Here is a 127,339-nt window from a genome sequence, read left to right on the forward strand (position 1 = left end):
TTTAAATCATAAGTATTAAAATTGATATAATTACATATTTGGTCATCAATATTTATACGTTCTAATAATTTAGTCCTAATTTAATTTAATTAAATAAATTTAATATTTTAATCATATGAGGACATGTGTCATTGTTAATGGAGCGTTTTTTTTATATATTTTTAATTTATTTAATTATTTTTTGTCCAACCACATGGTGACATGGTTAAAGGAAAAAACAACACACAACGTTAAAGGAAAAAACAACACACAACAATTTGAGGGTGGTGGGAATCGAACCCACATCATGGCTTTAGAGAGGAAAAGCAAGCACCATTGGAAAGCCTTCATTTATGATTAGGCTTTGTATAAATCTGTTACTGCCAAAAAAAATAAAGAAAGAAAATACTTATTTAGGAACTTAAAACTAAGCAAGCTATATAATTAGGGCACTCTAATCACAATTTAATACAAAATTTAATAATTTTCTTTTCATAATTATTTTAAAATAAATTTAATTTTTTACATTTTTAGACAAAATTTAATATTTTTATTTTTCATAATTATAATTTAATGCTTTAACTTTTATTTTTACATTTAGTTGAAATTTTTGTAGAAATAATTAAAAAAAATTATAATTATGAAAAAAAAAAATAAATTTTGTCTAAAAATATTAAAAAAAAATTTAAAATTCTTTTAAATTATAATTATGAAAAGAAAAATATTAATTTTGTATTAATTTATGATTAGAATGCGCTAATCATATAGTTTGCTTAGGTTTAAGTCCCTAAATAAGTAGTTTTTTTGGCAGTAACAGGTTTTATATGAATTATGTAAATCTAATCACAAATGAATGCTTGGTCCAGTGGTGATGCTTGCTTTACTTCTTCCAAGAGCCACGTGGGTTTAATTCTCAGTAATCTCTCAAATCGTGAGTGTTGTTTTCTATTAACCTACACATGTCACCGTCTGGTTGGACAAAAATAATTTTATTAATAATTAAATTAAAAAAGTGTTTCAATTAAATGATATGTCCTCAAATAAGGAGTAAATTGATAGAATATATAAATATTGATGACCAAATGTGTAATTTTACTAATTGTCATATAATTCGTCAACCGTTTAGTGGCAAGTGACTTGATTGAATGCATTTAAATAATTGAGTGGTCTGATTAATAAGAATTCAAAATGATAGTAAAAATGAAATGAGCTATAGTTGAGTGGTCACCGGTATAATTTACTCTTATTTTTATTCTAAAATTAACTGGCGTATAACAATATAAATATTGTTTTATTCAAAAAATCAATAATATATAAATAAGTATTATTCATATAAAAGTATATAAATTATATAATTTTCAATTTTAATTATAAAATGAAACAACCTTGATTTTCATTTAAGGTAAGTGAAATTATTAATGAGCCTGAGACATGAGTCTAATAGTTTTTGGTTCGACACGAAGTGATAAAGTCTTAATTTTTTAAAATAATTTTGAAATTGGGTTAGGGTTTTTTTAAAGGTTATGTTCGGATTGAGTCGGATTCGGATTTAGGATAAAATTATTTGACTTAATTTGATCTAAAAAAATTAATTTTATGTTATATATTAGGGATAATTGCAATAATCCCTGTATATTTTTTTCAATTAAATTTCTATTATAGAATAAAAAACAATTTTTTTAATAAATATATATTTCAAATCAGATCGAATTTAAATTTTATCTAAAAAATGAATCGGACGGGAATCGGGAATGTATATTTTTAAATAATTCGAATTGATTAGAGGATATATAATTTTGACTAATATATGTGAACCGAAATTCTTACACAACACGAGGAAAACCCATCCCTAAGTGAAACTACTTCCTGGACAAGGAATGCTAAGTCTGGGGACAAATTTCAACTCTCCAAATCAAATCATTTTCAGAAACGAAATTGCAAGGCATATGCAATATTAATTATAAAGAAAGGCAAAAGCGGGAGATCAAACCTTGTCCAAGAAGTAGTTAGATAAAATCAAAGCTCCTCTTCCTCTCCCTCCTAAACTACTACTACGTGAATTACACACGAAAAAAGCACACTTTTTTTTTACTTATATTACCGTGTTGATCCTTCGTACCCTCAATCATCTCACTAAGATCACAAAAACTTTGCTTTTGCTCACGTCTTTCTCTTACTCTGCAGACTGCAAACGCCTTCAAAGCTGCTGCTTCTGTTGTGTCGAAGTAAACTCTTCAGGTTAGCAGCCTTTTCCTACAAGCCATTTTTATTCTTTTTCCAACATGAATTTCGGTTGGTTTCTTATAATGCAATGGTCATGTTTCTGTTTGAAAGAAAATGGGATCTGGTTTTGGGTATTTCTAAATTTATGACATTGTGTCAAATTTGAAGTTTTTTTTTTCGTTTTGATTCTGCTATTTACTAAATGTTTGATTTGATTATTTGGCTGTAAGGGAATTTAGTAGAAGATAAAGATATTGAATTTCGTCTTCTGTTTAGTTATATTCTCTTTAAGTTTCCTGCTTTCTGCACCTAAAACAATGGAAGAACACTCCGGCTTTATATTTATATTCATGTTCTTGATATCATACTGCAAGTGGGTGTTTTTTTGTAAAGTTAAATTATAAATTCTTGACTAAGTTTAGTAATTAAGGATGGATCTTTTCATTTTACATTTCCCCTTTTAATTTCCACTAAAGAACAGGAAAAAAGTTAGATCGCCCGTTCTTTTGTTATTAACGATTCTTCAACTTGTTCTAACAACATGAAGAAGATGCTCTATGAGTTTTGGTTGTCATGTTATAATCTGTTTCTGCTACTGTCAAAACACAAGCTCTAACCTTTGCAAAATTTGCCCGTATGTAGTTGGTGGTATTCTTACCCTGCAACATTTGTTTTTTTCTTAGTGTTGTGTGTTATTCTCATTTTATGGATATGTTGTGCCTGGTTTTGTTTCAGGAAATTGTTGGAAATCAAATTGAAGTGGGTAATTTTCTGAAATATGGAGGTAGAAGGAAGTGCGAAGGACACTGTGGTGACACAAGTTGTCGGTGGATTTGACAGACATGTCAAAGCCAAAGCTCTGATGGACTACTTGGAAAATCAAGTCGGCATTGTCTGGAGGTGCAGACTGAAGACCTCATGGACGCCACCAGAATCTTATCCAAATTTCAAGATAACTGACACTACAGTTATCCGAAGAACAGATGACTATAATAAGGTGGATCCCCTGCTTTTGTTCATTTTGCCTCACCTCTAACAGTATATTGGGCTGTGGATGCTGCTGGTCGCACTGAGCTTGCTTTCAATAATCATCTATTGAAAGTTAGTTTGGGGCCTGAGAATCCTTTTACATGAATCGACGCAGGAGGAATAAAACACCCTTTAAGCTACCAGATGTCTCCCTGGAGATTGGATCATTTGCTAGCCGGAATGAGTTTGTTGTTAGCTGGAGAGGACCTCCTTCTGGGGTTGATTTATTGTGGATCCTTTTGATGACACCTGCAAATTTGTTTCTCTAGAGATACAGCCTTCTCATTCAAAGGCACAAACGAGCATGCTGTAATAAAATGTGACTTCAAGGTGGAGTTCTTGGCGAGGGAGATCATTGAGATTAAGCAGTATTCAGAACCATCTGGTTTAGTGGTGCTGTTGCAGCTGGCTTCATCACCTTGGATATGGTATAGAACTGCTGATGATGACGTTGAAGAGTCAGTTCCATTTGATCTGTTGGATGATGAAGATCAGTGGATCAGACCACTGATTTTACTGCAAGTGGACTATTGGTCGTTGTAACACATACAGAGTCCTAATCCGTCCTCGTTATGGTAAAAGCTAAAGAATGTCATGAATCATCTCAGAGACCGAAGAGTACCGATGCCCAATCTCAAATTGCAACTTAGCATCCATAATGAACCTGATTTGGGGAGGACCATGTCAGATCCCTTCTATTATTGATTACAAGGAAGGGTTTCCTTTTGAATAATGTTTTTGGTTACGCTGTAATGCACAAAGGCATATTCAATCAGCATCAGTTATCGGAGGGCTTCTTAACCTACTGAGAAATCAATCAGTGGAGGTCAATGTTGCTGCACTAAAGCACATTTATACCGCTAGACTTCCAGTGTATGATGCCTATGATAGGCTGAAAAATGTCCATGAGTGGCTGCTGAAAATCCTAAGCTCTTTAGGAGCCCTCCGCAGTTTGATGTGGTCGAAATCAGAAGATTGGTCATTACTCCAACCAAAGCTTACTGTCTTCTCGGAAGTTGAGCTTTCTAATAGGGTTCTCAGGAAATATAAAGATGTTGCTGATCGGTTTTTAAGGGTCACATTTATGGATGAAGGCATGCGGATGATTGCAAATGTTCTCACTTTCTACAATGCTGCAATTGTAAGGGAAGTGACATCTACCTCGTTTTCTCGCAAAACAGGAGTCTTCAAAAGGGTAAGGTCTATTCTTACAGATGGATTTTACTTGTGTGGTCGCAAATACTCTTTCCTTGCTTTCTCGGCCAATCAATTGAGAGATCGTTCTGCATGGTATTTCGCTGAAGATGGGAAGATAAATGTGAGTCAGATTACAGCTTGGATGGGGAAGTTTACAAACCGGAATATTGCTAAATGTGCTGCCAGGATGGGTCAGTGCTTCTCATCAACATATGCAACGGTAGAAGTTCCTCCAACACAGGTTAACAGGAATCTTCCAGATATAGAGAGGAATGGATACAAATTCTCAGATGGGATTGGCAAGATAACTCCCGATCTTGCAATAGAAGTTGCTCAGAAATTGAAGTTGGACTTAAATCCTCCTGTGCTTATCAAATTAGATATGCAGGTTGTAAAGGGGTCGTGGCTTGTTGGCCAGAACAAGGTAATGGAGTTCGTCTTTCATTACGATCCAGTATGATTAAGTTCCAGTCTAACCACACAACTCTGGAAATCTGTTCTTGGACAAAATTTCAGCCTGGCTTCCTGAACAGGCAAATTATTATATTGCTTTCAACACTTGGTGTGCCAGATGAAGTATTTTGGGGAATGCAACACGCCATGGTTTCTAAGTTGGACAAAATCCTTGTGGACACTGATGCAGCATTTGAAGTCCTCACTTCATCATGTGGTGATCTAGGGCATACACCGGCAATAATGTTGAGTGCAGGTTTCAAGCCTCAGACAGAACCTCACTTAAGAGGAATGTTGATTGTGTAAGAGCATCTCAGCTTTGGGGTCTTAGGGAAAAGACTAGGATTTTTGTTAATTCGGGCAGGTGGCTAATGGGTGTTGGATGAACTAGGAGTGCTTGAACAAGGTCAGTGCTTTATCCAAGTGTCTAATCCATCTATAGAAAACTGTTTCGTAAAACATGGCTCTAGGTTCGCTGAGACAAGAAAAAATTTGAAGTAATTAAAGGGCTGGTGGTTGTAGCTAAGAATCCTTGTCTTCACCTGGAGATATAAGAATTCTAGAAGCAGTTGATGCCCCTGGCTTACACCACTTGCATGACTGCCTGGTCTTCCCCCAAAATGGTGAGAGACCCCATACGGATGAAGCTTCCGGAAGTGATCTTGATGGGGACCTTTACTTTGCCACATGGGAAGAACCTCTTATCCCCCCTAGCAAGGAGAGCGCCCCACCCATGCAGTATGACCCTGATGAGCCTCGGGAATTAAACCGCAGTGTCACTCATAAGGTAACCGTTGTTCTGTTTTTTGTTATCATTCAACTTTTATGGTTTTCATGAATTTTTTTCTTTTATTTCCTATTTTCAAATGCATTATACAAGTTACTAGCCTTCCTTAATAAAACCATCTATTTGTTGCTACAAACAGTTTTGTTTTCTTGTATGGTACTCAGAAGCTAGGATTGAAAGGAATATTGCCATCAAAGACAAATGTTTGAGTGCACAGTTATATGTTTAAATTTTATTTCCTTGTATGGTTTTGTAACAAGATCTGTCTTATTGTCCATGTTACTATGATTTCCGTAGGCTGAAATGAGGTGAAAAAGGTGGCAATGACACTAGTAAATTCTGAGTATAATATGTGAAACAGGAACATGATGTTCTGATTTGGATCATGATGAATACCTTATCATGAATTTTGCAAACAGCTAAATATCCTCAATCGTTAGAAACTGGAAAAAATCATGGCAAAGAAGTATGAATATAAGCTTGTGTAAAATATATCAAATAGGGGGTAGTCAGATTGCATTCTGATTATTGAACTATTTTAAGTTTCAAGTAAGTGAAAGACATAATCTATTGATGTTTTCTTTCGCATTTGTTCTCCAGGACATAATAGAGTTTTTTTCGAAAAACATGGTGAATGAGCACCTCGGAAGTATTTGCAATGCACATGTGGTTCATTCTGACCTTAGCAAACATGGTGCTCAAGATGAGAAATGCATACATCTCGCTAAGTTGGCGGCTATAGCTGTTGATTTCCTAAAACCGGGAAGATCGTGTCAATGCCTGCTGATTTGAAACCGAAACATTACCCTGATTTCATGGGCAAAGAAGAGTTCCAATCGTACAAGTCGAGCAAAATTCTGGGAAGACTTTATCGTCATATCAAAGATGCCTATGAAGATGTCTCTGAATCTTCCCAGCTCAATTTTGATTCTAGTGACATCAATTATGATGCAGATCTTGAAATTACTGGATCTGGTGATTTCATTGCTGATGCATGGGCTAAAAAGTGCTCCTATGATGGACAGCTGGCTGGACTTCTTCAACAGTACAAAGTTAAGAGGGAAGAGGTCGTAACTGGGCATATCTGGTCCATGCCTAAATTGCCAGTAGGAAGTTAGGAGATTTGAAGGAGAAGCTCAGTCATTCTTATGGGTCCCTGAGGAAAGAATTCCGACAACTTTTGAGAATATGGACCCGACTTTGAGCAGCTCAATGAGGATGAAAAAAATGAGTTGTATGAAAGAAAGGCATCTGCATGGTACCAAGTTACTTACCATCCTGAATGGGTCAAGAAGACATTAGAGATACAGAAGACCAATGGTGACGAAGGGGTAGTGATGTTAAGCTTTGCTTGGATTGCTGCTGATTACCTAGCTCGAATAAAAGTTAAGCACCGGGGTTCTGAAAATGTTGACTTTGGAAAGCCTATCAACTCTCTGGTACGGTACCTAGCTGATCGAATATAACCAGTATTCGATTGTTTTGGCAGCAAATTCTTTTGCTGGATCAGACTTTTCTATGTTGCAAAGCCGCTGTCTAAGCCGTTATCATGTGTTGTTGAGTCATATTGTGATTGTTCAAAGACGATTTTCTATGCTTTATGTGGAAGTTTGCTAATATAATTATTTATTTCAATTTCTTACTTTCCTTATATATATATATATATATGATCATGGTATTGTTTCAGTAAGTGAAATTAGCAAGTGATTTTGGTCCTACGCTATACATCTTTGGTTGTCTTTGATGTGCTGATGACATTGGTGGTGACCAAGATTTAAACTTACTATGCATCTCTTACGTTAAGAACAAAATTTGTTCCTATTGTTTGATCTTTCAAGGGCTATGAATCAAGAGGCTTCCCTGCCTGGTTCAATTACCGTGAAACAAGGAACATCCAGTTGTTTTATCCATCAATGACGAGGCTGTTGTTGGCTTTCGTGAAGAACTTGAGGTAGCGTGAAACTTGCCTTATCAGTGGGGAAAAAAAATACTTTCATTGTGCAAAGCATTCAAGATGCTTAAATCAATGCAATCCCCTGAGCAAATCAAACATCCTTCCTCCAATAGTTGCTACTTAGTTTCATTGGTAGCAGTTCTGAAATTGTTTTTTTTTTGAAAATTAGTTTTGATTACAGTTCTAAATTGTAAATCTAATTTCAGCAAAAGAAGCTCTCAAGTTTTATCTTTTTAGGAATAGGAATGGATTTATAATATTAATATAAATTAATATGTTATAGTCTTAAGATTTTAGAAAAAGGAATAGTTGATCTAAAGAACAAACTTTTAGGACAAGATTTCAAAGCAGCTTACAATTTCACGCCATTCAATAAAACAAGAATAACAGATTAATTTAGGAGGCAACAAAAGAAAGAACTTGAGAAAACTGAAAACCAACCACTTTCCAGAACAAGATTTCCGTTTCCATCACGAAATATCCATATCTATTCTAAACATGATGTTCTCAGTGTGTTAATTGCATTTCTTTCTTTCTGGAAGACCCTTTGTACCCCTTTCTTAGCAACAGAAACTTCCAGGGAAAAGATTTGGAAGATAAAGGTATTGCCTCTTTTAAAAATTCTTGCAGGAATTTAAGTAATTTCTTTCCTGGAATTTTGGTTTTGCTGTGGGGATTATAGATGCAATCTTCTGGTCAGACTTCTTCTTCTTCTGCATTTTTTCTATTGCAAGGAATAAAATTTGTACTTTTAACCTGGCAATTATCAAATTTGACTCTTAAGCTTTATTGGTTATAAAACAAAGTTGTTGATGTTTTGTTTGTATGGTTCAAGTTTTCTTTTCTTTTCAAGTGTGGAATCTTTGGATTATGTTTAGTGCTTGTTGTATAAGCGAGCTTATAAACTGAGACGTACAGACTACATGGGGAATGGGGATCGGTTTGGGAAACTTTTCGATTTTTGGGGCATTCGTTGCTTGAAGAATTGGATAGCTGATTGCATGACACAAGAGTTTTGCTTTTGCTTGTGGGATTTGGGGTTCATATGGATCCTAGGTGTTGTTTATTAACCCAGACAAAGAGATGTTTTGGGAAGAAACCATTTGTTCTTTTGCTTTGTTTTCTGGGGCTTATTTACGTGCTCTAACACCCTGCCTAATGGAAGCATTCAAGGATAAATGCAAATCTGTTTTCCGTGTGAGGAACTACTTCTCTCTCATGTTATTCTTTTGCTTGTTTTAGTGTAGAATCAACAATTTATGAGGGCTCATAAATTCTCTGCATTGGAAGTTTAGGAAAATCGGCTCGAGTGATATTCCTAATTGCTTCTTTTTCCTGCACCAGTTTGGTCCCCTGCACTTTGGTTGGAGATTAAGCTGGTGCAATTTGCATTATTTACCTGCACAAACTTGTGTATTAGGGAAAATTGTGTTTGAGTGGTATTTGTTGTTGGACTTTGCTCCTGCACAAATTTGATTACCTACTTGTTGGAGATTAAGCCAGCAAAATTCACATTATTCAGCTGCCTTACGATCGCGTATGTAGTTTATGTCGTGTTGACTCGACAAAATGGTCGCGATTTTACTATGTTTCAAGAGTGACTCCTCATTAATGATGTTCACCATCACAGATCTTGAAGTTCCAATTATTTTGAGATTTTTGTTTTATATGATTATTTCCCTGTTATGGTTGCAAAAACGATGGCTTTTTCTCCCAGATGGTAGATTTAAAGGATTAAGTTGTTATAGATGATTACCAGTACCAATCATGCACTTGGTTAATCCTAGTTTGTAACAGAGCAGAGGTTGTTTCGGGTGCTTCACGAAACCTTCACTGATTACCGCGGTGGATGATCCATCGCAACGTCTAAAGGTTCAGGGCCAGAAAGTGAAGAGATCCAGCTTTTCTGAAGATTTCTGGAATAGCAGTGCATGTGAAATGGAACATAGCGGAGTCCGGTCCCAGAGGAGCATGTCATCGAACAACACATCGAATCTTGATCCTTCTGGCAGCACAAGTCAACCTTCTGAGTTTATAAATCATGGCAAGTCGAGCTATATTAGCTTCTATATAGTACTAAGTTAAATAGCATCCTATTGCTTCATATATTTTCATGTGCTGTTTCAAGTTTTCAGTACCGGACTCTATCTGAAAAGATCAGCCTACCTTTTGGTAATCATATCAAGGAGGTAAAAATCTTCCCATGATGTAACTTCTGCTTGCAGGCCTTCTTCTTTGGAACCAAACAAGGCGACAATGGCTCGGAAATAAGCGGCCTGAGAAACACATGCAGCCTCGAGAAACCACGATAAAGTTAGTAATCTTCATTGTTTTTCCTAATTCCAAAATGCCCTGTGTACATGTTCTTGCAAGTTCTAACCGCCGTTAAAGAGAGGATAACAACCATATTAAGCCTAGTTTGAGTTGTTCATTCTTTGAACTGCAGTTGGAATACGATCTACGAGAGTTTGCACTGCGATTATAAGCCGTTCCCCCGCCCGATTCCGCTTCCCGTAAGTTCTCCTCCGCCTCGTAGCTATTTTCTTACGATATCATCGACCGTCCATCCTCCTCCTATAGTTCATCAAGCCTTTTTGGGTTCACCATGACAGGAAATGGTGGATTTTCTAGTTGATATTTGGGAGCAAGAGGGCTTATAAAGTTAAACTAGATGATGCACAAAATGAGCTACAAGATTACAAAGGGAATATTTTTTCGATTGTAAATTGAATTGTCCTCGAATTGCCAAAGAAAAATGCAATATTTTCCAGCAATGTTATCACGAGTATAATATCATATAATATATTTTAGATATATACAATATAATTGTATAATTTTAAACATTTATCATGCTGCACGAATCAAGTGGCCTTGTGGTAAAGGAATTGTTGTGAATCTTTGAAAACTCGGGTTCAAGCACCGAAAATATTAGGGGTATGAGCATTCAATGTCAAGAAATTAAAAATTATATTCGAACTAATATTGCCTTATACATAAAAAAAATTTATCAAAAAAATCGATAAGTGACTCATGTCCTTTTCAGATTTTTTTTAAAAAAAATTAAATAATTTTGTAAAAAATATATATATAAACGTGGCACGTGTTACTTAACAATATTTTTTAACGATTGACACATAAAAGTATAATAGAAAAAACATTAGATACATATTTTTAGCAAAAAAAAATCTTTAGATATAAAAAATCAATTTTAGATACAATTTAGATACTTATTTTGTATTAAGTCTTAATTTCGTCCCTAATGGAGCTGGATAGTAATTTTTTCTGGGCTTACGTTAGCGGGTCTGATGGCCTAGGGATTCTCGGTGATAATCCGACCGATTTTGTTCGGAATTCTTCCTTGATTCTTTATTCGTTATTCTTTTTATGTTTTCTTTCAATTCATGAGTGTATTGCCGAAGTTGGATTGGAGGCAACTATTCGGTGGGGTAGCAGAGCAATCGCTGGATTTTTATCCTCCGACAGTGAGCGACGACGTTATCACTATACAACCTCCAACGAAGGTCCTTCAAGATGGAATTACTGACTGAGAATTCACGTTGGTGGCTCAATTCATTGGATCTGCCCCGAATTTTGGGATTATGCAGAGACTGATTGAGGTGCTATAAGGGAAGCTCTCTAGGGTTAAGGTAAACTTGACTGGTCAGAATCTCTGCAGAATATAATGGAGTAGTCAATGGGAGAATATATATATTTCATGCACATCAAAATTTGATGAGTTGGTCACACTTTAGAATGTTAGGATAATATAAAGATTATGGCCTAAACTAAAAAAAAAATCAAATTATGTCATTTTTCGTTTTAAGTACCTAAACTAGTTTTTTTGGTTAAACTAAGTTCTTAAACTATTACATGTAACCACTTTAAACACCTAAACTATATTTTAATCAAAATAAATTCCTAAACTATGACTCTTTTTTTAAGCCCCTAAACTATTTTTTAGGCCAAAATAAATACATAATTTTGAATAACGTGTCAAATCTTATTAGGAAAAAAGAACAATATTCTAACTAAAAGAATGACGGGGACTTAAAGTGATTATATATAATAATTTAAAATTTTAGTTCAACCAAAAGATAATTTAAGTACTTAAAGCAACAAAAATGCAAGATTTGAGTACTTGTTTTGACTTCAAGCCAAAGATTATAAAGAAAAGACTAGAGAAGCAGGTCTTTAGCATAATATTTCCCTCATGGGTCTCATGGAGGATTCGTAGTCTAATTGGTTTCAATATTAAAAAATAAAGAGAATCTAGGGAAAATCATTCATGTATTTATAAATGTTCATACCGATGCAAGTGGGAACAGAGTTTAATTAAAACAACAAAAGGAAGGGGACCCTAACCTTTGGTCAAAGGAAGTGCAGAATATATTTATCAACATTCACTTAAATTCAATGAACTTGGAAGAAGAATCTAGGCACCTTCTTAATAAGCAAATAATGTAAGAATTAAATCATGTAAGTGACTTAAAAATTAGGAAAACTCTATAACACTCGGCGAGTATCGCTGAACGTCACTGACGATGAGTACCATTAATTAAAAATCTAAAGGTAAATTATCTAAACAATGAAAAAATTAAGATTTTTAAAATTTAGGGTTGTTATTTGATCCAATTATTGTTAAAAATGATTGTGGTAAATAATATAATTAATATTTTATTTTAAATATTTTACCTTTAAATGTTTAACTAATTGCACGAATCAACTTACCTCAGTGGTTAAATGAATCGTTATTGTTCCTATAGGCCATGGGTTCGAGCACCAGTGGCTGCAGTAGGGTGATTAAGCAATCATTGTCGAATGGTTGAGAGTATTTTAAACAAATATTATTTTGTAATCATCTTAGCTTAATAGAAAAAAATTAACAAATATTTAATTATACGTTGAGTCTTTTAGAATTTTAAATTTTATAAATTAAATTAATAGTACTCAACGATACTCATCTTTAATGATATTCGTCGAACGTGAGAGAGTCATCCTAAAATTTATCAAATAAAATTAATTTATTGCTCATGCACTAAATTATTGTAAACAAAATTACAAACTTATAAAAAATGTAAGAGAAGTGATAATTTTTTATCCACTTATCTTATTCATCATTTCTCTTCTTGTTAAAGCCTTGCCTATAATGTAAAAATATATATGATTATACACATGCACTAAATAATTTTTTTCTTGTTCAAGTCATAAAGTGGTTAATGTATCAAGGGTAAATTGTACATTTAGTGTATGAACTATCAGTTTTGATCCATGTTGAAAACATTTTGATATTTCGATATAACAAATTAAGTTAAATGAATTTTAAGATTGTGCAATAAAGGTTTTCTAAGTATATTTGATATAATTATTCGAATATCAAAACATTACTCTAAATCTTTCAAAAATCATTTTTAATCCTTACTCAAGTGTAAAATTAAGTTTTAATCTTAAAACAATTTCAAAATAATTTTACAAAGTATTTCGAACCATTTCAAAGCCAAAAATTCCAGATTGCTCAGAGGGAACCGATTCCCCCCAAGGGGGTACCGATTCCCCCCTTAATGGTTTGGCTCCGAGAATTCCAGTATGCTCAGAGGGAACCGATTCCCCATAGGGGGTACCGATTCCCCCCACGCTCCAAGTTGTTTTATTAATTGTTTTCACACTAAAACGGCTATATTATCTTCTCTAATCATCCCCAACGTTCAGAAGTGATTCAAGGTGTATTTAAGCAAGCTTAGAAGCCATTGATCAAAAACAAGAAATATCAAGCAACTAGAATCAAGAGAGAATCAAAGAGAAAGCATCAAACCTCAAGTTTGAGCATTTCAAGCCTATTTTTCATTCAATATTCATCTTGCTTTCAAGAACACTTATTGTGCTCAATTGTATTCATTTTTGAGTGTTCTTTTCTTTGTTCTAGAATTGTGCAAACAATCTACCTTGTGGGGATTTCCTTGTAAGTTTGTAAATTTGTATTGTTCTCTTTGGGAGAGAGTGTTCTCAAGAATTTGGGGTATAATTCTTGAGGGTTTGTAAGGTTACTCTTTATCCTCAAAAGAAAGACAAATTAGTGAATTTGTGGAAAATCCTTAGTATGGATAGCTAAGGTAGTGGACATAGACTTTGGTTGAGAAAGTTGAACCACTCTAAATCGCTGTGCAATTTCTTTCAATTTTCTACAAAAGCTTCCACCAAAATTTTTATTGCCAATTCACCCCCTCTTGGTCAATTCCGTCAATCGATTAACTCAACAATTTGTATCAGAGCCTAACTCATTTGAAGGTTTAATCGCCTCTTGAGTCGATTCGGGAAGAGTTATATCGATAATCAAAGTCATCAATGGCCTCTACTTCAAACTTTGACTTCGGGTCTCGATTCGATGTCCGTCAACAAGCCTCTTTTCTTCAATGGGGCTAATTATGCCTATTGGAAAAATAGGATGATGTACTTCATTCAAGCAAGTGACATGGGAGCATGGAATGTCGTAGAAGAAGGATACTTCAAGCCTCTCACTCATCCAAGATTATGGAGTGAATGAGAGACAAAAATGTTCCAGCTCAACTCCAAAGCCATCCATATCATATTTTGTGCTCTTGGACCAGATGAATACGGAAGAGTTTCATCTTGTACAACCGCCAAAGAAATATGGGACAAACTTCAAGTCACTCATGAAGGTACCGATGAGGTAAAGAAATCTAAAATTAGTATTCTAACGCATAGCTATGAAAATTTCAGGATGAAATCAAATGAAGATATCAAAGCTATGACGGATAGATTCTCAACGATTGTCAATGGTCTCAAATCATATAGAGAGATCATTTCAAATGAAAAGCTTGTGAGGAAGTTAGTCTACTCCCTCCCAAAATCGTGGCAATCAAAGAAGACGGCAATCATCGAGTCTAAGGATTTAACATCCTTAACTCTTGAAGAGCTAATCGGTTCACTCCTCACTCATGAAATGATGCTTGAAGATGAGGTGGACCTTAATAAGATTGAAGAGAAACCAAAAGAGAATGAGAAGAAGAAAAAACATTGGAGTTGATCTCAAATCCATAAAAAATTAGAGTGATTCAGATGAAGATGATGAGGAAATAGCATTGTTTGCCAAACGAATCAGAAAAATGACGAGACCTTACCGAGGAAGAAAATTCAAACAAAATGAAGGCCTCAAAAATGAACCAAAAGAGAAGGACTCGATCATTTGCTATGAATGCAAAAAGTCAGGGCATGTCAAATATGATTGCCCACAATTGAAGAGAAAGTGTTAATCAAAGAATAAGCACAAGGCTCATGTGGCTACATGGAGCGATGAAGAAGGTTTCGATAAAGAGGAACAAGAAGTAGCAAACTTGTGCTTAATGGCATTCGGGGAAGATTCTAAGGTAACCTCTAACTCATCTGATTTTGATGATTTATCCTATGATGAGCTATTAGAGGAATATAATGGGTTGGCTTCGGATTATGAGAAATTGTTTTTAAAATATAAAAATGATGTTTCAAAATTGAAAAATGAAAATAAACTCATATCCAAAACCAACAACGATCTTGAAAGTAAAATCAAAGATTTGCAAATCAAACTAGAAGAGTTTGAAAAGAAAAATTTAGATTTGCAAAATTTACTTTCAAAAGTCAATGATGATCATCAAAAGAAAATTGATGATCTTAAAGCTTCTTTTGATAAAGTTGGAACAAAACGTTTTGAAAGTGGAGAAAATTCAAAATCTAACTTTGTTAGAAAAAGTTTTAAAAACTACAATCATAGAGGTCCCCAAAGAACCTCTAATGGAAAAATCGTTAGAAGTATATGGGTTCCTAAGGAGCTCATTACTACTAAAGATAAGGATATCCTACACAAATGGATACCTAAGGGGACTAGGATTTTGGAAACTAATGAATATGGACCCAAAAGAATTTGGGTACCAAAAATTAGAAATTAATCTATGTTTGTAGGAAAATGAGCATTGCTACAAGGCACGTGAAACAAATCCAAATTCATGGTACCTTGATAGTGGATGCTCAAGACACATGACCGGAGACAAAAACCGGTTCATTGAGCTTAATGCCAAAAATGGAGGAAAAATGACTTTTGGTGATGATTCAAAAGGTCACATTGAAGGTATTGGTACTATTGGTAATACCTCTTCCATACAAATTAAGAATGTTTTTATATGTGAATGGATTAAAGCATAATTTATTGAGTATTAGTCAATTTTGTGATAAGGGATTCAATGTCATGTTTGATATTAATGGTTGTAAAGTCATTGACATTGCATCTAATCGGATTATGCTTGTTGGTCATAGAATAGGAAACATATGCATGGTGCATTTAGATTATATTGATATGACTAATTTGTGCCTAGTTTATAAGGATGAACATGATAGTTGGTTATGGCATAGGAGACTAGGACATGCTAGTATGAGTGTTTTGCAACGGCTAATTCAAGGTGATTTAGTTCGAGTGTTGCCTAAGCTTAAATTTGATAATGATAAAATATGTGATGCTTGTGCTAAAGGAAAACAAAAGCGAGTTTCTTTTAAATCCATTAATGGCGTATCAACTAGTAGAGTATTACAATTGATCCATATAGATATTTTTGGGCCAACTAGGACTACTAGCTTGGGTGGAAAACAATATGCATTTGTCTTGGTAGATGACTACTCTAGATATACTTGGGTTCTATTCTTAAGTACTAAAGATGAAGCATTAGAAAAATTCATCACGTTTTCAAAAGTAATCCAAAACGATAAAGGTTATTCTATAACTAGTGTTAGGAGTGATCATGGCACTGAATTTGAAAATCTTGGATTTACTGAGTTTTGTAATTCTAATGGTATTAGTCACAATTTTTCAGCACCTAGAACCCCTCAACAAAATGGAGTTGTTGAGAGAAAAAATAGAACTTTAGAAGAAATGGCTAGAACCATGCTTTGTGAAAATAATTTGCCAAAATATTTTTGGGTGGACGTCACAAATACCACTTGTTATATTATAAATCGAGTAATGATTAGGCCAATTTTAAAGAAAACTCCATATGAAATTTTCAAAAATAAAAAGCCTAACATTAGCTATTTTCATCCTTTTGGATGTAAATGTTTTGTTTTAAATAACAGTAAAGAGAACCTTGGCAAATTTGATGCTAAAAGTGATGAAGGAATTTTTCTAGGTTATTCCTTAAATTCTAAAGCTTATCGAGTATTTAATAAAATAACTTTAGTTGTAGAAGAGTCTATACATGTTGTTTTCGATGATAATCCCCTTCCGAGGAAGGATTCTTGTGTGAATGATGATGTAGGTGTTATAAATACAAATGACGTTAGACATGACGTTGGAGAATCATCATCAAAGGAAGAAACGAAAAATGAGGAAACTCATGATCCTCTTGAGAATCCAACCATTGAAGAAAGGGAAGTATCTTATCCAAGAGAGTACAACTATGTCAAGGATGGTGAAATTATAGGTGATCCATCCAAATGGGTAACAACTCGATCTTCTCTTAGAAATATTTGTAATTATGTTGCATTTATTTCATGTATAGAGCCTAAGAATATTAAAGAAGCATTAAAAGATGAACATTGGATTATGGCTATGCAAGAAGAATTAAATCAATTTGAGATAAGTAAAGTATGTACATTAGTTGAAAGACCTAGTAATAAATCTATTGTAGGTACTAGATGGTTATTTAGGAATAAGCTTGATGAGAGTGGTAATATAGTGAGAAACAAGGCTAGACTTGTTGCTCAAGGGTATACTCAAGAAGAGGGCATAGACTATGATGAAACATACGCTCCCGTAGCTAGGATGGAAGCAATTAGAATGTTACTAGCATTTGCATGTTTTCATGAATTTAAATTATATCAAATGGATATTAAAAGTGCATTCTTAAATGGTTTTATAAAAGAAGAAGTGTATGTGGAACAACCTCCAGGTTTTGAAGATTGAAAATTTCCGGATCATGTTCTTAAATTGACAAAAGCACTTTATGGTTTAAAACAAGCTCCAAGAGCTTGGTATGAAAGATTGTCAAATTTTTTAATTGAAAAAGGTTTTTCAAAAGGGAAGGTTGACACTACATTGTTTTTAAAGCATAAAGGTAAAGATTTATTAGTAGTTCAAATTTATGTTGATGATATAATATTTGGTTCTACTAATGATGTTCTTTGCCAATAATTTTCCAAGCTAATGCAAAGTGAATTCGAAATGAGCATGATGGGGGAGCTCTCATTTTTCTTGGGACTCCAAATCAAGCAAAGAAAAGATGGCATCTTCGTCAATCAAGCTAAGTACGTCAAAGATATGCTCAAGAAGTTTGGACTGGAAAATGACAAACCTCATGACACTCCAATGAGCTCTTCAACAAAGCTTGACTTAGATGAAGGAGGTAAATGTGTAGATGTTAAATTATATAGGTCAATGATTGGATCTCTACTTTATCTAACTGCAAGTAGACCGGATATTATGTTTAGTGTTTGCTTATGCGCTAGATTTCAATCATGCCCTAAGGAATCACATTTACTAGCTGTTAAGAGAATCTTTAGATACCTTAAGGACACTACTAGTTTAGGACTTTGGTATCCTAGAGACTCTAGCCTTAGCTTGCATGCTTTTTCTGATGCAGATTATGGATGATGCAAATTAGATAGGAAAAGCACCCCCGGTACTTGCCAATTCCTTGGAAATATGCTGATTTCTTGGTTTTCAAAGAAACAAAATTGTGTTGCATTATCTACCACTGAAGCCGAATACATTTCAGCTGGTAGTTGTTGTGCACAAGTTTTATGGATGAAACAACAACTTTTTGATTATGGAATTGAAGTTGGTACCATTCCTATCAAGTGTGACAATACTATTGCTATTTGTCTCACGAAAAATCCCATCCAACACTCTAGAACTAAGCACATTGAAATAATACATCACTTCATTAGAGACCATGTCACTAAGGAAGATGTAGTTCTAGAATTTGTTGATACTTTACACCAATTAGCGGATATCTTTACAAAACCTTTAGACAAGGAAAAATTTTGGACACTTAGGAGAGAATTAGGTTTAACCAACCTATCTTCACTTAGTGTTTAAAATAATTTTAGCACTTTTAAGACTAAATGAAAAATGCTAATTTTTAATTGCATTCATTGCTATTAGTTAGGGGGAGTTTATGATTCTTGATGAAAAATTAATTTTATGTTCAAATATCGTTTAAAGAATAACTTGATTATTTGAACATGATTAATTTTCAATATATGAGTTGCCAATACCACTAGAGAAAACTAATTTAGCATTTTATGTGTTTAAAATCGGATTTTAGCATTTTGGTGCAGAGGGAATCGATACCCCCATGAGGGAACCGATTCCCCCTGGGGTTCTGGATTTTAACACGGGTAGAACCCTTAAATCCTCAAAACCTTCTCTTCTTCTTCCTTATGCCGTTTCTCCTCTCTAACATCTCAAATCTCCATTTTTGCCTCAAATCATCGGTTTTAATCAGAATTCACTTCAAATATCATCTTCTAAACTTGCTATCATCATTAAAATTGTGCAAACAACATCAAAATCCACTCAATCTCATTCTTCAAGGTAAAATTTTCTAAACTCTCTATTTCATCAATTTATGAACATAGAACTAGTTTTAATTAGTTCTAGGTTGAACTTTAGATCGGGAATTGATTGTTTAGTGATTAGAAACTAGATATTACAACTAATTTCATCAAAAACACAAGAATTTTCCAAAATATTTAAAATTTTCGAAATAAAAAAAAATTTTGTTTTTCAAATTATTGTGTTTTGATTGAATTATATTGTTGTTATGAAAACTATACATATATTGTTTTACAAAATCTTATTTTTCAAATAGTTTTCAAAAACTTTGCCCATTAGAATTGAATTAGAGAACCTTGAAATATTGATGACTCAATTGAGTTTTGGGATTAATTGAATTGCATACATGTGTTTTCTAAATTGCAGGTTATCCATCCTATTCTGATTTCCTAAACCATGTCCAATCCTAAACGTGCTAAGTCATCATCTAGTCGCTCACACCGTCAACCAAATCCACCTCCAAATCCTCATCCTATTCCTGAAAATCCAATTCCTAATCCTAATCCCATTGATCCTAATTTGACTATCCAAAACTCGTGCTTCAATCATCATGGTCCTAGAAATCATCGTTTTTGGTATTATCAATATTTCGACTCTTACAAAATTAGAGAAGAACGTATCCCTTCTCGTCAAACTATGTTAGATATTAATTTTAAATATCTTCCTCTTTTGCAGGAGTGGAAATTTGATAAACTTTTTGATCTTGAACCCATTGTCTACCATCAACTTGTTCGTATTTTCTATTCTAATGTCGTTTGTGTTAAAAATCGAACTGAAACTGAAACCATAGGAATTCGTTCCTACCTCCTAGGACAATTCTTATATATTGAATCGGCTTACATAGCCAATGCATTCGGATTAGATAATGATGGTATTTCAAATGAGAAATAAATCTTAGGATCTCGTTATAAAAGAAGGGATAGTGCAAGTGTCTTAGACCTTCATGAACGTTTTCTTCATCTAATGATTTCTTGGTGGTTTCGACCATCCAGAGGTCGTTATTCTACTTTTAAAGCCTTGGATCTTTGGTGGTTACATTGTTTTGAAAACGGTATTAAAATAAACCTACCTCAGATCATTTTTGCTAAAATTGTTGAAACTGTAAACCTTGTACCTAACAAGAAACTCTGTTTATCTCTAGTTTACGGTTGCATTGTGAGTAACCTATTTTCTAAAGCCGGGCTTAGAGTTGGTCTAGATGTCTCATTTCCTCTAAAGAAACAAATTAATCTTATTTCCTTAACGAGAGCGGGATGGATAAAGGATAAGGAAACCGGTGAATGGATTCGATCGTCTGAACATACTCCGGAGCTAGTTCTTCACGAGCTCAACCAGAAGCTGACGATGATCCCGAGCTTCAACAATTAATGCGAGACATCGATGAAGCCGAAGATGAGCCTGAGCAGCCCGAGAAGCAAGCACAACAAACGCATCAAATGCCTCCATATTTTCAATCATTTATGGAGACATTCGATTTCCGATATGCTACCATGGATTCGCGCTTTACTTCTATAGAGTCCCATTTATCCACAATGGGAGCTTAACAATTAGAAATTCTTCGGGAGATGCGTGCAAACAACGAAGCAACCAACGCGCGTATTAATGAACTCACTCAAGAAATGACCGCTATGCGAGCTCGTTTTCCTCCTCCCGATCCGGATGTTTGATTCTATGCTTAGTTTTAAAACTTTAAACTAAAAGATTATTGCTTGAACATTTTGAATATTTTGGAATGTTTGATTTTGAGGATTGTTATACTTTGGATTTGTTTGGACGTTTGAGCTTATATATTTGGCTTAGTTAAATTTATTGCATCATTTACATCATTTTAGCAATATGACCAATTTTGCCATGTCACATTAATTATGAATATTGATTATGAAACTAATGGCTAACGTTTATCTTGATTGTGATCTTAGCAGCTTAAACTATATTCAATTGGCTAAATGATTTCAAAACCTTGTTTAAATTCTTTACAAATGTCTTTTTGATTTAACAAAAAGGGGGAGAAGTGTTAAATGTTTTAAAAGAGAAGTGTTAAAGTAAGGGCGAATAATTTTCAAAAACGTCGGTTTTTGATTTCAAAATCTTAAAATTACTAAAATGTTTTGTTATATCAAAAAGGGGGAGATTGTTGAAAACATTTTGATATTTCGATATAACAAATTAAGTTAAATGAATTTTAAGATTTGCAATAAAGGTTTTCTAAGTATATTCGATATAATTATTCGAATATCAAAACATTACTCTAAATCTTTCAAAAATCATTTTTAATCCTTACTCAAGTGTAAAATTAAGTTTTAATCTTAAAACAATTTCAAAATAATTTTACAAAGTATTTCGAACCATTTCAAAGCCAAAAATTTTAGATTGCTCAGAGGGAACCGATTCCCCCTTAATGGTTTGGCTCCGAGAATTCCAGTATGCTCGGAGGGAACCAATTCCCCCCAGGGGGTACCGATTCCCCCCTGTGTAACGGTCGAAATATTTGAATTTTACACTTAGGGAACCGATTCCCGCCACACTCCAAGCTGTTTTATTAATTATTTTCACACTAAAACGGCTATATTATCTTCTCTAATCATCCCCAACGTTCAGAAGTGATTCAAGGTGTATTTAAGCAAGCTTAGAAGCCATTGATCAAAAACAAGAAATATCAAGCAACTAGAATCAAGAGAGAATCAAAGAGAAAGCATCAAACCTCAAGTTTGAGCATTTCAAGCCTATTTTTCATTCAATATTCATCTTGCTTTCAAGAACACTTATTGTGCTCAATTGTATTCATTTTTTAGTGTTCTTTTCTTTGTTCTAGAATTGTGCAAACAATCTACCTTGTGAGGATTTCCTTGTAAGTTTGCAAATTTGTATTGTTCTCTTTGGGAGAGAGTGTTCTCAAGAATTTGGGGTATAATTATTGAGGGTTTGTAAGGTTACTCTTTGTCCTCAAAAGAAAGACAAATTAGTGAATTTGTGGAAAATCCTTAGTGTGGATAGCTAAGGTAGTGGAAGTAGACTTTGGTTGAGAAAGTCGAACCACTCTAAATCGCTGTGCAATTTCTTTCAATTTTCTGCAAAAGCTTCCACCAAAAATTTTATTGCCAATTCACCCCCCTCTTGGCCAATTCCGTCAATCGATTAACTCAACAATCCATTTTAGTATCTGAACTTTTAATTTTTTCAAAACCATACCGAACGTTTAGTTTCATTTCATTTTAGTACCCGTTGTTAAAAGCTTAACGTGTTTAAGTATGGTTTTGACAACGGGTACTAAAATGAAAAAAAAAACTTAACATTAAGTATGATTTTAAAAAATTAAAAGTTTAAGTATTAAAATGGATCAAAATTGATAGTTTATGTACTAAACATGTAATTTGCCCATGTATTAATTAGTAGAGTTTTTTAAGTCAAAATGTTCACAAATGAGCTTGGATTTTGAGGGGCAGGGTTGGCCGGTTGGGGTAGCCGGTGGGTAAACTATCTTTATCAAATACATTGAAGCTGATATAAATTTTGTCAATAAATGCAACATAATTTTTCAAATGATCATACGTTAACTATTTTTTAAAATATCTTTACCATGTGGTGGTTAATTAACTCAATATTTTTATTTTGGGTAAAGTACACAAATGGTACCCGACTATATGATACTCTTTAATTGAGTCCCACGACTATTAAAAGTTATAAAATAGTCACTCAGTTATTCATTATGTTATAAACCCGTCATTTTCATTAAAAAGTTAACGGTTATCTGAGTTTGACGTTAACATGCTGACTGAGATATGATAGTCGTTTGAGATTATGAGATCAGATTTTTATCATATCTCAGCCAGTAGATTAACGTACATCTCAGATTGTCGTCAATTTTTTAACGAAAAATAAAGAATTTGGAACATAGACCATTTTGTAACTTTTAATAATTAAGGGATTCAACAAAACAAGTCCTTATAGTTGGAGGACCATTTATTAACTTTGAATAATAAGAGGATTTAATAAAGTAATATCCTATAGTCATGGGACTATTTATGTACTTTACCCTTTTATTTTATAAAGAACATCATAATTAATTAATTATTGCATTTAAATTACCCTCTTTCAAAAAAGCTTTGGTATGGTATTATTTAGAATATGATGATAAATTATTGGGTAAACTAAGTGGTTAGTATCTAAATTATTAGTTTTGATATGTTTTAGTATCTAAACTTTTAATTTTTTTCAAAACCACGTCCTGCCTAACGTTTAGCTTTTGTTTCATTTTAATACACCGCTGTTAAAAACTTAACATGTTTAGCATCTAAACTATTAGTTTTGGCCCGTTTTATTACCTAAATTTTCAAAAAAAAAAAAAATTCAAAACTTAACGTTAAAATTTTAACAGTGATAGTAAAATGAAACAAAAGTTGAACTTTAGGTATAGTTTTAAAAAAATCAAAAGTTTGTGTAGCAAAACATACCATAATTAATAATTTAGATACTAACGTACTTTACTCTAAATTATTTTATAAGATTCTAATTCCTGGAGAACTGTGTATGATATTTATACCAAGCGGGTGTGGGTTGAAATTTAAGATACCATGCCCACATATATTGGTGGTTCTTTTTAAATTTACGTAGTTATTAGGTTGGTCCTCTTTTTCTTTAGTTATGGACCTCACTTTCTGGTTTTAATCAAACCGAATAAATGTGTAGGAGTCCTTACCAAATCTTTTACGTATGATTTTGTTGGCCCACCGAGTCAGTGACAACACGTTACATTATTCACAACCGCATTTGCGTATAATATATACAGAATGATTAACATTTAATTACATGATAGAAAATAATTTAATTTTATATAAATTTAAAAATATTTAGATAAATAAAAATAGATGGTTGAGATCGACTCAATGTTTTTTCAATAAATATCTTCATATTTCTTACTTTTAATTTTAATAATATGTTTTTACTCATCCAACGATCATATATCTATGTAAAACTAAAGATTATTATATCGTGTAAGTATATTATAACCTTATATATATATATACATACACACAAAGAGATTTAGGTCCGTTGAATGAGTGAAAACATATAACTGATATTGACTTCTTGTTTTTTTCCTCAATAAATATCTTCACATTTAGTGTAAAATTTTTAGTTTTACACTTTTTTAGATCGTTTGATGAGGATAAATCAAAGGCTGAGGTTAACTCGTTATTTTTATTCATTGAATATCTTCTCATTTCCTACTATTAATCTCAACATTTGATTTAATCTCATCTGACGATCCTAAAAAAGTTGTAAAACTTTTTAGTTTTACAACATGTAATTGGATTCTAGCCCAATATTTATTTCATAAAAAAATAGGTAAATTATATGTTTAATACTTAAACTATCAGTTTTTGTCTATTATAATATTTAAATTTTTAACTTTTTTTTCAAAACCATACCCAATGTTCAATTTTTGTTTCATTTTAGTACCCTGCCGTTAGAGGCACTAGATTTTTTATGGGTAAATTACATCATTCATCCCTCAACTATCTTCTCACTCTTATTTTGGTATTAAAGTTTAAAAAGTTTCAGTTTAACTACTAAACTTTCAAATTGTTCATATTTTAATCACTCTAATTTATTTTTTTAATAATTTTTATGACATTACACTTTTTATTATTATTTTATTAATATATAATTAAAAAAATAATATTGAAAGTTGAATAATTAAATTAAAAAAATGAACTTTAATGAACAAAATAGGAGTGAGAAGATAGTTGAGTGATGAATGATTCAATTTACTCATAAAAAAAATGTCACGTGCAAATCAACCGTTAAATTTTTAATAGCGATGTACTAAAACGAAATAAAACTAAATATTATGTATGGTTGTGAAAAAATTAAAAATTTACATACTAAAATGTACCAAAACTAATAATTTATGTACTAAATATTTTATCCAAAAATATAACATGATCTAAATATTATTTATTAAAAAATATTTTTCTCGTTTTCTTTTTTGTTTCGTTGTACTTTCTTATGCTGCATAAACAATTTTGTAAAAAGCCTAGAATTTGTTTTTAATTACGTGACATATAAATGATTCAATAAAATAAAAAAAATAAAATAAAATAAATTAAATTATTCTAAAAATATATACGCAATATGTAACACTTCAAATTTTAGGTTAATAGTTTCGGGTTTAATCGAGAGGTCAGTGAATCCCTTGATTTTTATAAATTAAGTCGTTGGATTTAATTGGGTCGGGTTCGGACCCAATTAGTCTTAAAAATGAGATTTTTAATTAGTAAAAAAATGAGGAAAGCTCCCAACTCAAAACGTTAATTTTAGCCCCAATTTAATCAGTATTAATACTATTCATCCCAATATCGATACTCGAACTCTAAAATAAATATTTTAGACTCGAAAACACTAAAAAATTATCCCAGAAGACTTGGTTTGGTTGCTAAACTTAGTATAAAGTTTTAGTAAGTTGTTTGGGGACTGCTGGGTGTGTGTGGTTTACAGAAAAATATATTTTTATTTTTAAATAAATTCTTAAAATTATTATAAAATGACATGTGTCACTTAGTGGTCATTTAATGGTGACTTTTAACGGTAGACACCTTAAAATATAACGTTAAAAACATCATACATATATTTTTAACGAAAAATTCTTTAGATATTAAAATATTTTTCAAAACAAAAATTGGATATTTATTTTTGTATTAATCCATACATATAATGCAGTGATACAAAGGCGGGAAAATAAGGCTGATCATATTCGCTGATGTTTGATTATGAAGTAATGTCAATTACTTAACTAATTAACGTGTGAAAAATTCAATAGCCTGACATGATATTTCCAACTTGTAATTATTATCTTGATTCTTCATTCAATTATGAAATTCAGAGCTCTGGGTGTTTCTGAAATTATCAAATAAAAGAAAATTATAGGGTAAATTATGCATTTAATACTTAAACTATCAATTTTGATCCGTTTTAGTACCTTAATTTTCAGTTGTTTCAAAATCACACCTAAAACTTAGTTTTTGTTTCATTTTAGTACCACTATTTAAATTTTAACATTGAATTTTGAACTTTTTTTTTGAAAGTTTAGGTACTAAAATAGACCAAAATTGATAGTTTAGGTACTAAGCGAGTTAAGTTTTTAACTGTGGGTACTAAAATGAAATAAAAACTAAAATTTAGGTATGTTTTGAAAAAAATGAAAGTTTAGGTATTAAAATGCACCAAAACTGATAGTTTAGGTGGTAAATGCATAGTTTACCCAAAATTATTTATACTAATAAAAAATTGTGTATTAGGTGCATTGTGGAACCGTGTCCAAAGACGGTCCATGTTGTTGCCGTATGCATGGAGAATGGTGTATAACAAAATAAATAATACTCATATTTTGTTTTAATCTAATTTTTTTGAATTTGATTTGATTTTTATGTTTTAATTTTAAAATTTTATTTATTTATTATTACTTATATAAAGTTAGTTAAATATAAAATTATAAATTACAAATAAATAATTTTATTTAAATAAATCTAAAAAGTAATGTATTAAATAACGAAACTATTCAGCTACTAAAAATTTAAAATATAACATTTTCTATTATAGAATTAATTGCATGAGATGTTCTCAAATTATAACTCTCATTTTAAATTGACCCTTAAATTTTTAAATATTCAAATTTCATCCTCAAATTACGACTCATTCTAAATAAGTCCTTAAACTTTTGAACATTTCAATTTAATTCCCAAACTATGACCCTCATTTTAAATTAGTCCCCAAAACTTTTAAATCTTCTAATTTCATCTCTAAATTCACCCAAACATGTATTTAGTTTCAACCATAGTTTAATCCTAAATTTTATTGTTTAAAACATATAATAATTTAACATGGCCTAACGATTTTAATAACAAGAGATATGATTAATATATACGCATAGTTTGGGCAACACATTACATTGGTTAACAATATACCTAATATAGGGATTTTTATAAAATTAATTGAGGGGATCAAAACTAGCTTATTCCACAACAGGGTTAAACAACCGAAATGGAGCTTAGCTTGAGCGAGTGTCCAAATACTTGGAGATAAACGAGAGATAAATATAGGGTAAATTATGTATTTAGTGCTTAAACTATTAGTTTTTGTCTATTTTAGCACCTAAAATTCCATTTTTTTAAAAATCACAACTAACGTTTAGTTTTCATTTTATTTTAGTATCTCGCAGTTAAAAACTTAACGCATTTAGTATTTAAACTATCGGTTTTGGTTCATCTTAGTATCTAAACTTTCAATATTTTCAAAACTTAACGTTAAATTTGAACGGGATACTAAAATGAAACAAAAACTAAAATTTATAATGACGAGGTATTAAAATGAAATAAAAACTAAACTCTATGTATGATTTTGAAAAAATTTATATACTAAAACATAGCAAAATTGATAGTTTAGTTTCTAAAAATAAAATTTACCCGAATAATAATAATAATAATGAAGGAAAAAAGGCAGCAAAAGGCGGTATTGAAAACTGAGAAATGGAGTAAGATTAGAGAGAACGTTTTACGAAGGAAACTGCGAAGCTTTGCCACTTTCTTAGCGCAAATACACTGCATTTGGGTTTTTTTTAACGTGTAATTGTCGCATATACCCAAAACTTGTCTCTCTCTCGTTATCATAAAAGCCAACCTTTTGTATCTATCTTCCATTGTTCTTCCTTCACACTTTGCATTTTCCGTCTCTCTCTCTCTCTCTCTCTCTCTCTCTCTCTCTCTCTCACCCTATTTGATAAGGTTTCCATGTCCTTATAGCTCCGATATATCACATGCATCCGTGTCTTCGAGCTACATACGTTGAAGTCTTAGCTTTCTTCCTTGTTGGGTCTCTCCTTTTTCTTTCCTTGGTGGGTTTTTGGGCGACGAACGGTGCAGATTTCACCTCCCGGGATTTTTTTTGAGCTGTACTCATGTCAAAGCTCTTTCATTTTAGTGGTAAAGTCTTCTTCTTTGCTAGTTTTGTGGCTTAGGATGCTGATCTTTATTATTATTGTGAAACATCGTTGGTGATTTTATTGCTTTGATATATTTCCAATTTTATTCTACAAAGAAGGGATTTTTTCCTTTTGTACTTGGTTGATTAGGTAAAGGTTGAGTTTTGATTCTTGGTTGTGAAATAGCTGATTCGGGTTGATCTAGGAGAAGAGCTCAGTTGGCGTTGGGATTTTCTATTTGTTGATTTTTTTTTCTTTAAAAACCCAAGGTTGTGAAGTAGTTCTAGTAATAGATCAGGCGCCCTTAGAACTAATCCCCTTTTTTCTCTCTTATAAATTGTCTTTGTTGTTTAATTTATAGGAGATTTTGATGTTATAGAGGAGTTGTGGTGGTTTTTTAGCCGAATCTGTTTGTGTTTTATGCTTCTTTCAAGTTGAGAGCATACAAGTGTTTTGGTTTTAGATTCGGATCTGTGGAGGTTTACATGCCTTTCTTTTCAGCTGTAGGTTGCTTTTTCTGAAATATATGGTTCTCTTGGGACTATATCTAAGACGATGAGTTATTAGTTTCGAAGTCCCATTGGGTTCACAGATCTTCTGGGTTTGCCTTATGGGGCTCTGTGTGAACCTTTGGAGTCAAAATTTTGGTCTCTTAGAAATTATTCATAGGTTCCTTTAACATGTTTGATTACTCTGGTAGACTTATCTGTTCTCATCAATTATTTTTCTTGGTTTTCAGGAACTGATGATTTTTGCCCTAGGGGTTCGATCTACCCAAACCCCAAGGAATCTAGTCTCCTTTTGTCCCTTGGACGTCATGTGGATGTTTATTTTCCCTCTCGCAAGAGGTCCCGCGTTAGTGCTCCTTTTGTTTTTTCTGGAGAGAGATTTGAGCAGAAGAAGCCATCAATCGAGCTTCTCCCTGATGAATGCTTATTCGAAATCTTCAGACGGTTACCTGGAGGCAAAGAGAGGAGTGCCTGCGCTTGTGTTTCCAAGCGCTGGCTTACACTTGTTAGCAACATTCGCATAGATGAAATCAGTGACAACAAGACCACTGAAGCCTTGAATATCAAGGGTGTTGATTCCGAGATTGAAGATCAGGATGTTGAGGGCGGTGGATATCTCTCTAGGAGTTTGGAAGGGAAGAAAGCAACAGATGTTAGACTTGCTGCTGTTGCTGTTGGAACTGCTACCCGTGGGGGATTGGGCAAGCTCTTCATTCGAGGAAACAATTCCAGTCGTGGGGTGACCACTGTTGGTCTTAGGGCCATTTCACGTGGATGTCCTTCTCTAAGAGTTCTTTCCTTGTGGAATTTGTCTTCTGTTGGAGATGAAGGTCTGCGTGAGATTGCTGATGGGTGTCACCAGCTACAGAAGTTCGACCTTTGCCACTGTCCTGCCATCACTAATGAGTCTTTGCTAGCCATTGCAAAGGGCTGCCCTGATTTGACTGATCTGACCATTGAAGGTTGTGCAAACATTGGTAATGAAGGTATCCAGGCTATAGCACGATGCTGTCCAAATCTAAAGTCTCTTTCAATCAAAGATTGCCCCCATGTTGGAGATCTAGGAATTGCAAGCCTGTTGACATCAGTTTCATTTTCCCTCACAAAAGTAAAGCTTCAGGCCTTGAACATCAGTGATGTCTCTCTTGCCGTTATTGGACACTATGGCAAGGCAATGACTGACCTTTATCTCGCTGGCCTTCCAAATGTGAGTGAGAAGGGCTTCTGGGTAATGGGTAATGGTCATGGGTTACAAAAATTGAAGTCTTTCACTGTTAAAGCCTGCCTTGGAGTGACAGATCTCGGACTTGAAGCTGTTGGAAAGGGTTGCCCAAATTTGAAGCAGTTCTGCCTCAGCAAATGTGCTCTCTTGTCTGATAATGGGTTGGTGTCTTTTGCCAAATCAGCTGGTTCACTAGAGAGCTTGGAATTGGAGGAGTGCCACAGGGTCACCCATTTTGGGTTTTTTGGTTCCCTTCTGAACTGTGGTCCAAAATTCAAGGCTATTTCTATTGTGAACTGCTTGGGTATTAGGGACCTAAACTTGCGATTGCCTTTATCCCATGGTGAATCACTTCGATCCCTGTCCATCCGTAACTGCCCTGGTTTTGGTGATGCTAACTTGGCTGCATTGGGGAAGTTGTGCCCTCAACTGCAAAATGTGGATTTGTCTGGGCTTCATGGGGTAACAGATGCTGGGTTTCTCTCATTGCTCGAGAGTTGCGAGGCTGGTTTGGTGAAGGTTAATCTCAGTGGTTGTCTCAATTTGAGTGACAAAGCTGTTTGCAAGATGGCTGATTCACATGGGTGGACACTAGAGATGCTTAATATCGATTGTTGTTGTAAGATCAGTGATGTCAGCTTGATTGCAGTTGCAGAGAACTGTCAGTTGATCAGTGAGCTAGATGTCTCCAAGTGCGCAATCACCGACTCGGGAATCACAGCCCTTGCACGTTCTAGTATGATAAATCTGCAGATCCTATCCGTCGCCGGTTGCACTATGATCTCAGACAAAAGCCTGCCATCAATTGCAAAATTGGGTCAGAACCTCTTGGGGTTAAATCTGCAGCAATGCAAGGGGATCAGCAGTGGTGCAATCGACCTGCTTGTGGAACAGCTATGGAGGTGTGATATCCTTTTCTGAACAAATATCGAAGTATGAGATTATCAAAAACTTGGGAAGAAGCTCGAATATAGTCTTTGTGAATAGCCAGAAGTTTTCGTAGTTTTTGGGTCCATCAGCTATGGGCCTTCTGTAGTCCGGAGCTCAGTCGCGCAGTCCCGTTTTCCAGGGAATTCGGCCATTCTCCTTGACTTTTTTTGCAGGTTTCATTTCATCAGAGGCCTGTTACCATGTTTTGCATCCCAATAATGGGTGTTGGTTTCTTCATGGCCGAACTTCCCTGAGAATATATTTGCTGCTGGGTTCTGGATCTTAGGGTATCGTCTCTTAATGTTAAAAGGTTTCTGGCGCATGGATTTTTGCTTAGCTTTGCTCGTTTTTTCTTGGGCTAAGCTTGTCGTACTGTTATGGTCCGGGTCTTACTTGATGGTTGGGTCCTTTTGTTTTCTTCAATGGCGGATCGAAAACCTCGAGTCATCTAGTTTTATGGTTTGCTTTCGGCGGTTCAGAGTAAGTTTGGTGTATAAGCTTTCATGGGCTTTGGCCATGGCAGCCAGTTTATATAGTCTGCCATGACAACTCTTGGAGTTGTTTTTTACTTGTTTTTACCAAGCCCTACTTTTGCTGGTTCCATTTGCTCTGAACTTGTAGTCTGTAACCAATCACAATTCAAATCCGCCATTGGAAGTCATGTATGTTTCTGTTGCCTATAATCAATAAGAACTTTTATGTGTGAAAATTGATTATTGTTCCATGTCAGCTTTCCAATAATTCTGCTGTTTGTGAATGTTCTTAGTGCTGCAAGCATTCTTTTATTCTTTTTGTTTTGAAAAATGTAGTTTTGAACTGATAAAAAACTATATATTTATTTAGATGATGATGGCAATGCAACAAAAGGTGAAAAAATATCTAGTGTTGTTGGAGACAGCATCCAATAAAGTGGAAACACAATATTTCTTTTATCAACTATAATTCAGCATCTCAATTATTCAAAGCTAGACTTGGTGCATTCCAATTAGTCTTTAAATACTCGATTGCATTATCTTCAAATGCTACTACTGTTAGAGATAAATAAATGTAAAATATCTGGTGATTGAGAATAAGGGAAAGCTCCTTTACCTGGGGCCGTATATCGTGCTCTCAATGATTTAATTTTGGATAAATTACGTATTTAATACATAAATTATAAGTTTTAACCTACTAAAACTTTTTTTTAAACTTAATGTTAAATTTTGAATGGGAGTATTAAAATGAAGTAAAAACTGAACTTTAGGTATAGTTTTGAAAAATTGAAAGTTTGATACTAAAGCAGATCCAAAGTTGATAGTTAAGGTACTATGCGCATAATTTACCCTTTTAATTACTGTTAATTTATTTTACCCAACCTGTGGAATAAATGAAAAATCTCAAACATCCTTCAAATAAATAATTGGATTCAATGCATTTGTAACTTGGGAAAAGCCTGGTTCCAAATAGTCTATTACCAAATCATCTCAGAAATTATGTATAATATCCACTTCTTCAATAAGCCGTCCTTAAAAAAAACAGCATAAATGGGACAAGTCGGTAGTAAAGGAGGACTGACATACAATTGGGGGAAACAGGAATGAATGAATGCGAACAAGAAGCCAAGCAGCAACCTTTGCAAAGCTGGCAGAATATTTGTGAAAACATCATAACCCATACTAATATAGAATTTCCATGCCATGATTCATCAAATAAATTCAGTCTTTAGACGCACTCACCCTTGCTTACACAAAACAAGGTCGAGAGCTTTGTATATGAACATCCACTTCAAATCACTGCCAATGCTTGGTGCTTCAGCACAACGGCGCTATTGTACCAATTCCGGCTGCTCTTTGATCACTGCCCCTCGATCAGTTTCGGACCGACTTCCACCTGAATCAGCTCTAGAAATTGCCTCCTGCTGTTGGAGTGTAGATAATTCCTTGTTTTTCACTTAGATGAGGCTGGGGCTATCTTTCCCTCGGTAGTCGCCCTGGATGCAGATTCGGATAGCTGATTGGATGCCTCAGATGTATCTTCCTCATTTGTTGCACCGGACAAACTAGTCTTCTGAGAAGCCAGTTTGGGAAGTGATTTCCGATGCGGCTTTTTTAAATGGACAGGAGAAATTACTTTCGCAGAGGTACTCGGAGATGCTTTCTCATCCAAACTTAGCCGGCCAAATTGAAGGCCACTATTACTGTTGCCATTGGAGTCCAAAGAAGTGCTTTTTCTTCGACCAAGCTTTGGAGATTTAGCTCTTGTTGATGGTATCTGTGCATCAAGGCAATAGAAAATAGATCAATGTAGAGAATATATCTTGAGAAACTCAATGCTGCCATATATCTGTGCACCAGTGCATGTTCAGAATTTCAGCCCTGCCTTACCCTACCCAAAAGAAAAAAAGAATAAAGAACATGATATGAATAAACATGCCATTGTATTAAAATTGAAATACCAAGAAATTTTCTAATGTGAATTTCTATATAGAAATGATCATCTAGTTTTTCATTCATCATAAAATTCAACTAACCTTCTTTAATTCCACATTAGGAGGTGAAGGTTCCTGATAGAAGCTTGGCAATGGAGTTGCTTTAAAGTTCAAACTCTTCCTAAACGTTTTAATCTCAGCTTCGTGAGTTTCCTGGAAGAAAATTGAAGTATTATAATGACAAAAAAGAATGGATCATAAACCATCTGAATCACAAAATAACACCTTGGACTTAGCTTGCAAGTTGCTCTTTTCTTCCTCCCTTGCATGAATATTTTCCTCAAGTTTAGTGTAGAACTGCACAATACAATGTCGAAGAGTTCAGAAAATTTGCTGAAAGAATCAACAATATATCTTGAGAACATAAAGCACCAACCTCTTTCCTTTTCTCAGCCCGTTCGTCACACTTGAAACTGAAACCATAATTTGGAAGAGTACCAACCCTATGAGGTTTGGCATCAGTTGAAGTGGGACTTCTATGAAGCAATTAAGGATGAACATAAACAAGATGAATCGAGATAAAGAAGCCTATAAAATGCAGAGCAAATGAAACTCAAATGTCAACATGTTTCAACCCACAGTCCCAGTCAGAAAGTAATAAAAAATTTCAAACCATAATGGATACGAGGACTCTGAGCCTGTTTCAGATTTAGTAACAGGCCCTTTCTTGAGAGGTTTCAGCTTGGATCTCTCCCTGTAATTCAATAACACAGTTCAAAAATGACGGGAGAAAACTCTGTCATCATCTAGCAATAATGTCTCAGGGGAAAATATACAGATAAAAGGTAACCACTATGAAGTTCCCTATTCAGTTGGTTAACAATTCGCGGACGATTCGCGGACGATCTTATAATTTTCAGCAAAGCAACAATTCGCGATTTGCTGAATGTTAGGAGGGTGCTGTTCATTTTTGAGATTTTGGTGGGACTGAAGCTGAATTTGACAAAAAGCGGAATATTTGGAGTGAATGTTGAGGATGAGGTTCTAGATTCATGGGCTAAGGAGATTGGGTGTTCAATGGGTTCTTTTCCTTCGGAGTATCTTGGGTTACCATTGGGAGCCAAGAGAAATTGCGTTGCCTTGTGGGAGCCTGTTGTGCAGAAATTCTATAGTTCATTGGCTGGTTGGAAGGCAAACTCCCTATCGTTGGCTGGAAGAGCTGTTTTGGTTAAATCTGTTTTGTGTTCTATCCCCATCTACTTCCTATCTATTTTTCGGATACCAACCACGGTTCTCAACAAGTTAAACTCTATTATGGCAGGTTTTTTATGGGGAAGTACGGCAGAAAAGAAGAACATCCATTGGTTGAATTGGAAGTCAGTGTGTAAGCCAAAGAAATTGGGAGGCTTAGGGATCCCGAACTTGCTGCTCTTGAATAGGGCTCTTTTGGGGAAATGGGTTTGGAAATTTGCTTCGGAAAAGAGCTCTTGGTGGAAAAAAGTGGTGTGCAGTGTGAATAATTTGGATACAAATGCTATGATGATTGGGAATAATTGGACAGTTAGAGCTTCTTGGATTTGGAGAGGAGTTATTCAAAATTTCTTTTCTATTGATGATTTTGGGGATTGCCTTAGAAAAAACATGTGTTTGAGAGCTGGAAATGGAGAATTAGTGGAGTTTTGGAATGATACTTGGCTGGGCATTGTTCCTCTGAAGGAACGATTTCCAAGACTTTTTGCTTTATCGAATAACAAAAGGGGTAAAGTAGCAGATTTCAGAGTGAACAGTTTTTCAGGATGGGTGTGGGATATACAAGTGAGAAGAAATTTGGTGGACTGGGAGATTGAGCAATGGTTGCAACTTATTTCATTGCTGAATAGTACCACTCTCCAATTATTGGAGGAAGATTGTTGGATATGGTTAGGTAATGGGGAGGGTTGTTTTTCAGCTAAATCGTGTATTTTAAGGTTTTATGACCAGGAGGGTAATGAGGGTGAGGAGAGTAATTGGGAGAGGCATGTTTGGGCAGGGGTGGCTCCTCCACGGGTAGAAGCTTTCGTTTGGCAAGTTGCACATCAAAGAGTAGCAGTGAAAGAGGAGCTGTCGAAGAGAGGAGTGGCTGGGTTTGAGGATCTCTTATGCCCGATGTGTGGGAAGGGGGAGGAGTCGACTTCACATTTGTTTTTGCATTGTGAGGTGGTTTGGGTTCTGTGGTCTAGATTTTTTAGGGGCTGAAATATTTCTTTTGTGGTTCCTAATAAGGTGATTGACTTCTTAATTTTGTGGGATGAGTTAATGCCGAGCTCTACAATTTGGAAATTCATTCCAAGGGCGGTGTTGTGGTCGGTTTGGAAATGTAGGAATGAGATTATTTTCCACAAAGGGAAAGTGGATTCTGCACTGCTGTTCTTTCTTGCTAGATTCAGAACTGTTTCTTGGTTTGGGGCGAGATTCAAGGATATTAAGATTCCTTTTGATTCTCTAGTTGGGGATTTAAAATTGGCAGACTCGATTAAAAGACAGAATCATAGATGTGTTCCTACTTCTTGGTGGGTACCTCCGCCAGAAGGTTTCATCAAACTTAATGTGGATGGGGCAATGGTTAAGGGATGGGATAAAGGAGGAATTGGCGGTCTGATTAGGGATGATAGAGGTTTGAAACTAGGATCTTTCTCTGAAAAAATTGGAGGAGGTCCTCCTATTCTTGCAGAGTTGCTGGCGATCAAAAGAGGTTTAAGTCTCATTGAAGAGCTGGGATCTTTTCCAACTCAGAGGATTATCTTGGAATCAGACTCGACCACGGCTCTCAAATGGATCAAAAATCCAGAATTATGTACCCCGTTGTTTCAGTCCTTGGTAAGAGGCGTAGCTACTTATGTGGAAGGAAGGGGTATCATCTCAAGACATATTGTGAGAGCTGCTAACTGGGAAGCGGATGAGTTGGCAAAAGCTGGTATAGGATGATTAGTGGTTATGAGTTATAGTTATTAAGCTGGGGTGTTCTATTTTTTAAGGGGCTTGTTTTTTTGCTGCAGTTTGTGTCTATGATTGTTAAGTCTTATGTTATAAGCAGACCATGGTTATGGATTGGTTGTATGTTATGTTCAAGATTAATACAATTCAGAGGCGCTCTTTTCCTCCTTCCTTTGTCCTTCATGTTACTTATGTAACATGTAGGATAGGAAGGGGGGTTTTTAATGAGGCCTATATTCTATCAAAAAAAAAACAAAATCAATAACAATGGGAAAAAAACTGCGTGAAAGAAATGAAAAGCTAAGAAATTGAAACATTAGCATGATTAGCACATACGTAGTTCCTTCAGAGAAGGCTGCATCAGAGACTTTAGACTGCTGTCGGAAGAAGACAGAATAAAAGCAATGTTCAAAAGGCAGGAACAATAATTGAAAAAAGAAAGAGGAAAACAAACATAAAATGCTAACAATTCTAACCTTAGATGCATTGGCTTGTCTTTCATTTAATGGTCTATTTTTATGAGGCAGTTTAGGGCCTGAATTTCTAGCAACAGAACCGGCATTAGAAGATGTTAATGTCCCCTCTGTACCTTTTCCATCTTTCTTTTTCTTCATCAAAGCTGAATGAACATTTTTGGGACCCAATGGCTTCTCATTCTTGGTCTTTCCTTGAACCTTCTGAGGTTTGGACTGATTCACATTATCCTTTATTTCTCCTTTCTACAATTACAGACACATTCCTGAATATGATACCAAGCTAATGGTAATTAATAAAAGAACTTGAATAATCAGACTTTTAATACCTCGGAATCAATCAATCCTCTGCTTTCCACCAAGTCATTGGATCGTTCTGTAGCTTCCTCGGTTGCTCCATTGTCATCCACGCCATTCTGCAAATAAATTTCATTGGTTTCCTCAACAATCCCAGTCACATCATCTGAACCACTATCATCCCCATGCACCCAAAGTTGCGGATGAACACCATTTTGCTGGGCAGCTTCATGCCCAAACGAAGACAAATTATTTTTCTGAATCCATCACACTATCAAAAACAAAACAAACAGAAATGTAAGCCTAATTTAAAATTTCTCAAACCCTTTAGAGCGGTACAAATCTCAATATTTGTTAATTTTAATTGGTATATGTCTACCCACGTCCATCTATTCCAATTTCATACAGGATAAATATGGCTCCAATCGGTTAACGCTTTTCCTTTTCCAAGAGATCAAATATGGATATTCGTAAAATACCTAACGCGTCTATAATATTCATTGTTGCCATAACATTCATGGAAAATGCGCAAAAAGAACACTAAATTAGATCTATCATAAATAAATTGTAAACGAAACGCGAAATGGAAACATGCTTTGAATTTTATTTATTTTTAAAAAAAAGGCGGAATCGAAATTGGCTTTAAGCAAAAACTCCGACGAACACAGAGATCTCCAACGCCACCAAACAACTAACACATTCTACTTCACGCTAATCTACTTTTACCAAATAACAAACACTAAATCCCTCGGTCTTTCATAGGAACCAAACAAACAAGAAACTCAAAAAACAGAAGAAAGTTGGACTGGTTTTCTTTCTTACCTCGTAAAGAGAGCGATGAATCAACACTCCATGAAGCCTAGAAGAAGAGTAATGAGAGAAATTAGGAAAAAGAAAACGCCAAGGATCTGAGCAAAAGGAAGATGGTAAATGTTAAAGGATCTAAGCCCCTCAGTTTTTCTACACTATTTCTTTTAAGTCTGAAAGGTATTTTATAGGAGCGATGAACAAAAACACGGTTTTCTTTTTCTTTTCTTTTCTCTTCTTTTTTCTTTTCTTTTCTTTTCTTTTCTTTTCTTTTTTCTTTTCTTTTTTCTTTTACTTGGAAGTTCGAAGAATTACGGATTAAACTAGTTAAAACCAATAATACTTAAACTCTTGAATCAAAACAAAATTACAGTTAACTCTCTGCTTAACTAGCAAAATCACCTAAAGTCTTAAATATACAAAAATGTGTCCAACCTATATCATTTTTCCTAGCGTTTATTTTGTTTTAGTTTTATATCTAACGATTCATTTTATTACTAAAAAATGGGTCAAACGTGTTAAAATATCGTAATTTTAAAAATTTTATTTTAAATTAAAAAATTATAATTATAATATATATATATATTTAAAAAATATTTTGAAATAAATCCAAAACTTTAAAAACCTTCATTTCAATCCTTAAACTCACTGTCGCTGTCTTTTGCCGTCGATGAAGCTCCACCCGACCTCCCCTTCCCTTGGTGACCAAAACCCCTATAAAATCGTTATTGGTCGACGACCAATCGATGAAGAATCAATGTTTTATACATTGCAAATCCTATGATGAAAATCGCGTTTCACGCGATTCCGATAGCAGATCAATCGCCGATCAGCCACGATTTTATAAGGATTTTGGTCACTGAGGGGAGGGGAAGTCGGACGGAGCTTCATTGACTGTAAAAGGCGATGGTCGATTTGAGTTTAAGGGTTGAAATGAAGGTTTTCATTATGTACTTGACAAGACGTTTGTTGATACGACTTTCAATAAATGAAATATCTTGATTATTTTCAAAAACAAAAAAAAAAATCCTATGGCTAAGTTTATATTCTCATTCTTTTTGCAGTTAACTGTTTTTCATGGGTGAGTTTTTACCAAATGTATATTGGAGCAGACAGATGGGTATGTGTATCAAAAGTGAACATGATACAGCTATATTTCTACGAGCAGTACAATACGGTTCGTGCGTCTCTTCGGTCGTTTTGTCGGTGATTCACTCGTCGAACCGAACTCGTTGGGATATAGCAGCTCTAACTATTCTTGCAACAATTTAACACAATTTTAACGCACATACTCACCAAGACAGTGCCAATGGTCTCAAGGAATAGTCTAGGATCCTACACGCTTCATTCTTCCGGTTAAATCGCAACAAGGGAGCTCTGACAGTAAACGAAATTGCTGATCGACTGGTGGACCGTAAACCGTCTTTTGCTTGCTCAATGTTGTTGCATCTACGTTCATATGTCCACCTTCAACGCTCCATTCGTTTGAAGACGAGCTCAAGGGGGCATTCCCGTTGCTCCTTGGAAAGGATGATAAACTTTTATCAATTGGTGGTGTCAGATGACTGAATTCGTTCCACTCTAGAAAAGTGGAACCACTTTTTTCGGTTTTCTTGGGTCGACTGTTTCCGACACTCAGGCAAGGTGACGAAAGAGGGCCCAACCGCAACGATAGATCACAGGAAATTTGTGTTGGTCGGTAGACGTATTTCTAACACCTGTGTGGTTCATCTTATTTGAAGAGTCCGCATCAGGAGAGGAGATGTTAAGAACTACACCCGTCTCAGCGGGCTCTACTGAGTTAGAGATCGAATTCGGGGAGATTCCATACCTATGTTGCAGTTCTTCAACTTTAAGGTGGTTCCCATGGAAAAGATGATAAACTGAAAACATATTTGTAGCACACTTATCATCACTAGGAAGAGGACCATTCTTAGATGGAAAAGAAAACTCGTGGGTGGCTCGGTTCCTGTTCCGAGCAACATGTTTCTGAACTGCAGTGCCTATACGTGCCACATTCACGGTTGTATGTTTCATGAAGCTGGAATAACTAGCCACGCAGTCTGCTTCTTGAGCGCTCGGGTTAAGGTAACACCTCGGACTACAATTGCGTTGGCTCCTCAAAGTTCTTCTTGTAGTGCAGCCCAAATTACGAGCAGCTAACCAACAACAAAGAACCAATGGTAAAGATGCATTATTTGGCTTCAATTTCAGACAGAGCAAATTAGGTACAGAATTGAAAGAGTACCTTCAATACAAGGTTGAAGAAACTCTCCAGTTTCAGCACTCTCATTACGTCTAATGATCGTGTTAATGGCATCATTGGTTCGATCCCAGAGGGTTTTAATGTCCATGTACTCGGCCTGTGCAATAATTAGAACGCAGAAAATATGAGCTTGACATAACCAATCTCATCCCCTTCCCTAAAGAAGACGAGAATACTATAAAAATGTGAAAGTTTCAACTCATCAATTGGCAAAGCAACATAAAATATCATGATCAAGGCGTATCCTTTTCAGCAAAACTTAACATGGCACAGCAGAGGAGGAGAAACAGTTAAAAATATCATAATACCTACCGTTAAAAATTTAGTGCGTTTAGTACCTAAATTATCAATTATGATATGTTTTAGTATTTAAACTTTTAGTTTTTTCAAAAACATACCTAAAGTTTAGTTTTTGTTTCATTTTAATACCCACCGTTAAAAACTTAACGCGTTTAGTACCTAAACATCAATTTTAGTCCGTTTTCGTACCTAAACTTTCAATTTTTTTGAAACTTAATGTTAAATTTTGAACAAGGGTATCAAAATGAAATAAAAACTAAACTTTAGATATAGTTTTGAAAAAATTAAAAGTCTAAATACTAAAACAGACTAAAATTAATAGTTTAAGTACTAAAAAGCATAATTTACTCTAATTTTTATCAAAGTACTAATGAGCCCAGCTCGTACCTGGTTTTGAAAGTTGACTCCATTAGGCCTGGCTGTACGAAATGGACCCAACGGGGGCTGCTCAAATCGCATTGCGTTGCTTTCTTTTTCGTTTTCGTCCATCTGATTCAAGTGATTAGAAGATGGGAGTGATTCAACTGAGTTGTAGTGAAAGGGAATGATCCACGTCCAATCAAGCAGCGATGGATGGAAGGGGCCCATACTTTAAATTTTTTTTTACTATATATTTTTCTATTAATAATATATTTTCACTCTTAAAATTTTAAAAGTTTATCAATAAAATCACGCATCCATCTTCAAAATCTTTTTTTTCTCGAATAAGTCATTAATGACAAAACCTAAATCAAGTATATAATCAACTCCATTATTCCTAAACAAAGAATATTGATTTGTAAGGCTGGAATAACACTGAGCTATTTCAAAAGTCTTAGAAGACGAAAAAACAATAAAGATGTGAATGTCAATAACATTCCAATATTTGGACCCAAGTCTCCTCTGCCCCCTATCCCGACTTTTGTGCAGCATTGAGGAACAACGTTATATAATCGCAAAACAAAAGCCAAAAGAGGGAAAAGACGAACTAGAAAAGATGATAACAAATGTAGGCAAAGAATGGAGGTGAATTGGGGGAAGAAGACAGACACGACGGTTAGGGAAAGAAATGAAAAAGTGACTGTTGATTATGAGTCGGTGGTGGTCGCATGGTGTTGTTGCTACACCAGACATAGTAGCTCTCGACCATCAATTGTCGTACCGGTGAGCTCTGCAACACTCCCCATTTCATGGTATTAATGGTGTTACGGTATTGATTATTTGAAGAAAAGTAGGAAAACCCGGATCAAAAATTTTGGGAGAGTCAAACGTGTGATAAAACGCTTCCAGGTCATCGGTTTAACAGTCCACATCGACATTTCGTTACTCCAGTAACATTAGTAACCAATTGTTAGTTTTGAAACTTTAATAAAAAAAAGAACTTGTTTAAATATTAGTGACCATATACAGGTAAAAAATTATGATGTACAAACAGAGGTGGGGGGTAAAAGAAGACCGTAGAAATGGAATGAAAAGCGGAATTGGAAAACCAAAGGGCTCAAAAAGGAAAGGCTGAGCAGATGTTTGGACCGGCACTTAACATGTATTGTTTACAAGTGTCTATCTCTCCCTTTTCCTTCCCCGAAAACATTGTTCACCACTCATCCTCCTCTTTCCTCTCTCTCCATGGGTTGAAGAAGCACAACCTCCCGCCTCGATTGCCCCGGCTTTTCCAAATTTATGGAGTGGGATAGTAATTCCGATCTCAGTGGGGACGAAGACGAGGGTTTCCTTCTCAACTATGGCGGCCCTGTTCCTTTCCCCATTCCTGACTCCCTTCAGACGGTTCCCTGCGGATTTGTCGTCACCGATGTTCTCGACTCCGACCATCCCATCATTTATGTCAATACCGTCTTTGAGATGGTAACCGGCTATCGCGCCGAGGAAGTTCTTGGCCGCAACTGGTCAGTCAGTCCCTTTAACATTTTCTCCTTTTATATATATATATATATATATATATATATATATATATATATATATATTTGTTCAGAATTATCTTTGAATTTTGTTTTGTGCTTCTTTTCGGGCAGTGTTTAAATTGAGTGCAGATACGATATTGCATTGCTTTTTTGGGCAGTATTTCCTTTTTTGGTGGGGGTGTAGGGGTATTGTGTTTATGGCTAAAGATTGTTCAAAGTATTACAAGATAGAAAGTACTTAAATTTTTATATATAGTTTGTTCTACAGAGAAACCCAAAATTTTTATATATAGAAAGTATTCCCTTTTGAAGTTTTTAAATAAAAGTTTTGTTATATGCTCCCCTCGTTAATGTTTCAGGCAGCGTAACATGCCTATCATATGAAATATGTCCATAGCCCCTTATTGTCTATCTGGAACCAACTTAAAATTAAGTTTGGTATGATATTGGTTTCCTTAGTGGGGGAATGTGTTACTAGTTATACCTTAACTACAAAGTAACTAAGGGAAGTGTTGGTGTGAATTATGAGAAAGAGAACCTTCAATATGATGCTTCATTGTTGGTATTGAACTAGTTTATACCTTCGGAAGTTTGATATCATTTTGGTGGCATATCACTGAATTAACTACCTTATTGTCTATGTATTCGTTTCTCACTTCGTCTTGGTTCCTGTAGCCTGTAGATTTTCAATACTTCAAAAACATCCTGCATGTAGACAGTAAAGGCTCCTGCCCTAGGGGCATCTTTTGTATTTATATGATACTTCCTGTTAGTTTCTAAAGAAGATAGCCCCGTGATGTTCTGGTATAATAATGGAGTTTCTTGATTCAAACAATCCTTATTTTAAGTTGGAGACTGAATCATACCTAAAAAGAGTTAAATTTTATGTCATTGTTGAAGTGTTTCCGATGATATCAGTGAACTAAATTTCATTTAAAAGTTACTAAAGAAAAGATATTTTGCTTTATTTGACAGGGCTTCTTCCCATACCTTTGAGTTCCATTGGATTCAGAAACAATATGTGTTTAGTACAGTGACGACACAAACAAATGTTTCTATGCTATGCTCTTTTTTATCTGGAAAAGGAGATGATATCTCCCAATATTTCATGAGTGCTCTCTATGTCACCAACGAATTAGCAATCTTAGTATTCCTTTTGAATGCTACTCCAGCACAGTTTGTTGGCCTATTGTGGTCAGAAATTTAGATAAGATGTTTGGGAACTTGTAGTAATCATTAATGCTCTATTTTTTTCATTTCAACATCTATAGGATTTAGATGTGAAGCTTCTCCGAAGGGAGACATGGGCAAAATCTGTTGGTGGGACCTCATTCTAACTGATTTCTATAACTTAATATATAGAGTTGAATAGTCGATGCAGTACATCGGAGGAAATTAATTTTTTCAGATGAAAATATGGTGGTAGAATCAGACGAGACTCAATTTTGTCCTTGCTTCGGGAGTATTGTCGCTGTGGAAAAACACTTTTTCACAAGTTGCTTCAGAACATTTTCAGTGAACTAGATTTCTGCAACTTTTGCCTTTTGCTTTCGGACTATAAAGAGAAATAGTTTGGAGTTGATATTTGAAGGCTTGGAATTAGAGTATTTATTATTTTACCATATGATTGAATCTTTTCCGGCAAACTTGTCACTGGCAGGGCGGTGAGGATGGATGAGATTATTATTTTATTGATTTTTTAAGATTTTCTGGTGTGATGGTATAGGATTTCATTCAAGGAAAACTAGAAACAGGCAGGTCATAATTTAGTGAGGAAAGTGCGAAACTATTTTGTGGTACAAGCATGATCATAAAAAAGAAGGTTGACAAGTAGGAAGAGAGACAGGGAGACTAGTAGAATATAAGCATTCAGATATTTTTATTTGCAATCTTTGTTGCTGCAAGACTCTAGAATAAATATAAAAGCATATTAATGACTTCTAACAAAATTATGGACAATACTGGACTCAACTCATTTTGAGAACACTTGTGATTAAGCTTAAAAAAATGTGCTTAGAGAAATTACAATTACTACTAGTCTTGTGATTAGTTACTGATTGTTGTAAGTTGTTCTGCTTTGCTCTGATATTTTTAGTGTTATTTTTTTCAGCCGTTTTTTGCAATGTAGAGGACCATTCGCAAAAAGAAGACACCCGTCGGTGGATTCCACAGTTGTTTCTGAAATACGAAGATGCCTTGAGGAGGGAATTGAATTCCAAGGCGATTTGTTGAATTTCAGAAAGGATGGGTCTCCTTTGATGAACAGACTGCGTCTTACACCTATATATGGAGATGATGTGGCAATCACTCATGTTATTGGAATCCAATTCTTCAAAGAGGCAAATATTGATCTCGGTCCAGTGTCAGGATATTCAGTAAAGGAGTCTTTGAAGTCATCTGATCATCCTCGTACTGGAATTTCAGCTTTTTGTCCTGTTGTAGTTGGGGACCGAAATGTCTCTTGTGGGTTTTGTGGGATATTGCAATTGAGAGATGAGGTACTGTCTCTCAAGGTACTTTCACGACTGACACCAAGAGATATTGCATCCGTCAGTTCTGTCTGTAGGCGACTTTATGGGCTGACAAAAAATGAGGATCTTTGGAGGATGGTCTGTCAAAATGCATGGGGTTGTGAGACTACTCGTGTTTTAGAGACGGTTCCTGGTGCAAAGAGACTTGGCTGGGTAAGGCTGGCGAGAGAATTGACCACTCTTGAAGCAGCTGCATGGAGGAAACTTACTATTGGAGGTGCTGTCGAACCTTCCCGGTGCAACTTTAGTGCTTGTGCTGTTGGCAATCGTGTCGTACTTTTTGGTGGTGAAGGGGTAAACATGCAACCGATGAATGACACCTTTGTATTGGATCTAAATTCCAGCAAACCTGAGTGGCAACATGTCCAGGTGAGTTCTCCTCCCCCTGGTCGTTGGGGACATACACTATCTTGTGTAAATGGATCTAATCTGGTGGTATTTGGAGGCTGTGGAAGGCAGGGCCTGCTCAATGATGTTTTTGTGCTAGATTTGGATGCAAAGCCTCCATCCTGGCGAGAGATCTCAGGATTGGCTCCTCCGCTTCCTAGATCATGGCACAGCTCCTGCACTCTTGATGGGACCAAGCTGATTGTTTCTGGTGGTTGTGCAGATTCAGGAGTACTTCTCAGTGATACTTTCCTGCTTGATCTTTCATTGGAGAAACCTGTGTGGAGAGAGATACCTGTAGCATGGACCCCACCTTCTCGTTTGGGTCACACACTGTCTGTTTATGGTGGTCGGAAAATATTGATGTTCGGGGGTCTTGCCAAGAGTGGTCCACTCCGGTTTCGTTCTAGTGATGTATTCACAATGGATTTAAGTGAGGAGGAGCCATGTGGGAGATGTGTAACAGGGAGCGGAATGTCTGGTGCTGGAAATCCAGGTGGCATAGCTCCACCTCCAAGACTTGATCATGTTGCTGTGAGCCTTCCTGGTGGAAGACTTCTCATCTTCGGTGGGTCTGTTGCTGGTCTCCATTCTGCTTCCCAACTTTATCTCCTGGACCCAACAGATGAAAAACCTACGTGGAGGATACTGAACGTGCCAGGGACACCCCCAAGGTTTGCTTGGGGTCATAGCACTTGCGTTGTTGGTGGAACAAGGGCTATCGTACTCGGTGGTCAAACAGGCGAGGAGTGGATGCTAACCGAGCTCCATGAGCTATCGCTGGCAAGTTTAGTTATCTGATCACTGTCGTGGCTAAAATGGAATGTGCATGGAAAAGAAAATAGAAAAATATGATATGCATTCAAAATGAGAATCCTCCACCCCACGATTGAGATACAATGCTTACAATTTGATTGGTGAAAATCCATGTCGGGGGGGGGGGGGGAATAAGAGAAAGGAGAGTAAGAAAAGACTTGAGGAACAAGGTGGTGATGCCAGAAGACTTTTTTATTAGGCAACTGCCCCGTGATGCGATTTCGTGAACCAGGTCGGGAATTGTACTTTCTTTTTCTTTTTAAGGTTTGTGCAACAATTCTCACCATGGATTATTCTTGCTTCTTAGGGATAGTGTTAGTAGTGACAGACACAGACGTAGGTAATTTATTATGTATGTAGGGTATTTGCTGTTGTACCCCATCCGTTTAATTGATGTATTTTGTAATTTAAAAAAATTTGCGAAAGAGGGATCTTGTGGTTTCCTTAACCTTTCTCTATTATTTCGGATGGGTAATGTATCATTTCAAGGTTCAAGCTCAACTTGTGAAGAAAAAGAAATCTTACTGAGATGTCAGTTAACATAAGAAAGAAATTGTGTCGCTTTTTTAAAATGCATATTCACTTGATACATAGGTAAGCATATATAAATGAAGACGTGAACCCATAATAAACATACAAAAATTGTTATTGACTGTCGTTGCAGCATGCAGCTCGTACTTATCTCAAACTCAGGTTTCGATATTTGGCGTATATACTTCCATCAATATAGCTTTCTCCATTAGTGATGTTCGAGGAGGGGGGGATAATGTCCCGGTTCTCTTGACGCAAAATTGACACACTGCTTGCATTTATCACCAGGAAAGGGTGGTACACAATACAGTCACTCAACAGTAACTGTTCTCTTCTCCAATAAAGACTCGAGGAAAGATGAGCACAGTTTGGTGAGGGGTGGAAGACTATGAGATGATCCACTGAATATGGTTTCCCAAGGTCTCTCAGATGGAAATGATGGAACACAGGGAGTCTCGGGTCTCTTCTTGTCGAACTCCGGCAACTCTCCATAGATGGATACATACCCATACTGCCCGCCTAGTCCTGTCAAAAAAAGAGAAGAAAACGGTAAAATCAATCCACAGAGAACATTGTTTCAGTGAACTTATCATCATAAACCGACTTTTCTTGTGTTTGTGGGAATGCATTTTGGGAATAAGAAGAGTCTTCCTACATGGGAACCCTAGCTACATGTGATATCCTAAGTTTTTATAAACATGGACAGCATCTTTCATAAAAGAAAGAATCACACGTATGTAGCTAGGGTACCCATTAATAGTGATAATAGTGCACTAGCTAATGTCATGAACTTGGATAACAATGAGGATATGATTATTGAAAAGAAGCCTGACCTTTGACTTCAAGGGCAGAATGGCTCACCTTCTGGCTCATGTTAACCTCCTTAGCATCTTTGCAGAATGGATCAAAAACAACATATTCGTGATCACCATTCATATATGCAAGCAACACCTCAGGAGTTTTACCATCTATGCTGATCTCTTCAACAAAAGATGGATTTACTTGAAGAAAACCAAGAGCCCCACCCTTGGCCTGCAATAACCAAATAAAGAATCATGCTACAAAATAGTTCTGCACTATGCAATAAAATGATTTCCATGTATGCTGAAATTGGAGAAGAAAACACACACATTCATGTTCTCATCATCAAAACATGTCCGGTGCACAACTACTTGAAAGTCAATAGACAAAACAGAATAAATATTCAACGTTAAGAGTAGTAAGTGTGTATAGATTAGTTCTTCATGTTAGCAATAAAGTTTATTTTTTCCAATTGGTACTTGTCGAATAAACTCCAGCCTCCTCTTGCTTCAATGTTTATTCTGATTACCACCAATATAAATAAATATGATGATATAAAGAATGCAAAACATTGCATTGGAAGAGGAATTTTTCCATTACCAAATGGAAGCAAGAACCAAATGCTTGTTACAAAGCCCAGAACCAACTGTAATTTTTATATTCAGAAAATAATGTTTTAGGAATATAATCTTCTCTATATTTAAACAAAACAACATTTAAAATAAATTATAACAGTTGATATATGATATTCCTAAGCTAGTAGATCTGCTTGGTTGTAAGTAGTTAGTCAAAACCAAAGTCACAATTCTTAAAATAGTTTATCTTTGTGTGTATATATTTAACTATCTTCATGACAAGCTCAGTTTTTTGCTTTTTAATGTTGACGATTAGAAATGGAATGAAATCATACCTTCCTTACAGACCAAACTGCAGTAGGAACAGGATCGGTTGCATTGTATAATAAGATTACACCATCCCTTCCTTTAAAAGTTGTTTCATTAGATGATTCAGGAAGAAGAACTAGAGCAGCAAAGGAAGACAAGTCAACTGCAGAAGCTACAGCTGCACAAAATAAAAGTAATAACGTAACATCTAACTTTGCCAGAAACAAAAATACTTAAGTAAAAACTCATTTTGACTTGGACACATTTCATATTTACAAAATTAAGCAAGCTACAACCTTATGAGTGCAGTAGCTCAGGGCAAAAGGCCAGCAGTTCCCAAGGAGAGAGAAAAAAGAACAGCAATTACACATGCATACTTGACTTGCCTTTTCATTAATGGTAAGTTAATGTTCTGACTACCTTAATTTTAAGGCTACTAGAAGAGTGTTAATCGAATCCACAAAAGTGGAAATCAGTTATTTGTACCCTAACGATGAATTTGACATGCATTATTCAGGCTTCTCTAAACTCAGAAAAATATAATTACCACAAAGCTCGGTGATCCTCAAAATGACCAAGAATTTGCAATGGCCACCCTTGAGCTTTCAAGAAACAAAGGCATACAACTTAAAGCAGGAAGATCTCAAAATCTCTTGCTTTGATAATTATATTTAAATAGAGGTTTACCTTTTGTGCATTCAGAAAAAAAGAGAAACTGCTGGGACCTCTCCAGGCCCCAGAAAATCAATGATCTTTGCATGTATACTGTTAGCTGAAAATAAAAGTAGTCTTACCTTCTATACGAAGCTTATATGACCATGAAAGAGATAACTTTGACATGCTCCAGACAGAAAGTTGTGGATTTGAACCACATGATGCAGCTACAAGATTATCTGACTTCCCAATGAATGATAGATTCACAATTGGCTGCAGAAAACGTGGAGACAATTGAGCATAAACTAATTATTTAACATACAAGATACAGTTTCATGTCCATACAGTATAACGTCAAATAGAGAAACTCTATTGTATGCAAAAACCAGGAAAAAAGAAGGATGGTTCATGTTCCAACAAAAGAATGAATAGCAGCATAGCTAAATGTAATATCGAGAATTTCCAAGAAAGAAGGAGCTTGAATTCCCAAAATTGTTCCTTCACTATGCCTTGATTATCCACACTTATCAATTATCCCCCTATTGAGTAAATACCCTTACTTATTAAGTACTCGTATCTGTTAAGACAAAGGTATTCTAAAATAATTCAAGTCCACTGTTGTTTCATGTCTGCTTTGACAGAGAACAGTTGAGAGGCAGAGATGGTTATTAATAGTTTAATACAAAGAGAAGAAATCAAAGGGAACAAGAAAAGGACTAGAGCATGATGGCTGGGGCAAAGCATTTATTTATGTGGGTATTCTCTTATAAATAGTTTTAAAAGAAAAAATAAGAGAAGATGGAAGTTTATAACAGTAGAATTACTGTGAGAGTTTCTCCAAGTACAGCCAAGAGCACATTCTTGTATGGGTTCCATAATGTAATAAGGGTTTCAGCTGCAACAGCAAGAACAGAACCATCAGCAGAAAATGCAGCAGCTGTCATTGGCTTTTTTCTGCAACAGGGAAGAGAATAGATTAGAATAACAGAGATTTATTTATTTGAATCCCCATGGTGTATAGAAGATACTATCAGATTGAGACGTGTTGCAAACTATCAAACTGTCTTTCCATGCAGAAGACCTATTTAGGACATGTCAAGTTTCAGGATTTGAAAATTAACTAGTGAATAGAGATTCATTAATATGAAACACCATGGAAAATGTAGAATATGCCTAACTGAGTTAAAATATAATCAAGTATCCTTGACTGCAAAAATCTGTATATGCCCAAGCATAACATTCCATCTATCATCTATGTCACCTTTTTCTAAAGAATGAAATTAAATTCATGTCTTGGGCGTATGTAATCCTGGCCTCTGGTGCAACAATGCAAGTAAATTTAGAAGTCATACTTATAAGAACCAACAGCATGGCAAGTCCAGCTAAAAGTCTGACGCATTTGATCACTTTGTAAACTGTCATTGTTGCACCTCCAAACCTGAAATAACGGAGAACACAAATGAGAAAATTAATCTAATGAAGAAGAGCAAGAAAGCACAACCATGCTGATCCAAAATTACCTTGAAGTCACCACCAAAGGATGAACTAACCACCATATTGCCAGAAGGATGGAATGTCACAGCAGAAATGCTCGCATCCCTAAAAAATGTCAATTATCATCCGAGTGTTCATTTATAGAATTGATAATAAAAGATAGTATATTCTAATCTACGAGAAATTCAATTGCAATTTTTTGTTCATTAATAAATAATAAAACAAGGGAGTCGGGACAAAGGATTTCGAGGAGAGATTTGATTTGTAGCAAAAATTCATAATTCTAAAAGCAAATTAGCTTGTTAGTCAAATTAGCAAATTTTCTTATTTCAAATTTCACATTCCACATGAAAAGGGGAAATTTAATAAGTTTCTAGCTTTTAGTTAGAAATCAAACAAACAAAAACTTTAATTAACTCAACTAGAAAAAAATATTTTTAATACATTTCTAGACCTTTTGTATCATTAATGATATCACTACATATCACAAAATCTACCAACACCTCATGCAAAGTGCACACTTTTCTTATTCTACCCATAACGGCATTTTTACGATACTAGAAATTTTCTGTTATTTCATCAAATTCTAATAATCAAAAATTCATTCTAAAAGTACTTTTCCAAAACTTTAAATTGATGGTTTCAAAGCTCCATCATCTCAAATTTCCAAAATGCATCATCCAGATTGACCCTAAGAGTTAAAATGCCATATTTTCCAGCATCTTGGCTGAGTATGGAAGTAGCACAAGAACTCTGACCTATTATCAGATATTTACTTTCAATTTTGCAGGGAGGGATTAAATAAACAGGTTCACCTGTGTGGTTCATAAACAATTGTTGACAAGCTAAACTCTTTGTTTTGAGACCCTGCTTGCCAAAACTTGAGGCAGACTAGACCACCTATGCCCTCTTCAGCAAGCTTCACTTCAGAAGTGCTCATCAGAGAACCATCAACAGAGAGAGCCACTGCAGTCACTATAACCTGCAAAATTATCTAGATTATATTACTTACAGTCAATAAAGCATAAAATTCATCAGAAGACACATTATAAAACATGATTCGATTTACCGTGACATCATCGCCTGGTTGATGGTTTCTCTCACAAACTTGAACCTGAGAGACAGAATATTTAGAAAACTCCAACTTACAACTTATTGCAAAAAAAAGGAACTGGTGTAAAAGAAATAATGTATACATCCATTAGGCTACCTGTCCAATAAGATTTAGGCAGAAGATATAAAAGTATCCTCACCTCAGAAATTCCACGATCATCGAATAGGCTGTAAAATTGGATGCAATAGTTCTCTGTGCGTAAGGCAACCAATCCAGCAGTCTGATCAAAAGCAATCCCATTACCCAAGCCTTCATACATCTCAGGATAACAACATGGAGCCTGAATATGAGGACAACTAACTTATATTAGCAGGAAATAGAAATACATACCAGGGCTGACTACCCTAAAGGCCCCAAACCAGCCACTGATAACCAACATCGGCGTATCATATCGATTAAGTTAGAAGGGTTTTCTTGGGTTCCTCTTTTAAGTTCACAACAAGGTATTAACAATTTTTCCCATTTATGCATCAATCATCGCCAAGCAATAAATTATTTACACAGGATCTACAAAAATCATACAGAAACTAATATCTGCAAATCATCCACTTCATTGTACAGTCACTTCAGTCAATCAACCCTTGATAATCAGAAAAACTCAGGAAGCTGTACATTTAAATAGAATGAAAAAGGTTCCTAAAATCCGTATTGTGATTATCAGAACAACCTTTATCCCCGAAATAGTCTTCAAAATTCCCATTGAAGGCATTTTCAGTAGATGAATTTGATTATCTGCACATGATATCTGAAGACCCAGAGTTAGTAGTTTGTAAATATTCTTTCAAAGAAACAAGAAGGCAATAAGGCAACTGTAGGAGGAAAAGAAAAAAGAAAAGAGCAACTAACAGAAGAAAGGGTAGGGTCAGGAGAATCAATAAAATACAGCAGAGGAGAACCAATTCGTGGTAGAAATTTCTTCTTCCCAGTGTCTATTTGCCAAACAACAAGCACTCCTTCCTTTCCACCTGAATATTAGCAAACGTCAGTGTTATAAAAGACAACTGACTGCAAGGAACCCTAAAGCCTGAAGAGATGTATGCAAAAGTTCATATGTTGTACATGAATATCAATTTTCAGTTACCTGAATACAAGTATGCACCATCTAAAGAGAAAGAGAGGACATTGACTTCAGCAGAGTGCCAATGCCATGTAGAGCATAAATCAGCATCATCAATATCCCTGACCCCAGGTTTGTCCTCTTGAACATTTATCAACTTTTGGTTATCTACTCCATTGTCTCCAGAAAAGGCCCTATTACCAAATCCCCTCCAAGTTAAAATTCTCCCTGTCACATCCCCTGAGGCTATAATTCTCTGAGTTGGATGGAATGTAATAACAGTAATCTTCTTGGTATGGTGTAATGTTATCTTCCTAACTGCTGCATGCTCAGACCCCTGATCAGGAACCTTCCATATATGGAGCTTGCACTTATTGCAGATGCCAAAGAATTTTCCTGATGGACTAACGGTTAAAACCTCTGGCTTTTTCGTCTGCAAAGCAAGAGAAAACATGATAAGATTTACATATCCTCAATTATTAAAATAAATAAATAAACTCAACTTCTTAAACTCCAAAATGCTACCACCAAAAATGATCCTGTGCGAAAATCATTATAATAGTTTTTCCAGGATGGAGGGTGATTTCTTATAAATATTCATGTGTCCCCGTAAGAAAGCAAACATTCTGAAACATCTCCCAGCTCCTCATCACTCAACCATGTTTGAACATTCCATCATGAAAAACTTTGAATGTTCAGACAACATGTCAACAGTTCAAATCGACTTAATAAAGCTATAGCTATATACATCCTAAAAGCATAATTTTATAAGTCAAGGTTGGCAGGTTTATTTCTAGTTTTTGAGTAAGGCAAAACATGCTTTACATTTAAACTTATCCAATACAAATAGGAAAAAACTTTCATATAGTTTTCGGATTATACCTCTCCCAAAATCAATCTACCAACTAAACATGACTTGCTCAAGTTACACTTCCGGATCTGTCTTCTCGAGGCTTTGGACTTATCTTGTGTTTCCTTTGTATCTATGGTAGATACATATGCAAAAAGGTTCCGATGCTTTCCCTTATCCTCAGCAGGAACGTCAAGGAAAGATGGAATGACCTAATATTCAAGAAAAAATAGTAAAGCACGCATTAACTGATCTTGTAAGGTAAAAGGAAAATCAAAATTTAATATAACAGTGATAAACAGAAACTAGTTTGCGCCCATTAGCAAAATAAAACAATAAGCAATAAGAACGGCTAATATGCACTTATCTCAAAAACACAGAAAAAGGGATTTTGTTTTGAGCAAGATGTTTTTCTTAACAATAGATAGCAATTCAAGTTGGCATTCATAATTTCATAAATATAAGAACCAAACATAGAACAATAAAGCATTGTTTCATTATAGCTCAAAAGCAACATATTTGATGAAAAACAAAGAAACAGGTACTCTCTTTTTATTCAGAAAACTTCACTATCTTAATTTCGCTACATGCTTACCATGGAGAAGATTGGCACTCGAATGTCGATAGTCTTCATTAGCTCGGGCACAGAAAAATCCCAATAACGAATAGTGCCATCAAGAGAGGCGGTCCAACAATAACACAAAACCTTGGCGGCTGGACTCGACGGCGGCACCACTAAGACCGAGGTGACGAGCGCCGTGTGACCCTCGAGTGAGGATATCTAAGCACAACCAACAAAAACAACAATATTGCAGCTTCAGAAGATGAAGGGAAGACCGAAGAAGAAGAAGAAGGTAAAAAAAAACCTGGAGTCCGGTGGCGGTGCTGAAGACGGAGACGGTATTGGAGGTGCAGACGAGGAGTTTATTGGCGTCGTTAGAGAAGACAGGAGGTGAAGACACCAAGCTTCGACCACCTCTAATCATCATGGTTGCTGTGAAGAACACTTTTCCTGTCTGTCTCAAGCTGTTTGTTGTTAGTTTTAGGTCTACTCCGCTGCTCCTCTAAGCCCTAACTAACCCCTTTTTACAACTTTTTATCCTTTTTCTTATGGGTAAACTATAAATTTAGTACCTACACTATTAATTTTAATCCATTTAGTATCAAAACTTTAATTTTTTTTAAAATCATATCTAATATTTAGTTTTTATTTCGTTTTAGTACCTATAGTTAAAAACTTAACGCATTTAATTCATAACCTATCAGTTTAATCCATTTTTAGCAACCTAAACTTTCAATTTTTTTGAAATATAATGTTAAATTTAGAACAAGGTGTTATAATGAAACAAAAAACTAAACTTTAAGTATAGTTTTGAAAAATTAAAAAATTTAAATACTAAAACGGATTAAAATTGATAGATTAAATCATAAAAAATAATAATTTACCCTTTTTATTTATTTCGCTTTTCCATTTTTATCCTTTCTTTTACGTTAGTGTATTCCAATCAGACTCGATGTTTCCATTGAAATAGGATCCTCACCAAGAAATAGACGAAACAGAAACCACCACTAGACTTACAACCCTGTGTAAATCAGCCAAGAATTACATAATCATAAGCATGACACAAGAAAATGTTAAATATATATATATGTTATGGGTCTAAAAAATTTATCCTAACACAAACCCTCACCAGGTTTGCACTTAAAAAACTACATCTTATAGGCTAACATCAATGCCAAAGCTTCATGCAGAGGCCAGCAGGCACCGTAGATGTTTGTTTACTTGAGATGCAGTCCGAAAATGTGTCGACAAGCTGCTCGGCAAGCGATGCTGGGTCTGCATTCAAGATATCAACAAAGACCTTCACAATCCTCACCTCCTGCGGGGTGGCTCTCAAACTATACCAGGTGAGGAATTTCTGCCTAAAGTTCTTCTCGATATGACCTTTGCATTCTAACCATCTGATCACCTTCACGCAATGCTCGAAATCCATTTCCGAGACACCATTTTCCACACATTCTTCGTCCCGCCTTTCCCCATTTCGCTTCTTGGAGGAGCTGCCATCACAGGGTTCTTCTCCTTTACCAGTCCTATTCTTCGGGTCCTTATTGCTGGATTTATATCTCCCACTCCTTCCTTGTCCATCTTTTACTATTTCCATCCTGCAGGGAGTAACAGGCAGGCCAGCTTCGGAGCAACCCACAAATGCCACACACTCGGTACCAGTCTGAGCGGGGGCATCAGAGCCGTTATCAGTGCTTGTCTCCTCTGATGTCTGTTTTTTCTCGACATTTAAGACATCAGAATCAGGTATGGGACCAACAATCTCCATGGAACAGTCCACACCCAACAGAGAAACTTCATCTGCAGGGATGGAATCTTCACCAAGGACAGTGCAGTTGGCGGCACCTTCAGATGGATTTGTGGGAATAATTGTATCCATGTCCTTGCAATATTTTGCATAATTGTCAGCCCGGTCATCATTCTGATCACTGTATGGGGTATTGTTATTAGTTTCATCCTCCACAGAAGATGGATTAGAAAGGCTACTATAGTTGGTAGCTGGACTTTGACTTCTTCCCATCACAGGGCAACTTGGAACTTCATCCCCATTAAAGGCTGTCGAAATCGGCACTTCCCATGGACCGAACTCCCTTGTCCCATTAAAGGAGACGACTTTGAAATGATACTTGGTAGCTGGAGTCAGCCCTGTGACAACATACCTTCTGTTTGGCACAAACAATGTACATGTCGGTTTAACAGGGTAATCCCTATCATGATCCTTGCGATGCCATAAGGTGTGAGCAATAACACCATCTGGAAAATTTTCTTCAGAGCCCACAATTACTGTAAGGGAAGTCGGTCGAACATCTTCAAAGCATACAATTGTTGGAGGTTTTGAACTTGAACCTGCTGAAATTGAAGAATAATTTATTAAACAAAACCAACAAAACATGTTCCATCAAAAACTTACATGACTGTAAGGTAACTGTGCAGTAAAGGAATGAAATTAAAGAAAGTTAACTTCAGTTGCAAGTAAAAGCTTAGACAGGATTTACACTTCACCTGAGGCTCTATAAAGAGCTATTTATCAAGAGAAAAACAAGTCGAGGGTTACCGGGGAATGAAAGATCTCGTGAAGAATTTGAGGTAGTATCAAAAATCATTTTGTCCAGTAATTCGATCGCTGAAGAACATAGTCTCTGAACTTCCGGTCCTGAAGAAAGCCTGTTGACGATACCCCTACCCATCTTCACAGGCACACCTGTCAATGGACCTACTTCAGCTTCAAGCTTCTTGACAGCTTCATCAACAATCTCAGAAAGTTTTTGATACTTTTGAGTACCATTAAGAAGTTTTTGGCCTAGAGAGACGCGATAACAGAGTATGTCCACCCTCCTCGTATCTTTTGCAGCCATAAGTTGTTTTCTCCAGCACCTATATAAATATGGGAAGTTTATGGAACCAGTCTGATCGAACTATATATTGACATTTCAAGATTAAATGAATAACAAAAGTTTCATTTAACGTAATCAATACGTGTGGTTTAATTTATTTATATGTACAAGTCTACTTCCTTAGATAGTGTCGTAAAGGGAAAAAAACATTCCAAATTACAGTCAACAAATAACATTAGAAAAAAAAATGGAACATGATTTATGGAGAACATAAACTATCCATAAGGCAGAGGCAAAAACAAAGCGCATGAAATAAAAAATAAAATAAAAAAAGCATAAAACTGTCTTACATGATTAAACAAACTGCAGAATACAATCAAAGAAAGTCTGATTGTCTAATACCAGCAAAAGTTAGTAGCTAATCATTCGTCTCCTTGTTCTTACAACATGAGGTATGAAATGGAAACAATCACGCAATAATTTAGAATCTTTAAACATATTAATAGTAAATATCAAGTTCTAGCGTTTACAGTTGTTGAAAAATATCCATAATTTCTATCACCCAAAAGATCTGCAAAGCACCACAGCAAAATAGAAAACAAAAGCTCAAACTGACTGAATAGTATACCAGAGAAGAAAAAAACAAACAGAACAAAATGAATGTTTACGTGCATGTATATATATATAGCATCTAGGAGAATTTACCCAAGCAAATCATTTACTTTCCCGCATGCTACACAATAAAAGCTACCATCAAGTCCTGCATGCCGTTTATCTTTCAGAAAACCAGAATTCTCATGTTTTAAAGCACACTCAAGATGACATGACATGCCACAGGAATTGTTCTGGAAAGGAGGCTCTGAGCTGCAAATTAACCACAGGCTAGGATCCTTGTTGTCATCAAACTTATAACAGATGCAGCAGGAACACCTCTTGCAAAATGTATCTTCTTGTCTCAAGCTAGCCCTGCAAGCTGAGTTTTTACAATAAACAGCATTGGTCGTGTCATTTCCACCATTATTGATCGGAAGATCATTCACCGGAACAGGCAGTCGACACGGATGATCAGCCTTCCTTTGCCTTTTGGATGTTTTCTGGCCATTTGTTGGGGAAGATTGCAATTCAGGCTCCGTCACACCCTCCTGATCTCCCGAATTCTTTTCAGCTACAATTTTCAAAAGGTTTTCTATAATTTTCAGCTTTGTCAAGCCAGTGTATTTCCTTTCCTTCCCCATCTCAGCGCATAAGATCTGCAAAATCTCCTGACGGCTCCATGATTGTAGCATTTCAGGGGCCCTGCTTGTCCTCTTTGATAATTCATAGACTAGCTCTCTCTTTTCATCCATACTCAATTCACTACATTTTGATGGATCAAGAGTAACTCCTATAGCAAAGGGAGCCAAAAAAATCGCAAGTGAAAAAGTGTAAGCAGTAGAAGGTACCACGACAACCCAGAAATCCTAAATGGTTGAAATTAAGTAAACAAAGAGTTCATATAGCTATTAATTGTCCATCTAGGAAACAACATGTTAGATGATTACTGGTTGTGAATCCCGTTAAAGATCTAACTTTCAAAGACCTTCAATATACTAAAAACCGAAAGCAAGAGAAAAATATGCAATACCCTGATTACATATCATACAGAAAATCCAAAACAAAACAAAAATACAAATGTAAAAGAATTACCCTCGAAAGAGGAATCCATTGGAACGAAAGCTGAATAAAAGGGGAGCCGTCAACACAACACCTACATTACCATCAAAATCCAAACTTTCTGAAGCCTGTAACGAAAAAGATAAAAACTTCATGAAGAAAAAAAATGAGCAGGCAAAGAAAGGGAGGAATATGATGATGGGAATAACAAATACCAAAAAAGGAAGCTTGAAATTCAACCCCACCCCACAACTAAAGGATCCTTGACTTACCTTGGGGTTGAGAGTTGAAAGCCTTTCTTATTCCGATTCCTTCTCTCGTTTCCCCCTTAAAAAAAATAAAGAAATAATAGAGTTTTCAATAAATAAAAAAGCTACTAATAGAGTTCTGTGTTTGCTGTATTAAATGAGCCCTCTCCATTTTTAAATGCTACTAGTATTTTTCGCTTATATTGGTTTCAAAAAGGGCTGAGGGTGGGCCAGCGACGCTGATGAGGTTGAGAGCTGCGAGCTGACGGCTGAGATGAAGATAAGAGGGCAAAATCGGCATTTGAATGTCATCTTAATCGTGTCTACATTTTTTCATTAATATAAAATAATTTTTAATTATTTAATATTAAATATTTATACCTTTAACATTTATTATTCGAACTTAAAATTTTAAAAAATAATATTTTTTTACCATCTTGTTCGCTAACATCACTACTCGATCAATCCTCTTCATGGCTTAAGATGCTTATGGTGACATCACTCATCATTGTTATGCAAAATTTTCTGCCAATAAATTTTGGATCAATTACGAGTTTAATATCTAAAATTTTGATTCATTTTAATAACTAAATTTGTAATATTTTTTTTTTCATTTTAATATAAAAGTTCAAAATTTAACATTAATTTAAAAAAAATAGAAAGTTTATACATTAAAACATATTAAAATTGAAAATTTATATATTAAACGTGTTAAAAAAATTATGGTAAGATATTAAAATGAAGCAAAAATTTAAATATCACGATTTTAATTTTAAAAATATTAAAATTTTAAATACTAAAATAAATAAAAATTAATATTTTAATATTAAATTCATTGTTTACTCTAATTTTTTAGCAGCGTGATATGGCAACAGAGAATAGTCTACGTGGCCTGTCTTCCCTCACTTCTTTCATGAATTTCAATGCGACCTTTACCTAACATATTTTTTTCTTTAATGTTTAATGCATAGCTGCCACCTCATAACCTAACCCAACTAATCTTTTCATTTCTACTATTTTATTTATTCTTTTAATTACGAATATCTCGGTTATTTATTGTACATTTCAAATAAAAAGCTTCATATTAAATCGTATAGATTATAAGAATTATTAAATATTTAATACTGTTAATTATGAATATCTTCGTTATTAGACCATAAAATTTTAAAAATTAATTACCCATCCACTTATTATTTAAATGTCAAGACTTTCAACAGGTGAATCCACTAAAATAATACAGAAAGGAAAGACAAAATGTTATATTTTTTTATGAAAATTATATATATATATATGGAAGGTTTTTATATTAGAGACGAATTTAAAATTTAAGGGATAAAAATATAATTTTAATAAAATTACATAAAATATTTAAAATATATGAAAATTTTATATTTTTAAGGGACAAACGCACTTATTCACCACGCCTAACTCTATCATATATATATATATGATCACGGCATTTAAAACCATTGGTTTCTTTTTTTCAGAGCAATAATGAACCATCACTTTCTTTTATAATTGCTTATAGACCCTCTTCGAATGCGAACCACTTGTATTTGCGGATGCAATTCATTGTTTATATTATTCAAATTTGGTCCTTAGTATTTTTTATCAATCCGATATAAGTATTGTAGACACTCATTTTTGTTTGGGTTTATAAATTATTATTATTATTTATCTAATTTTTTTACATTTTGTAGGCCCCATAACCGAGGCCCAATTTACAATACTCAAGTTGGACCCGACCCAAGTCAGTAAACCCAAAGCCCAACTAAGCTGGCTCAAATGAAAAACATGACCTGACCCAACTAGGGTTTTTAAACCCTAGCCCTAATCTGACCTAACCCTAAGGAGCTACTGTCGTCGTATCACAGCCATTGTTCCTGCCACGTACTCCCATCATCCGCCAGTCGTCGTTTCCACCACTCAGCATCACCATCTCGTACAAATAGTGAGGAAAATCAGTCAAAATCCAACCAAATCCAAACCTCTTCAATAAAAAGATAAAACAATCCCGTAAAATTGGGAATGATGAAATGAAATCATTCCCCTATCAACTGGCCATCATAGCTTCACCAAAACCAAACAAAAAATGCATATAAACCAACATGCAAGCAGAGAGGGGAATCAAACAAAAAAATCAGAAAAAAGGAGATCGAAAAGGAAAAAAGAAGGAAAATGGGGCTTACATTCGGTCAAAGTTACTCGTCGGCATTTGGAGGGTTCGATTGTGGATTGGGACGGTGAGAAAGAGCGCACGAGAGAGAGGAGTAACATACTCCGAAATCAAAGCGATCAGATAGCCAGATATGGAGATCGAAGATATTGAAAGTCAAACGGTTTTTGACATATTTGTGGAGCTCGGGACATTTTGGGGAAAACCAAGCCCATATTCATGCTCAAGGCCTTGAGATGAATCACAAGTGTAATCGGGGCTTGAAAGGCCGCCAAAATATGACTGTAGTCGATGGCGGAGCACCTCGCCAGAGGCTCATCGGATCTAAGAGAAAGAGGAAAAGAAAAAGAGTGAAATAAAAAAAGTAAAAGGGCCTTATATAGGCCATGTAAAACGGTGTCGTTTTAAAGGGACGATCCCCGTATTTTTGCATGTGGGCAAATAGTTGTTTTGATCCTCGCAGGTTTTGTAAATTTTCATTTTAACCATTAAATGAAATGGTTAATTCATGTGCATGGTCCTTAAATTATGCTATGTTTATATTTTGTCTCTTGTTTCCAATATTGCTGAAAATCAGTCTATTTATGTTTTCAGTTCCTCGAACCTTCGTTTATATGCAACCAAATCACTATTTTATGCTTGAAAAATCGAATTATCGTCTAATTAGCTCTTGTATTTTTGTATTCATGCATCTTGATCCCTGTATTATTTGTTTATCGTATATTAGCCCTTAACTTAGAACGTGCATATTTTTGTTGTAAATATTACCATGTATGTGTTGTCATATTAAATATTTATATGTGTATGTATACGTGCATGTATATTTATATGTTTTACATAGTATATTTATGTACATTTTTTTAATTTTTGTTAAATGCTTATTTATTTAATAATTTGTTAAATGTCACTCACTCGAATATTTTCAAGAATGTTCGCTATAGAATGGACGTGAAAAGTACGTCCCTATAAGAGAAATACGATTCGAGGCCATTCGAACGAAAAGTGAACTTTAAATAAATCTGATTTGTTTTCCGTACAATTTTATGATTCGAAATAATTAATCATTGTTTGATAAAAAGGATCGTATTTTAATTTTAGACTTGAATTTGCATATTCTACTATTATGACAACATATAAGCAACTAGGCATCAATTTGTGCGTTGTGTGGTGCTCACCCTTCCCCACGCATAACCGGCTTCCGAATTTTTAAAAATAATTTTTTGGTAACTTGGACCGATTTTTGTATTTAAAATAATTTTTCGTAAAATTGTTTTAAACAACATTTTTATGTATTCGACCTACCTAATCTAAAGGTCGACGACGACTTCAAATTCGATCAAATCCCAAATTAATCAAAAATCCTAAATTTTCAAATTAAGTCATAATTATTTTAATTTGAATTTTTCGTTTAAAAACATTATGATAAGTACAAAGATAAGATATGTTCAACTATATCTCTTAATCATTTTTACATTTAACATTTACACCCCTGATATTTCTAGTGCTCGAACTCAATACCTTAAAGAATAACAATAATTTATTTATCACCTATATGGATTTATTTATTCATTTGGTCCTTAGTATGAATTTACTTAATTGAGATCATCATATGTGTAAATAATCAAATTCGATAACGTGGTGATTACTATTCGCTGCTTTCCATCAAAATTAAAGTGCACGAACCAAATCATAGAGTGTGAAGCACGTCACTAGTTGATAACCCAACATGCATGGTTTGCTTTCTGTCCTTTCTGATTCAATATTATATCATGCCTCGATTAACGGTTTAATTTAATTGAATATTTTATTTTTTAAAAAAATAAATATAAGGTAAAATACACATCTAATATCTAAATTATTAATTTTGATATGTTTTAGTATCTAATCTTTTAATTTTCAAAATCATATGTAACGTTCAGTTTTCACTTCATTTTAATATCCAATTAAAAACTTAATGCGATTAATATCCAAATTATAAGTTTTGATCCATTTTAGTAAATAATCTTTTAATCATTTCAAAACTTAACGATAAATTTAAATTGGGTATTAAAATGAAATAAAAACTAAACTTCATGTATAATTTTAAAAAAATGAAAGTTTAAATACAAAAATAAACAAAAACTAATACTTTAGAAACTAAAACTATAATTTACCCTAAAATATATTTACGCTTAAGGGTTGTTAGGGATGGCAATATGACCCGAACTCAACGGGGAAACCCGAAACCCCGATCAAGTTTGGAACGAGTCGGGTTGAATGATATCGGGTCGGGTTCGGGGATATTTTTCGGGAATTTGTTCGGGTCGAGTTCGGGGCAAGGTATCCCCGCCCCGATTATATATATATAATATTTTATATTTTTTATATTAATTATATATATAATATTTATATTTTTTATATTAATTATATATTAAAATATTTTCGGATTCGGATATAATATTTCGGGTCAGGTTCAGGGACAGGTCAAAAAAAATCCCCGACGGGGCGCCCCAATAAAAAAACCGTCGGGGATCAGGTCAGGGTCAGGGACTGGGCGAGCAAAACCATCCCTGAACCCGACCCGTTGCCTTTCCTAGGTGTTGTTAACACCCACCGTCGCTTTGCCTTGCATTGCTCAGTTTTAACTAGGCATGCATGAACTGAGTAAAATATTAATCCTCGTTGATAGGTTGTTTAATTAATCAAAAAGGACGGCTCGTAACATATATTTTATAAACGAGGAGATATTCACTAAAGGATAATCTGAGCTACCCATTTTTATTGATCTACCGATCATGAATCTGTACAAAACTAAAAATATTTTACATTATATAAGTGAATTCTAACCTTATAATAATGATTATATTAATCATGCTGGTGAAAGTGATGAATGCCAACAAACTGAATGATGACGTGTGATTCTGCTCTGCAGCACATGGCTTGGTTGGACTGGGATTATTGTGAATTTACCCAAATTTAAGATATTACGGATTGGTATATATTAGTATACTAAATTCATAATATGATGCACTCATTCACGTGGGTTGTGCAGAATGTAATGGCACAGGCTGCCTGCTTCGACTAAAGTCAAAGCCCAACACTGAAAGGGAAGGACGTTTTATATATTTGGTTAAAGATAGATATTGTAGAAAGGTAATCTTAAGTGAAACATAACATGTATCCTTCGAATTACTTAACTCTTAAAGTTTTAAAGTCCAATACGTGTTTCCCCATCAAGAAATAGATGTTTTCTTGTTCATTAAACTCTTAAATTTAAAACCGAAAACTCGAAATTCAAGAATCGAGTTTTATTCACCCTAACCAGAGCAATGACCAGGGAACATGTGACAATGGTTTGCCACAATGACTGCACGATAAATGCAGCCTCTTTGGAACAGCAAAAGCAGATAGTACAATCAAAACGCATAACATTAAGGCCAAGAAATAAGTATAGCTCCAAAGACTGACATTACTGATAGATAGTATAACCAAAAGCAGAGCATTTAGACTAAGGGCTAACATACGTATTGCTCTAAAGACTGATATTACTGAGAGAGTATAACCAAAAGCAGAGCATTGAGACTAACATAAGTATTGATCTAAAGACTGACATTACTTATAGATAGTATATATAACCAAAAGCAGAGCATTGAGACTAACATAAGTCTTGCTCTAAAGACTCACGTCAAAATATCTCAGGCATCAGTGAATTTGTAGTAATCTTCAGTGGTTGTGTAAACGAGGCCCTCAGATGCAAGGAACTCTAAAGTTTGCCTGTCAAACAACAAAATACAGTTTGCATATTGTTTATGATTACGAACAAATTAGTGTTTGCATGGTTGAAAGATCGGTGGAAGAGACATACCTGACCTTATCCTCGGAATCATTTAGTTCTCGAGCGATGACAACAGAGGATACCCCCATCTCAGATGCACTGAAACATAATTGAAACTCAACATTCTACTCTAACACGCAAGAAGAAATATTTCTGCCACCATTTCAAAGTTACATACTCCTTGGAACTACTTTACAACAACAACAACAAAAAAGAGACGTTGAAATTTCCAAGCTTTAAAATCTCACCATGATTGGTAAGAATACCTGCTGTTCATAACATTATAATTAAAACTGAAGCAAACCAAGCCCGTGGGTTTCAATTATCAAAACATATAACATTAGAATGGAAAATTATATATTTATTTCATAAATAAATAGCGTTCAATCTAATCACGATTAATAATCAGTAATTGGATATTCTTTTCAACAAGAAACTGTAATATATTATTAGTCTTCACTGCCAATTTTATTTTCTTGTCAATTGTTAGAATTACCAGAACCAGAGATGAAAATTTCTGATGTTACAGAAAGATGAAATCAAAGAACTAAAGGGTTGCAATGTTTAGAAAAAGTAAAACAAAGAAATGTACCGCAGAGAAATGCAAAGAATTGAGCTGATATTTTATTATTCAAGAACAAAGATCTGTATTTTGAATATAAAAACAATCTATTTTTATAGAATCGTGTTGAAGGCTGGCGAGAGGTACGTAGCTCAACCGTTTAAGCTATCATCAATTTTTATAGATGCTTACCATAAGTAGTTCGGATACATGTAAAATGTTTGTTCTATCAAGATGTTTGTATGTTATACTTACACATTAGATAATTTATTTAGCTATCACATTTTGACAAAAACATGCAACGGGCATTCAGATCTGCAAACTCTAGGACAATGTAAGTTCAGTTTAACGTGATCAATAACTCAGGTTGAACAAAAAAAAGAAAAAAAATTTAATTTCAACCAAATCAATCAGGTTCATCAAATATCATTCACAACTCACATGCTTGCTGGCCTACGCAAGAATTGTAAGACCGTTGAACTAAGAGCATGGATCTGTTCTTCATCATTGTTATACTGGCCAGGTGAAGAGGAGAGAAAAAATGAGATCAGGATCAAGTAAATCAAAGAACTTAGATAGGTACTCTGCATCAGTTCATTCACCTGGTTAGTTTCATAACTGTAGCCCTTTCCTGGGTTGCCAAAATTTGAATTTGCCACTTGAGGCTGAGCAGTCATGCCACCAACAGAATTTGTCATCCGAGGCTGCGTGTTGATGCAACCCTATATAAAAAGTTGAGATAAAACAAGTTGTTCCTCACAATAAATACACATTTACATTCAAATAAGCTGGAATGTAATTTTGTATACTAGAGTATCAACTCTCAGTCTCTTACCCTCATCTTGGTGTTGTACAAATGAACATAGATACACTCGATGAAGTGGTTTGTAATCTCATTATAATCAGTAACAAGCCTGAAAACAAGGTTTAAAGCTATTGTAATCTCATTAGAATAAATAAAGGGCCTGAAAGCAACAATGGAATGCAAATCTAGAACTCTAACTACAACATCCAAAAATTTGACATGAAGATGAAATTTTAAAAGCAGAATCAAATAACAACTCGGATAAGAAGTTCCATTCCTTTCAGCTATGAAACAATAAAATAAATTCCAGTACGTCATTCCAAAGTGACCCTGATTTATTTGGTATAACTGGCACTAGTAGAAACTAACTGAAAGTTTTAATTCACAAATAAAAAAATAAACCAACTGAAGTTGCTCTCTCGCACAACAAAAATTAAATAAATAAGAGGGTGAAAAGATGAAATATCATGTAAGAATATAATTCAATATATAAGTAAAATTTTGAATTCGTACCGAATTGAAAAGGTGTGCACAGTCCTTCTACCGTGAATGCTTTTTAACTGACCATAGACACGAACATACATTCCAACCCTGAGATGAACAAGACACTTGAATGCCATGATATACAAAAAACCTGTCATTCCAAGTTATAGTACTCATGAGGAAACTTAGAAATGCAATGCAAGATAACTTACGAGATCGCATCAACTTCAACTGAGTCTATATGCTCATGAACCCTAGTTAAATCTCAAAAACAAAAACAATAAATAGTAGCATAGAGTAAAGTTATTAAACAAAAGCATTCTAATACTGAAAAATAAACAGAACAAGAAAAAGAAAGAGAGAAGATTAACCATTTGGTGCATTCAACCCATCCTGTGCCATCATCAACTCTAAAAGTACATTCTGAAACAGCATTGTCTATTTTGGATACCCTTCCCACTAACACGATCTAAAAACAAAAAAAAAAGCAAAAAAAAAATCAAACATCAATTGTATTTTGAAAATAGTAATTGTTCATGCAAGAGATAAAACAATTGATCGAAGCCTACGTTGTTGACATCAACACCTTCAATGGAAATATCAGATTCTCCACCTCTGGAGAGATCCATCAACTGCTTCACCGTAAGTGGAAGCAAGCAGCGCGCGTCACTGTTCTGGACATTTCAAAAAGAATACGCTAATAATAATAAAACCTTGAAGTTCAATAGAACTACAGTGAACAAATAACCAAATCTCACGTTTCTACCTCAAGCAATTTAACTCAAAAGTAAATATTTACTAAACGTCAAAACAGAAAAATAACCAAAAGAAATATGAGCAAAACGGCGAAAGGTGATTCCCTGAACACGCACAGGAACTATTGTATGAAAAATAATAAACTAAACTGAAAAGACAAAAAATCTCGAGAAAGATAAGGAAATACAAAAGAAAATGAGAAAAGTATAGGATAAAGACGATTATACTTTGGAGGAAGAGGATGGGCGGTCAGGGGCGGTCTGCGTGGCTTGTGATGGCATGAAACCGCCCCCAGAAAAGGCCGCGTTCCCATCAAACTCGTTCGACTGCATCGTAGCTTCTTCTATTATCAGATTTTGGGGATTTTTCTTCTTATCTTTAACGCACTTTTGGGGTTCCCGGGCTGTGTGACTTACTTTCCCTCTCAACTTTAGGTTTTATATATTTGAAAGTAAGTTTTGAAAAAAAGTTGATTTCATAGGGAAACGGAATCGGCTCGTTTTCGTAATAAATAACAAATAAATAAATAAATTTCAGTCGATAGATTAATAATCGTTTTAAATTTATTTCTAGTTTTTTATTTATTAATCTTGATTTTAACGTTTTAATTTAATATTTAAATTTATTTTAATTTATATCGATCTTTAAATTTAATAGTTTTGTTTTTGTTTAGTTGTCTGATATTTTAATATTATGTTATATTTTAGGATATAGTACATAAATGGTCATATGACTGTAGGGTATTGTTTTAGTAAGTCATTTTAATATTAAAAGTTATAAAATAATTCTTTAACTTATTTTATTAAGTTCTTTTATTATTAAAAGTTATAAATGGTCATGCGACTAGTCATTATGTTCCAAATTCGTCATTTTCATTAAAATTTACGATTATTTAAGTTGGACATTAACATGGTGACAGATAGAGCTGGGTATATGGGCTAAGGCCCGCGGGCTACCCGTTTAACCCGCGACCCGTGCGGGCTTCGGGCCTTAAAAATTGAAGACCGTTTAAATTGCGGGCTTTTTAGCCCGGACCGTTAAACCTGCGGGTTTAATGGGTATAACCGCGGGCTACCCGCTAAAGCCCGCTTAATTTAAAATTTATAAAATTTTAGAGAAAATAAACTTAAAGAATTTTATAGAAACATAAAATAAATTACTTATAAATATGATTGTCATAAATTTAAGCTACTATTGCTTGATATTGATCAATAAACTATTGTAGTTCTTAAATTTATTAGGGTGTTTGTCATAATTTTATCGTTGCTTGATATTTTTTTCATTTAAATATACATCATTATTATTTTGGTATTTAAAGTTTTTTTTATTTAATTTTGACCTTTATTTTTTTTCATGAAGTATGTTATCCATTTTGTTCTTTAATTATAAAAAGTCACGTGATATTTTAATAATATATCACATGACACGTAATATTTGGATTAAAAATAAGAAAGAAAAGTAAAATAAAAAATTAAAAATATACTTTTCAACTTTTAAAGACTTTTACAAAATAAATATATTTTAACAAATTAATGACTTATATTTTATCAATTTTAGTATAATTGTATCTTTCAAATTTACTCTTATACTGTAAGTATTTTATTTTATATTTTCATATTATATTTTAGTATTTCTCTAAAGTATCCATAAAATACAATTATTAGAAACACTTGACAACTTTCTTGTTAGATTTGTATAATGTTTGATTTTGTTAAATTTTTATGTTTGAATTTCTACTTTCAGACACTTCTGTGTATTCATATTATAGCCTTGAATAATCGTGTTTTATAAAAGTATAATGTGGTTATTGTTTTATTTGTTTTTCAATTTGGTGATATAAGTGAATATTGTTTTTTTAATTTGATTTTAAGTAATTATATCATTATATATATATATATATTAATGATTAAAAAATTAAAAAATATATTATTTTATAATCATTTCCGGCTATTTAAAATAAAATTTAAATATTATTTATTATTTTGACAGTGCTACCTTCATTTTCAAGTTGTTCGATCATTTTTAAAGGTGTAATAAGTTAAAATATTATTTTTTATTTTATTTAAAGCATTTAAAATTATTTTTATTAAACGGGCCGCGGGTAAGCCCGTTTAGCCCGCGGGTTAAATGGACGGGCCGCGGGCCTTAAAATTCAAAACTGTTTATGAATGCGGACTTTTTAACCCGCACCGTTTAAGCCCGCACCGTCAAAACCCGCGGGCTAAACGGGCGGGTAGCCCGTATACCCACCTCTAGTGACAGAGGTCATTTGAGATTATAAAATCATATTTTATCATATTACAGTCAACATGTTAACGTTCAACTCAAAATACCGTCCATTTATAACGAAAAAGTACAAGTATATATATATGAATAGTTAAATTACCATTTTATAATTATTAATAATTGAATTACTTATTAAGTCAGTACCCTATAATAGGATGATCATTTGTTTATTTTATCCTATATTTAATAATATTTACTTGTATTTTTATTGTATAATTGTTAGTTTCTTTTTTTTTCTTTTTTTATGGCCAACAATGACATTAATTTTAGTATGATCATTACTTGTTATTTTTTATTTTATTACTTTTATGATATTTTTGTATCTGCATTTATGGCATTTTCTCTTTATTTTTAGCATGTTTTCGATGATTGACTATTAGTTTCGTTATCATTTTTTTCAAAGTTAAATTTAATATTGTCACGATTGATCAAGATGACACTTATCTGTTATCATGTTGATCTTTCTTAATTTGGGGACTCATATTGGATTTGAATATATTATTTGTGTTCGTGAATAGTTTTCTCACGTCGTTCAATTCTATTTTGTGGTTTCTCTGTGATATTCAATAGTTTGATCTCATTTTGTAGTTTGTTTGTCTATGAGATTGTATTTATTTGGAACTATATTTATTCAAGTTTATTTAGTTAGATTTTTCAACATTTTTCTTGTGTGGTTGTTATAATATCTTTACGTGGTTTGGTTATCGTCTTAATGATTATAGGAAAATATTTTATTACGCGTTCAGTTTACGATTTTAATTATAAAACTCTTTTATAATTTATTTTTTTACTTTATAGTAAAACTAACTGTTTTCCTTGTTATAAAGGAATTCATAGATTTTGCAGTTATATAACATTGTCAATACTTTTGAATTATAATTTTAAGTTCTTATTGGACCTCAAAAGCTTGTTAAGTATTAGATAGGAATCATGGGATTGGGTACGATTTTCACTATTGTTTTTCACGTAAAGATAGGGTTGTAAATAAAATAATACATTTAATGAGTTATTCAAATTCGACTTAGATCAAAATTTAGATGACATTTAAATCGAATACTATGATTTGAGATCTTAATGATTCAAAGTTATTTGATTCTCGACTCAAAAAATAATATAAATTTATAATTTTAGATTAAACTATCAATCATTTTAGCATTTATATGTTGTGTTTTTAAAATACAATATAATTTTATATTAATCTAAAGTTCAAGTTTGAACCGAAATCGAGTTTGAGATTTAACCGAACTAAGCTTTAAGAATATTTTGAGCTCAAGTTTTTCGAGAACGAGTTTAACTTCAATTTTTTTTAAGCTTGAATCGAGCATGACAATTTTTAAACCCTTGAGCTTTCGAGTGGGGTATTAAGTAACTCGTGAACATTTTATAAAACAATTAAAAAAAGCAACAAGCTCGAGAGATTTCGAGCCGAGCTTCTTTTGAATTCAAGTAGATCTTTATAGTTTAAGCTTTTAATTTTACGAGTTGAGTAGAACTCAATCTGAAAATTTTCAAATTAAATCAAATTCAACAATACTCAACTTGTTTATAACCCACAAAATATTCAAACAAATAATTGATCTTATTAATGACCACGTCAATATTTTCAATATATTTAATTGATATTTTTTCTTGGGCAATCTAATATAATTATAAAATATTATTTGTTCAATATTGATGATAATTATTTTAAGGGTGAATTATGCGCTCTTTAAATTAGTAGTTTTGGTCCATTGTAGTACTTAAACTTTCTTATTTCGTTTTAGTATTAAATCATTAAAAGTTTTAGTTTTCGTTTCATTTTAATATTTTATTAAAAAATGTAACATTAACTTTTTTAAAAGATTAAAAGTTTAGGTAACAAAACAGTCAAAAACCGATAGCTTAGGTGCTAAACGCGTTAAGTTTTTAATTACGGAGTACTAAAATAAAATAAAAACTAAACATTTAGTATGATTTAGAAATAATTGAAAGTTTAAGTACTAAAACAGACTAAAACTGATAGTTGAGATACCACATGCTTATTTTACAATTATTTGAAATGCACTGTGACGATTAGAGAATATTTGTAGACGACTAGAATGATAGAGGTAGGCATGGCCCGTGGTGGTGCAGTAGAGGTGGTAGCCTCGTACACTTTACATTGCCCCATTATTACACGCTTTCTTCTAATTTTTTGCTGCCCTTCTGTTGCTGTGACAATTTTCCTGGTCTACGCCACAGCTCTATTACGGTCCCTTCTGAAATGGATTCCCCCCCCCTCCCCATACACACACAAAAAAGTGGGGGGGGGAACAGTAATGAAGATTGAGGGGAACAGGGTTTGCTCATTGTTTACTTGCAAAGAGAGATTTAAGCAGAGGTTAAGCGTGATGGCGCCGGTGAGCCAGATTCAGTCGAAGATTGGGAAAAACAAACCCCAAAAAGATTCTCTTCCAATCCTCTCTCTCTCTCTCTCTCGATCTCGAGACAAGAAAAACAAAGAGTTATATTTTTTGCTCAATTGTATCACGGATAAACATCTAATCAAAGAGTTTATATTTTCTGTTCAATCTTCACAAAAATTATTTTGTTTCGTCATTAATTATTATTTTTAATAACAGTTAATAATATTTATTCATTTTTAATAAAATTAAAAATTAATATTTATTTTATATTTTATATTTTTTAAATTAATATTAGAAAGAATATATTTTAAATAAAGATGTGATATTTTAAGCTTTACGTTATATTTTATTGAATTTTATTCATTTTTAATTCATTTTTTAAAATGAATAATAATTCATTTGATCTCTTAATTGTAATTAAAAGTTATTTTAATATTTTAAACAATTAATTTTAAAAGTCAATAAACATCATCAACTGTTGTTAAAAATAATATCAAAAATAAATAAATAGATAAAGTTGTCGTTTTTATACAAATATCAATATAACATAAATTAATTACATATTAGGCACCACTTTAAAAATATTTACAAAATTAACATTCGAGTTTTTTACACATTTAACAAGGCACGTTGCAGGGGGCGCGCCTTACACATAAGTAGTGCATCGATGCATCCCATTAATAGTGAAACATCGAATGCAATCGGTGCATCGATGCATAAGGAGTGCATCGATGCATCCCAGCAATAATACTACATCGAATACCTTTTATGCACGATGCATCAGTAGTGCATCGATGCATACCTTCATTAAAAGATGAAATTGACTTTTCTCTTTGTCTAAAGAGTGAACCATTAGAGTCTATTAGTTGTAATACTGATATAAATCCATGTGTGGTTATGTAGATACTAAAAGTAAGCTTATTCCGGAACGATCAAAGAATTAGAATCGAATCAAAGCAAAGCTAAGGTAAGTGCATACTATATGTATATTATAATGGAATAAGACTTGTGATAAGTCTAATCACTATGTTGATTTTTATAATATAATAGTTGTGAACATGCATACATGATCATTGTTGTGATACATGCGTAAAACATATATGTTCATGTGATATGATATGTGATATGACATGTGATATGAGAACATGATATGAAGTGACATGAGCTACATGATCACAAGAGAAATGACATGAGCTACATGATCACAAGAGAAATGACATAAGTACACGAACGTATGAAAAATAAGAATAATGCCCATAGTATACGATATGAGAACTATAGGTGTAATTGGCATGCCAAGAGTCGAGGGTTCTACGTGGTCCTTCGGGACATATATATAATTATGTGGAACCTATATGTGGTACTTCGGTACACTGATTGGAGCCATTGTATTATGTATGTGGTTCTTAAGGAGAAGTCCTTCGGGACATAGTCCTTCGGGACATAGTCCTTCGGGATGTAGGGGTCCTACGGGACATAGATAATAGTCCTACGGGACGAATACTGAACTAAGGTTCGGTGCCCCATGAGGGAATTGATACGAGCTGTGGTGACAGCATTAGTGCACAACCTCAATGCACTCACATACCTCTCTCAATAATATACATGGGCAATGCAATTGAAATACCAATTTAAAGTGAAAGTGATCCAAGAAGGTAAGTTTCGTATGTGCATTATATGGTATATATGTTATCGTGTGATAGATACATGCATATTGAGATGTCATGATCCAATGGTAAGTATGAACATTCATAAGTTTATTGTTGCATATTCATTTATTGCCTCACTAAGTCTATGACTTAGCGTGTAAGTGATTTACACGTAGGTACCAATAATCAGGAAAGGTGGAAATAGAAGTAGCACGGACAACAATACTACTAAGAGATCAGTTCAGAAGTAATTGACAAAATATGTACTTGGTTATGTATAGAATGTTGGCATGTAATAAGTGTTAATTACGAATACTCTGATCGATTTTGTATTTTATGGTTTTATGTAAATTAATGTGTTCGTTTTAATGAAAGTTTTAAAAATTTTCGGGATTTTCAATAAGAGTCAAAGTTTAAAAAGTTAATGTGACACCTTGGACTTGTATTCAGGTCGGATATGAGTTAAGGGTGTTACACGACTCCTAAGGAAAAAGGATCAAAGCCTTTCTTCCTTAAGCGAAGGCGTGGAGAACTTCCACAGGTGAAGGGTGCTGTTAATTTATTCAGTCAGGTAAGAATCAGGAGAGGGGCATCGTATACTTTGTTTCTTCTTTGTTCCGATTTTACGCCATGCCACTTTTCTTTTATAAACAACATATTGAGCATGAATTCTTGCTAAGTTCTCAGGGAACATAATAAATTCAATGCATTGCAGTGCTTTGGCTGTGTTGGTGCATTACAGAGACAATTACAAAGTCCAGTGCACTTGCACTTTAGTTGTTCACTGCAAGTCACTCTCATTTTATTGATTGCCATTTTTCTAATAGGAGAGCTCTTTCTCTACTCGAATTTAGGGCTTCTAGTTTCCAGCTAAACCAGTACTTTGCACACTTGAAAGCATACGCTTTAATATATTTATAAATTGAATGTCTATGACCAATCATGTGGGAGTTTTCCTGATATATTTTTTCTTCGGTTAAAAAATGTGAACCAGCATTGAAATCGGATGCAGATAACAAATCTTCAATGGCATCCATGTTTTTTTTGTATAGCAACTTTGAGTTGATCGATTGAAAGCTCGTTGATTACGAGCTAATAACTTAGCACTTCCTAAAGATGCCAATAATGATCTTTTCATGAACACTTCTAGTTTAGTCCTGTTTTATATATGATAATCATTGATATCTACTGGACCGTGTTTAGGAACAGTAGTAGTTTATGTGTGTGCCTTCAAATCTTCATCTAATACTTGTAAATTTAGTGGCATCATAAATTTGTGAGTAATTCTAATGTGATGACATTAATTCATGATTTAAACCAGGGAAAGAACCTTCATCATGTTTTTTTTATTCTAATGCACTGCAGTGCCTTTTGTACTGTATTCAAGCTGAGAGCAAGTGGCTGCTATGTGGTGTAGATCAACCAACGGGTAAACCTATCTCCTCAAGATACATTAACTTATTTCTTTGCAATGTAGTCAAAGGTACTGAACTTAACCCAGTATTCTTATAGGTGGCTCTTGTACCGTAATTTAGAAACGAACAGAGTCGATCTTTTAATAATTATCGACTTCCCTTTGAAGCTTGGAACTTTTTGGTATGACAGTGAATCTCTTGCTGTTGTTCTCTTACCGTAATTTATCCTTTTTTTTGTTTTTTTTATCATGAGTGGTTCTAGATTGATTTTCCAATGATGTTTGTTTTCTCTTCAAGTGTAGATTTGTAAACTATGGATATTGCTTTTATGTAACTCAGGCATATACGCATATTTGAGCAGACTTCATAATGTCTCTGGTTCTTTCATGTTGTAACATTCTAGCTATTGCTGTGGATTTATGAGTTACTCGTTCCTTCTCTTTTTCATTTTTGACCAGCATGCCACGATGTCCGTCAATCTCTATCGATGTCTTTTTTCTTTTTAAACATTAAACGCCGTTGGCTGCATTTTGATGCGCGTATACATTACTGATGTCGAGAAGAGACATCGGTGTAACTTGTTTTAGTGTAGATTTTAAAGAAGTGTTTTCTTTCAATCTCCATCAATGTCTGAAGTTGTGGAATTCCAATGCAAAATTCAATGGAGGTGCATGCCTTGCACTATAGTTTTAGATTTAAGACTCGTGGCCGTGACGTGACGGGACGAGGGATTATATATATACACATGAGGCAGATCTAATTACACAGTGTAAAATCGTTTAGTTTTTTACTTTTTAGTACCATTAGATGAGAGAAACTAAATATTAAAATTAATATTAGAAATGAGAAGATATTCTTTTAAAAGAAAAACATTTTAGCCTTTGATTTTCCCCAATCGAATAGTCCTAAAAAGATGTAAATTAAAATAATTGTATAAAGTTTAAATGAATCATAACCCTATATATTTATATATATATATAAAACTAGATGGATAGATGGGTAAAATAAAAAGAAAGTAATAATATGTTGAACCATCTTTCAAAAATAAAATTAAAATGTATCAAATATTTATTTATTTATGTTTATTTTAAAAAATAAAATTTAAATATAAGACTGAGTAAATAATTTTGAAATTATTTATACATCTAATTGTTTGGTAAAAAAATAACATGACATGGAGAAAATCATTTATTTAATTATGCTTGGTAATTGAATTGGATTATTGTTAATTCGAAAGAATGACGAGCATAACTTTACCTACCAAGAGTGATGGGTGGTGACAGTGACAGTAAACGTGAGGCTAATAGGTGAAGAGGTGACCTACCAATTGAATGTGTTTCACTGCTCGTTCTTCACGACAACTTCACGCTTCTTCAGGTCAAGAACTCGTAGTTATTTCTTATTATTTGTTTTTTATTAATCTTTTGCTGTCAACTCTCTTATTTTATTTTATTTTATCAATTTATGGACTTTTATTTAGGGTACTGTTATATTTTAAAGGTAAATTATAAATTTATTGTTTAACTTTATTTTCTTACTCTTTAAATTTTAAAAAATTTCAATTTCTTCACTGAATATAGATATTAATTTTGTCATTGAATTTACCCTTCTCTTATTTTGGTCACTCTACCGTTAAACGACTTTAAGATGACTTTTTTAGAAAAACAAAATTTTCATCAAAACATTTACCTTTAATTATTTAACGACCGAGTAACAAAAAAATTCAGTGTGTTAAATTCAATGAGAAAATTAAAATGATTAAAGTGAGTAAAAATATAAGAAATTACAGTTCAATTTACTAAATATTTTAAAGTGGTATACACTCCTTGACCTTGTCAATAAAAATAATATTTCGCCGATGTTAATTACATCTGTAAGTACCACTTATTTTGATTACACTCCTTGACCTTGTCGATCTAAATATGATATTTCGCCGATGTTAATTGTTTACATTTGAATATAACTTTCGCTTTTCATATAAAGATTTATGAGTTTTTTAATCAATCAAAACATATATTTTATAAATCTCATGATTCAAAATCATAAACAAAATATCCTATCAACCAGAGCTTTTTTAATTTTACAAGATAAAGAATTGGACACGCATAACGTCGTAGTTAATATTAAACCATTGATTAAATTAATGAAATGACTATCCAGCTCAGTTGGTAGAGTACAAGGTTTTTAACCTTGAGATAGGTCTCTTACGAAAACTGATCTCAATCTAATGTTGAGGACAACCTATTATCTTACCTTCCTTACCTCATTACATATGGAAACAAGAAACAATTATTGATTAAATTAATATTATAAATTTAGAAGTATCGAATCATTTGCTTGGTCATTGAACCGACCTGCCGGATCTCCCTTACAACGACGCTCCAACACCAGCACCATACTCCCGATTACATTAGACTTGTGTGTCTTTAAAATAATATATTACATCGTACAAAATTATTCAACACTGAAAAAAAAAGAATCACAACACTTCTAGGCAATAAATTGAATTCCCATCCTTTCAACCCCAGATACGGCAATGCTACTACATGCACCCTTCTGCCACTTTCTTCCTCCAAACAATATGACCGGACATCGCGTATTTTATAATGTTTCATTTTTGGTATTTTCCTAGTAATCACCATACATCGCGTAGATACCTGCCGCTCATTTGCAGGTTTTTCACCATGCTCTCAGCCTTTGAGCTGTCCAGTGATCCCTGCAATGAAATACGTAAAAGTTGGTCCACCCACTTCGGAAAAAACAACAAATTCGGAGTCCTAACACTTCTAATCTTTAATTTAATAGTTTTAAGGAGGAAACGGTCGGGGACAGACAAAATTTATATTCAGGAGTAACAAAAAAAATGTTAATAATATTGATAATTTAAAATTTCAAGGAGTGACTGCTTCCATCCCTCCTCATTGCCCATCCCGGGAACCAGCCACCCCATGAATGTGACATTTTTCTACTAAAGAAAGCAAACTTCCTAGCTTGCAGTATAAAATAGCAAAAGGGCAGCTGGCAATCACATATTAGCAATTACTACATATTTACATGTATGTGTATGTGTAATCACAGATGAATGTACTACAACCATGCTCTTGCAAAATAGTGTGTAGAGTTCGATGGACATCTGGCCATGCCCTTAGCATCACACACACATAAAGGTAGCCTCCCTGAGAAATCATGTCCCATATGTCTGCGGCCTGCAAAGAAGAGGATGGGGGGGACACGTGTTTCAGAGCTTCAAATGGAAATAATGGTAAGAACTGAACCGTACACAACTAGCCAAAAGAATCAATGTCGACAGAGCTTCTAACCCACAATTTGTGGTAGGTGAAATATGTACAGTACCTTCTCCATCATTTTATGTTGCACGTATTCCTTGGCAGGTCCCTCGCGTGAGAGGCAACCACAGCTCAGAAAGTGCACCATGTTCACAAAGTTGTTGAGCTATCTTCATAAATGTAATCCTGAAAGCAAATGTCGAAAACTTCCTAGTTTAAACACAAAATGTATTCCTAAACCCACCGGAGATTTAGCACTAATCATAGGACTGGAAAGTGTGTGACTTACCGTTTGCCGGTTTCTGCAACCAAAGAACATACGGATGGACCCAGTTCTGAGTCAGCTTCTTTCAGGGCAAGTCTTTCCTGAAAAAGAAAAGAAAGAAGATAATTAGTTTATAAAATTTGCTCAAACACGATGAACCTTGAAAAGAAGACAAAACCTACCTGAAGGAATCCCCTGAAAGGAGCCAATCCGGTACCGGGGCCAATCATAATAACGGGCACTTTAGTATCTGAAGGAAGTTTAAAGTTCGATTGCCTGACAAAAATGGGTGCCCGGCTGCAGTCCTGGATTTTCTCCAATGGCACAGCATTCTGTATTTAATGGAAAGAAATTCTGCATTATTAGACAGGAGAAAATAACGGATGCAAATGGGTATCAATCAGGAAACATATCATTTATCTCCTGAAAATAACTTAAAACGTTGAGCCCTCCTGACTGCATAAATTAGTATCAGAAAACATTTTTAGTACCTTCATCCAAGTTGAACAAACTCCTTTGTGAATACGACCTGTTGGCGTTTTCTCATAAACCAATGCACAAGTTACGTGAATCCTAGAAGGTGCCATCCTGAAACATGATTTTGGAAGGTAAGTACGTAGGAAGTGCTACGAAAACAATGCTTTTAATTTCAAGAGGTAAACTGTAACACGCAACTGATCTGGAGATGAGATTCGTCACCCCAAAATCTAGCCAAATAACACAATAGAATTTTCCTCTTGCAAAGCAAAGACAAGAAAGAAGAAAAACTATTACCTTGGTGAGGATGAGATTGAGTAATATCTAGGCTGCAACCTTGGAGCAACCGCTGCAAAGAAAACACCAAGAGGAGGCCTAGCTGAAGGAAATTCAGCCATGACCTCAAGGAGGCTTCTCTGATTTGCAACAATCCATTGTGCATATCATCCTGTATAATAAGAGGCCAGAGGTGTATCAGTATGCACATAAGCAGTAAAATAGGGTAACAATAGTGATAAATTCATCCTCTAACCTTTCCAGAAGGCGATGCAAGATGTCCTAGTCGATCGGCCTCAGTTGGATCAGAGGCATGAGCAGCCAAAGCAAGCAAGGCAGACTGGAAGTGGAATTCATTAAAGAATTAGCGTTATTCACGAGAGACCGCTATTATATGTTATCAATAAAATAGTTAGTCTAACCTTTTTTGGCGAGCTCAAAGATCAGCATTCGTGCCAGCGCTGTTCTCAGAGTACAAGGTGGGAAGGAGGCGGCAAAGAACTTCCACCAATTGGCGTACCATCCTCTTTATCGTATGAATAGAGAAAGTGTCTGGTGATAAACCATAACTCAATGCTTCATTTACAACTTCATCAAGGTTCTCACAGTAAACACCAACGTGATCCCCTGTTCCATATCTGCAAAGGAAGACAATTATGAGAAGCAAGTTCACTATAATGTTAAAAAAGAAAACTTAAAGTATCTAACCACTCATCTAGTATTAGAATTTAGAACATGAGGATAACAGGGGGAGGTGAAATTATATCAACACCAAAAATTCCAATCCAGTAACCGAAGACTAAAGAAAGCAACTTACGAAAGTCCAGTGCCAGCAATGTCAAATTCAAGGTGGGTGCAGAACGATCAGATGCAGGAGTATGAAGCTCCTTCCTCAGCCACATCAGACCTTCAAGTTAGGGTGGAAAAGGTCAGAATTATCAAGCATCATATCAAACAAATGGCTACCTGGACATCTGGAAAAAACCATTCTAACGTACCTGCATGGATGTTGAGCATAAATAGCAGACCATTTGCATTACTCCACTCTTTCTTCAAGGGGTGCATGCAGGATCGTAAAATACAACACGGTATTCCGAAACAGCAGATGTATGGGGTAGAACCAGTTGTCACATCATCTTCATCGCGTAGAAACTGATCTAACTCTGGCCATACTAATTCACGCCTAGAAAGCAACATAGTTTAAATAAATGATATCAGGGGAAAAACTGATCAACCTTCTGATTAAAAACAGTGCTGAAGTTCTTAATACCATGCTGTAAGTCATCTTCCATGCATTGGTCATCGTCTCCGAGACCCAAAGGAACTATGCGCTTTGCTCCTGCAATATCATACGAGTAATGTTAGCAAATAGGGGCCTGATTTGGTGAAAACAAAATGAAGATGAATATGAAGCAAACGGTAAACAATCTTTTCCTACATGAATCCAAGCATTCACTACGTCAACAGACTATAATCAAAAGACGAAGAGTGCAGACTATTATCCTGCATCGCAATGTATATGGCATTCAGCACTACAAAGTTACTGAGGCTAGACTTGTTCCACTGTTTGAACGAAAAGAAGCATTTTAAGGTCTGCTTTCATCTCCTTCGAACAAAGCATTCCCCTCATGGGTCATTAAAGTCACTAACTAAATACATGCACATTATTGCAATTCATTGAATTAAATAATATTTATGATAATTTAACTCCAAAATCCATTAGAGCAAGCAAATGCACACTCCCACAAGCATTATCATAGTTCACGGGAAAACAAAATAATAAGCAAACATTAACACATTTTTCATCCAAGAAGCCATTAAGACAAAAAGTAATACAATTAAAAATCGAACTCATTTATTTAAGCAGGGAAGATAAAGGAAGGTAACAACTATACCCTGATCAATAAGGATCTCATCAACCACCTTTGCAACCTTGTTAAAAGTTCATACTGTTTGTTACCAAGGCCGAACACTCCATACTTCAAGTTCTGAAGCCATTCTCCCCTCTCTTTTCCCTAAATACCAAACCACACATTTCAATAATATATCTAATTAAAAAATCTATATATAAAGGCAAATTATCACAATATGCTATAATCAAACAAACTAATTATGGTGTTTGACTAATTACATTAAAAATTTACCTCAGTGAACCATTTATAGAACCTAGCTGCATTATCTGTTGGCTCACCATCTCCATAACTACAAGATAAAAAAATTAACCAAATCAGCAAAACAAAATTCCCAATCAATATACAAATACAAAAGATATTAATATAATTAGCAATATATATACGTGTGTGTGTGTGAGAGAGAGAGAAAGATTCGAAATTACTCACGTGGCTAAGAAGAAGAAAGCCAAACTCTCTTTCTTCATCTTCTCCCGTATTCATCATCATCCGCCGCATATCATCCTATTTGTAGTAACGAAAAATTCAACGACTAAAATCACCAATTCAATTTAGAAAACGTTACAGAAAAGTCGAACTCAAACTTACCAAATCGACAATTTTAAAAGTCGCCTTTTCATACCGTGCTTTTGCCTCCTCGATTAGAGCCTGAGTATTGAAAAATATATATATTAAGCAAATGATGATCAAGAAAAACAAGTAAGAAATTTAAAAGGAATAATATATATGAGCGCGTATATAACGTGTAACCTTGGCGAAGCCTTCGGCGGTGCCCTTTGAGTACCGAAGAAGATGGTGACCTTCTTCTTCCGTCATCGACTTCCAGGTCGGTTCTTAAGGATCAAAGGCTTAGGAGGTTGAGTTGCCTAGGTTTTGAGAAGCGGATCTACGCCAGACAAGAATGACGACGCAGCCGATGAGCACAGCGATTGAGGTGGTTAAGATCATAACGAAGTCTCTGTTCTCGAAAAGGATGGCGGCTACCTCAGCAGAAGAGTTGGAGGAAGCGTTGGAAGGGTCCATATTGCGTTTGATTATGGCCGACATGAGATCCATAGGCGAAACTTTCAAGGAATCAGCAGCAGAAGACGATGATGAATCCATTTGTTTTGAGAACAGAGCAAGTGCAAAAAATGCACAAGAATCGGAGTGTGAAACAGACGACTCCTCTCGGTTTTTTTTCTTGAAATGAAAATACGGAGTTCGGTTGCGATGTGAAAGAGAATTGGTTGAACTTTAAAGGGGGAGGGGAAGGCTCAGAAACATGGAGGGAGTGACGGCAGCTAGCGCCAATGCAACACCGCCTACCAAACCAGACTAGTCAAACCCACCTAACCCCCTATGTTAACCATGGTTAAATTTTGAATTGATTTTTGAGTAAATTATAACAATCATCACTGAACTTTACTATATCTTCTATTTCACTCACTTTACTTTAAATTCATTCAATTTTTAATTAAACTTAACATAATTAGCATTTTGGTCACTTATCCATTTTCTCACTAAACAACATTATAATGAACTATTATATAGATGCAAACTATGTTGTTTTAGTGAAAAAATTACTTTTCTAAAACAACATCGTTTTAATGCCGTTAAATATTTAACGGTTGAGTGACCAAAATGCTAATTATGTTAAGTTTAGTGAGAAAATTGAATGGATTTAAAGTATAATGAGTGAAATAAGAAATAAATAAAGTTTAGTGATTATTGGTATATTACCCTTGATTTTTTTACTCAACAGATTAATTTAAAAAAGAATACTCCACCATTATTCGGCTTTTAAGCCTTCATTGGACATTGATACCTTTTCCAAGGATTCATAAAATCCAATCACTCGGATCCCATTCCATTATTTTTTGGAATAGAAAATTCCAGAATTTAATACACAATAAGAGTAAAGTTTGTGGAATGGTCAGCACTACAGGTAGGGTTATAAATGAGATATAGATCATAAGTTATTTGATATTGATTTAGTCAAAGTTAATAAATATTTGATTCGATTGAACTCGATTCGATCTCTTAATGAGCTGAAACGAGTTACTTGATATTCGATTCGAAAAACTCGCAAATAAATCGAAAATATAATATATTAAGATTTTATTTTTTTAAAAAAATTATTAATAATATTAATATTTATGTGTTGATTTTAAAAATACAGTATAAAATTTTTCATGTATATAAGATTCAGGTTCGAGTTTGAGACTTCAATTGAGTTGAGTTTAATATTTTTTTATTACGAACTTTTCTATGATTTCACGAGCTTCAATTTATGATTTTGAGTTCGAATCGAACTTAAAAAAATTTAAACTCGTGGAATTTTTAAATCGAGACGAACTCTATTTTAAATTTTTTAAACCGAATTGAGTTTAGTAATAGTCGAACTCGACTCTACTCATTTACAACCTTACTAATACATTTGGCTGCTTGGATTTCTTTTATTATTTATTTTTGTATATTCGATTGGGTGTTCTTGATATCACCTTCTTGTTTGATGGACTCCTCTCAGCCGGAGTTTCCCATGTGTTATGCGGATCGTATACAGGGAACGTGTTATATATATATATATATTATAAGTTTATTTATCTAGTTTTTTAAATTAATTTGCGTGGCTATTTTTTTAATCAGTTTTACATAATCAATGTATTTAGAAGTATCATTATTGACAATAAATGAGATAATTTCATAAAATGGAAATCGGACTGACAAGCACATAACATCGAAAAATTCTGCTGACTTGTGAAAATAAACATATTCAAACTTTGGGGACCAATCTGGAAATAGGGTCATGATTTAGAGATAAAATTAGAATGTTCAAGAGTATAAGAAGCAATTTAAAATAAGAGTTATAGTTTGAAAATATGATGCAATTAACTCAATTATTTATAAATCACTTAAAACTAATTAAATTAATACACTGCATGCTTGTTCTGCCATGTAATATATATACACGCACGCTTAAATAATTTAGACTCGAAATAGTTAAATATTATAATAATAACGCCATCAGTAAAATTAAAAACAATTAATCTTTAAAATAAAATATTTTAATTCTTTATTTTATTAAAATGGAAGTAGTAGTAAATATAATAAAAAAACAAAATATAATAAACATATACGTTTTTTCACAAGTCAGCAGAATTTTTCGTTTGTGTTTTTATGAATAAAATACTAAAACACGACGGCTTAATTTAATCATGAATTCATTTAATGCAAATTCATTTTAAAATAATTTAAGTCAAATTCTACAACTTGACCAAACGTCACTACAATCCAAATTTCTTCGTTTTATTTTATTCTTTTTTCACGGTGAGCAGATGACTTTTTATTTAACTAAAAAAGGTCGAAGATGTTTTTTAAATATAAAAAGGCACATATGACTTTCTCTAAGTCTTACTATAGTTTTATACCATTTGACCGTTTCTTAATATGGCTTAGTTCACTGATTAATGGATCATTATTGTTTCTATAGGTTATGGGTTCGACCACCAATAACTATAACAAACGATTAAGCGTTCACCATCAAATGATTGAAAGTATTAAAACATATACTATTTTGAAATAACATAGCTTAATCAATAAAACAAAAGAACACTAAACACTTAATCCCGATTAAACATACTATATTTTATCATTATAAAATGTGCACACACTCTGTTAAGGATGGTTAAGATTTTATGTTAGAAGTAAACCTATAAAACTTAAAAGAGAAAATTGTAGGGAGACAAAAACATATAATCAATAGAAAATACAAAGAAAATATCTAAAATATACGAGAATTTGATTTACGATAATTTTTTACTGGTCTGAGTGATTCCAATATAGTATATGTCCAAGACATTATATATCTTTTGACAATAAACCCTCATGCACCCTTATACGTTGTGCTTTAATCTAAACATTGATAACAATTGTTCATGTTAGACTCTTCAAATGTTTTTTTTTTTTTGCAGATTTCAAGAGATTTTTTATTCCAATAATCACATCATACGATAAGTTTTCATAAGTATAATTTTACTCTTCAACAATCTCGCTTTTTAAAATTTATAGCGTTAACTACACAAATAATCATTTATCTTTGTGTTTTGTCTATTTTTTGTTACTGATTTCAAAATACATAAGATATGGTCACTTCGTTCTTATTTAACGAAGATGTGGTCACTACGAGTTAACTACCATTAAATATTTTGGTATAATCACACATTTTTCCATAATATATAAATATTTTCTCAATGTAGTCATACTTTTAATAAATTAAAATAAATTTAATCATCAAATTGAATGATATCATTATCATTGGTACCACGTGTCACCATTCGGTTGGAAAACTAACTTTATTTTATTTTAATTTAACAAGCAAAACACATTAGTAGAAAATAAATATATTAAATTCAAATAAAGTTAGCCCTCTAACTGAATGGTGACACGACACACACCAGTGACATCATTCGATTGAAAGATTAAATTTATTTTAATTTATTAAAAATATGACTAAAGTTGAAGAATATATAAATAATATGGATCAAATGTGTGATTACTTCAAAATATCACGTGATTTATTCCGTTAAATGTTAATTATAGTTGACCTGTGATGATAATATTTTATATAAATAAATAAAAAATAAACATATTTTAATTAAATATAAACGAAAGTGAGAACGTATTATGTATTTTGAAATTACTCGCCCATTGTACTCAAATAGTAAGAGTCAACTTTTTTTAGTATTAACACGGAGCGTAAGAAATTTGACTAATAAAAAGGGTCTATGTTTGACAAACCGATCCAATAAATGGATTGGACGTGCCAGTTGAAAACCACAATCTGAGAATCAACTCTATTATTCATCATGGCTGTGTCTTTGGGCATGGGCAAATCAACTGGACCCCAAAACAGTAATTTTGTCCAATTTTAAATAGCCGAGGGAGTTGAATCAAACTATATTATTTATGACTAACGACTCCATGCTTAAAATATTTTTCTTTGATGTATACATTTTCATACTTATGAACAAATAAATTTTTTAATGTGTTAAGGCTTTGACACAATTCTAAAATGGGTAAATCACGCATTCAATATCTAAATTATCAGTTTTGATTCTTTTTTAGTCCCTAATAATTTATTTTATTTTTAAAATCATACCTAAAATTCAGTTTTGTTTCATTTTAATATCCCTTTTAAATTTTGAGAAAAACTGAAGGTTTAGGTATTAAATCAAACTAATAGTTTAGGTACTAAACGAATTAAGTTTTTTAACGGATATGTACTAAAATGAAATAAAAACTAAACATTATGTATATTTAAAAAAAATAAAAGTTTAGATACTAAATTGGATAAAAATTGATAGTTTAAGCACTAAATGCGTAGTTTATCCTTCTAAAATTTTGACTGGATTTTACACCTAAAGCAAGAACCCATGCCCTTAGTCAAACACTTGCATGAACGTCTTGCGCTTGCAAAGTAAGCCAACCATATTCAACTCGTAATACATTGAGGTCACACCGGTTAAATTTGACATAAATTCAAAATTTTGATTTAATAGGTTTCAGTTGAACAGACAATAACTAGAATATATTTAATTTAAAATTAAAATTGATTTGAGCCTGACATAATAAATAAGTTGGAATGACCCAACTTTAAATTAAGTATAATTCTTAACCAGGGTTCACTTTTCGGTTTTAACCGAATTAATCGGGCCGAATTAGTTCGATCGGAGAACGGTTAATATTTTTTAAAATATTCGGTTAATAGTTAATTCGGTTCGAAATATGTTAATTAACCAAATTAACCGAAATTATTAAATATTATATATATTAAATACATATTTTAAGGTTAACCCTATTAAGAATTAATACCCAATTATTTTTTAATCATGCTAGACTCATTAAATTATCAATACCTAATTAAATTCTAAATCAAATAAAAAATACACATATTATATTCAAATTAATCTAATTTAAAAATTATAAAAAATTTGGTTAATTATGTTAACCAACCGAAATAACCGAACTTTATTCGGTTCGGTTAATATTTAAAAAAAATTCAGTTCGATTAACTGTTAATATTGTCAATGAAAATTCGGTTCAGTCGGTAGCCGAATTAAGCGTTTAAACACCTCTATTCTTAACTCGTAATTTAAAATCTCATTGTTTTTATAAACATAAAACATGCAATTTCAACTTGCACATTTTTTAAGAAGAAAGCAATTTAATCAAATTATCTCAATTCAGTTAATCTATAATATGTTCTGTCTACAAATTTTAAATTTAAGTAATTACTTTTACATGATATGTTTTTGTGTTAATGATTCAAAAAAACATAGCATAAATGCAAACTCATACTTTTTTTAGATGCAGTATATAATAATTTAATGTTTACAGATTTATATATGTACAACATATTCATAAATATTGCATATAATTAATATTCACGATCATATCACAATGAGATAAGAAATTGCATGTAAAATAGTTAATTACATGTTAAATCACAATAATTTTAATTTTCACATATACAATTGAATAAAGGTATAAAAATTAATGCTTATAATTACAACTAATCAAAATTAATGAATCACAGGATCAAAGTTCACACTTAATTATGAGATACAGACCAATGAATTCGTATTAAATTACAAGTCTCACCATATAAGTCGGCATTTCTTCTTCTTTAACAAAGTTAAATATCAATTAATGAAAGCAGAGATCTTAGTTCCACCGAAAGAAAGCAACAGAAAATGGTAGCCATTTATGGGTTGGAACCAGGGATTTCGCGACCGTTATTATATGACCGCAATACCCGCAGTCCCCACAATAATATTTGCTATGTTTGCAATCACAACAAACGCGACGCGACTGTTATTTGAATCTTTGGTTGAACCTCAGCATGCAGTATCCATAATGCAAGGATTTTGAACATATATTGCAAAGTCTCTTATTCATCTTTCCCAGCCCTTGATTACGACTTGCGCCTAAGGCAATAATGGCTTTTTGATTGGGGCATGAATTCAATGAGATGCCAAACATGCATATGGAATTTAACTTCATTCTTTTTAGTTTATTGTTTTTTTTCTTAATTTATTTATAATCTTTTTACAAAAATCATTTGTTTTCGTCGTATCATCATATTGTATTAATCTTTTATTTTATGCAATCATATATTATTTATCGAACACTTAATAAATTGAAAAACATTGATTTTGTTCAAGTTATCTTATGATCCCGAAACGTCCCGAAGCGACAAAGAAAACACAAATGGATGGTTGCACGAGGGTGACATCGACTACATTGATGATGATAATGAAGTTTTCATTGTCGATCAATTGAAGGAATTAATAAAGTACAAAGGCTTTCAAGTGGCACCTGCTGAACTCGAAGCAATGTTGATTTCCAATCCCAACATTTCTGATGCTGCTGTTGTGCCGTAAGTCTCCTTTAGCACATCACGTTGAACAGTAATTTGGGTGTTACGATCACATCGGTTTCTATCACATATGTATTTTAGTATGAAAGATGAAGCAGCGGGAGAGATTCCAGTTGCATTCGTTGTGAGATCCAATGATTCCAAGATTACCGAGGATGAGATTAACAGTTCATCTCAAAACAGGTAATGTCAAAGTTTTTTGTAATGTTCAATCTAGTACTCAAATTATTTGAATATTGTACATGACACCCACAAGGACCTCATTAAAAACCTCTCTAATCCTAAAAGGAGGAAAAAGAGTGCACCCAAAGCAATGAAACTAAAGAACACCAACATGGCAGACAGCCGTAGATAAGCCACCCCAGAAGCTGACCCAAAAACCCTTCCCAGACAAAAACAAGACCACTCAGACACTAAACCCATCTACAAACAGCAAAACAAAGATAAACAGACAGCAACTCCCTTGGACCCAAGACAAAGTCCCAGCATCAAAGCCAACAGAAACCTCCTCCTGAAAAAAATCTGAATCCAGCGCACGCTTCGCTAGGTAATCAGCAGCCGTATTACACCTTCTAGGAACATAACTCACCGGAACTTTTCTCTCGGTAACCACCGAGGCAGCACGAAGGAGGATGGACGCCCAAACAGTCGGAGAGAGGGCGGGGACCTGCATCCATTTCACAACTACCTCGCAATTGCTTTCGATAATGAGATCAAACACCTTATACCGCTTAGAGATCATGAACAAATTAATAGCACGAGTAACGCCATAATCTCCAATTGTACCGAAGATCCACTCCCATAAGTAAATGCATCAGGGGTGTAGCCTCAGAGAAGCATCTTATCAACCACTTTCGCTGCCTCATGGATATGATCGAGCTTGCAAAGGCCATATAAACATCATTAAAAGTCTGAACATCAGAGCACAACCCATCAGAAACATTTCCTCCAAAAGTTTCACTGCTTCAATAACTCTGTTGCCTTTCGACAACGCACGTATCAAAGTATTGTAATGACTCAGTTAGGCACACATCCATATCTCGTCATATCCCTAAGCAATAAGCATGCAGAATCTACTTTATTATCCATACGAAGGGCTTTGATTACAAAACCATATGTAAGAGCATCAGGAGATACACCCTTATTTAACATGTCATGAAAAACATTAGGAGTAACTTTATAACAATTCCCAGCTACCAGAATACTCAAGACAGTACTGTAAGACCTATATGTTGTTTCACAAAGTAAACACTCTTCATATCCAATAATAATCTAGAAGCTTGGCCTGGCAAACAGGCTCTTCCATAACATTTCATTATCAAAATGAAGAGGGATTCTCTAAAAAGGATCCCTTCTTCTTTCATTTGCATCAACAACCTATCTATAGGTTTAAATTCCTTAGCCGCCCCAAGTTTTCAATAAGAACATAATACACGTCAAAAGTATGACAATAGCCTTTCTGAGAACCCGCCAATTGAAACAACTTCAAAGATGTGGGAACATCAAGTGGCAATTCAAGTAATTTTGAGAGCTGATACGGAGTAATCTTATTGAATGATTTTCGGAGTTCATCGAGCTAAAATAGTTTGAGTAATTTCTGCCATTCATTTTCAGGGTCTGATTGATTGCTCTGGGAATCATGCCCAGATGAAAAACTGAACACGGGGTTTTAGAAACAGATTGTAGGTTTTTTTTCTGGCATTAAATGCAAGTTTTTTCGATCTTCTCAACATTACTCTAAATGGGTAGCTCCAAAATCAGCAAATTTACCTCTTTTCCGATGAAAATTTCTGGAAAAACATTGTTGTAGTGCTCTCGGGTACCGCGATTGAGCTGTGATTTCGGCTTCCGCGTCGTACGATCAGCCGCTGCTTTTAAGAAGGTTAGGTTATGGTTATGCCTGTCAAATAACCGGAGGTAAGAGGTGGTGAGCAGTTTAAATTCGACCTGATTAAAATTTAAAAAGTTTAAGGATTGATTCGGTTCGAACTCAACTCAAAATTTTAACGAGTTGAGTTGAGCAAAACCTAATTTTATTTGATAAGTTTGTGAGTAATTCATTAATTTTTTAAACTTTTAATAATTATTTTAAAAAATTATTTTATTCAACACATTACTAATTTACTAATTAATAATAAAAATATGACAAATTAATAATCTATTAGTTTTCTAATAAATAATTAAAAACATGAAATTATTTATTAATAATTATTATTTTGCTATACATCGATATCAAACCTTAATTATTATTTTAATATATTTAGTAATTTTTATTTTAATATTTAGACTTTGAATTTGTTTCATACATGCTTGATAATTTTTTAGTTAAATTTATTAATATATGTTTATATTAAGTTCTATATAGTATTATTATATTTTACTTATAGTTAAAAAAATAAATTTTTTGGTGAGCTTAGCGAGCAACGAGGTGAACAACTAATTTAATGAGTTTAACGAGCGACACGAGCACGAGTCGAACAAAATTTTAACGAGTTTAACGAGCAACGAGTCGAATCAAATTTATCTTTTGCAGCCATAAGTTGTTTTCTCCAGCACCTATATAAATATGGGAAGTTTATGGAACCAGTCTGATCGAACTATATATTGACATTTCAAGATTAAATGAATAACAAAAGTTTCATTTAACGTAATCAATACGTGTGGTTTAATTTATTTATATGTACAAGTCTACTTCCTTAGATAGTGTCGTAAAGGGAAAAAAACATTCCAAATTACAGTCAACAAATAACATTAGAAAAAAAAATGGAACATGATTTATGGAGAACATAAACTATCCATAAGGCAGAGGCAAAAACAAAGCGCATGAAATAAAAAATAAAATAAAAAAAGCATAAAACTGTCTTACATGATTAAACAAACTGCAGAATACAATCAAAGAAAGTCTGATTGTCTAATACCAGCAAAAGTTAGTAGCTAATCATTCGTCTCCTTGTTCTTACAACATGAGGTATGAAATGGAAACATCACGCAATAATTTAGAATCTTTAAACATATTAATAGTAAATATCAAGTTCTAGCGTTTACAGTTGTTGAAAAATATCCATAATTTCTATCACCCAAAGATCTGCAAAGCACCACAGCAAAATAGAAAACAAAAGCTCAAACTGACTGAATAGTATACCAGAGAAAAAAAACAAACAGAACAAAATGAATGTTTACGTGCATGTATATATATATAGCATCTAGGAGAATTTACCCAAGCAAATCATTTACTTTCCCGCATGCTACACATAAAAGCTACCATCAAGTCCTGCATGCCGTTTATCTTTCAGAAAACCAGAATTCTCATGTTTTAAAGCACACTCAAGATGACATGACATGCCACAGGAATTGTTCTGGAAAGGAGGCTCTGAGCTGCAAATTAACCACAGGCTAGGATCCTTGTTGTCATCAAACTTATAACAGATGCAGCAGGAACACCTCTTGCAAATGTATCTTCTTGTCTCAAGCTAGCCCTGCAAGCTGAGTTTTTACAATAAACAGCATTGGTCGTGTCATTTCCACCATTATTGATCGGAAGATCATTCACCGGAACAGGCAGTCGACACGGATGATCAGCCTTCCTTTGCCTTTTGGATGTTTTCTGGCCATTTGTTGGGGAAGATTGCAATTCAGGCTCCGTCACACCCTCCTGATCTCCCGAATTCTTTTCAGCTACAATTTTCAAAAGGTTTTCTATAATTTTCAGCTTTGTCAAGCCAGTGTATTTCCTTTCCTTCCCCATCTCAGCGCATAAGATCTGCAAAATCTCCTGACGGCTCCATGATTGTAGCATTTCAGGGGCCCTGCTTGTCCTCTTTGATAATTCATAGACTAGCTCTCTCTTTTCATCCATACTCAATTCACTACATTTTGATGGATCAAGAGTAACTCCTATAGCAAAGGGAGCCAAAAAATCGCAAGTGAAAAAGTGTAAGCAGTAGAAGGTACCACGACAACCCAGAAATCCTAAATGGTTGAAATTAAGTAAACAAAGAGTTCATATAGCTATTAATTGTCCATCTAGGAAACAACATGTTAGATGATTACTGGTTGTGAATCCCGTTAAAGATCTAACTTTCAAAGACCTTCAATATACTAAAAACCGAAAGCAGAGAAAAATATGCAATACCCTGATTACATCATACAGAAAATCCAAAACAAAACAAAAATACAAATGTAAAAGATTACCCTCGAAAGAGGAATCCATTGGAACGAAAGCTGAATAAAAGGGGAGCCGTCAACACAACACCTACATTACCATCAAAATCCAAACTTTCTGAAGCCTGTAACGAAAAAGATAAAAACTTCATGAAGAAAAAAAATGAGCAGGCAAAGAAAGGGAGGAATATGATGATGGGAATAACAAATACCAAAAAAGGAAGCTTGAAATTCAACCCCACCCCACAACTAAAGGATCCTTGACTTACCTTGGGGTTGAGAGTTGAAAGCCTTTCTTATTCCGATTCCTTCTCTCGTTTCCCCCTTAAAAAAATAAAGAAATAATAGAGTTTTCAATAAATAAAAAAGCTACTAATAGAGTTCGTGTTTGCTGTATTAAATGAGCCCTCTCCATTTTTAAATGCTACTAGTATTTTTCGCTTATATTGGTTTCAAAAAGGGCTGAGGGTGGGCCAGCGACGCTGATGAGGTTGAGAGCTGCGAGCTGACGGCTGAGATGAAGATAAGAGGGCAAAATCGGCATTTGAATGTCATCTTAATCGTGTCTACATTTTTTCATTAATATAAAATAATTTTTAATTATTTAATATTAAATATTTATACCTTTAACATTTATTATTCGAACTTAAAATTTTAAAAAATAATATTTTTTTACCATCTTGTTCGCTAACATCACTACTCGATCAATCCTCTTCATGGCTTAAGATGCTTATGGTGACATCACTCATCATTGTTATGCAAAATTTTCTGCCAATAAATTTTGGATCAATTACGAGTTTAATATCTAAAATTTTGATTCATTTTAATAACTAAATTTGTAATATTTTTTTTTTCATTTTAATATAAAAGTTCAAAATTTAACATTAATTTAAAAAAAATAGAAAGTTTATACATTAAAACATATTAAAATTGAAAATTTATATATTAAACGTGTTAAAAAAATTATGGTAAGATATTAAAATGAAGCAAAAATTTAAATATCACGATTTTAATTTTAAAAATATTAAAATTTTAAATACTAAAATAAATAAAAATTAATATTTTAATATTAAATTCATTGTTTACTCTAATTTTTTAGCAGCGTGATATGGCAACAGAGAATAGTCTACGTGGCCTGTCTTCCCTCACTTCTTTCATGAATTTCAATGCGACCTTTACCTAACATATTTTTTTCTTTAATGTTTAATGCATAGCTGCCACCTCATAACCTAACCCAACTAATCTTTTCATTTCTACTATTTTATTTATTCTTTTAATTACGAATATCTCGGTTATTTATTGTACATTTCAAATAAAAAGCTTCATATTAAATCGTATAGATTATAAGAATTATTAAATATTTAATACTGTTAATTATGAATATCTTCGTTATTAGACCATAAAATTTTAAAAATTAATTACCCATCCACTTATTATTTAAATGTCAAGACTTTCAACAGGTGAATCCACTAAAATAATACAGAAAGGAAAGACAAAATGTTATATTTTTTTATGAAAATTTTATATATATATATGGAAGGTTTTTATATTAGAGACGAATTTAAAATTTAAGGGATAAAAATATAATTTTAATAAAATTACATAAAATATTTAAAATATATGAAAATTTTATATTTTTAAGGGACAAACGCACTTATTCACCACGCCTAACTCTATCATATATATATATATATGATCACGGCATTTAAAACCATTGGTTTCTTTTTTTCAGAGCAATAATGAACCATCACTTTCTTTTATAATTGCTTATAGACCCTCTTCGAATGCGAACCACTTGTATTTGCGGATGCAATTCATTGTTTATATTATTCAAATTTGGTCCTTAGTATTTTTTATCAATCCGATATAAGTATTGTAGACACTCATTTTTGTTTGGGTTTATAAATTATTATTATTATTTATCTAATTTTTTTACATTTTGTAGGCCCCATAACCGAGGCCCAATTTACAATACTCAAGTTGGACCCGACCCAAGTCAGTAAACCCAAAGCCCAACTAAGCTGGCTCAAATGAAAAACATGACCTGACCCAACTAGGGTTTTTAAACCCTAGCCCTAATCTGACCTAACCCTAAGGAGCTACTGTCGTCGTATCACAGCCATTGTTCCTGCCACGTACTCCCATCATCCGCCAGTCGTCGTTTCCACCACTCAGCATCACCATCTCGTACAAATAGTGAGGAAAATCAGTCAAAATCCAACCAAATCCAAACCTCTTCAATAAAAATAAAACAATCCCGTAAAATTGGGAATGATGAAATGAAATCATTCCCCTATCAACTGGCCATCATAGCTTCACCAAAACCAAACAAAAAATGCATATAAACCAACATGCAAGCAGAGGGGGAATCAAACAAAAAAATCAGAAAAAAGGAGATCGAAAAGGAAAAAAGAAGGAAAATGGGCTTACATTCGGTCAAAGTTACTCGTCGGCATTTGGAGGGTTCGATTGTGGATTGGGACGGTGAGAAAGAGCGCACGAGAGAGAGGAGTAACATACTCCGAAATCAAAGCGATCAGATAGCCAGATATGGAGATCGAAGATATTGAAAGTCAAACGGTTTTTGACATATTTGTGGAGCTCGGGACATTTTGGGGAAAACCAAGCCCATATTCATGCTCAAGGCCTTGAGATGAATCACAAGTGTAATCGGGGCTTGAAAGGCCGCCAAAATATGACTGTAGTCGATGGCGGAGCACCTCGCCAGAGGCTCATCGGATCTAAGAGAAAGAGGAAAAGAAAAAGAGTGAAATAAAAAAGTAAAAGGGCCTTATATAGGCCATGTAAAACGGTGTCGTTTTAAAGGGACGATCCCCGTATTTTTGCATGTGGGCAAATAGTTGTTTTGATCCTCGCAGGTTTTGTAAATTTTCATTTTAACCATTAAATGAAATGGTTAATTCATGTGCATGGTCCTTAAATTATGCTATGTTTATATTTTTGTCTCTTGTTTCCAATATTGCTGAAAATCAGTCTATTTATGTTTTCAGTTCCTCGAACCTTCGTTTATATGCAACCAAATCACTATTTATGCTTGAAAAATCGAATTATCGTCTAATTAGCTCTTGTATTTTTGTATTCATGCATCTTGATCCCTGTATTATTGTTTATCGTATATTAGCCCTTAACTTAGAACGTGCATATTTTTGTTGTAAATATTACCATGTATGTGTTGTCATATTAAATATTTATATGTGTATGTATACGTGCATGTATATTTATATGTTTTACATAGTATATTTATGTACATTTTTTTAATTTTTGTTAAATGCTTATTTATTTAATAATTTGTTAAATGTCACTCACTCGAATATTTTCAAGAATGTTCGCTATAGAATGGACGTGAAAAGTACGTCCCTATAAGAGAAATACGATTCGAGGCCATTCGAACGAAAAGTGAACTTTAAATAAATCTGATTTGTTTTCCGTACAATTTTATGATTCGAAATAATTAATCATTGTTTGATAAAAGGATCGTATTTTAATTTTAGACTTGAATTTGCATATTCTACTATTATGACAACATATAAGCAACTAGGCATCAATTTTGTGCGTTGTGTGGTGCTCACCCTTCCCCACGCATAACCGGCTTCCGAATTTTTAAAAATAATTTTTTGGTAACTTGGACCGATTTTGTATTTAAAATAATTTTTCGTAAAATTGTTTTAAACAACATTTTTATGTATTCGACCTACCTAATCTAAAGGTCGACGACGACTTCAAATTCGATCAAATCCCAAATTAATCAAAAATCCTAAATTTTCAAATTAAGTCATAATTATTTTAATTTGAATTTTTCGTTTAAAAACATTATGATAAGTACAAAGATAAGATATGTTCAACTATATCTCTTAATCATTTTTACATTTAACATTTACACCCCTGATATTTCTAGTGCTCGAACTCAATACCTTAAAGAATAACAATAATTTATTTATCACCTATATGGATTTATTTATTCATTTGGTCCTTAGTATGAATTTACTTAATTGAGATCATCATATGTGTAAATAATCAAATTCGATAACGTGGTGATTACTATTCGCTGCTTTCCATCAAAATTAAAGTGCACGAACCAAATCATAGAGTGTGAAGCACGTCACTAGTTGATAACCCAACATGCATGGTTTGCTTTCTGTCCTTTCTGATTCAATATTATATCATGCCTCGATTAACGGTTTAATTTAATTGAATATTTTATTTTATTTAAAAAAATAAAATATAAGGTAAAATACACATCTAATATCTAAATTATTAATTTTGATATGTTTTAGTATCTAATCTTTTAATTTTTCAAAATCATATGTAACGTTCAGTTTTCACTTCATTTTAATATCCAATTAAAAACTTAATGCGATTAATATCCAAATTATAAGTTTTGATCCATTTTAGTAAATAATCTTTTAATCATTTCAAAACTTAACGATAAATTTAAATTGGGTATTAAAATGAAATAAAAACTAAACTTCATGTATAATTTTAAAAAAATGAAAGTTTAAATACAAAAATAAACAAAAACTAATACTTAGAAACTAAAACTATAATTTACCCTAAAATATATTTACGCTTAAGGGTTGTTAGGGATGGCAATATGACCCGAACTCAACGGGGAAACCCGAAACCCGATCAAGTTTGGAACGAGTCGGGTTGAATGATATCGGGTCGGGTTCGGGGATATTTTTCGGGAATTTGTTCGGGTCGAGTTCGGGGCAAGGTATCCCCGCCCCGATTATATATATATAATAATATTTTATATTTTTTATATTAATTATATATATAATATTTATATTTTTTATATTAATTATATATAAAATATTTTCGGATTCGGATATAATATTTCGGGTCAGGTTCAGGGACAGGTCAAAAAAAAATCCCCGACGGGGCGCCCCAATAAAAAAACCGTCGGGGATCAGGTCAGGGTCAGGGACTGGGCGAGCAAAACCATCCCTGAACCCGACCCGTTGCCTTTCCTAGGTGTTGTTAACACCCACCGTCGCTTTGCCTTGCATTGCTCAGTTTTAACTAGGCATGCATGAACTGAGTAAAATATTAATCCTCGTTGATAGGTTGTTTAATTAATCAAAAAGGACGGCTCGTAACATATATTTTATAAACGAGGAGATATTCACTAAAGGATAATCTGAGCTACCCATTTTTATTGATCTACCGATCATGAATCTGTACAAAACTAAAAATATTTTACATTATATAGTGAATTCTAACCTTATAATAATGATTATATAATCATGCTGGTGAAAGTGATGAATGCCAACAAACTGAATGATGACGTGTGATTCTGCTCTGCAGCACATGGCTTGGTTGGACTGGGATTATTGTGAATTTACCCAAATTTAAGATATTACGGATTGGTATATATATTAGTATACTAATAATTCATAATATGATGCACTCATTCACGTGGGTTGTGCAGAATGTAATGGCACAGGCTGCCTGCTTCGACTAAAGTCAAAGCCCAACACTGAAAGGGAAGGACGTTTTATATATTTGGTTAAAGATAGATATTGTAGAAAGGTAATCTTAAGTGAAACATAACATGTATCCTTCGAATTACTTAACTCTTAAAGTTTTAAAGTCCAATACGTGTTTCCCCATCAAGAAATAGATGTTTTCTTGTTCATTAAACTCTTAAATTTAAAACCGAAAACTCGAAATTCAAGAATCGAGTTTTATTCACCCTAACCAGAGCAATGACCAGGGAACATGTGACAATGGTTTGCCACAATGACTGCACGATAAATGCAGCCTCTTTGGAACAGCAAAAGCAGATAGTACAATCAAAACGCATAACATTAAGGCCAAGAAATAAGTATAGCTCCAAAGACTGACATTACTGATAGATAGTATAACCAAAAGCAGAGCATTTAGACTAAGGGCTAACATACGTATTGCTCTAAAGACTGATATTACTGAGAGAGTATAACCAAAAGCAGAGCATTGAGACTAACATAAGTATTGATCTAAAGACTGACATTACTTATAGATAGTATATAACCAAAAGCAGAGCATTGAGACTAACATAAGTCTTGCTCTAAAGACTCACGTCAAAATATCTCAGGCATCAGTGAATTTGTAGTAATCTTCAGTGGTTGTGTAAACGAGGCCCTCAGATGCAAGGAACTCTAAAGTTTGCCTGTCAAACAACAAAATACAGTTTGCATATTGTTTATGATTACGAACAAATTAGTGTTTGCATGGTTGAAAGATCGGTGGAAGAGACATACCTGACCTTATCCTCGGAATCATTTAGTTCTCGAGCGATGACAACAGAGGATACCCCCATCTCAGATGCACTGAAACATAATTGAAACTCAACATTCTACTCTAACACGCAAGAAGAAATATTTCTGCCACCATTTCAAAGTTACATACTCCTTGGAACTACTTTACAACAACAACAACAAAAAAGAGACGTTGAAATTTCCAAGCTTTAAAATCTCACCATGATTGGTAAGAATACCTGCTGTTCATAACATTATAATTAAACTGAAGCAAACCAAGCCCGTGGGTTTCAATTATCAAAACATATAACATTAGAATGGAAAATTATATATTTATTTCATAAATAAATAGCGTTCAATCTAATCACGATTAATAATCAGTAATTGGATATTCTTTTCAACAAGAAACTGTAATATATTATTAGTCTTCACTGCCAATTTTATTTTCTTGTCAATTGTTAGAATTACCAGAACCAGAGATGAAAATTTCTGATGTTACAGAAAGATGAAATCAAAGAACTAAAGGGTTGCAATGTTTAGAAAAAGTAAACAAAGAAATGTACCGCAGAGAAATGCAAAGAATTGAGCTGATATTTTATTATTCAAGAACAAAGATCTGTATTTTGAATATAAAAACAATCTATTTTTATAGAATCGTGTTGAAGGCTGGCGAGAGGTACGTAGCTCAACCGTTTAAGCTATCATCAATTTTTATAGATGCTTACCATAAGTAGTTCGGATACATGTAAAATGTTTGTTCTATCAAGATGTTTGTATGTTATACTTACACATTAGATAATTTATTTAGCTATCACATTTTGACAAAAACATGCAACGGGCATTCAGATCTGCAAACTCTAGGACAATGTAAGTTCAGTTTAACGTGATCAATAACTCAGGTTGAACAAAAAAAGAAAAAACCATTTAATTTCAACCAAATCAATCAGGTTCATCAAAATATCATTCACAACTCACATGCTTGCTGGCCTACGCAAGAATTGTAAGACCGTTGAACTAAGAGCATGGATCTGTTCTTCATCATTGTTATACTGGCCAGGTGAAGAGGAGAGAAAAAATGAGATCAGGATCAAGTAAATCAAAGAACTTAGATAGGTACTCTGCATCAGTTCATTCACCTGGTTAGTTTCATAACTGTAGCCCTTTCCTGGGTTGCCAAAATTTGAATTTGCCACTTGAGGCTGAGCAGTCATGCCACCAACAGAATTTGTCATCCGAGGCTGCGTGTTGATGCAACCCTATATAAAAAGTTGAGATAAAACAAGTTGTTCCTCACAATAAATACACATTTACATTCAAATAAGCTGGAATGTAATTTTGTATACTAGAGTATCAACTCTCAGTCTCTTACCCTCATCTTGGTGTTGTACAAATGAACATAGATACACTCGATGAAGTGGTTTGTAATCTCATTATAATCAGTAACAAGCCTGAAAACAAGGTTTAAAGCTATTGTAATCTCATTAGAATAAATAAAGGGCCTGAAAGCAACAATGGAATGCAAATCTAGAACTCTAACTACAACATCCAAAAATTTGACATGAAGATGAAATTTTAAAAGCAGAATCAAATAACAACTCGGATAAGAAGTTCCATTCCTTTCAGCTATGAAACAATAAAATAAATTCCAGTACGTCATTCCAAAGTGACCCTGATTTATTTGGTATAACTGGCACTAGTAGAAACTAACTGAAAGTTTTAATTCACAAATAAAAAAATAAACCAACTGAAGTTGCTCTCTCGCACAACAAAATTAAATAAATAAGAGGGTGAAAAGATGAAATATCATGTAAGAATATAATTCAATATATAAGTAAAATTTTGAATTCGTACCGAATTGAAAAGGTGTGCACAGTCCTTCTACCGTGAATGCTTTTTAACTGACCATAGACACGAACATACATTCCAACCCTGAGATGAACAAGACACTTGAATGCCATGATATACAAAAAACCTGTCATTCCAAGTTATAGTACTCATGAGGAAACTTAGAAATGCAATGCAAGATAACTTACGAGATCGCATCAACTTCAACTGAGTCTATATGCTCATGAACCCTAGTTAAATCTCAAAAACAAAAACAATAAATAGTAGCATAGAGTAAAGTTATTAAACAAAAGCATTCTAATACTGAAAAATAAACAGAACAAGAAAAAGAAAGAGAGAAGATTAACCATTTGGTGCATTCAACCCATCCTGTGCCATCATCAACTCTAAAAGTACATTCTGAAACAGCATTGTCTATTTTGGATACCCTTCCCACTAACACGATCTAAAAACAAAAAAAAAGCAAAAAAAAAATCAAACATCAATTGTATTTTGAAAATAGTAATTGTTCATGCAAGAGATAAAACAATTGATCGAAGCCTACGTTGTTGACATCAACACCTTCAATGGAAATATCAGATTCTCCACCTCTGGAGAGATCCATCAACTGCTTCACCGTAAGTGGAAGCAAGCAGCGCGCGTCACTGTTCTGGACATTTCAAAAAGAATACGCTAATAATAATAAAACCTTGAAGTTCAATAGAACTACAGTGAACAAATAACCAAATCTCACGTTTCTACCTCAAGCAATTTAACTCAAAAGTAAATATTTACTAAACGTCAAAACAGAAAAATAACCAAAGAAATATGAGCAAAACGGCGAAAGGTGATTCCCTGAACACGCACAGGAACTATTGTATGAAAAATAATAAACTAAACTGAAAAGACAAAAATCTCGAGAAAGATAAGGAAATACAAAAGAAAATGAGAAAAGTATAGGATAAAGACGATTATACTTTGGAGGAAGAGGATGGGCGGTCAGGGGCGGTCTGCGTGGCTTGTGATGGCATGAAACCGCCCCCAGAAAAGGCCGCGTTCCCATCAAACTCGTTCGACTGCATCGTAGCTTCTTCTATTATCAGATTTTTGGGGATTTTTCTTCTTATCTTTAACGCACTTTTGGGGTTCCCGGGCTGTGTGACTTACTTTCCCTCTCAACTTTAGGTTTTTATATATTTGAAAGTAAGTTTTGAAAAAAAGTTGATTTCATAGGGAAACGGAATCGGCTCGTTTTCGTAATAAATAACAAATAAATAAATAAATTTCAGTCGATAGATTTAATAATCGTTTTAAATTTATTTCTAGTTTTTTATTTATATTAATCTTGATTTTAACGTTTTAATTTAATATTTAAATTTTATTTTAATTTATATCGATCTTTAAATTTAATAGTTTTGTTTTTGTTTAGTTGTCTGATATTTTAATATTATGTTATATTTTAGGATATAGTACATAAATGGTCATATGACTGTAGGGTATTGTTTTAGTAAGTCATTTTAATATTAAAAGTTATAAAATAATTCTTTAACTTATTTTATTAAGTTCTTTTATTATTAAAAGTTATAAATGGTCATGCGACTAGTCATTATGTTCCAAATTCGTCATTTTTCATTAAAAATTTACGATTATTTAAGTTGGACATTAACATGGTGACAGATAGAGCTGGGTATATGGGCTAAGGCCCGCGGGCTACCCGTTTAACCCGCGACCCGTGCGGGCTTCGGGCCTTAAAAATTGAAGACCGTTTAAATTGCGGGCTTTTTAGCCCGGACCGTTAAACCTGCGGGTTTAATGGGTATAACCGCGGGCTACCCGCTAAAGCCCGCTTAATTTAAAATTTATAAAATTTTAGAGAAAATAAACTTAAAGAATTTTATAGAAACATAAAATAAATTACTTATAAATATGATTGTCATAAATTTAAGCTACTATTGCTTGATATTGATCAATAAACTATTGTAGTTCTTAAATTTATTAGGGTGTTTGTCATAATTTTATCGTTGCTTGATATTTTTTTCATTTAAATATACATCATTATTATTTTGGTATTTAAAGTTTTTTTTATTTAATTTTGACCTTTATTTTTTTTCATGAAGTATGTTATCCATTTTGTTCTTTAATTATAAAAAGTCACGTGATATTTTAATAATATATCACATGACACGTAATATTTGGATTAAAATAAGAAAGAAAAGTAAAATAAAAAATTAAAATATACTTTTCAACTTTTAAAGACTTTTACAAAATAAATATATTTTAACAAATTAATGACTTATATTTTATCAATTTTAGTATAATTGTATCTTTCAAATTTACTCTTATACTGTAAGTATTTTATTTTATATTTTCATATTATATTTTAGTATTTCTCTAAAGTATCCATAAAATACAATTATTAGAAACACTTGACAACTTTCTTGTTAGATTTGTATAATGTTTGATTTTGTTAAATTTTTATGTTTGAATTTCTACTTTCAGACACTTCTGTGTATTCATATTATAGCCTTGAATAATCGTGTTTTATAAAAGTATAATGTGGTTATTGTTTTATTTGTTTTTCAATTTGGTGATATAAGTGAATATTGTTTTTTTAATTTGATTTTAAGTAATTATATCATTATATATATATATTAATGATTAAAAATTAAAAATATATTATTTTATAATCATTTCCGGCTATTTAAAATAAAATTTAAATATTATTTATTATTTTGACAGTGCTACCTTCATTTTCAAGTTGTTCGATCATTTTTAAAGGTGTAATAAGTTAAAATATTATTTTTTATTTTATTTAAAGCATTTAAAATTATTTTTATTAAACGGGCCGCGGGTAAGCCCGTTTAGCCCGCGGGTTAAATGGACGGGCCGCGGGCCTTAAAATTCAAAACTGTTTATGAATGCGGACTTTTTAACCCGCACCGTTTAAGCCCGCACCGTCAAAACCCGCGGGCTAAACGGGCGGGTAGCCCGTATACCCACCTCTAGTGACAGAGGTCATTTGAGATTATAAAATCATATTTTATCATATTACAGTCAACATGTTAACGTTCAACTCAAAATACCGTCCATTTATAACGAAAAAGTACAAGTATATAATATAATGAATAGTTAAATTACCATTTTATAATTATTAATAATTGAATTACTTATTAAGTCAGTACCCTATAATAGGATGATCATTTGTTTTATTTTATCCTATATTTTAATAATATTTACTTGTATTTTTTATTGTATAATTGTTAGTTTCTTTTTTTTTCTTTTTTTATGGCCAACAATGACATTAATTTTAGTATTGATCATTACTTGTTATTTTTCTTATTTTATTACTTTTATGATATTTTTGTATCTGCATTTATGGCATTTTCTCTTTATTTTTAGCATGTTTTCGATGATTTGACTATTAGTTTCGTTTATCATTTTTTTCAAAGTTAAATTTAATATTGTCACGATTGATCAAGATGACACTTATCTGTTATCATGTTGATCTTTCTTAATTTGGGGACTCATATTGGATTTGAATATATTATTTGTGTTCGTGAATAGTTTTCTCACGTCGTTCAATTCTATTTTGTGGTTTCTCTGTGATATTTCAATAGTTTAATCTCATTTTGTAGTTTGTTTGTCTATGAGATTGTATTTATTTGGAACTATATTTTATTCAAGTTTATTTAGTTAGATTTTTCAACATTTTTCTTGTGTGGTTGTTATAATATCTTTACGTGGTTTGGTTATCGTCTTAATGATTATAGGAAAATATTTTATTACGCGTTCAGTTTACGATTTTAATTATAAAACTCTTTTATAATTTATTTTTTTTACTTTATAGTAAAACTAACTGTTTTCCTTGTTATAAAGGAATTCATAGATTTTGCAGTTATATAACATTGTCAATACTTTTGAATTATAATTTTAAGTTCTTATTGGACCTCAAAAGCTTGTTAAGTATTAGATAGGAATCATGGGATTGGGTACGATTTTCACTATTGTTTTTCACGTAAAGATAGGGTTGTAAATAAAATAATACATTTAATGAGTTATTCAAATTCGACTTAGATCAAAATTTAGATGACATTTAAATCGAATACTATGATTTGAGATCTTAATGATTCAAAGTTATTTGATTCTCGACTCAAAAAAATAATATATTAAATTTATAATTTTTAGATTAAACTATCAATCATTTTAGCATTTATATGTTGTGTTTTTAAAATACAATATAATTTTTATATTAATCTAAAGTTCAAGTTTGAACCGAAATCGAGTTTGAGATTTAACCGAACTAAGCTTTAAGAATATTTTGAGCTCAAGTTTTTCGAGAACGAGTTTAACTTCAATTTTTTTTAAGCTTGAATCGAGCATGACAATTTTTAAACCCTTGAGCTTTCGAGTGGGGTATTAAGTAACTCGTGAACATTTTATAAAACAATTAAAAAAAAGCAACAAGCTCGAGAGATTTCGAGCCGAGCTTCTTTTGAATTCAAGTAGATCTTTATAGTTTAAGCTTTTAATTTTACGAGTTGAGTAGAACTCAATCTGAAAATTTTCAAATTAAATCAAATTCAACAATACTCAACTTGTTTATAACCCACAAAATATTCAAACAAATAATTGATCTTATTAATGACCACGTCAATATTTTTCAATATATTTAATTGATATTTTTTTCTTGGGCAATCTAATATAATTATAAAATATTATTTGTTCAATATTTGATGATAATTATTTTAAGGGTGAATTATGCGCTCTTTAAATTAGTAGTTTTGGTCCATTGTAGTACTTAAACTTTCTTATTTCGTTTTAGTATTAAATCATTAAAAGTTTTAGTTTTCGTTTCATTTTAATATTTTATTAAAAAATGTAACATTAACTTTTTTAAAAGATTAAAAGTTTAGGTAACAAAACAGTCAAAAACCGATAGCTTAGGTGCTAAACGCGTTAAGTTTTTAATTACGGAGTACTAAAATAAAATAAAAACTAAACATTTAGTATGATTTAGAAATAATTGAAAGTTTAAGTACTAAAACAGACTAAAACTGATAGTTGAGATACCACATGCTTATTTTACAATTATTTGAAATGCACTGTGACGATTAGAGAATATTTGTAGACGACTAGAATGATAGAGGTAGGCATGGCCCGTGGTGGTGCAGTAGAGGTGGTAGCCTCGTACACTTTACATTGCCCCATTATTACACGCTTTCTTCTAATTTTTTGCTGCCCTTCTGTTGCTGTGACAATTTTCCTGGTCTACGCCACAGCTCTATTACGGTCCCTTCTGAAATGGATTCCCCCCCCCTCCCCATACACACACAAAAAGTGGGGGGGGAACAGTAATGAAGATTGAGGGGAACAGGGTTTGCTCATTGTTTACTTGCAAAGAGAGATTTAAGCAGAGGTTAAGCGTGATGGCGCCGGTGAGCCAGATTCAGTCGAAGATTGGGAAAAACAAACCCCAAAAAGATTCTCTTCCAATCCTCTCTCTCTCTCTCTCTCGATCTCGAGACAAGAAAAACAAAGAGTTATATTTTTTGCTCAATTGTATCACGGATAAACATCTAATCAAAGAGTTTATATTTTCTGTTCAATCTTCACAAAAATTATTTTGTTTCGTCATTAATTATTATTTTTAATAACAGTTAATAATATTTATTCATTTTTAATAAAATTAAAAATTAATATTTATTTTATATTTTATATTTTTTTAAATTAATATTAGAAAGAATATATTTTAAATAAAGATGTGATATTTTAAGCTTTACGTTATATTTTTATTGAATTTTATTCATTTTTAATTCATTTTTTAAAAATGAATAATAATTCATTTGATCTCTTAATTGTAATTAAAAGTTTATTTTAATATTTTTAAACAATTAATTTTAAAAGTCAATAAACATCATCAACTGTTGTTAAAAATAATATCAAAAATAAATAAATAGATAAAGTTGTCGTTTTTATACAAATATCAATATAACATAAATTAATTACATATTAGGCACCACTTTAAAAATATTTACAAAATTAACATTCGAGTTTTTTACACATTTAACAAGGCACGTTGCAGGGGGCGCGCCTTACACATAAGTAGTGCATCGATGCATCCCATTAATAGTGAAACATCGAATGCAATCGGTGCATCGATGCATAAGGAGTGCATCGATGCATCCCAGCAATAATACTACATCGAATACCTTTTATGCACGATGCATCAGTAGTGCATCGATGCATACCTTCATTAAAAGATGAAATTGACTTTTCTCTTTGTCTAAAGAGTGAACCATTAGAGTCTATTAGTTGTAATACTGATATAAATCCATGTGTGGTTATGTAGATACTAAAAGTAAGCTTATTCCGGAACGATCAAAGAATTAGAATCGAATCAAAGCAAAGCTAAGGTAAGTGCATACTATATGTATATTATAATGGAATAAGACTTGTGATAAGTCTAATCACTATGTTGATTTTTATAATATAATAGTTGTGAACATGCATACATGATCATTGTTGTGATACATGCGTAAAACATATATATGTTCATGTGATATGATATGTGATATGACATGTGATATGAGAACATGATATGAAGTGACATGAGCTACATGATCACAAGAGAAATGACATGAGCTACATGATCACAAGAGAAATGACATAAGTACATGAACGTATGAAAAATAAGAATAATGCCCATAGTATACGATATGAGAACTATAGGTGTAATTGGCATGCCAAGAGTCGAGGGTTCTACGTGGTCCTTCGGGACATATATATAATTATGTGGAACCTATATGTGGTACTTCGGTACACTGATTGGAGCCATTGTATTATGTATGTGGTTCTTAAGGAGAAGTCCTTCGGGACATAGTCCTTCGGGACATAGTCCTTCGGGATGTAGGGGTCCTACGGGACATAGATAATAGTCCTACGGGACGAATACTGAACTAAGGTTCGGTGCCCCATGAGGGAATTGATACGAGCTGTGGTGACAGCATTAGTGCACAACCTCAATGCACTCACATACCTCTATTCTCAATAATATACATGGGCAATGCAATTGAAATACCAATTTAAAGTGAAAGTGATCCAAGAAGGTAAGTTTCGTATGTGCATTATATGGTTATATATGTTATCGTGTGATAGATACATGCATATTGAGATGTCATGATCCAATGGTAAGTATGAACATTCATAAGTTTATTGTTGCATATTCATTTATTGCCTCACTAAGTCTATGACTTAGCGTGTAAGTGATTTACACGTAGGTACCAATAATCAGGAAAGGTGGAAATAGAAGTAGCACGGACAACAATACTACTAAGAGATCAGTTCAGAAGTAATTGACAAAATATGTACTTGGTTATGTATAGAATGTTGGCATGTAATAAGTGTTAATTACGAATACTCTGATCGATTTTGTATTTTATGGTTTTATGTAAATTAATGTGTTTCGTTTTAATGAAAGTTTTAAAAATTTTCGGGATTTTCAATAAGAGTCAAAGTTTAAAAAGTTAATGTGACACCTTGGACTTGTATTCAGGTCGGATATGAGTTAAGGGTGTTACACGACTCCTAAGGAAAAAGGATCAAAGCCTTTCTTCCTTAAGCGAAGGCGTGGAGAACTTCCACAGGTGAAGGGTGCTGTTAATTTATTCAGTCAGGTAAGAATCAGGAGAGGGGCATCGTATACTTTGTTTCTTCTTTGTTCCGATTTTACGCCATGCCACTTTTCTTTTATAAACAACATATTGAGCATGAATTCTTGCTAAGTTCTCAGGGAACATAATAAATTCAATGCATTGCAGTGCTTTGGCTGTGTTGGTGCATTACAGAGACAATTACAAAGTCCAGTGCACTTGCACTTTAGTTGTTCACTGCAAGTCACTCTCATTTTATTGATTGCCATTTTTCTAATAGGAGAGCTCTTTCTCTACTCGAATTTAGGGCTTCTAGTTTCCAGCTAAACCAGTACTTTGCACACTTGAAAGCATACGCTTTAATATATTTATAAATTGAATGTCTATGACCAATCATGTGGGAGTTTTCCTGATATATTTTTTCTTCGGTTAAAAAATGTGAACCAGCATTGAAATCGGATGCAGATAACAAATCTTCAATGGCATCCATGTTTTTTTTGTATAGCAACTTTGAGTTGATCGATTGAAAGCTCGTTGATTACGAGCTAATAACTTAGCACTTCCTAAAGATGCCAATAATGATCTTTTCATGAACACTTCTAGTTTAGTCCTGTTTTATATATGATAATCATTGATATCTACTGGACCGTGTTTAGGAACAGTAGTAGTTTATGTGTGTGCCTTCAAATCTTCATCTAATACTTGTAAATTTAGTGGCATCATAAATTTGTGAGTAATTCTAATGTGATGACATTAATTCATGATTTTAAACCAGGGAAAGAACCTTCATCATGTTTTTTTTATTCTAATGCACTGCAGTGCCTTTTGTACTGTATTCAAGCTGAGAGCAAGTGGCTGCTATGTGGTGTAGATCAACCAACGGGTAAACCTATCTCCTCAAGATACATTAACTTATTTTCTTTGCAATGTAGTCAAAGGTACTGAACTTAACCCAGTATTTCTTATAGGTGGCTCTAATGTACCGTAATTTAGAACGAACAGAGTCGATCTTTTAATAATTTATCGACTTCCCTTTGAAGCTTGGAACTTTTTGGTATGACAGTGAATCTCTTGCCTGTTGTTCTCTTACCGTAATTTATCCTTTTTTTTGTTTTTTTTTATCATGAGTGGTTCTAGATTGATTTTCCAATGATGTTTTTGTTTTCTCTTCAAGTGTAGATTTGTAAACTATGGATATTGCTTTTATGTAACTCAGGCATATACGCATATTTGAGCAGACTTCATAATGTCTCTGGTTCTTTCATGTTGTAACATTCTAGCTATTGCTGTGGATTTTATGAGTTACTCGTTCCTTCTCTTTTTCATTTTTGACCAGCATGCCACGATGTCCGTCAATCTCTATCGATGTCTTTTTTTCTTTTCTAAACATTAAACGCCGTTGGCTGCATTTTGATGCGCGTATACATTACTGATGTCGAGAAGAGACATCGGTGTAACTTGTTTTAGTGTAGATTTTAAAGAAGTGTTTTCTTTCAATCTCCATCAATGTCTGAAGTTGTGGAATTCCAATGCAAAATTTCAATGGAGGTGCATGCCTTGCACTATAGTTTTAGATTTAAGACTCGTGGCCGTGACGTGACGGGACGAGGGATTATATATATACACACATGAGGCAGATCTAATTACACAGTGTAAAACTCGTTTAGTTTTTTACTTTTTTAGTACCATTAGATGAGAGAAACTAAATATTAAAATTAATATTAGAAAATGAGAAGATATTCTTTTAAAAGAAAAACATTTTAGCCTTTGATTTTCCCCAATCGAATAGTCCTAAAAAGATGTAAAATTAAAAATAATTGTATAAAGTTTAAATGAATCATAACCCTATATATTTATATATATATATATAAAACTAGATGGATAGATGGGTAAAATAAAAAGAAAGTAATTAATATGTTGAACCATCTTTCAAAAATAAAATTAAAAATGTATCAAATATTTTATTTATTTATGTTTATTTTAAAAATATAAAATTTAAATATAAGACTGAGTAAATAATTTTGAAATTATTTATACATCTAATTGTTTGGTAAAAAATAACATGACATGGAGAAAATCATTTATTTAATTATGCTTGGTAATTGAATTGGATTATTGTTAATTCGAAAGAATGACGAGCATAACTTTACCTACCAAAGAGTGATGGGTGGTGACAGTGACAGTAAACGTGAGGCTAATAGGTGAAGAGGTGACCTACCAATTGAATGTGTTTCACTGCTCGTTCTTCACGACAACCTTCACGCTTCTTCAGGTCAAGAACTCGTAGTTATTTCTTTATTATTTGTTTTTTATTAATCTTTTGCTGTCAACTCTCTTATTTTTTTATTTTATTTTATCAATTTATGGACTTTTATTTTAGGGTACTGTTATATTTTAAAGGTAAATTATAAATTTTATTGTTTAACTTTATTTTCTTACTCTTTAAATTTTAAAAAATTTCAATTTCTTCACTGAATATAGTATATTAATTTTTTGTCATTGAATTTACCCTTTCTCTTATTTTGGTCACTCTACCGTTAAACGACTTTAAAGATGACTTTTTTTAGAAAAACAAAATTTTCATCAAAACATTTACCTTTAATTATTTAACGACCGAGTAACAAAAAAATTCAGTGTGTTAAATTCAATGAGAAAATTAAAATGATTTAAAGTTGAGTAAAAATATAAGAAATTACAGTTCAATTTACTAAATATTTTAAAGTGGTATACACTCCTTGACCTTGTCAATAAAAATATAATATTTCGCCGATGTTAATTGTTTACATCTGTAAGTACCACTTATTTTGATTACACTCCTTGACCTTGTCGATCTAAATATGATATTTCGCCGATGTTAATTGTTTACATTTGAATATAACTTTCGCTTTTCATCATATAAAGATTTATGAGTTTTTCATAATCAATCAAAACATATATTTTATAAATCTCATGATTCAAAATCATAAACAATAATATCCTATCAACCAGAGCTTTTTTAATTTTACAAGATAAAGAATTGGACACGCATAACGTCGTAGTTAATATTAAACCATTGATTAAATTAATGAAATGACTATCCAGCTCAGTTGGTAGAGTACAAGGTTTTTAACCTTGAGATAGGTCTCTTACGAAAACTGATCTCAATCTAATGTTGAGGACAACCTATTATCTTACCTCTCCTTACCTCATTACATATGGAAACAAGAAACAATTATTGATTAAATTAATATTATAAATTTAGAAGTATCGACATCATTTGCTTGGTCATTTGAACCGACCTGCCGGATCTCCCTTACAACGACGCTCCAACACCAGCACCATACTCCCGATTACATTAGACTTGTGTGTCTTTAAAATAAATATATTACATCGTACAAAATTATTCAACACTGAAAAAAAAAGAATCACAACACTTCTATAGGCAATAAATTGAATTCCCATCCTTTCAACCCCAGATACGGCAATGCTACTACATGCACCCTTCTGCCACTTTCTTCCCTCCAAACAATATGACCGGACATCGCGTATTTTATAATGTTTTCATTTTTGGTATTTTTCCTAGTAATCATCACCATACATCGCGTAGATACCTGCCGCTCATTTGCAGGTTTTTCACCATGCTCTCAGCCTTTGAGCTGTCCAGTGATCCCTGCAATGAAATACGTAACAAAGTTGGTCCACCCACTTCGGAAAAACAACAAATTCGGAGTCCTAACACTTCTAATCTTTAATTTAATAGTTTTAAGGAGGAAACGGTCGGGGACAGACAAAATTTTATATTCAGGAGTAACAAAAAAAATGTTAATAATATATTGATAATTTAAAATTTTCAAGGAGTGACTGCTTCCATCCCTCCTCATTCTGCCCATCCCGGGAACCAGCCACCCCATGAATGTGACATTTTTCTACTAAAGAAAGCAAAAACTTCCTAGCTTGCAGTATAAAATAGCAAAAGGGCAGCTGGCAATCACATATTAGCAATTACTACATATTTACATGTATGTGTATGTGTAATCACAGATGAATGTACTACAACCATACCTGCTCTTGCAAAATAGTGTGTAGAGTTCGATGGACATCTCTGGCCATGCCCTTAGCATCACCACACACATAAAGGTAGCCTCCCTGAGAAATCATGTCCCATATGTCTGCGGCCTGCAAAGAAGAGGATGGGGGGACACGTGTTTCAGAGCTTCAAATGGAAATAATGGTAAGAACTGAACCGTACACAACTAGCCAAAAGAATCAATGTCGACAGAGCTTCTAACCCACAATTTGTGGTAGGTGAAATATGTACAGTACCTTCTCCATCATTTTATGTTGCACGTATTCCTTGGCAGGTCCCTCGCGTGAGAAGGCAACCACAAGCTCAGAAAGTGCACCACTGTTCACAAAGTTGTTGAGCTCATCTTCATAAATGTAATCCTGAAAGCAAATGTCGAATTAAACTTCCTAGTTTAAATTACAAAATGTATTCCTAAACCCACCGGAGATTTAGCACTAATCATAGGACTGGAAAGTGTGTGACTTACCGTTTGCCGGTTTCTGCAACCAAAGAACAATACGGATGGACCCAGTTCTGAGTCAGCTTCTTTCAGGGCAAGTCTTTCCTGAAAAAGAAAAGAAAGAAGATAATTAGTTTATAAAATTTGCTCAAACACGATGAACCTTGAAAAGAAGACAAAACCTACCTGAAGGAATCCCCTGAAAGGAGCCAATCCGGTACCGGGGCCAATCATAATAACGGGCACTTTAGTATCTGAAGGAAGTTTAAAGTTCGATTGCCTGACAAAAATGGGTGCCCGGCTGCAGTCCTGGATTTTCTCCAATGGCACAGCATTCTGTATTTAATGGAAAGAAATTCTGCATTATTAGACAGGAGAAAATAACGGATGCAAATAGGGTATCAATCAGGAAACATATATCATTTATCTCCTGAAAATAACTTAAAACGTTGAGCCCTCCTGACTGCATAAATTAGTATCAGAAAACATTTTTAGTACCTTCATCCAAGTTGAACAAACTCCTTTGTGAATACGACCTGTTGGCGTTTTCTCATAAACCAATGCACAAGTTACGTGAATCCTAGAAGGTGCCATCCTGAAACATGATTTTGGAAGGTAAGTACGTAGGAAGTGCTACGAAAAACAATGCTTTTAATTTCAAGAGGTAAACTGTAACACGCAACTGATCTGGAGATGAGATTCGTCACCCCAAAATCTAGCCAAATAACACAATAGAAATTTTCCTCTTGCAAAGCCAAAGACAAAGAAGATAAGAAAAATAATATTACCTTGGTGAGGATGAGATTGAGTAATATCTAGGCTGCAACCTTGGAGCAACCGCTGCAAAGAAAACACCAAGAGGAGGCCTAGCTGAAGGAAATTCAGCCATGACCTCAAGGAGGCTTCTCTGATTTGCAACAATCCATTGTGCATATTCATCCTGTATAATAAGAGGCCAGATGGTGTATCAGTATGCACATAAGCAGTAAAATAGGGTAACAATAGTGATATAAATTCATTCCTCTAACCTTTCCAGAAGGCGATGCAAGATGTCCTAGTCGATCGGCCTCAGTTGGATCAGAGGCATGAGCAGCCAAAGCAAGCAAGGCAGACTGGAAGTGGAATTCATTAAAGAATTAGCGTTTTTATTCACAGAGAGACCGCTATTATATGTTTATCAATAAAATAGTTAGTCTAACCTTTTTTGGCGAGCTCAAAAGATCAGCATTTCGTGCCAGCGCTGTTCTCAGAGTACAAGGTGGGAAAGGAGGCGGCAAAGAACTTCCACCAATTGGCGTACCATCCTCTTTATCGGTATGAATAGAGAAATAAGTGTCTGGTGATAAACCCATTAAACTCAATGCTTCATTTACAACTTCATCAAGGTTCTCACAGTAAACACCAACGTGATCCCCTGTTCCATATCTGCAAAGGAAGACAATTATGAGAAGACAAAGTTCACTATAATGTTAAAAAAGAAAACTTAAAGTTATCTACACTCATCATCTAGTATTAGAATTTAGAACATGAGGATAACAGGGGGAGGTGAAATTATATCAACACCAAAAATTTCCAATCCAGTAACCGAAGACTAAAGAAAGCAACTTACGAAAGTCCAGTGCCAGCAATGTCAAATTCAAGGTGGGTGCAAGAACGATCAGATGCAGGAGTATGAAGCTCCTTCCTCACAGCCACATCAGACCTTCAAGTTAGGGTGGAAAAAGGTCAGAATTATCAAAGCATCATATCAAACAAAATGGCTACCTGGACATCTGGAAAAACCATTCTAACGTACCTGCATGGATGTTGAGCATCATAAATAGCATGACCATTTGCATTACTCCACTTCTTATCTTCAAGGGGTGCATCTGCAGGATCGTAAAATACAACACGGTATTCCGAAACAGCAGCAGTGTATGGGGTAGAACCAGTTGTCACATCATCTTCATCGCGTAGAAACTGATCTAACTCTGGCCATACTAATTCACGCCTAGAAAAGCAACATAGTTAAATAAATGATATCAGGGGAAAAACTGATCAACCTTCTGATTAAAAACAGTGCTGAAGTTCTTAATACCATGCTGTAAAGTCATCTTCCATGCATTGGTCATCGTCTCCGAGACCCAAAGGAACTATGCGCTTTGCTCCTGCAAATATCATACGAGTAATGTTAGCAAATAGGGGCCTGATTTGGTGAAAACAAAATGAAGATGAATATGAAGCAAACGGTAAACAATCTTTTCCTACATGAATCCAAGCATTCACTACGTCAACAGACTATAATCAAAAGACGAAGAGTGCAGACTATTATCCTGCATCGCAATGTATATGGCATTCAGCACTACAAAGTTACTGAGGCTAGACTTGTTCCACTGTTTGAACGAAAAGAAGCATTTTAAAGGTCTGCTTTCATCTCCTTCGAACAAAGCATTCCCCTCATGGGTCATTAAAGTCACTAACTAAATACATGCACATTATTGCAATTCATTGAATTAAATAATATTTATGATAATTTAACTCCAAAATCCATTAGAGCAAGCAAATGCACACTCCCACAAGCATTATCATAGTTCACGGGAAAACAAAATAATAAGCAAACATTAACACATTTTTCATCCAAGAAGCCATTAAGACAAAAAGTAATACAATTAAAAAATCGAACTCATTTATTTAAGCAGGGAAGATAAAAGGAAGGTAACAACTATACCCTGATCAATAAGGATCTCATCAACCACCTTTGCAACCTTGTTAAAATGTTCATACTGTTTGTTACCAAGGCCGAACACTCCATACTTCAAGTTCTGAAGCCATTCTCCCCTCTCTTTTCCCTAAATACCAAACCACACATTTCAATAATATATCTAATTAAAAAATCTATATATAAAGGCAAATTATCACAATATGCTATAATCAAACAAACTAATTATGGTGTTTGACTAATTACATTAAAAATTTACCTCAGTGAACCATTTATAGAACCTAGCTGCATTATCTGTTGGCTCACCATCTCCATAACTACAAGATAAAAAAATTAACCAAATCAGCAAAACAAAATTCCCAATCAATATACAAATACAAAAGATATTAATATAATTAGCAATATATATACGTGTGTGTGTGTGAGAGAGAGAGAAAGATTCGAAATTACTCACGTGGCTAAGAAGAAGAAAGCCAAACTCTCTTTCTTCATCTTCTCCTCGTATTCATCATCATCCGCCGCATAATCATCCTATTTGTAGTAACGAAAAATTCAACGACTAAAATCACCAATTCAATTTAGAAAACGTTACAGAAAAGTCGAACTCAAACTTACCAAATCGACAATTTTAAAAGTCGCCTTTTCATACCGTGCTTTTGCCTCCTCGATTAGAGCCTGAGTATTGAAAAATATATATATTAAGCAAATGATGATCAAGAAAAACAAGTAAGAAATTTAAAAGGAATAATATATATGAGCGCGTATATAACGTGTAACCTTGGCGAAGCCTTCGGCGGTGCCCGTTTGAGTACCGAAGAAGATGGTGACCTTCTTCTTCCCGTCATCGACTTCCAGGTCGGGTTCTTTAAGGATCAAAGGCTTAGGAGGGTTGAGTTGCCTAGGTTTTTGAGAAGCGGATCTACGCCAGACAAGAATGACGACGCAGCCGATGAGCACAGCGATTGAGGTGGTTAAGATCATAACGAAGTCTCTGTTCTCGAAAAGGATGGCGGCTACCTCAGCAGAAGAGTTGGAGGAAGCGTTGGAAGGGTCCATATTGCGTTTGATTATGGCCGACATGAGATCCATAGGCGAAACTTTCAAGGAATCAGCAGCAGAAGACGATGATGAATCCATTTGTTTTGAGAACAGAGCAAGTGCAAAAAATGCACAAGAATCGGAGTGTGAAACAGACGACTCCTCTCGGTTTTTTTTCTTGAAATGAAAATACGGAGTTCGGTTGCGATGTGAAAGAGAATTGGTTGAACTTTAAAGGGGGAGGGGAAGGCTCAGAAAAATGGAGGGAGTGACGGCAGCTAGCGCCAATGCAACACCGCCTACCAAACCAGACTAGTCAAACCCACCTAACCCCCTATGTTAACCATGGTTAAATTTTGAATTGATTTTTGAGTAAATTATAACAATCATCACTGAACTTTACTATATCTTCTATTTCACTCACTTTACTTTAAATTCATTCAATTTTTAATTAAACTTAACATAATTAGCATTTTTGGTCACTTATCCATTTTCTCACTAAACAACATTATAAATGAACTATTATATAGATGCAAAAACTATGTTGTTTTAGTGAAAAAATTACTTTTCTAAAACAACATCGTTTTAATGCCGTTAAATATTTAACGGTTGAGTGACCAAAATGCTAATTATGTTAAGTTTAGTGAGAAAATTGAATGGATTTAAAGTATAATGAGTGAAATAAGAAATAAATAAAGTTTAGTGATTATTGGTATAATTTACCCTTGATTTTTTTTTACTCAACAGATTAATTTAAAAAAGAATACTCCACCATTATTCGGCTTTTAAGCCTTCATTGGACATTGATATCCTTTTCCAAGGATTCATAAAATCCAATCACTCGGATCCCATTCCATTATTTTTTGGAATAGAAAATTCCAGAATTTAATACACAATAAGAGTAAAGTTTGTGGAATGGTCAGCACTACAGGTAGGGTTATAAATGAGATATATAGATCATAAGTTATTTGATATTGATTTAGTCAAAGTTAATAAATATTTGATTCGATTGAACTCGATTCGATCTCTTAATGAGCTGAAACGAGTTACTTGATATTCGATTCGAAAAACTCGCAAATAAATCGAAAATATAATATATTAAGATTTTATTTTTTTAAAAAAATTATTAATAATATTAATATTTATGTGTTGATTTTAAAAATACAGTATAAAATTTTTCATGTATATAAGATTCAGGTTCGAGTTTGAGACTTCAATTGAGTTGAGTTTAATATTTTTTTATTACGAACTTTTCTATGATTTCACGAGCTTCAATTTATGATTTTGAGTTCGAATCGAACTTAAAAAAATTTAAACTCGTGAATTTTTAAATCGAGACGAACTCTATTTTAAATTTTTTAAACCGAATTGAGTTTAGTAATAGTCGAACTCGACTCTACTCATTTACAACCTTACTAATACATTTGGCTGCTTGGATTTCTTTTATTTATTTATTTTTGTATTATTCGATTGGGTGTTCTTGATATCACCTTCTTGTGATTGATGGACTCCTCTCAGCCGGAGTTTCCCATGTGTTATGCGGATCGTATACAGGGAACGTGTTATATATATATATATATTATAAGTTTATTTATCTAGTTTTTTAAATTAATTTGCGTGGCTATTTTTTTAATCAGTTTTACATAATCAATGTATTTTAGAAGTATCATTATTGACAATAAATGAGATAATTTCATAAAATGGAAATCGGACTGACAAGCACATAACATCGAAAAATTCTGCTGACTTGTGAAAATAAACATATTCAAAACTTTGGGGACCAATCTGGAAATAGGGTCATGATTTAGAGATAAAATTAGAATGTTCAAGAGTATAAGAAGCAATTTAAAATAAGAGTTATAGTTTGAGAAAATATGATGCAATTAACTCAATTATTTATAAATCACTTAAAACTAATTAAATTAATACACTGCATGCTTGTTCTGCCATGTAATATATATACACACGCACGCTTAAATAAATTTAGACTCGAAATAGTTAAATATTATAATAATAACGCCATCAGTAAAATTAAAAATCAATTAATCTTTAAAATAAAATATTTTAATTCTTTTATTTTATTAAAATGGAAGTAGTAGTAAATATAATAAAAAAACAAAATATAATAAACATATATACGTTTATTTTCACAAGTCAGCAGAATTTTTCGTTTGTGTTTTTATGAATAAAATACTAAAAACACGACGGCTTAATTTAATCATGAATTCATTTAATGCAAAATTCATTTTAAAATAATTTAAGTCAAATTCTACAACTTGACCAAACGTCACTACAATCCAAATTTCTTCGTTTTATTTTATTCTTTTTTCACGGTGAGCAGATAAGACTTTTTATTTAAACTAAAAAAGGTCGAAGATGTTTTTAAATATAAAAAGGCAACATATGACTTTCTCTAAGTCTTACTATATAGTTTTATACCATTTGACCGTTTCTTAATATGGCTTAGTTCACTGATTAATGGGATCATTATTGTTTCTATAGGTTATGGGTTCGACCACCAATAACTATAACAGAACGATTAAGCGTTCACCATCAAATGATTGAAAGTATTTAAAACATATACTATTTTGAAATAACATAGCTTAATCAATAAAACAAAAGAACACTAAACACTTAATCCCGATTAAACAATACTATATTTTATCATTATAATAAATGTGCACACACTCTGTTAAGGATGGTTAAGAGATTTTATGTTAGAAGTAAACCTATAAAAACTTAAAAGAGAAAAATTGTAGGGAGACAAAAACATATAATCAATAGAAAATACAAAGAAAATATCTAAAATATACGAGAATTTGATTTACGATAATTTTTTACTGGTCTGAGTGATTCCAATATAGTATATGTCCAAGACATTATATATCTTTTGACAATAAACCCTCATGCACCCTTACATACGTTGTGCTTTAAATCTAAAACATTGATAACAATTGTTCATGTTAGACTCTTCAAATGTTTTTTTTTTTTGCAGATTTCAAGAGATTTTTTATTCCAATAATCACATCATACGATAAGTTTTCATAAGTATAATTTTACTCTTCAACAATCTCGCTTTTTAAAATTTATAGCGTTAACTACACAAATAATCATTTATCTTTGTGTTTTGTCTATTTTTTGTTACTGATTTCAAAATACATAAGATATGGTCACTTCGTTCTTATTTAACGAAGATGTGGTCACTACGAGTTAACTACCATTAAATATTTTGGTATAATCACACATTTTTCCATAATATATAAATATTTTCTCAATGTAGTCATACTTTTAATAAATTAAAATAAATTTAATCATCAAATTGAATGATATCATTATCATTGGTACCACGTGTCACCATTCGGTTGGAAAACTAACTTTATTTTATTTTAATTTAACAAAGCAAAACACATTAGTAGAAAATAAATATATTAAATTCAAATAAAGTTAGCCCTCTAACTGAATGGTGACACGACACACGACACCAGTGACATCATTCGATTGAAAGATTAAATTTATTTTAATTTATTAAAAATATGACTAAAGTTGAAGAATATATAAATAATATGGATCAAATGTGTGATTACTTCAAAATATCACGTGATTTATTCCGTTAAATGTTAATTATAGTTGACCTGTGATGATAATATTTTATATAAATAAATAAAAAATAAACATATTTTAATTAAATATAAACGAAAGTGAGAACGTATTATGTATTTTGAAATTACTCGCCCATTGTACTCAAATAGTAAGAGTCAACTTTTTTTAGTATTAACACGGAGCGTAAGAAATTTGACTAATAAAAAGGGTCTATGTTTGACAAACCGATCCAATAAATGGATTGGACGTGCCAGTTGAAAACCAACAAATCTGAGAATCAAACTCTATTATTCATCATGGCTGTGTCTTTGGGCATGGGCAAATCAACTGGACCCCAAAACAGTAATTTTGTCCAATTTTAAATAGCCGAGGGAGTTGAATCAAACTATATTATTTATGACTAACGACTCCATGCTTAAAATATTTTTCTTTGATGTATACATTTTCATACTTATGAACAAATAAATTTTTTAATGTGTTAAGGCTTTGACACAATTCTAAAATGGGTAAATCACGCATTCAATATCTAAATTATCAGTTTTGATTCTTTTTTAGTCCCTAATAATTTATTTTATTTTTAAAATCATACCTAAAATTCAGTTTTGTTTCATTTTAATATCCCTTTTAAATTTTGAGAAAAACTGAAGGTTTAGGTATTAAATCAAACTAATAGTTTAGGTACTAAACGAATTAAGTTTTTAACGGATATGTACTAAAATGAAATAAAAACTAAACATTATGTATATTTAAAAAAAATAAAAGTTTAGATACTAAATTGGATAAAAATTGATAGTTTAAGCACTAAATGCGTAGTTTATCCTTCTAAAATTTTGACTGGATTTTACACCTAAAGCAAGAACCCATGCCCTTAGTCAAACACTTGCATGAACGTCTTGCGCTTGCAAAGTAAGCCAACCATATTCAACTCGTAATACATTGAGGTCACACCGGTTAAATTTGACATAAATTCAAAATTTTGATTTAATAGGTTTCAGTTGAACAGACAATAACTAGAATATATTTAATTTAAAATTAAAATTGATTTGAGCCTGACATAATAAATAAGTTGGAATGACCCAACTTTAAATTAAGTATAATTCTTAACCAGGGGTTCACTTTTCGGTTTTAACCGAATTAATCGGGCCGAATTAGTTCGATCGGAGAACGGTTAATATTTTTTAAAATATTCGGTTAATAGTTAATTCGGTTCGAAATATGTTAATTAACCAAATTAACCGAAATTATTAAATATTATATATATTAAATACATATTTTAAGGTTAACCCTATTAAGAATTAATACCCAATTATTTTTTAATCATGCTAGACTCATTAAATTATCAATACCTAATTAAATTCTAAATCAAATAAAAAATACACATATTATATTCAAATTAATCTAATTTAAAAATTATAAAAAATTTGGTTAATTATGTTAACCAACCGAAATAACCGAACTTTATTCGGTTCGGTTAATATTTAAAAAAAATTCAGTTCGATTAACTGTTAATATTGTCAATGAAAATTCGGTTCAGTCGGTAGCCGAATTAAGCGTTTAAACACCTCTATTCTTAACTCGTAATTTAAAATCTCATTGTTTTTATAAACATAAAACATGCAATTTCAACTTGCACATTTTTTAAGAAGAAAGCAATTTAATCAAATTATCTCAATTCAGTTAATCTATAATATGTTCTGTCTACAAATTTTAAATTTAAGTAATTACTTTTACATGATATGTTTTTAGTGTTAATGATTCAAAAAAACATAGCATAAATGCAAACTCATACTTTTTTTAGATGCAGTATATAATAATTTAATGTTTACAGATTTATATATGTACAACATATTCATAAATATTGCATATAATTTAATATTCACGATCATATCACAATGAGATAAGAAATTGCATGTAAAATAGTTAATTACATGTTAAATCACAATAATTTTAATTTTCACATATACAATTGAATAAAAGGTATAAAAATTAATGCTTATAATTACAACTAATCAAAATTAATGAATCACAGGATCAAAGTTCACACTTAATTATGAGATACAGACCAATGAATTCGTATTAAAATTACAAGTCTCACCATATAAGTCGGCATTTCTTCTTCTTTTAACAAAGTTAAATATCAATTAATGAAAGCAGAGATCTTAGTTCCACCGAAAGAAAAGCAACAGAAAATGGTAGCCATTTATGGGTTGGAACCAGGGATTTCGCGACCGTTATTATATGACCGCAATACCCGCAGTCCCCACAATAATATTTGCTATGTTTGCAATCACAACAAACGCGACGCGACTGTTATTTGAATCTTTGGTTGGAACCTCAGCATGCAGTATCCATAGATGCAAGGATTTTGAACATATATTGCAAAGTCTCTTAATTCATCTTTCCCAGCCCTTGATTACGACTTGCGCCTAAGGCAATAATGGCTTTTTGATTGGGGCATGAATTCAATGAGATGCCAAACATGCATATATGGAATTTAACTTCATTCTTTTTAGTTTATTGTTTTTTTTCTTAATTTATTTATAATCTTTTTACAAAAATCATTTGTTTTCGTCGTATCATCATATTGTATTAATTCTTTTATTTTATGCAATCATATATTATTATTTATCGAACACTTAATAAATTGAAAAACATTGATTTTGTTCAAGTTATCTTAATGATCCCGAAACGTCCCGAAGCGACAAAGAAAACACAAAGATGGATGGTTGCACGAGGGTGACATCGACTACATTGATGATGATAATGAAGTTTTCATTGTCGATCAATTGAAGGAATTAATAAAGTACAAAGGCTTTCAAGTGGCACCTGCTGAACTCGAAGCAATGTTGATTTCCAATCCCAACATTTCTGATGCTGCTGTTGTGCCGTAAGTCTCCTTTAGCACAATCACGTTGAACAGTAATTTGGGTGTTACGATCACATCGGTTTCTATCACATATGTATTTTAGTATGAAAGATGAAGCAGCGGGAGAGATTCCAGTTGCATTCGTTGTGAGATCCAATGATTCCAAGATTACCGAGGATGAGATTAAACAGTTCATCTCAAAACAGGTAATGTCAAAAGTTTTTTGTAATGTTCAATCTAGTACTCAAATTATTTGAATATTGTACATGACACCCACAAGGACCTCATTAAAAAACCTCTCTAATCCTAAAAGGAGGAAAAAGAGTGCACCCAAAGCAATGAAACTAAAGAACACCAACATGGCAGACAGCCGTAGATAAGCCACCCCAGAAGCTGACCCAAAAACCCTTCCCAGACAAAAACAAGACCACTCAAGACACTAAACCCATCTACAAACAGCAAAACAAAGATAAACAGACAGCAACTCCCTTGGACCCAAGACAAAGTCCCAGCATCAAAAGCCAACAGAAACCTCCTCCTGAAAAAAATCTGAATCCAGCGCACGCTTCGCTAGGTAATCAGCAGCCGTATTACACCTTCTAGGAACATAACTCACCGGAACTTTTCTCTCGGTAGACCACCGAGGCAGCACGAAGGAGGATGGACGCCCAAACAGTCGGAGAGAGGGCGGGGACCTGCATCCATTTCACAACTACCTCGCAATTGCTTTCGATAATGAGATCAAACACCTTATACCGCTTAGAGATCATGAACAAATTAATAGCACGAGTAACGCCATAATCTCCAATTGTACCGAAGATCCACTCCCATAAGTAAATGCATCAGGGGTGTAGCCTCAGAGAAGCATCTTATCAACCACTTTCGCTGCCTCATGGATATGATCGAGCTTGCAAAGGCCATATATAACATCATTAAAAGTCTGAACATCAGGAGCACAACCCATCAGAAACATTTCCTCCAAAAGTTTCACTGCTTCAATAACTCTGTTGCCTTTCGACAACGCACGTATCAAAGTATTGTAAATGACTCAGTTAGGCACACATCCATATCTCGTCATATCCCTAAGCAATAAGCATGCAGAATCTACTTTATTATCCATACGAAGGGCTTTGATTACAAAACCATATGTAAGAGCATCAGGAGATACACCCTTATTTAACATGTCATGAAAAACATTAGGAGTAACTTTATAACAATTCCCAGCTACCAGAATACTCAAGACAGTACTGTAAGACCTATATGTTGTTTCACAAAAGTAAACACTCTTCATATCCAATAATAATCTAGAAGCTTGGCCTGGCAAACAGGCTCTTCCATAACATTTCATTATCAAAATGAAGAGGGATTCTCTAAAAAGGATCCCTTCTTCTTTCATTTGCATCAACAACCTATCTATAGGTTTAAATTCCTTAGCCGCCCCAAGTTTTTCAATAAGAACATAATACACGTCAAAAGTATGACAATAGCCTTTCTGAGAACCCGCCAATTGAAACAACTTCAAAGATGTGGGAACATCAAGTGGCAATTCAAGTAATTTTGAGAGCTGATACGGAGTAATCTTATTGAATGATTTTCGGAGTTCATCGAGCTAAAATAGTTTGAGTAATTTCTGCCATTCATTTTCAGGGTCTGATTGATTGCTCTGGGAATCATGCCCAGATGAGAAAACTGAACACGGGGTTTTAGAAACAGATTGTAGGTTTTTTTCTGGCATTAAATGCAAGTTTTTTCGATCTTCTCAACATTACTCTAAATGGGTAGCTCCAAAATCAGCAAATTTACCTCTTTTCCGATGAAAATTTCTGGAAAAACATTGTTGTAGTGCTCTCGGGTACCGCGATTGAGCTGTGATTTCGGCTTCCGCGTCGTACGATCAGCCGCTGCTTTTAAGAAGGTTAGGGTTATGGGTTATGCCTGTCAAATAACCGGAGGTAAGAGGTGGTGAGCAGTTTAAATTCGACCTGATTAAAATTTAATAAAAGTTTAAGGATTGATTCGGTTCGAACTCAACTCAAAATTTTAACGAGTTGAGTTGAGCAAAACCTAATTTTATTTGATAAGTTTGTGAGTAATTCATTAATTTTTTAAAACTTTTTAATAATTATTTTAAAAAATTATTTTATTCAACACATTACTAATTTACTAATTAATAATAAAAATATGACAAATTAATAATCTATTAGTTTTCTAATAAATAATTAAAAACATGAAATTATTTATTAATAATTATTATTTTGCTATACATCGATATCAAACCTTAATTATTATTTTAATATATTTAGTAATTTTTATTTTAATATTTAGACTTTGAATTTGTTTCATACATGCTTGATAATTTTTTAGTTAAATTTATTAATATATGTTTATATTAAGTTCTATATAGTATTATTATATTTTACTTATAGTTAAAAAAATAAATTTTTTGGTGAGCTTAGCGAGCAACGAGGTGAACAACTAATTTAATGAGTTTAACGAGCGACACGAGCACGAGTCGAACAAAATTTTAACGAGTTTAACGAGCAACGAGTCGAATCAAATAATAAAATTTTTAACAAACACAAATCGAATATTGCTCAAACTCACGATCGACTCACACAATAAACACTTTTAGTAATAGCATATGGAAGTAATGCTTAATAATGATATTGGACCTCCAACTGTATCATATTTTTTTCCCAGTTCGGCACTTAATCTTTGGTTCTTAGATCTCTATGGCCAGAAACATTGACACGTGACCTTTAGAACGCTGCACATGATGTTCTTTATTGTTTTATAATATGCAAATTATATGATTTAGTATATTTTAAAAATAAAAAATAAGTTTTTGAAAGATTAAAAAGTTGTAAAATATATAAATATAATTATAATAATATATATATATATATATATATATATAAATTCTAAAAATTTGTACGCAAATCAAGTGATGTTCTGGTTCGAAAATAAAATATCTTAAAGTCCAAAAATTAATCTCCAATGTTTTGATTATGAAGTTCTATTCGAAAGTAAAACCAAAATCCTAACTTCCAATAATCAATTCCAAAATATTTTAAATATCATCAATTATTTGATCAATTATTTGATAATGAACACTTAATCACTTTATTACAGTCGTTGATGCTCAAACCTATGACTTATAAGAAGAACAACGATTCTTTTAACCATTGAGATACTGAAGTAAGTTGGTTTGTGCAACTTAGAGACCGGCTTCACAACGAACATGGTACCGGATTTTTGGGTTTTCTTTATCTTTTGTATTTGGAAATTTTTAATCTTATTGTCGACGAATTTTGACAGACCCAAATCACACATTTGGCTTTAATGCGTGACTCTCCCAGCGGAGATTTTTTGTATACATAAGGACTTGATTTTGAGACCCTACTTAAAAGTTATCAAGCTGTTTACCACTTGAATCAACCCGTCAGTGGATTACAAGTAATTTTGATACATAATAAAAGGGATTTAGTATGTGAAGACGTGCAATACTTGTGTGATTGGGTCATCCAAGTGGTGAAGAATAAGACGACCTTAAAGAAATGTTTGTGTGTGGGGGGGGGGGGAATGGCGTCACATTGAAAACACGGTTTAGAAATAAAGAAATGGATGAATCTCTTTCGTGATGGAGTCTGCATAGATAGCTGTGATTTGCGTAAAGAGTAGCAATTTTCATTCTCATTTTTTTACGAAAATAAAATATATTAAGTCTCAAAAATCTATCTCCAATACTTTAATTGTGAAGATTTATTTGAAGGTAAAACCGAAACCCTAACTTCCAAAAATTAATTCCAAAAATACTTTAGTCTTAAATAAAAAGAGTTGTAAGACTTGAAGTGATCATCAATAGAAGATAATACGACTTTTCAATTTGATTACAAGCAATTTTGATAGACGAAACCACGAAATCTGGTATGTGAAGTGAAGACTTGCAGTACTTGAGTGAGTGGGTCATCCAACTCGTGAAGAAATGTTTATGGGGAATGGTGTCACGTTGAAAACACAGTTTAGAAATAAAGAATTGGCGGAATCTCTTTCGTGATGGAGTCTGGATTGGTAGCTGTGATT

The 127,339-nt window shown here is 33.4% G+C and overlaps 9 protein-coding genes and 4 pseudogenes across 16 annotated transcripts; 5 read left to right on the forward strand and 8 right to left on the reverse strand.

Annotated features, from left to right (window-relative positions):
* Positions 1–2,980: 2,980 nt before the first annotated feature.
* On the forward strand, positions 2,981–7,303 carry LOC120132310 (annotated as a pseudogene).
* Positions 7,304–8,742: 1,439 nt separating this feature from the next.
* On the forward strand, positions 8,743–10,415 carry LOC120132256. 2 transcript variants are annotated; one of them, XM_039149062.1, is made up of 5 exons: positions 8,743–8,819; positions 9,420–9,666; positions 9,848–9,935; positions 10,069–10,135; positions 10,235–10,413. In XM_039149062.1, exons 1-5 carry the CDS (start codon positions 8,781–8,783, stop codon positions 10,280–10,282), a joined length of 489 nt encoding a protein of 162 aa, XP_039004993.1. In that variant the 5' UTR covers positions 8,743–8,780; the 3' UTR covers positions 10,283–10,413. The 2 variants fall into 2 exon arrangements, with proteins under 2 accessions (XP_039004993.1, XP_039004992.1); XM_039149061.1 differs by having other exon boundaries at positions 10,069–10,415.
* A 17,516-nt stretch (positions 10,416–27,931) lies between these two features.
* LOC120132326 (EIN3-binding F-box protein 1-like) lies at positions 27,932–31,450 on the forward strand. The gene is made up of 2 exons (XM_039149110.1): positions 27,932–28,190; positions 28,929–31,450. The coding sequence occupies exons 1-2, from the start codon at positions 28,166–28,168 to the stop codon at positions 30,839–30,841; spliced, it is 1,938 nt and encodes a 645-aa protein (XP_039005041.1). The 5' UTR covers positions 27,932–28,165; the 3' UTR covers positions 30,842–31,450.
* Positions 31,451–32,332: 882 nt separating this feature from the next.
* LOC120132327 lies at positions 32,333–40,961 on the reverse strand (annotated as a pseudogene).
* A 978-nt stretch (positions 40,962–41,939) lies between these two features.
* On the forward strand, positions 41,940–46,020 carry LOC120132301 (adagio protein 1-like). Its single transcript, XM_039149088.1, has 2 exons — positions 41,940–42,256; positions 44,382–46,020. The coding sequence occupies exons 1-2, from the start codon at positions 42,033–42,035 to the stop codon at positions 45,988–45,990; spliced, it is 1,833 nt and encodes a 610-aa protein (XP_039005019.1). The 5' UTR covers positions 41,940–42,032; the 3' UTR covers positions 45,991–46,020.
* A 531-nt stretch (positions 46,021–46,551) lies between these two features.
* On the reverse strand, positions 46,552–54,442 carry LOC120132300 (WD repeat-containing protein 75-like). The gene is made up of 16 exons (XM_039149087.1): positions 54,257–54,442; positions 53,986–54,171; positions 53,423–53,602; positions 52,565–52,973; positions 52,330–52,448; positions 52,151–52,228; positions 51,623–51,763; positions 51,439–51,483; positions 51,185–51,351; positions 50,396–50,474; positions 50,228–50,313; positions 49,700–49,829; positions 49,016–49,148; positions 48,248–48,399; positions 47,370–47,568; positions 46,552–47,061 (listed from the first exon to the last, which is right to left on the reverse strand). The coding sequence occupies exons 1-16, from the start codon at positions 54,377–54,379 to the stop codon at positions 46,847–46,849; spliced, it is 2,442 nt and encodes an 813-aa protein (XP_039005018.1). The 5' UTR covers positions 54,380–54,442; the 3' UTR covers positions 46,552–46,846.
* Positions 54,443–54,968: 526 nt separating this feature from the next.
* On the reverse strand, positions 54,969–58,882 carry LOC120132307 (VIN3-like protein 2). Of its 5 annotated transcripts, none has more exons than XM_039149096.1 (5): positions 58,719–58,882; positions 58,476–58,573; positions 57,495–58,173; positions 56,510–56,829; positions 54,969–56,304 (listed from the first exon to the last, which is right to left on the reverse strand). In XM_039149096.1, the coding sequence occupies exons 2-5, from the start codon at positions 58,492–58,494 to the stop codon at positions 55,121–55,123; spliced, it is 2,202 nt and encodes a 733-aa protein (XP_039005027.1). In that variant the 5' UTR covers positions 58,495–58,573; positions 58,719–58,882; the 3' UTR covers positions 54,969–55,120. The 5 variants fall into 5 exon arrangements, with proteins under 5 accessions (XP_039005027.1, XP_039005028.1, XP_039005026.1 ...); XM_039149097.1 differs by having other exon boundaries at positions 58,476–58,570; positions 58,715–58,882; XM_039149095.1 differs by having other exon boundaries at positions 58,476–58,570; positions 58,658–58,882.
* A 5,429-nt stretch (positions 58,883–64,311) lies between these two features.
* On the reverse strand, positions 64,312–67,696 carry LOC120132308 (replication protein A 32 kDa subunit B-like). 2 transcript variants are annotated; one of them, XM_039149099.1, is made up of 10 exons: positions 67,514–67,696; positions 67,100–67,204; positions 66,902–66,999; positions 66,743–66,784; positions 66,561–66,638; positions 66,078–66,156; positions 65,845–65,964; positions 65,684–65,757; positions 64,711–64,779; positions 64,312–64,619 (listed from the first exon to the last, which is right to left on the reverse strand). In XM_039149099.1, the coding sequence occupies exons 1-10, from the start codon at positions 67,616–67,618 to the stop codon at positions 64,541–64,543; spliced, it is 849 nt and encodes a 282-aa protein (XP_039005030.1). In that variant the 5' UTR covers positions 67,619–67,696; the 3' UTR covers positions 64,312–64,540. The 2 variants fall into 2 exon arrangements, with proteins under 2 accessions (XP_039005030.1, XP_039005031.1); XM_039149100.1 differs by lacking the exon at positions 64,711–64,779 and having other exon boundaries at positions 64,312–64,606; positions 65,684–65,761; positions 65,840–65,964.
* Positions 67,697–77,655: 9,959 nt separating this feature from the next.
* On the reverse strand, positions 77,656–82,474 carry LOC120132309 (annotated as a pseudogene).
* A 5,495-nt stretch (positions 82,475–87,969) lies between these two features.
* Positions 87,970–89,006, forward strand: LOC120132257 (annotated as a pseudogene).
* Positions 89,007–91,900: 2,894 nt separating this feature from the next.
* LOC120132258 (VIN3-like protein 2) lies at positions 91,901–92,991 on the reverse strand. The gene is given in 3 exon segments (XM_039149063.1): positions 91,901–92,106; positions 92,109–92,549; positions 92,847–92,991. Coding segments are annotated over 3 exon segments (666 nt in total). The 5' UTR covers positions 92,866–92,991.
* Positions 92,992–98,883: 5,892 nt separating this feature from the next.
* LOC120132289 (replication protein A 32 kDa subunit B-like) lies at positions 98,884–102,083 on the reverse strand. Of its 2 annotated transcripts, XM_039149077.1 has the most exons (10): positions 101,878–102,083; positions 101,466–101,570; positions 101,269–101,366; positions 101,110–101,151; positions 100,928–101,005; positions 100,446–100,524; positions 100,213–100,332; positions 100,052–100,125; positions 99,080–99,148; positions 98,884–98,988 (listed from the first exon to the last, which is right to left on the reverse strand). In XM_039149077.1, the coding sequence occupies exons 1-10, from the start codon at positions 101,980–101,982 to the stop codon at positions 98,910–98,912; spliced, it is 849 nt and encodes a 282-aa protein (XP_039005008.1). In that variant the 5' UTR covers positions 101,983–102,083; the 3' UTR covers positions 98,884–98,909. The 2 variants fall into 2 exon arrangements, with proteins under 2 accessions (XP_039005008.1, XP_039005009.1); XM_039149078.1 differs by lacking the exon at positions 99,080–99,148 and having other exon boundaries at positions 98,884–98,975; positions 100,052–100,129; positions 100,208–100,332.
* Positions 102,084–111,836: 9,753 nt separating this feature from the next.
* On the reverse strand, positions 111,837–116,993 carry LOC120132286 (NADPH--cytochrome P450 reductase 1-like). The gene is made up of 17 exons (XM_039149074.1): positions 116,530–116,993; positions 116,368–116,427; positions 116,207–116,283; positions 116,012–116,069; positions 115,762–115,882; positions 115,132–115,201; positions 114,850–115,044; positions 114,664–114,756; positions 114,254–114,479; positions 114,083–114,166; positions 113,843–113,994; positions 113,553–113,649; positions 113,241–113,390; positions 113,082–113,159; positions 112,852–112,974; positions 112,591–112,704; positions 111,837–112,198 (listed from the first exon to the last, which is right to left on the reverse strand). The coding sequence occupies exons 1-17, from the start codon at positions 116,887–116,889 to the stop codon at positions 112,118–112,120; spliced, it is 2,139 nt and encodes a 712-aa protein (XP_039005005.1). The 5' UTR covers positions 116,890–116,993; the 3' UTR covers positions 111,837–112,117.
* Positions 116,994–127,339: the final 10,346 nt, after the last annotated feature.

Source organism: Hibiscus syriacus, unplaced genomic scaffold (genome assembly GCF_006381635.1).
Source record: "Hibiscus syriacus cultivar Baekdansim isolate YM2019G1 unplaced genomic scaffold, ASM638163v2 tig00110560_pilon, whole genome shotgun sequence".
In the NCBI taxonomy this organism is placed as follows: Eukaryota; Viridiplantae; Streptophyta; class Magnoliopsida; order Malvales; family Malvaceae; genus Hibiscus; species Hibiscus syriacus.

Excerpts from the sequence above, each read along its gene's own strand:
- LOC120132286 (XM_039149074.1), bottom strand. The coding sequence starts at position 116,889 with ATGGATTCATCATCGTCTTCTGCTGCTGATTCCTTGAAAGTTTCGCCT. Across the intron at positions 116,070-116,206 it reads GCTTTCTTCTTCTTAGCCAC|TTATGGAGATGGTGAGCCAA; the intron begins GTGAGTAATTTC and ends TTTATCTTGTAG. Across the intron at positions 112,975-113,081 it reads GTTGCAGAAACCGGCAAACG|GATTACATTTATGAAGATGA; the intron begins GTAAGTCACACA and ends ATTTGCTTTCAG.
- LOC120132289 (XM_039149077.1), bottom strand. The coding sequence starts at position 101,982 with ATGCAGTCGAACGAGTTTGATGGGAACGCGGCCTTTTCTGGGGGCGGT. Across the intron at positions 101,152-101,268 it reads TGGGTTGAATGCACCAAATG|GGTTCATGAGCATATAGACT; the intron begins GTTAATCTTCTC and ends AGATTTAACTAG. Across the intron at positions 100,333-100,445 it reads TGTACAACACCAAGATGAGG|GGTTGCATCAACACGCAGCC; the intron begins GTAAGAGACTGA and ends CTTTTTATATAG.
- LOC120132301 (XM_039149088.1), top strand. The coding sequence starts at position 42,033 with ATGGAGTGGGATAGTAATTCCGATCTCAGTGGGGACGAAGACGAGGGT. Across the intron at positions 42,257-44,381 it reads GAAGTTCTTGGCCGCAACTG|CCGTTTTTTGCAATGTAGAG; the intron begins GTCAGTCAGTCC and ends TATTTTTTTCAG.
- LOC120132256 (XM_039149061.1), top strand. The coding sequence starts at position 8,781 with ATGGAAGCATTCAAGGATAAATGCAAATCTGTTTTCCGT. Across the intron at positions 8,820-9,419 it reads AATGCAAATCTGTTTTCCGT|AGCAGAGGTTGTTTCGGGTG; the intron begins GTGAGGAACTAC and ends AGTTTGTAACAG. Across the intron at positions 9,667-9,847 it reads TTCTGAGTTTATAAATCATG|GCCTTCTTCTTTGGAACCAA; the intron begins GCAAGTCGAGCT and ends TTCTGCTTGCAG.
- LOC120132308 (XM_039149099.1), bottom strand. The coding sequence starts at position 67,618 with ATGCAGTCGAACGAGTTTGATGGGAACGCGGCCTTTTCTGGGGGCGGT. Across the intron at positions 66,157-66,560 it reads GTGCACACCTTTTCAATTCG|GCTTGTTACTGATTATAATG; the intron begins GTACGAATTCAA and ends CCTTGTTTTCAG. Across the intron at positions 65,965-66,077 it reads TGTACAACACCAAGATGAGG|GGTTGCATCAACACGCAGCC; the intron begins GTAAGAGACTGA and ends CTTTTTATATAG.
- LOC120132307 (XM_039149096.1), bottom strand. Across the intron at positions 56,830-57,494 it reads AAAGTAAATGATTTGCTTGG|GTGCTGGAGAAAACAACTTA; the intron begins GTAAATTCTCCT and ends ATATTTATATAG. Across the intron at positions 56,305-56,509 it reads ACGAGATCTTTCATTCCCCG|CAGGTTCAAGTTCAAAACCT; the intron begins GTAACCCTCGAC and ends CTTCAATTTCAG.
- LOC120132300 (XM_039149087.1), bottom strand. The coding sequence starts at position 54,379 with ATGATGATTAGAGGTGGTCGAAGCTTGGTGTCTTCACCTCCTGTCTTC. Across the intron at positions 50,475-51,184 it reads ATTGTTTATGAACCACACAG|GGATGCGAGCATTTCTGCTG; the intron begins GTGAACCTGTTT and ends GACATTTTTTAG. Across the intron at positions 49,149-49,699 it reads TACTTGGAGAAACTCTCACA|CCAATTGTGAATCTATCATT; the intron begins GTAATTCTACTG and ends CGTTTTCTGCAG.
- LOC120132326 (XM_039149110.1), top strand. The coding sequence starts at position 28,166 with ATGTCAAAGCTCTTTCATTTTAGTG. Across the intron at positions 28,191-28,928 it reads AAAGCTCTTTCATTTTAGTG|GAACTGATGATTTTTGCCCT; the intron begins GTAAAGTCTTCT and ends CTTGGTTTTCAG.